Source organism: Podarcis tiliguerta (assembly GCF_965153285.1).
Source record: "Podarcis tiliguerta genome assembly, chromosome: 12".
In the NCBI taxonomy this organism is placed as follows: Eukaryota; Metazoa; Chordata; class Lepidosauria; order Squamata; family Lacertidae; genus Podarcis; species Podarcis tiliguerta.
Window position 1 is genome coordinate 10,426,952 of NC_139545.1, and position 144,179 is coordinate 10,571,130.

The 144,179-nt window shown below is 44.4% G+C and overlaps 1 protein-coding gene and 1 long non-coding RNA gene across 2 annotated transcripts; one reads left to right on the plus strand and one right to left on the minus strand.

Annotated features, from left to right (window-relative positions):
• Positions 1 to 7,464: 7,464 nt before the first annotated feature.
• On the minus strand, positions 7,465 to 85,275 carry STAC (SH3 and cysteine rich domain). Its single transcript, XM_083405085.1, has 11 exons — positions 84,637 to 85,275; positions 48,392 to 48,668; positions 29,977 to 30,077; positions 27,508 to 27,589; positions 25,183 to 25,298; positions 20,807 to 20,888; positions 18,794 to 18,864; positions 18,116 to 18,204; positions 14,848 to 14,899; positions 13,995 to 14,132; positions 7,465 to 10,376 (listed from the first exon to the last, which is right to left on the minus strand). The coding sequence occupies exons 1-11, from the start codon at positions 84,751 to 84,753 to the stop codon at positions 10,278 to 10,280; spliced, it is 1,224 nt and encodes a 407-aa protein (XP_083261211.1). The 5' UTR covers positions 84,754 to 85,275; the 3' UTR covers positions 7,465 to 10,277.
• Positions 8,603 to 15,802, plus strand: LOC310660544. Its single transcript, XR_014503498.1, has 2 exons — positions 8,603 to 8,672; positions 15,594 to 15,802. It is a non-coding gene; the product is annotated as an uncharacterized lncRNA (long non-coding RNA).
• Positions 85,276 to 144,179: the final 58,904 nt, after the last annotated feature.

A 144,179-nucleotide genomic window follows, 5' to 3' on the forward strand; every position in this document is an offset into this window, starting at 1 on the left:
AAGGTAAAGGGACCCCTGACCATTAGGTCCAGTCGTGACCGACTCTGGGGTTGCGGCGCTCATCTCACTTTATTGGCCGAGGGAGCCGGTGTACAGCTTCCAGGTTATGTGGCCAGCATGACTAAGCCGCTTTTGGCAAACCAGAGCAGCACACAGAAACGCCATTTACCCTCCCGCCGGAGCAGTTCCTATTTATCTACTTGCACTTTGACGTGCTTTTGAACTGCTAGGTTGGCAGGAGTTGGGACCGAGCAACGGGAGCTCACCCCGTTGTGGGGATTCGAACTGCTGACCTTCTGATTGGCAAGTCCTAGGCTCTGTGGCTTAACCCACAGCGCCACCCGTGTCCCATGTACATGTGTGAAAAGCTGGAGTGTAAATCTAATTTTAAAAATCTGCGTATCTGTTCTCAAAGCCACCGTGCTCATGGAGTCCTGGTAGCCCTGAACAGAGTTACAGCATCGCCTGAGCCCTGTCGTATATTGCTGGCTGCCCGTCATGGTGGTGCATGAGCTCTGATGTGGATGTTAGACCCTGTTTCACTGGTGCCTCATGCTCAGTCTCAGTCCGCTGCATTAGTGGTTCTAATCGATTTAGTACTGATGAGTTTTATTGCCCCAGGCCGTTCGTCGGGAGCGCTCTCTGCCAGCTGCAAAGAGCAGGCAAAAGGACCATAGTAATTATGATCTTCCTCTTTACAAATGGAATGTGACTGATTTACATGCCCTTTCTCTATCTCCTCTTCCCTGTCCCCCCCTTGAGGCAAAAATCAGGATTCTCCACTCTCCGGTACCATCTAAGCTGAGTAATGGTCTGTCAGACTTTATTGCTCACACTTGACTACAAATTGACACATCACTTTGCCTTTTATGTGTCCCAGGTTGCCTTGTACATTTTCCACCACAATTGGAGCCCCAGCCATTCATCACAGATGCTCATATCTGTTTGATCAGGGAAATGCCAAGCTTCCTTCCTTGTTACATCCTCCAAGCTTAGAGGTCTATTAATTAAATTTGCACCCTGCCGATGGTGCAGGGAGGCAGCTGGCTCCACCGCTCTGTGTGAAGTTCAAATATCCCCCAGGTAGTTGGAGAATAGATGCCAGCAGTTTACAGACTTTTAAATCCCGGAGATAAGTTCTTGAAGTTTCCGCCAGTACATGAGCTCAGCTCTCTCCCCCCCCGCCCTCTCCCTGTCCACCATGCAACTCGCACAACACAAAACAACCCTCTTATTGCTTTGCTTAAGGCCCATGGGTAGGCAAACCAAGGCCCGGGGGACAGATCCACCCCAATTGCCTTCTAAATCCGGCCCACGGACGGTCCAGGAATCAGGATGTTTTTACATGAGTAGAATGTGCGCTTTTGTTTAAAATGCATCTCTGGGTTATTTGTGGGGCCTGCCTGGTGTTTTTACACGAGTAGAATGTCTGCTTTTACAGTGGTACTTCGGCTTAAGAACTTAATTTGTTCTGGAGGTCCGTTCTTATCCTGAAACTGTTCTTAACCTGAAGCACCACTTTAGCTAATGGGGCCTCCTGCTGCTGCCGCCGCCGTGCGGGCAGAGCACGATTTCTGTTCTTATCCTGAAGCAAAGTTCTTAACCTGAAGCACTATTTCTGGGTTAGCGGAGTCTGTAACCTGAAGCGCATGTAAGCTGAAGCGTATGTAACCCAAGGTACCACTGTATTTAAAATGCATCTCTGGGTTATTTGTGGGACATAGGAATTTGTTCACCCCCCCCAAAATAGTCCGGCTCCCCACATGGTCTGAGGGACAGTGGACCGGACCCCTGCTGAAAAAGTTTGCTGGCCGCTACCTTAAGCCCCTCCAGGCATATAGAGCCATGAATTGCCTTTCTGCCTGCCAATCAATTTTGGATGTGTTGTTCTTCTGGAGAGCCTATCATTTCTCTCCAGAGGTCTAGGGCAGTCTCCGCTACCTTCAAGCCCTACGAACCTTTCTCAGCCTTAATGCCTGCAGGGTTCTGAAGAGCTCAGCTTTTTTATACAGTGGTGCCTCGCAAGACGAAAAGAATCCGTTCCGCGAGTCTCTTCGTCTAGCGGTTTTTTCGTCTTGCGAAGCAACCCCATTAGCGGATTAGCGGATTAGCGGATTAGCGGATTAGCGCTATTAGCGGTTTAGCAGCTATTAGCGGCTATTAAAGGCTTAAGGGATTAGCGGATTAGCTGCTAAAAGGCTATTATCAGTTTAGTGCCTTACAAAAAGGGGGTGGGGAGCGGAAAAAAATCGCAGGAACTCGCAAGACATTTTCGTCTTGCGAAGCAAGCCCATAGCAAATTCGTTTTGCGAAGCACCTCCAAAACGGAAAACCCTTTCGTCTAGCGGGTTTTCCGTCTTGCGAGGCATTCGTCTTGCGGGGCACCACTGTATTAAAGCAGCACAATGTAGGATTGAAACAAACAAACCTTAAGTGAAGCTTTTAACCTATAGCACAGCAAAGGATGGCTTTTCTAAACAGAGAAAGCAGCCCAGAGCTCTTTGCTGTCACATAATTAATATTTTGAGTAGTCTCACTCCCTGCAAAGGCCATGGACCTAGAGTAGCACAAAGATATATGAAAATATAGAGCTGTAAGGTCAGAAGTAAAGGACAGGAGGGCACCCCCCCCGGTCCAAATATAGAGCCAACTCCTAGGGCCTGTGGGGGCTTCACCCCCCCTAAAATATTTGAGCGGGTCATGGCTCTTCCAAAGAAGATGGGTACTGCCATTCAAATGATGTGTGTGCACAGCATCATGTGATCGATTATGCAGGGTGGGGCTTACCTAGCCCCCCCAATATTTTATTCAAGTTGGCACCCCTGTTTAGAGCTATACCCAATGCTGCATGAAAATGCTGCTCCTCCTCTCCTTTCCTCACGTACTCCCAAAATCTGCTCCCGGGCTGCAGAGAGCCAGTGTGGTGTAGTGGTTAAGAGCGGTAGTCTCGTAATCTGGGGAACCGGGTTCGCGTCTCCGCTCCTCCACATGCAGCTGCTGGGTGACCTTGGGCTAGTCACACTTCTCTGAAGTCTCTCAGCCCCACTCACCTCACAGAGTGTTTGTTGTGGGGGAGGAAGGGAAAGGAGAATGTTAGCCGCTTTGAGACTCCTTCAAAGGGAGCGAAAGGCGGGATATCAAATCCAAATCCAAATGGAAATCTGCTGTGTGAATGGAACCCACTGACTTCACTGTCCCAAGCATCTGTGAGATGCTGTTGGAGAGGAGGAGAAACTCCCGAAAGCTGGGGATGGGAAATGGACTGTCCTGAAAAAAGCAACGACTGGATGGCCAGAATCCTGGAAGGAAGCATCCCTAATGGATAGATTTTGTTGCAGGTCCCATTTGTCCTTACTACAAGCTATCTAGGTTTTACTTTATACTGCAGGAAGCCCATTTTCGTCTGCCTTTTGTTTTTCCTGCAGATGTTTTATGGCTACTCAAGCTGCTTTGAAGGAATACCTAGAATCAGAGAACTGTTAAGAGTTGGACCACGAGGGTCATCTAGTCCAGATCCTGAATTGCAGGAAACTTTTTGCCCAACGTGAGGCTCCAACCCACAACCCTGAGATTAAAAGTCTCATGCTGTACACCAACTGAGCTATCAAGGCTGGTATCCGAAGGAACATTCTGGGGATGTCCCTGTTTAGCAGGGGCATTCCAATCACACACAAATCCCTAATCATCGGGCGGATTCACTGAGGTATTCCTTGTATGGTGACCCAGATAGGCATTCACCATAAGGATAATCTTTTGCAGCTGGTGGGTGGGAAATGGGGATTCTTTGATTTGGGCATGCAATTGAATACAGTGGTGCCCTGCAAGACGAATGCCTCGCAAGACGGAAAACCCGCTAGACGAAAGGGTTTTCCGTTTTGGAGGTGCTTCGCAAAACAAATTTGCTATGGGCTTGCTTCGCAAGACGAAAATGTCTTGTGATTCCTGGGTTACCCCCCTCCCCCCCTTTCCCCCAAGCCCCTAAGCCGCTTAACAGCTGATCTAAGCCGCTTATCAGCTGATATAAGCCGCTAATAGCCTTTTAGCAGCTAATCCGCTAAACCCTTAAGCCTTTAATAGCCGCTAATAGCCTTTTAGCAGCTAATCCGCTAATCCCTTAAACCTTTAATAGCTGCTAATAGCGCTAATCCGCTAATGGGCTTCGCAAGACGAAAAAAACCGCAAGACGAAGAGACTCGCGGAACGGATTCTTTTCGTCTTGCGAGGCACCACTGTACACAGAATTAGACGTTCTTGTTTTAGTTGTGTGTATCCTTTTTTCTTAAGTCTATCCTTTTCCATCTCTGCTCTCCTGGCTTTCTTTCTGGCTTTTAGCCCTAATTGACCCAATCACATCCCACGTTTAGAGGACTGTTGAACAACATTGGCTCAGTTGTAGACTTTACTTGCTGCTATTTATCAGTGTTTATAAATGGATTTAAAATAACAATGGGCTGGTGTCTTGCTGGATGATTTATTTTTGTAGTTAACCATGGAGGATGTGCTGACAGTACATTCCACTTAGGAAAATGATTATTTGTCCAGCATTTTATACTTTGCTGAAATACGGCAAATGGAGTAGGTGTTAAAATGTGCTAACGGGTTTGTGCCAACAACCTAACATTTTAGTACTGAGACACCATGAAGATGTAAAGGGGATCTTCATTTAAATTAACATACCACGGTTGAAACAGAAATGTTTGGTTTTAGGAAGGTTTCATAGTCTTTTTGTTAGATGTACAAAATATTTTAATTTAGCACGTGAGATTTCTAAACATCAGTGGAGGCAGGTTGGGGCTCCTTGGAAGAGCAACCACATTTTCTGGAATCAGTTAGAGGGAGAGCATTTGAAGGAAACTACCACCTCTCCTCTCACTGATTTCCCCCTTAAAAATCACTCTGTCTGTTCACAACTTTGCTGCTGTATGTGTTGTGGTCTGGCTGGATGCACTGGAGTGGTGGGAGGCCTGAGCTGCAGGGGAAGAAGGCTCAGAGCCAGGAGAGTGGTCAGAGGGAGAAGAGGAAGCAGACAAGGAGGAGGAAGTGTCAGAAGCTGAAGAGGTAACAGGGTTTAGTGAGCAGGAAGAGGCTGTGGCAGAGAGCAGTCCAGAATCAGAGGCAGAAGCGGAGGCTGGTGGCTCCAAAAAAGGGGGCCTTTTGGCCCTTCCTAGAGTGAGATGATGGAGGGCCCCACCGCTGCTGCTATCATATAACAGACCCTCCAAATGTTCCTATTTTCCAGGGACAGTCCTGGATTTACAGAAGCCATCCTGGTTTCTGATTTGATCCCGGAATGTTGTATTATGTTTTTATATATGTTGGAAGCTGGGGCAACCCAGTCAGATGAGCGGGATAATAATAACAATAATAACAATAAAAGGGAATAGGACGTCCCTATTTTCATTGGACACAGGTGGCGCTGTGGTCTAAACCAGTGAGCCTAGGGCTTACCAATCAGAAGGTTGGTGGTTTTAATCCCCACGATAAGGTGAATTCCTGTTGCTCAGTCCCAGCTCCTGCCAAGCTAGCAATTCGAAAACACGTCAAAGTGCAACTAGAGAAATAGGTACCACTCTGGCGGGAAGGTAAATGGCTTTTCTGTGCGCTGCTCTGGTTCGCCAGAAGCAGCTTAGTCATGCTGGCCACATGACCCGGAAAACCTGTCTGTGGATAAACGTCAGCTCCCTCGGCCAGTAAAGCGAGATGAGTGCCGCAACTGCAGAGTCGTTTGCGACTGGACTTAACTCTCGGGGTCCTTTACCTTTATTTTCATTGGAGAGTATGATATAAGTGAGAAGAAATGTCATGGAGTGAGTCTAGGGAAAGTAAGCTGTGAGGGGGAGATGGGGAGATCAGCCACCATCATCATGAAGAGAAGACAGCAGTGATTCAGGTGGCTCATTCTCTGACACTGGCCCTGGTTAGATTGTGGAGATTATCAAGCGATAGGCTATGCCAAAGACTATGCCTAAGAAAAAGCTAATGTATTTTGTTTATCATCACACCCTGTAAATTGAAAACAAGCAGAACCTAAAAGAGAGATGTATACACGTTTGATCACATGAGCATCCATTATCATTGCTATGCTAATTGATGATGTAGACAGTATGTTACAAAGTGGACCTTAGCTGATGTCACTAGATAAGGACAAAGTATTTTGGCAGAGGAGCAGCCTTTTGGGGTGACGTAGTGACAGCAGCAATACATGTCCCCATCTTAATTGTGCATTGCAAAGTTCATTGTAAAAGGAGGTCCTTTGTGGCTACTTAAGCAAAATGTGCTGATATAAATTGAGCAGCTCAGTCGAAAAATGTTTGGTTGCATGTGCCAAAGGCCCACACTATGACAAAACCCAGTGAGAGAAAAAACAGGTTCAGCAGCATTTAGAGTTGGAAGATGTATTCTGTGTTCTTCTGGGAAGGAGGCGGCAGTGTGCACCGTAAGAGAACTCTCCTATCTAATGAAGAGGACAAAGTGCATGTTCTCTTTCCAGTGACTGTGGGTTCTTTATTAAACAGCATATTAAATTAGATGCCAACATCTAGCCTCTGAAATTAATTTTCCTGTGATCCAGTGTCACACGAAAGCTCTTCTATCCAAAACTAATCAGTTTGTTAGTGCTATATCTGTTGTAACTGCACACATGCAGGGCAAAGGGAAGAGAATAAAACCCTCTGTGAGGCACTAATTTGCAATGTTACCAAGGTCCACTGTGTACATCCTGGTGCTCTATATACATTTACCTGGGGGACACATGAGGGCTGGGGACACACCAGTGTGTTAATGTGCATGTGCATCACACAGATCCATTTTTCCTGTGTACGTTGATGTGCACATTCATCCACACACGAGCATTCAGGTGAACTCTGTTTTTCACATCAGTGGGTGGTGCTTGGCAGGGATGTATTAGCACGTAACATGCATGTTGGATTTTTTCCTCCTTACCGCGTTTCTGCAATTGTAGGCCCAGCCCACCCATGAGGCAAGGCCTCAGTTACCTGCTTAACATTAAATAGCTGAGCACTAATACAGTGGTACCCCGCAAGACGAATGCCTCGCAAGATGGAAAACCCGCTAGACAAAAGGGTTTTCCGTTTTTCGATGCGCTTCGCAGGACGAATTTCCCTATGGGCTTGCTTCGCAAGACGAAAATGTCTTGCGAGTCTTGAGATTTTTTCCCGCTCCCCACCCTCTTTTTCTAAGCCGCTAAAGTGCTAATAGCCTTTTAGCAGCTAATCCGCTAATCCCTTAAGCCTTTAATAGCCGCTAATAGCCGCTAAACCGCTAATAGCGCTAATCCGCTAATAGGGTTGCTTCGCAAGACGAAAAAACCGCTAGACGAAGAGACTCGCAGAATGAATTAATTTCATCTTGCGAGGCACCACTGTACAAGCCTCTTTGATGAACCAAAGGAACATGAGAACAGTGATAATGCATCAGTTTATAACAGTATGGTTAATTCAGGAATTTTTTTTCTTAAAAAAAATCTTTATTTTATTGCTTAGTATCAAAAGAAATGAGACGTTGATTAAAGGCCATTGTGAACTGAAATTCATATTCATCTTTATCCTATGAAGCAGGATTGAAGGAGGAACTTGAAATTAACAGAAGCCACTGAAACAGGACAGAATCACAGTATGTTGCATTCAAGTAAACAGTAGCATGTATGGATGGATGTATAATTTGACCTAGTCTTTGCGGATCAGAAGACACTAACTATAGCACTGAGTTTGATTTTTCGGCAGGCATTGCAGAACCCCACTCTGCTCAGATCAGTAAATGTCAAATAAAGCCATGACATAAAAGAGGCTGTGCCGCTAATGTGCCTGCTGTTCGTCCCCTTTGTTATAAGGGACTTTTGTTTCCTAACACTAAGGCTGCAATCCCACAGCCACTTACCTGGGAGTAAACCTCATTGAACTCAGTGAGACTTAACTTCTGAGCAGACATGCACAGGATTACATTTTAAGTTGCCTGGTTTTCCTATGCAAAAAAAAAAAAAAAAAAAAGGAATTGCAAATATATATATAGTATATATATTAAAAGATATGAAGCTGAATCCCCCTTCTCTTTTGGGGGATGGCTTTACTATTTACATGTTCAAGAGCTAGAAAATGGATGGAATGGTTGTCATCAGTGTCCAATTCTACTCCATACAGTAACAGGCAAACTTCTCCAAGCGACTCAAATATATACATGGACCTATAAGCCCACATATGGCTCCTGTTGTACGGATGAGCCATGCACACATTCAGCATTTCCATGTCGGCAAATGAAACTGCAGGATCGGGATGCAGAGTTGAGTATATGCTAGACACAGGAGCCCTTTGCTAAGTACAAAAAAGTGGTCATGAACTTCCCAGCTGCACCATCTCTGGTAGCAAATGCGCACTGGGTTTCAGCCACAGATTGGAGTGCAAGGCAAGAGGTGAAGGTTGAAGAGATGTACTTAGAGGTACTGGAATACAGCTTCGTGCTTCTTGCTTAAGAGCTGCCAGCTAAGCAGTTTTCAAAAGTGTACAACTGTGGAGTTGTTGTTTTCCTTCAGCAGGGGTGGTTAACCTGTGGCTAACTGCCAGAAGTTCTTGGGCTCCAACTCCCATCAGCCCCAGCCACCAGAGTTGGTGGTCGGAGATCATGGGCGTTGCAGTGCAGCAATATCTCCTGGGCCTCAGGTTAGCCAACCCTCTTCTTCAGCCAAAGAGCTGAAGTGTTTTAAGGGCGGCACATGATTTTCTGTGGAGCTGTCACACACGATACCATGGTCAGTTGGCTAAGGGGAAATCGCCATTGTCTGCAACCCTTTCATCCTTTACAAGTGTAATTCTCACCGCCTTCTTTTCCTTCCCTTATGTTTATATTGCCTTTGAGATTGCGTGCACGTTTTAAACATCCTGGTAAAACTTGTTCAAAGGGGAATTTCTAGAGAGTTGATTTATAAAAAGAAGAACGAGAGGGGCTTGGAACTGTTTTAAATGTTGGGCAACGATAGATTCCTTGTTACTTAAGTCTCTGAATTTTTGTGTACCTTGTAAATTCTGCACAGGCCCATAAATTCTGCACAGCCTCAAGGATGATTCCTTGATGCAGACAGAACGTCTGACTAGATTGCTCGTTGAACCACAATTTGAAACCGTGGGTGAAATTCTGGTTTTATAGCTGCAGTTTCCATTTGTGGCCAGATTCCAAAACTAGGCGTGCTTAAGTCTTGTAAGTCAATAAGCTGAAATATGCCTAACTTGTTTCTGGCATGTGCTTCAAGGTGAATTGCTAACACCTTTGGTCTTTTGAATTTGGTTGCTTTTGTTCACAAATGTGTTAGCTCAGTATGTTTTTATTCCACTCATTGTTTTTTGTCAGCTAGAATCTGTTTCCCCCTGTTTTGAAATGAAATTGGTTAACCATATAAACAGGAACATGCTATATACACATATATATTAAAAAATATGCTCAAACAATATCAGAAAAATAGAAAAATTCTGCAACCCAGTTTCTTGTTTCTGAGACCTGCCTCCTTCCTATAGAAGGAAAAGGAAAGACTATTTTGGAGTAGGCCTGCTTTGGGGAAACAGTGCTTGTTCATCAGCTGTTTAAACATTTACATCCAACATGTGCTAAAATCTTTGCTTGTATACAAGAAACCCAAAGGACGTACAAGATCGCCACAGCAACATATATCAAAAATCACAGAGAAGTCCAGACCACAAACTGTTTCCTAAACCAACAGCTCCACAATTCATCCAAACTGCCTTGTTACTGAAACTGAAAAAAGTCAGAACCAAACATTATGCCGATTCGCTAAAACCATGGACAACATTTTAGGACCAGACTCACACTATATACTTCAAGCTGTAGTAATACAAGAAAAAGGTCTGAACCCTTACTCATTCAATCACACTTCAAATGAGAAAGAAGTCCCAGTTTTCTTAAGACACGTGAACAGGGTGCAAATCTAAGTTTAGTTCTCTGTTCCCATCAGTGTAATAGTTAGCAGCCTTGCTCAAAAAAATTATCCAGTTTAACTTTTCACTTATTTTAAAAAGTAAACAAGCTATTTCTTTCCTAAGCCTCGTACCACTCTTGTCTGGCTCCATTCCTGATTGTTGTTGACCAACCATCTCTTGTTGCTTAAATGTCTGATATCAACTGATCATTGTGGTTGTCATATGATTTCCTTGGTCATCTGCAAGACAGCTTCATTGGGGGTTACACAGTGCAAGATGAGGCAGGCAGGTCTTGCCAGCAAAGCATCATAACTGAAGTGGTTGAACAGGGAAAACTCAGATGTTTTCTAGGGCATCTACGGGGACAAAGCCCTTTTTCTTTCCACTGCATACTTTGATAAAGCCGTCGTGTTCCTTTTCTGAAGTAATACAGATCTGTAGACAAAGAATGGAGAGAAAAGTTTAAACACCCCACACTCAATAACCACTTCTATTCAGGAACCCAAACAGGTATAGGTGACGCTTTGTAAGGTCTGAGCTGAAACAGACCACCAAATTTCAAAGCCCATGACAATGGGATTCCCATCCACACAAGAAGCAATGGGTCCTGCATAATACCACTTTAGTAATCAGCTGTCCATCAGGCGAAATTTGTAACGTGTGCTTTCCAATTCAACCTCATGAACATAATGCAAGATTTTCTCCTTCCTCCCACCCATTCTAACACTGGTGTGTGCCTTAAGTAGAGATTAGAGAAAAGCAAGTTTCATGAGGCTCCTTGCTGTGTGTGTGAGAGAGCCATTGAGAGCCAGTGTGGTGTAGTGGTTAAGAGCGGTGGACTCGTAATCTGGTGAACCGGGTTCGCGTCTCTGCCCCTCCCCGTGCAGCTGCTGGGTGACCTTGGGCTAGTCACACTTCTTTGAAGTCTCTCAGCCCCACTCACCTCACAGAGTGTTTGTAGTGGGGGAGGAAGGGAAAGGAGAATGTTAGCCTCTTTGAGACTCCTTAAAGGGAGTGAAAGGCGGGATATCAAATCCAAACTCTTCTTCCTCTTCTCTCTGTGTGTGGACACCTGAATCCAAAACAGGCCTAATGAGATGGCCCGAAATCCCTTGAAATCTTCAAAGGCCTCCTTGTCTGATTTCCTGGATATGTTGAAACCTCTGGCTTTTGCTTGACTGGAATGTTGCCTGCTGTGCAGTGGTAAGCCACACCAGTTGCTCTGCTCAGTTTTGTCTCTGGCCTCATCTACCACTGGCCTGTGGCCCTTGGAAATGTGGGCCTCAGTCTAAAAGAGGCCCCCCCCATCTTCCCTAGCCAATCAAGTTTTATCTGCACCACCTCCCTGGATCTCCCCATGCTTTGGGCTCAGCGGTTCCTTTCTTCCCACATTTGTCATGCATTTAACTCCCAGCACAACATCAGGGGGATCTAGTGCAGAACGGGTCCCTATTTGTGGCTGCAGTGTTCGGGCAGCTCAGAGCATCGCTCACTTGTTTTGAAGGAGTTCTTTGTGCCATTTCTCCCCTAGGCCCTCCTAAAGTGGACGGGCAAGCCATGCTCTTTTCCATCCCTCTCAGGCTCCAGCTTTGTTACAAGGGTTTATATTATCTACTTGAAAGCAGAAGGGTACAAAGCTATATAAACACAAAGTGCTTTGCTGTCTGGGCAAAGCGACCCGGCATGCATTAGGAGGGCACTAAAAATATCTCTGCCTGTCTGAATGATGTTTTGTATTGCTGCTGTTGATATAACATTGTGCATAAAAACTTCCTCATTTCCTGCAATGGGCATTTTATGGTTTGTATGTGCACGTCTTGCCATACATATATAACCCTCATTAATGTGCTGGCGAGTTTGTGTAAGAATGAGCAAGGATACATTCCTGTTTGTGACGTTCAGGACCATTTTAAAATATCAAGGAACTCCACCTCAGGCTTAGCAAATGAGTGTTCCTAGCAGTCAGTTTGGCTCAGTGATTTTGTTGTCTAATGTCCGCATCAAAGAAAGAGAAAGCAGCTCCGTACTGTAAATTCGTATGTGCGTAACGTGGTCAGATGGGTTTGTCACATAAATATGTGCTGAAAACCACCACGTGGAGGTTCCTTGGAACTGCAGCTGACACAGGCAATGATCCACCCGTGCACAGGGTCTTACCGTGCAAGCTGGTCAGCACTATGCAGTATGTTTGGCGCATGAAATGAATGTGCCAAATTCTGATAGGGTTGCCATCAGAGCTGTCAACTTACAGATTTGAAATAAGGGACCAGCAGCCTCGAAAATAAGGGATCAGCAGCCAAAATAAGGGATTTTCCAAGCACAGGTATGTTCAACTTCTGAGCCCCTCCGAGCCAAAGGCAGAAAGCCCAGCCAGCAGCCAAACGAAGCCTCAAGCGGTGGTTCCCACAGAACAGCAACCCGGCAAAGGGGATGCAGCAAGGGAAACCACTGTCACCTCTCCGCTGGGAAGATTTGATTGGCACAAGGCATGCAAGCTCCACCCCCCAGTCATACTTAGACTCCTTATTGGGTGAGCAACACAGCCAAGCAACACAGTTGGAGCCTCCCTCCTCCCTGGCTGGCAGGGAGGGAGGGAGAGGAGCTGCTTCCTTTGAAACCTGGGAAATTTAAGGGACATCATCAGTAAGGGATACGGCGCTGGGATAGGGGACTTTCCTGCCAAGTAAGGGACGGTTGACAGCTATGTTGCCATACGTCCAGAATCTCCCAGGCATAGCTGGGATTTGGCAGCTGGAAACAGTGCCTGGGAGGAAATTGCCGAAATGTCTAGGATAATCCGGACTTTTGGCAACCCATGCCGGAGGTGTGGATTTTGGTGAATTTCCTTTAAAACAGCTCAAAAACTTCGTTTTTTTTGCCCAAAAAAGGAGAAAAACAACAACTTCGTCAAAAGAAGCTCAACAATTTTTGCGTCTGGATTTTCACTTTTTGAAACATGGCAACCCTAAATTCTGAGCACATCACACAAGTTCATCTTCAGGGACAGAGTGCCTGCTTTGTACACAGAACATCCCAGGTCCAGTTTCCAGTATCTCCAGGTGTGGCTGGAGAAGTCTTCTGTCTGAAAGCCTGGAGAGTTACGACCAGTCAGTGCAGATGCTGAGCTAAATGGACCAAAGGCCTGATTTGGTGCACAGCAGGATTCTGCATTGTTTTTGTTCATCGGCAATCCCTGAACTTTGGTATCCTCCCAAAACTGATTGCTCAAAAGGGCTAGAAGATTGACCAATGGTCTGACCTGATGTCCTGTGTGCTCCTTCTTCCCACGGTAGTGGCAGAGTACTTGTCATTTCACTCAGTGCCTCCCCAAAATCCATTAATAGCATCAACCAATAGCATTCTTTTGACTTAACTGGCTTTTTTTGTATGAATATTAAAAAAAGGAAGGAAAATTACTTTCACTTGCTGTGACTGAGAGGCAGTGGAGGTGCTAGCAAGATGGAGTAGCTTTTTAATCATTGCTTTTAATTAACGGAGACTGTGAACGACTCTTGTCCTATTATGGACTAGTTTTCTATTAATCTGCTTAACTGCCTGGCATAAGCTGGACTGCCATGGGCTAGTAGGAAGCAACAGTAATAAAAAAAACCCAGGTCCATATAATTTGCCATGGTAGTATCTTTCAGATCAATTACGACTCAATGTAAGCCCACTTCCTTGGAACGAACAGCTGATTTGCACATGCAAGTAAATAATTGACTATCACAGATCACACAACTGTCTCTAGTGGAAAGTATTGTGTCCAGTAACAGGGCTCCCCTTGTGGTGCTTAATCGGCGACATCCATTTTGCAATTTATCATGGGTGCTGTAAACATCAAGGGGGGAACATGACTGTGTGAACTTTCATATATACTTTCATATATATTTCATATATACTTGAAGGTATGTATGCTAGGCATCATGATCTCAAATCTCCAATCATAATACATTCTCTTGGAAGTACGTACCATGGGATTTGATGGAGCATGAGAAAAGTAGAGGTGTGATCTCTGTGTTTTAATGCACAGGAAGGAATTCCAGGTTTACTCACTTGGTTCTCTTTCAGGGTTATCTGCCCCTGCTCCTTGCATCCAATAAACGTTCTGATACACCTGAAGACATGTTCATCTTGTTGTACTCTTTGAACGAAATTTGCTGGGAAAAAGCCAACTCGGTCTTCTATTTTCCCCTGTGAAGAAGGTGAAATGACAGAAGAAGAGTTATGGGCCGCTGTAATGCTCTTGAAGATGGTTTGGAAGCTGCTGCTACTGGTACAGAAGGCAGTGGCCTGATCTTAAAAGACTTACACCGGTTGTGGGGCTTCTGAGCCAAATTCAAGTTATTTATGCTGTTGCAGAAAGCACTAAATGACATGCAGCCCAGATATCTGAAGGAGTTACTACCTCTATATAGGTATGCAGAGAGCCAAGGACAGTAAGAGCTGTTCGACAGTGGAATTTGCTGCCAAGGAGTGTGGTGGAGTCTCCTTCTTTGGAGGTCTTTAAGCAGAGGCTTGACAACCATATGTCAGGAGTGCTCTGATGGTGTTTCCTGCTTGGCAGGGGGTTGGACTCGATGGCCCTTGTGGTCTCTTCCAACTCTATGATTCAATGATTCTATAAATATAGGTGGTTTTATTATTTATTTATTATGTGCCTTTTCAACTCGGTGCTCTGTGTGGGGCACTTTCCACACTGCCAGTAAAGTGCTACTTTACATCAGCTACTGATCGGCTACCAAGGACCAAAAGTGTTCCTTTAGACCAGAGTTAAGCACACAGAATGTTGCTCCACGCACTGAAGCAAAGGAACATGCTGTCGGTGCATCAGCACTAACGACCAACACACTCGTGCAACACACTCATTTTCTTTCTTTCCACATTACTTGGGTAATTGCGATCGTACCTTCCACCAGTCTTCATTTGAGTCCTCCAGAAGTGTGATCCTATCTCCTGGCCTACAGTCAGAAGACAGAAGCATTGGGAACACGTCATTTAGATAAATGAATATGTATTACGTTGGGCATTTTGTTTGAGTTCAATTCAGCAGAATTTTATTCATTCATTCATTCATTCATTCATTCATTTGTATACTGCTTTTCATCCAAACATCACAGGGCGCTTCACAACAGAGAAAATACAAAATGAGAACATAAAATACATAATAAAACAAAAACAAAAACACACCAAGAACCCAAACGACAACAACAGAACAAAATTCTTAAACCCTGCCCTTCTGACTGGGTTCCTCCAGCCACTCTGGGCAGCTTCCAACAAAATACAAAGGGGAAAAATTCTGCATCAAACATTAAAAACTTTCTTTTCATTTTAAAAGGCACAGTATGTCAATATTTTCTGTGTTAATTTACATTACTATTAGCTGGCTTTATTGAGTTTTAAATGGCGATAAATTGTCAGCTGCTTTGTAACGCTTATGCCAGTAGCCCAAGGATAATTTGAATAAAAATAGAAAGTTATGCTTCTTCATGTATAATGTCACCCATGAATTCCACAATTTCTTCAGTCCCCCAAAGTGACTTTAATGATGATTTAATGATGACTCTAGCAGGATGGAAATCATTGAGTCCTTTGATGCCCTCTCTAGATCCAGTGAACAATTATCTCCATTTTCTCTGTCGTTTTCACATCTAGGTGCATCCCTATTGCAAGGTTCCTAAGCACCTCGTGAGGAAGCTGTAGTAAAATCCAAGTCGCTCCAATATGCCTGTTGGTTTAGCCAAACTTAGAGCAGCAGTGACAAAGAAAAGATGATCCTGTGTCAATTCCAAAACGCCCTTCTTCATCCATGTCTAGTTTTTGGGTTAGCGCCTTGTTCTTGCAATAAAGTCATCACCATCAAATGTCAGCTAAAGAAATGTTTGGAAAACTCTTATCACATATGCCCCATGTAATCTGTTTATAGTCAGGGAGGAGCACAGCTGGGCACTTGGACATTAAAAAATATACATGTTGAAATGTCATGGTGGGGACTGTTCATGCTAGGATCACAACAACAACAACTATCTGGGCCAGTGCTCCTCACTGGAAAGAAAGGTGAATTCCTTCTCCTAAATGGCTGCCAAAATGGATACTACTGCTTGCTGGGTGGGTGGGAGGGGAGAATCCTTCATCAAGGGGAACTGCTGAACATCATCTGCTCCACCTTCTTGATTCAGGAAAACACCCTGGCATATTTCCTGCTACTGCCACTCATATCTAGCTAAGCGTCTGAGGTCTGAGTTGGGGCCTGTTTGATGGGAGAGCATTTAAGAAGGAAGAAGAAGAAGAAGAGTTTGGATTTGATATCCCGCCTTTCACTCCCTTTAAGGAGTCTCAAAGCGGCTAACATTCTCGTTTCCCTTCCTCCCCCACAACAAACACTCTGTGGGGTGCACAGCAGGCAACATTCCAGTCAAGCAAAGGCCAGAGGTTTCAACATACCCAGGAAATTAGACAAGGAGGCCTTTGAAGATTGCAAGAGATTTCAGGCCATCTCATTAGGCCTGTTTTGGATTCAGGTGTCCACACACACAGAGAAGAGGAAGAAGAGTTTGGATATGATATCCCGTCTTTCACTCCCTTTAAGGAGTCTCAAAGAGGCTAACATTCTCCTTTCCCTTCCTCCCCCACAACAAACACTCTGTGAGGTGAGTGGGGCTGAGAGACTTCAAAGAAGTGTGACTAGCCCAAGGTCACCCAGCAGCTGCATGTGGAGGAGCGGAGACACTAACCCGGTTCCCCAGATTAGGAGACTACCGCTCTTAACCACTACACCACACTGGCTCACAGAAGGGAGGTGGAAGCATGTAGGGGGTGACTAGGCAACCACAAGACTTGTTCCTCAGCCCCAATTTTCCTTCTCCAGCTGGTCAGGAGGTGGCAGCTGCCATGGTTGGGGTGATGAAGCGGCAGGACAAGGTGGGTGGTGGCAACTGTGACTGGAGTCTAATCCTGAGTAGTTGCCAGAGTGATTCACCTGATGACTCTAGCTCTGAAGACAAAGATTTTATCTAACTTGGGGCTGGGATTTACATTACATCCAAGCATCTGCGATGGCAGATAAATGGCTCTTTGGGCACAGGAAATGGGGATTGTGAGAGTGGCACGATGCGTGAGCCAGAGGCCAGATACAAAACCCCAAAATGAAAAGTTGTTGGGAGAAGCTAGAGAAAGAGGGAAGCAATCTGCTTCTCTGTTCCTAAGTGTCTCCTCCTGAAAGTCTTCTGCAAATTTAAAGGGGGCTGTTTATCTACTTCTGCATTTCGTCAGGTCATTTGTATATGAAACCATTGTCACAAAATATGGCTCTCTTGGATTCATTTGTCTTGTCATTTTAGGTGAAGAAGGAGCAAGATGATGCCCTGAGTGACAGCCTGTCACTTTACAAAATATACCGTATTTTTTGTGTGTGCGTCTTATGGAGCAAATGCAGGCTGCGCAGCTATCCCAGAAGTCAGAACAGCAAGAGGGATCACTGCTTTCGCTGCGCAGCGATCCCTCTTGTTGTTCTGGCTTCTGAGATTCAGAATATTTTTTTTCATGTTTTCCTCCTCCAAAAACTAGGTGCGTCTTATGGTCTGGCGCGTCTTATAGAGCAAAAAATACGGTACTTCTTTTTTAAATAAACTTTTATTTTTATCTAACCAATTCATTTTTGCCACACAGTCATGTATTGTCCTGCAGGTTCTGTTTTTACATGCTGTGAATAAATTGTCTGGGGATGTTGTGGTGGATGGAGCCTGAATAGCTGCAGAGGTAGAGAGGGATGCTATCTAGCCTCTCAATTCAGCCTTCACTAACCTCCTTGAAGGCCACAACTCACACCAGCTCTCCTTAAGTGTTTTTCCTGGCAGGAATGGGTCCTTAAACATTGATAATACCTCTTGCTTTCCTTGTCTGGAAGATGGAGAGAGACGTGTCTGTAGAAAGCGTGGCTGGAATACAGCCTACTGCATGAATTTACTCTCGCTCTGTCCACTTTGGCTTCTGTCCCTACCTACTTTTCCCTTTGGCGTTCTGCTCATTATTGGCATGTGTCTACCCTGGAATTGTGTCTACCCTCGAGGAATTGTGGCCTTTGGGCTGGCTTGGCCTTGCTGTTACATGAACACATCTACACAGCAGGTCAGATCTGCGTTCTTTCCAATTCCCATTAATAAAATACACATGTCTACCTCATTTCCAAGTCTTCGTTCTCTTGTGGTACAAATTTGTACAAGGCAACATAGGCATTTGTCTGTACTGCATCTTTACTGAGAGATCCCTTCGGCATGGAAAAAAAAAGAAAGAAGAGGAGATATTGGAACTTGATCTTTAACAGTAGCGTTATGTATAGAACAAAGCTGAAGACAAATTCAGCAACATGCACTCTGAAAAGGAGGTACTGATTTGATGTAGGGTGGTTCTGTTTATACAGCAATTGGGAGTAATAGTCAAGTTTGAGCCAAATATACTGCCGTGTTTATCTTAACTTGGCTTCCGGATGGAGAACCCAAATGGGGAAAATCTATTATTTCGCAGTCTCTAGACTAATTTTGAAACAGAATTAACAAGCTGCCGGATTTCTGGATTTTGGCAGTGGGCTCTATGCTTTAGAATCTGTTAATCACTTTGTCAAGGGCATAAATAAGGCCTCATTCATAGGAGTCACTTTGCTACTATGTGATCCCAAACTGCCCTATATGTAAAAACCACCTTCTTCATAGGAATGTGAAATTTAATTTCGGCTTTGTTACAGCACAGTCTATATACATGCCTACTTAAATGTAGGTCCCATTGAATCCCATGGGGCTTACTCCCAGGAAAGTAGGTACAAAATTGCAGCTTTATTGTCACATTAAAAAAAAAATCACCTGTAGCATGGAGTTTATTTTCTTCGGTTCATCTCCAAAGTCCGCGGTACCATTTACTGAGTATGTGAACACTGTAATTAAGGGGACAACAAAAATTAGGACCAAAATCCTAGCTGCCAAACAAGCCAGCCATTTGTTTCACGTGTTTCTTTTATTTCCAATGCTATTATCTTTCTGCTTTCATTTTGGCATTTTGAAACTTCACTCATAATGTGCAGCACCTTCTGCAAATGAAATAGCAAAACATGTGCTCCTACTGATATTTCTGTAAGCCTTTAATGGGTATGTGGGATTGTCCACATCCACATGTGATCGTCAGTTGTCATCAAGTTGCTCTTTAGCCATCTCGACTCTACATCTCCACCACTGGTGAATCCTTGGTAGTGCTAAACCCTGCTTGGGGTTTTATATGCAAAGTACTGCAGCAGCTATTAATAGCGTCTATGAATAGCACCCACACTATTAATAGCATCAACCTGTCATCTCAAAGAACAGTTCCATAATCAAAGGCCGTCGCACACTGTGTCTTTGGTGTGAAATGTTTCCATTAGCTCTTTGTAATGCTGGATGACTTCTTGCCACATGTGGCGGCAAATACAGCTTTTCTGTGGCCATGAACACCTGCCTGGACCAGCCTCATTATTGAATACCCACCAGGAGCTGGCTCGTGTAGCAACTCTTGCTGGGAGATTTTAAAAAACAAACAAAATGGAAATGATGCTCACGTGCCAGAGGATCTTGAAAATTACACAAATGAAATTTATTTTAGTATCTGATCCACTACAGTATGGCTTTGAGCTAAGGAAGAGGCTATTTTCTCACGCAGCCAAAAAGACCAGAAATCAGCATTTGTAGGCTACCTTCCCCTGCACTGAATATTGAACTCCATCGGGCCACATGATGTGTCTTGCAAAAATGTTAGACATAAGAAACAAGAGAAGGACTGTGGCTCAAGTGTTGGAGAATCTGCCTTGATGGTCCCTAGTTCCATTCCTGTTGTCTCCAGTAACGGTTGAGAAAAATCAGTGTAGAATATGCTCAACTAGATGGACCAATTTTCCTGACAGACCTGCCATGGAATGCCCATTCTGTCCCTATCCCTACTTGTCATTTGTGGACTGGATTTCATGTTTGCATAGGGGTCTACATGTGCCTACACTCATGCACAAACTGTGCAGTCTATAGAAATATTAAATGCAGTGGGTGAAGATGGTTGCACCAGACAGCAGGGGTGACTGCTTGACGCAAACCAAATCCCAAGATCACCTAAGATATATGACATAGGATATGCCCTTGTACTGGGCTTATCTGCACTTTTGCCCTGCTTTCAAGCCACAGCTCTTTCCACAAGCTCCATGTCTGAGCACTTTTTTTTCCCTCCAGAGGTTTCCCTGCAAAGACCTGCTTTTTAAAGCTGAAGTGCAACGAATGGCAATTCGGGTTTTCCGCAGATTGCTGTTTGCTCCAATTCAACTTTAAAGAGCGGGTTTTTGCAGGGGAAGCTGTAGAGAGAGCACTTTGACACAGAGCTTTAAAGCGCCTGGAAAGTGCAGAGTAAGTATGGTTAATCAGCCACTGAACTAGAACATTGGCCCTGAAGTATATTCCTTTTCATACGCCTGCATGCCAGAAGCCTTGGGGACATGGGAACTTCAGGAACATGACAAAAGGTCTGTGCAGACAGCATGGGCAATTCAGTAAATATTCTAAGAGGAACATTTTGGAGTACCTGGTGTACAATTTATGTGCTGAGCTTCTGACTGTAAAGAAATCCAATGCTGTTCAAAGGAATGGTTAATGTCCCGCTGGTGTGTGTTGGGGCACACACAGTCAGATCTGTCAACAAGTTACTCATACAAGGCCAAGTTAGGTAGATCCCACAGGCAACAGTTTCTTTTAAAGGTAGAACAGGTGAATGATAAACAGGGATCTGAAAACATTTAATGGGGATTATAATTATTTTTCCTTGGTTTGAAGATTGGGGGCGGCCGAACACCTGAGCTTTCCACATACCACTATTGCTGCGTTTCCTGTTTACGTCCAATACGCTTCCAGGACTATCACCTTCCTCGGGAACTTCTGCCAAATCTGATGTCTGTAAGGAAGGAGGAGAAGGGGTTTGAAAGCGGGAAAATGAGCAAAAATGAGAAATAGATGCGCAAGAGATTGAAGCACATGGCAACAGCTTGGTGGTGGGTGTGGAAGGAATCAGGAAGTGTCAACACTGATGACAAAATGTTATTGAGAGGCAGAGTTCAAATATTTGATGGGAGAATAGCAGGACATTTGAGATGCGTTGTAGACCTAGATGCTGAATCTAATTCAAACAGGGCACTTTGTTTACACAGGAGAGGAAAATGGAGTTAAGGGGAAAGGACATGTGGTTTTTGGAGTTTACATATGCAGTAGATTATAATTCCATCATCTCAGGAACAACTAGCAAGGAGCACAACATAAATTATCATGCAACAAAATGTATTTATGACTGGAAGCGCACATGAAGGGAGATCCTGCCAGACCTCTGGAGAGTATAGTGTCTGGTATAGCCATCTGGTGCCTGGGGAAGCAGACAGGTTTTGCACTACTGCAACCATGTGCCTTATTTCTATCCTTTCCCTAAAAGGGTATGCTCTGGGATCTAAAGGGTGTTCTCTGGAGTCTAGATTGCACCGGCTGCATCTGTTGAGAATCAAGTCCACCTGCTCATCTGCACATCACTCCATTTGTATAGCTCCACCCCCTTGCCTGCACAGTCTCATTCTAGGTTCTTTTTTGTGGTCACATCAGAACTTGACAAATTATCGGGCACTGGCTTTTGGACAGAGGTAGAGGTTGATAGATGCATACACAGTAGGTGTTGAACAGTTCTATCCCATGTCTGTTTACTTGTAAGCTGCCTCTCCATTGTGACTGATTGAACTGACAGGTGGTCTTAGGAACAGTCCCAGGGACCCAAAGGCTAGTGCTGTTAGGAAGCTGTTGGATATCACTGTTAATATTACTGAAATGAAATAATTGCTTGGATTGCTATATTTGAAATGGATTGGTTGCCAGAGCTGCTTATTGCAATGATGATGCATTGTCTTGATTTTGCATCACTGTCAGGCATGGCCAAACTTGGCCCTCCAGATGTTTTGGGACTACAATTCCCATCATCCCTGACCACTGGTCCTGTTAGCTAGGGATGATGGGAGTTGTAGTCCCAAAACATCTGGAGGGCCAAGTTTGGCCATGCCTGCTCTATACGTTCATGGATCCTGAAATCCCACGCTCAAGTGATCTGAAGTTCATGTGTTTTCTTCCAAATAAGACTGTGGTTTTAAGTACTACACACTTATGCGTAATCCACTACTTGACAGCCTGACTTGCCAAGGAGTAAATCCCACGACGTATTGCATTCTGTACTTACACCCACTCCCCATCTGATCAAAATTTCAAGGCAAGCTGGCAATATGTTCCTGTTTTGCATGCTTGAGTAATCATTCATTACTTAACAGAAAGCTTTACCGATTTGACAAGAAACAATTACATTTGTGGAAATTCTGCTCTGTGGACAAGCTAAAGAAACGAAGAGGAAAGATCACAACAAAGCTAGCATTTGCTTTGGGGAAATACAACATTCATAAGTTGTGAGGGTTTATAATAGAGCCATTTCTCTAGGAATACGCAAAGGTCTCCATGTAGATGGGTTTAGTGGAATAGCAGCAACGTTAGCAGCTGTGGAATTCCTGCAGAACAGCAGCTCTTCCCAATGGAAGACACAAGCACACGCTTACTCCCAAGGAACTGTAAACTGGGTGGCTGGTGAGAATGGAGTCTGCGCAGAGACACCATTTGGGCCTCTATTTCAACATTCACTGGTCACTAGAGAGGTTCATTCTCAATGCCTTAACAGCAGTGAACGCCGACAGAGGCCGTGCCAAAGAATGAACCTAAGTGTACAATTGGTTTGCATTTGAAGGAACTTGAAAGTTAGGAATCCCCCGTCTGTTTTCCACAGTTGTATACGTGTTATTCTTTTGCTTATCTCTCCTATTTCGAAGTATTAAAGCTTGTGGTGAAAGTAGATAGAAACGGATTAGTTCTTAGGAATATAGACTTAGAAATATTTGCCCTGCACAGCGCATACTTGAAATCTACCCATCTTATGGAAAGCTGTAGGGAATTTCAAAGTAGCCAAGTTCATGGAGCACAACACACTACTTTTTTTTTTTACACAAAGGCAATTTCAGAGGATTTAGGGCTTCCAGTTTAACAGAGACCCTGCTCTAGAGCATATTTAGTCTGAAGGGGAATCCAGCCTTGCCACTGCTGTCATGTTGAAATGCTAAAGAATGCGCAGGCCAGCTATCCACCCCTCCAAACACTACTTTTTTTTTCCACTGGAGACTAAGAAGTGTGTTTGTGTGTGAGGGGTGGTGGGTCCCATTTTGCTGCTTAAGACGAAATGAGGTGCCACCCTACCTGTTGCTGCCACCTGTGCCACCTGCACCGTTGCCTCTGCTCCCAGTACTGGTGCAATTTTGAGTGAGATCTTGCAGATTTTGGGTCAGCTCTTGTGCGCTCTGCAATATCTGGCCCGAAATAGGTGCCAGTGCTGGAGCCACTTCTCCACTGGCGGTAGAGGCAGTGGGCTACCCACGGAAGGGCTGGCTCAGGGGCTTTCAGGGGCTAATGCTGTACCAGCCCTGGGGAGTCTATGCGTGTTTTATAATACCAAAATTCAAGAGTAGAAGAGAAGTTCAACACAGGCAGGAGAGTGGGATGACAACTGCGAGATCCTCTCAGTCCTCTGCCAGGTGATTATTAGACAAGCCAGTTTTATTTCATTTATTTAACAAAATGTTCAATAAAATGTTTATTAAAAAAAACACAATAAAATTAGCAAGGTCTAAAAATAAGTATACACATAAAAATTACTAAAATAGACATAAAATCAACAGAATTAAAAAATAAGTGTACATAACAAAATTACATGCAAAGGTAAGTTTGCTGAAATAATATTTTTAAAGCAGTCATCTGCTTTGCATGACCCCAACACTGTGTACAGCATCGTGATCCTATAGTAGGTCCAAGCTTCTGTTTTTCGGGTTTTTTTAAATAGAAATGCTGGTGATCATTCACAATCCTACCTGTGCAGCGCACAGTGAATCCATTTTGCAGAAGTAAGCATTTCAAGTGTTTTGAGACTGTTGGCTTCCCCATAATTATCAAAAATAGTTCTGGCCTTGTTTTTCTATCAGTGTTCTAAATCAAACCCATAAAATGGGATTTCCCATCTGTTCTGTTTCTGTTTCTATCTCTCTTACAGAGTCATTTAAAGACTGTTCTTTTGTTTCATTCTGCTGGCTATGCCAGCCAGATTCTATTGAGGGTGGATTTTTATTCTGCGGAATTTGCGTCAAAGCCCACTAGTGTGGGGTTTCTGATGGCAGTGCTGTTCCATCAACTCTACCATCCTCACCCACCTGAAGATCTCACATCTTAAATTATTCTGTCCATTCTCAGTTGCTGCCCCTTATGCATGGAATTCTCTCCCGAAGCAACTTTATGGTGATGCCTCTCATTCTCTTGGGTTAAACCACAGAGCCTAGAACTTGCCAATCAGAAGGTCGGCGGTTCGAATCCCCACGAGGGGGTGAGGTCCCGTTGCTCGGTCCCTGCTCCTGCCCACCTGGCAGTTCAAAAGCACATCAAAGTGCAAGTAGATAAAAAGGTGGGAAGGTAAACGGTGTTTCCATGCGCTGCTCTGGTTCGCCAGAAGCGGCTTAGTCATGCTGGCCACATGACCCAGAAGCTATACACCGGCTCCCTCGGCCAGTAAAGCGAGATGAGCTCAGCAACCACAGAGTCGGCCACGACTGGACCTAATGGTCCCGGGTCCCTTTACCTTTACCTCATTCTCTTTATCATATGCCTCCTCATTGCCACAAACCTTTTAGTCCAAAACCCTGCATTTGTTCACATCAACGCCTCCTTGCCATTGCTTCTCCCATTCTTGCTGCCTCGCTGTTATTTACTATCATTGTCTGTACCTTCCATCTTTTCCAATATTTTAAAATTGGGGCAAGAGTTTGTCTTCTTCTGCCTACTATGAACCCCTTATAAATTGGTGGCACTGTTTGAAAAACCACCATCAGCACTGTGTCAGGCAGAGTGATTATGAATGAGGATGCTCAGATCATTCTTTTTTTATTGGAGAATGTTAAATTACCAACCAAGGTACAGGCAGTGCAGCAGTATATATCATTCCCAAAGAAATCAGGTGCTTGCAGAAGAGTAACTAATAGTAAGAAGCGGCACGTAACCAGGCACCCAAGTCCTTTCTGGGGAAAGTAGGTGGATCTAATATGGGGAAAATTGGCAACAATCCAAAACAGCACACTTACTGAGTTCCTTTTTGGTGAATCTGAGCTGCTCCCAGAAATGCCTTTCTTCATTTTCTGGGCTAAGGAAGTTCCAAAGCGAAGTGTTTCATAGACCGGGTCAACCTTGTTGCCACAAGCTGCAAAAGAAACACAGATAAGCAGGGAGAAAAGATAGGACGTTAAAAGTGTTCTTCCTCCTCCTTGAAAAATATTGCTTATCCTTTCAAGATGGAAACTAACTTATCCATCTGGGCCATGGACCAAAACAGATGTTCAGCGGAGGGTCCAAGTCCGGGAACCAGATCTCTGCCAAACATCTGGAAAGAGAGCCAATGTGATCATTATCAGCGCTACCTGTTTATTTGTATGCCAGTTTTCTGCAAAACTCTGTTCAAAGTAGCTCACAATGGATCAAATAAACAGTAAGAAACATAACAACAAACCCATAATGTGTTGTAAGGGTTCAGAATGTCATTACAGTTAATGGGCCAAAGTGGAAAATTAAAAGTTAGATTGTGTTAAGATAAATTATAGAACAAAAAATTGAGAAAGATGGAAAGGATTTGCTGAAATAGCTAATTGAACTATAATACAAAAAAGGGAGGTGTGAGGAGGTCGATGAAATAAGTAAATGAAAAGTAAAGATATGGAAATATTAGATGTGTTTTTAAATGTTTTTCTTTTTCTTTTCTTTTTTGTTGCTTTGCTGTATTTTTTTTCTTTTTCTTTTTGATGTATTGTCTGTTAAATTTTTTATTGTTTCTTTTTTTCTTTTTTCTGTAACTATTAAACCTTTAATAAATATTATTTTAAAAAAACACACAGAATGTCATTACGGGTCCAGGGATGCTAATGTCCAAATGGGCACTCAATGGATGACTTGGGGGTCCCAGGCTTGTACAGTGACTACTTTTAATTTTGCCAAGACGTGGGCAACCCATATCTTGCTCCTCATCTTTGACTTTCAGTTCATTCAAGGAAGGCCCAAGACATTCAGGTGCCTGCGATGGAAAAATCTAAATGCTAACTGCTCCCACTGATCAATATGGGCCCAAATCCACTGGGAAGCTCACAGTGCTACTGCACTTGGTAAACTCTTATTCGTTTCAATGTGACTTGCAGAAAACAGAAACGCTACTATTTTTTTGTGCTCCATGGGTCAGTTCTGTTTCTTACATGGCATCCCAGATTTGTCACCTGAGACCTCACCTTGGTTTGTGACCTCTGCATTCATTTGAAATCCACGCCTTAGAGCTTCTTACTCAGTAATTTGATTAAGTTTATTTGCCAGTCACTTTCTTATACAATATATATATAGGATATCTTTATTGTCATTGTCCCATGCAGAACAATGAAATTGAAAAACTACATAAAACTACATAAAAACTACATAAAACTACTACAAAACTACATAAAACATTCAAACCCCACTAAAAACTCTGAAACCCCATTTTAAAATACTATACTATACTATACTATACTATACTATAAAATACTATACTATAGAGACCCCTTATGCTGCGTTTAGAACCAGAATTGTATTTGCGTAGAAACTATTTCTCAGGCGGCTAGTCCTGGCCTTTATAACCCTATATCTTCTTCCAGAGGGCAGAAGCTGAAAGAGATCATTTCCGGGGTGCGTACTATCCTGTGCCATCTCTGCCGCTTTCTTATGGCACCTGGAAGCATAGATTGGATCTAAGGTGGGAAGAGTGCACCCAATTATTCTCTCTGCAGTCTTTACAACCCTGGATAGCATTGTTTCTTTATGGCATTCTGAGCCTCGCAACCTCTGCATCAGGGATGGGGAAGGTCAGACCCTGGAGCCAAATACAACTCTCCAGGACTCTGTATCAGAACTCTCCCAGACCATGCCTCCTCTCCCTACATGCCTCTCACTGGCTCTGCTTTGCACTCATGTGTTTTTGCCTGGTTGAAATGTACCTGTGAACTCTGGTAATGCCTCTTGGTGGAGGTTAGAGAAGAGTGTCTGTAGAAACTAGCCTACTGCACAAAGGTGAAACTTACATTTGTTGCTCTGTCTACTTTGGCCCTTGGCCCCAGCCACCATTGGAGGCATGTGGCCTCCAACGAAGGTTGTCTTGGAGAGACTGAAAATGATTATTCCCCACTCTTGCTCTGTGGAATGAAATGATGTTTGCTACCCTTGTGAAGTTTTTGTTCTCCCAGAGGGAATTACCTGGGCAGGGACTCAGTCAAAGTCTTGCTGTGATTAAGCACCACTCGCAAAAGGGCACAGAAGCCTTTGCGATATCAATGAACGCTACAACTTGCAGAATTGTGGGGCGGGGACCATTAACGAATAAAGACTCTATCTGAACTTACCAATAGGCATTACTTCTTTGATGCAGCCAAACTGCTCGTGAATGAGTAGCGGAGAGCTGTAGTAACGGCGAAAACCTTTGGGCTAGAGAGTGAGCAAATGAGAGAGAGAGAGAGAGAGAGAGAGAGAGAGAGAATGAATATAAGGCAATCACGACCCATTCAGTTCAATGGGGTTGCTAGGTTCAACGGGGATACAATGAAGCTACAGTAATACAGTGGTGCCCCGCAAGACGAATGCCTCGCAAGACGGAAAACCTGCTAGACGAAAGGGTTTTCCGTTTTGGAGGTGCTTCGCAAAACGAATTTGCTATGGGCTTGCTTCGCAAGATGAAAATGTCTTGCAAGTTCCTGCGGGGTTCCCCCCCCCTTTTCCCCAAGCCGCTAAGCCGCTTAACAGCTGATCGCTAAGCCGCTTAACAGCTGATCCACTAAGCCCGCTAAGCCGCTAATAGCCTTTTAGCAGCTAATCCCTTAAGCCTTTAATAGCCACTAATAGCGCTAATAGCGCTAATCCGCTAATGGGCTTGCTTCGCAAGACGAAAAAAACCGCAAGACGAAGAGACTCGTGGAACGGATTCTTTTTGTCTTGCGAGGCACCACTGTACAGTGGTACCTTGGGTTAAGAACGTAATTCGTTCTGGAGGTCCATTCTTAACCTGAAACTGTTCTTAACCTGAGGTACCACTTTAGCTAATGGGGCCTTCTGCTGCCACTGCACGATTTCTGTTCTCATCCTGAAGCAAAGTTCTTAACCCAAGGTACTATTTCTGGGTTAGCGGAGTCTGTAAACTGAAGCGCCTGTAACCCCAAGTACCACTGTATCTGCTAATTCTTTAGTGCAGAAGTCGGGAGCCTATGGCCCTCCCAAGGTTGTTGGACTCAAATTCCCATCAGTCCCAACCAACAGAGTCAATCGTGATGATGGGAGTTGGAGTTCAACAGCAATGACATGTTCCCTATTCCTGCTTTACTGGGGCAACTTTACTTTTTACTGTAAAGCTGAAAGCTGTAAATTCCTTCCTGTTGCTGGATCTGCATGGGATCCAGATCATAAGAATATATAAATTATTTTTTGGACTTTAGCATTCATACTGAGGGGAAGTATGTTTCATTTTTAATTGGAAATATTTTGAAGGCTTCCCCTTCCTGGTAGATGTCCTCTTTTGTGGGGGTGGGTTGGGGTGGCAAGCTTTTATGCTCAATCGTGCCAAAAAAACATCATTAATAACCCAGAAATACAAAGCAGCTAATAAAAAAAGACCAGCCAGAATTAGAAGATTTAAAAGCCTAGTGTATAAAAATGCTTCACTTGGTGTCTAAGGCTATAAAGCAAATAAATTAGATCTGACTAACTAGGTGCTAATTATGCAAAGCAGATCCCCTGTATAAGCAGTAGGTGTTTCTTTTCTGCCAGCAAAAACCACTCTGTGGTGTGGTGAATCCTGGATGGATTAGCTGCACCCAAATGCACAAAATGGGGAGACAAAATGGGATTTCAGAAGGTGCCACCAATTTAGCTCATGGGGAAGATAAATGCCATTTTCCCCATCCACTGGAGTAGCCAGGCAGGAAGGGGTTTTGAAGGGAGGCGTTTTTTGCTCTGGAGGACCCCTCCCCATCTCCTCAAACCCCCATCCTCTCTAGGAATCTAGTCTGGTTCATTTTAAGCCACAGAGAGAGCCAAGCTGCAGGATCAGATCTCTCTGCATCTCTGTCAAATAAGAAGCCAAAGAGGATGCTCACTACACACAGAGGTGGGTGGTGGCTCAGTGACACTTCAGGTTCCCAAATGAAACTGGCAATGGAAGGCAAGGGAGCAATGCAAAGAAATAGGGACAGGGACCTAAGAGGTTTGGACACAGAGCAGACCATGCTGAGCAGCTTTGCAAGAGTGTGCAAACGAGAACCCAAAGTAGGTTACTGCTTTGCTCTTTCCCTGGCCAAGAGATGGAAGGAGCAATGAATGAAAAGGTGGAGAAAGATTTGAGGGGTTTTTTTGGCCGTTGGCGGTAGGAAGGGCTTGCATTTGGGAATCTGGGACTCTGCATGACAAAGTGAGAAGCTATGATGGCTTAAGGGTTTTCAGCATGGGTCCCGGCATTTGGGGGGCAGTTGGAGACTATGGGATAAGCAGTGAGCCCGCTATAGAAATATGGGCCTTGGCAAATGTCCAACAATGCCCAGTCCTGAAGCCACCCCTGCTGTAGCCCTGTCTGAAAAGCAACAACTCTTGTTTAACTGAGCCTATATTTCTCAGAGTTGGCATGTTCGGAGTATGATTTTTGAATCTGTGCCTAGAATAAGTTTCTTGATAGATTATCTTTTTCTAAGCACTGTGTGCTTCTTCAATTCAGCCAAGACATTAGGTGGGACCTGCTGGGGCTTATCTCTTGCCCAGTCTGGTTTGTGGCTGTGTTTGATCCAATTACTGCCTTCTATATATATATAATTATCCAATTACTGCCTTACCAGTTTGCCCATGCAGCGTTGCTGTCCAATGCTCTCTGCACATCTGTGGTGAATGCTCAGCTTGCATGCCTTGCAGCGCAGTCCATGTTTAGCGTTTGTCCCTGTCAGAGGAACAGAAATAATTTAATTACAGAATATCAATAGTTTCCATGCATCCAAGTGACCTCCCGCAAAGCTCAAACAGGTCTCAGCCTTACAGTACTTCACAAACCTCCAGTCTTAATACAACTGTGCAGAATCCACAGGCCCACCCACAAAGGGATGGTTTAATTTCTAAAAGAATACACTACAGCTCAGCTGAGAAAAAGAGCTCCTTGTCTGCAAATCACAATTGCCTCTCAAAACACAACCCTGTGTCTTATGGGAAAAGTTATGCATTGCTGTAACCATGATTTGATTTGCAATTGGCTTCATAGTTGTACATAGTTGTAATAAATGAATACAATATTAGATCTTACAATAAAAAATATAGCCCAAGTGATCCAGTTTTTAACTTCGTCCCTCTTTCTTCAATCCTAGAACATCTAGTCGCTGCAGATGTGATGTTAAGAACAGGTGTACTTGGGCAGCATACTTTAGTTTATCATATCTGCATTCAGAGTATCTTAAAGGGCAGGAATGGATAGCAAGTTTTAAAAATAAACGTTAATAAGCTCCCTGCCCTGCAGGCCTTTTTCTACCTGGCCTGGGTGGGCGGGGCCCAGACTGACTCCAGCTACAAAAGCTCAGACTGCTGAAAAGGTCAGAGAGCAGCTTGGCTGTCTCTTAGTGCAGACCCAGGTCATTGAGCCTGAGCTTCTACAGCTGTTGCCTGCCATGAACCACCGCTGGCAGGATTGGCAGCAGATATATGCCTATGATAATATTTTATTCTCTTGCTAATTATGCTGTTTTAAATGTGCATTTTCTATTTAACTTCTTTTGGTCATGATTTCTTTTGAAATCTTTAAGATAATTTTCTGTTGTTGATTTTGCTGCATTAAACGTGCCTACTTTGGTTGCCTTCCTTTGTAATGTTTTATTTTGAAATCCTTAAGGTAATATTTTAGTTTCCCATTAATTATGTTGTTTTGAATGTATACCTTATATTTGACTTTGTTCAGTAATGTTTGTTCTGGGTTGATTTATTTGATGTCTTAATGTGTTGTAAACCACTCTGAGGCTTTTTCTTAAGATATAAAAGGTAAAGGTACCCCTGCCCGTACGGGCCAGTCGTGTCCGACTCTAGGGTTGTGCGCTCATCTCACTTAAGAGGCCGGGAGCCAGCGCTGTCCGCAGACACTTCCGGGTCACGTGGTCAGTGTGACGAAGCTGCTCTGGCGAGCCAGCACCAGTGCAGCACACGAAAATGCCGTTTACCTTCCCGCTATAAAGCGGTACCTATTTATCTACTTGCACTTAGGGGTGCTTTCGAACTGCTAGGTGGGCAGGAGCTGGGACCGAAAGACGGGAGCTCACCCCGCCACAGGGATTCGAACCGCCGACCATGCGATCGGCAAGTCCTAGGCACTGAGGTTTTAGGTTTTACCTGCAGTGCCACCCGCGTTCTTAAGATATAAAGCAGTATAAAAATGAAATGAATAATAATGATGATAATAAATAAAATAAAATAAAAATATTCAGAGGTAAGCCCACCTGAGTTCAATGGGGCTTACTTCCAGATAAGTGTGTGTGGAACTGCGGTCTAATATATCATGGTCCTGATCCAGAAATAGAAGAAAAAAGAGGGAAGGCTTCTTAGCAGTAGAGTCTACTGACACAAAAGAGACAAGAAGCATCTGGTCATGATCAGGTATTGATTCTGTAAATCCCATGCACTGTGCTTCTTGAGTCACATCATTCAGTTGGAACAGGGTGTACCTATGGCTAATCCTCACTGCACAGTACAGAAGAAAGACTCACATCCATCAAAGGCACATCTGTATACCATCTCTGGGGCCATGGCAAAGGATTGTTCTTTGCACATTTTTTTGTTCTGTGTGACTGTCTCTGGATCAGGAAGGATGGGGAGGGTGTGAGGGGCAGGGAGGGAGCCACTGGGCGCTGTAAGTTATTGATCCTATAATCCTGTGCACTTTTAGATTTGAGCTATCATCTTCCTCAGGGCCAATGTCAATACACTAATTCAGCCAGGCAAACTTTTGCTTTTGTGTGGCTTCGTGCAATTGTTGCCCCTGAAGAAGAATGGTTGCTTTGCTACAGGATTTGGGGTGTACATCTATCAGTCTGGATGCCATCTTGGGGTGTCCCCCTCCCAAGCCCGTGGTTTCACATCTCTAAGCTGGGGTTCTGTAGAAAAAGAAATTCCTAAAGTTAATGCCATTAACTTAATGCTTCCAGCCAGGAACGCCTCAAGCCAGGTCTGTTAAGTATCTCTTAGCAGCACGACCAAAGAGTGCGGATAACTCACAATGTACACACGTTTAACACGTGCAGTTTCAACTTTTATGCAGATGAGGACTGGCCAGTTGAAATCGCACACATTAAATGCATGGAAGGTGGAGAGATCAAAAGCTCTTTTTGTGCAGGGTTTTCCCAGCGTGGAAAGAGCTTTTAAGCTCTCTGCCTTGCTTACTGGGCTCCGAAAGATCCCTGTAAACATGCTGGACAGCTTAAAAACCCTCTGTCTTGCTTAGCAGGTGAGGCCTGGCACACTGGTTCCAGATTATTTCTCCATCTAACCCAGAACTGTATGCTTTGATTGCCAGTGGTTCTCCAGCAGGGCCAGCCCAACACATTTTGCTGCCTGAGGCAAAAGATATAAAGGTGGCATCTCCTCATTCCACATACAGAAGATGACTGCACTGTACACTTTTGAGAGTATAGCATCCTTTTGCTGCACCTGAGACAGCAGGCCAGCCTGGGGCAGGGCAGGCCAGGCCATGTGGCAACAAGGAAATACCTGGGGGGCTTAGAAGCAATAGCTGAGGGCTGCTTCTGTCTCCCCCTCCCTGGTGTTTGCTGCCTGGGATGATAATCTCACTTTGCCTAATGGTAGGGCTGGCTGTGTTTGCCAGGGTCTCAGGCGGAGGTACTTCCCAGCAGCTGCTGCTTGATCCTTTAAACTGCAGATGCCAGGGATTAAGCTGAGGATCATCTGCAGGCAAATCACATGCTCTACCATTGAACTGCTGTTCTCCCCAACATTTAATTTGTGGAATAAAGAAGCTTTGGCAACTAGCAGCTTCCCTCTCCCATTTTTCCTTTTCCAAAGACAGCCATGCCCCTTGATTAGTAATACACTGGCATCCACATAAGAAGCTGCTGCCATATGAGAATATGGATCTGATGGATGGAAGTGGGACCTTTCATCTGCACTAATGGGGAGAGTGCATTATAGTCAGTTATTAGAGAGCCAGGGCAGGCAAAAGATGCTTTTTAAGAGGGGATCAGATAATTTCATGTGGGCAAAAAGCCACCAATGGCTGCAAATCATTATGGCTATATGCATCCACCAGATTTCTGAGACAGTATTCCTTTGTCGGTGCCAGATGCTGGGAATTAACAGCATGACAGGACTATTGCCTTTCATGCCCTGTTTGTGGGCTTCTGAGGGGTGTCTGTGTTAGTTTCTGTTTGCCACTGAGCAGTGCCTTGGAGTCACAAGACTCTGTTTACATTCCACACATTCCATACTGTTGGAAGTCTCACGGGAGACAGGAGACGGATGTGACGTTAGTGGTTTCTTGTTCCTTTGTTGTTCAGTTGCTGTCTGCTCTCACAGAGAGAGGAAGTGTTTTTCGTCTGCGTAGTTAGGAAAGTAAAACTCTTTGCAATGTAGCCATAAATCTCATCACTTCCGCTTGTTGCTTTGATTCTCTGCTGAGTGGGAATATGCCTGAGGCCTCATCAAAGGCTCAGGTCCTTAATCACGTTGGAGGCGATTCCGAAAGACTCGGCCGGAGGAAAATGAGCTTTATCAGCTTGGCCGAGCGGAGTTCCCGACAGTCTGGTTGGCTGCTGTGGGCTACAGGATGCTTGGCAATGTGGGCAATTGGTCTGCTCCAGCAGAGCCCTTTTTATGTATTCAAAGGTGTACCCCAGAGCTTTCCAAACTGTGTGTTGGCTGCAGTGTGTAGTTGTCTCACGCAAACACTCTCCACGCTCCTCCAGGGGCTGCAAAGGGGTTTGTTTAACCTCTGGTTTGCTAGTAAAACTGAATTAGTGTGTCACGAAATGATGCGGATCTAAAAAGTGTGTCACCAACATGAAAAGTTTGGGAAGCTCTGGTGTACCCTGTTCTCACTGATCTGCCTAAATAAGCATTTGCATGCCAAGTCAGAAATCCACTGGGTGGTACACCCTCAGGCACAGCTGCCCTGGCAACACGCGGTGTGGCATCCTTTTGTATATATAAATCTTCCTGTAATACAGCAGAATTCTGCAATGGAAATATATTTTCTGAAGCCCCTTTCCACGAAGGAGCAAGCAGTATTTTGGCTCTTCTGGCACTTGCCTCCAGATCTGTGTTGTGCTCTTAACACCCCACAAGATACCCTCCTCCTTCCCACACATGTTTGAGCAGTCGAAGAGTTCATTATAGCTCAGAGCAGCCAGCTGTTGATATCATGTGGCAGAGATCATGTGACAAGGAGAGGTTACTTAGGGAAGAATAGGTGATTAGTTACTTTAGTCTATGCTTCTTTTCTTTACTTTCTTTTCCTCTAAATTACACATCTGGATTTTTTATGCTGGTCACTGACTGCAACAATAAAGGTTTGATTTGAAATGCACTATACCAGGGGTCTGCAACCTGCGGCTCCGGAGCCGCATGTGGCTCTTTTACACCTTTGCCCCGGCTCCGGGGTGGATACTAGCGAGGGGAGGAGGCGCATTGTGCGTCCCGACACTCCCCACTGTGGCGGACGCTGTACTGGCTGTGACGTCGCATGGGGGCGGTGCGTGCGTTAGTCACGCACCGTCCCGACGTCACCTTCCTGCCCGCCCGCTACATTGTAACGGGCATGTATGCTGGTCACTGCATTGAAAGGGGGCATGTACGCTGGTCACTGTTTTGAAGGGGAGTGAAGAACACACACACACAAAAAAAGGTAACTTGTTAATTTAACGTTTATTTCTATGAGGAGGAGTAATTCTGAGAGGTCAAACAAAGAAATAATAAAAAAGTGACAAAAAAGTTATTTTTATAATGACGAGTTTTGCGGCTCCCAGTTTTTTTCCCCTTCGGAAACGGGTCCAAGTGGCTCTTTTTGTCTTAAAGGTTGCAGACCCCCGCACTATACCCTTGCAATATATTCCAGGAACAGGTTTAGTACCCCAACCACTCTATATGTGTAATGAAACCAAAAGACTGGACATAAGAATACAAACCCCTTTGCTTTCTGATGGCCGTCCTCTTACTGAGGTTGTTGGGATGTGGTTTTACTCAGAGCTACTTCAGGCAATCTATCAGCCTCGCTTACTTGCAGAAATGTAAGGAGCCCGCTTGAATGAACAGAGCAAGATTGGAGGAAGGGATTTGTACGAGATTATTAAAGCTCCCTCTGAAATTCAACCATGCTGGTTTGTTTGTTTTTAATTTGACCAGCTGTAAAACCAGCTCTTAACCTGTATTGGATTTCACAGAGCTAGATAAGATACCTAATTAAGGGTTTTGGGGAAGGAGGTTATCAAGCAGAAAATAACTAAAGAAATGGTAGCCTCACTAATAGGATGGTTTTCAGGGATGAGGTTACCTTGGCTTTCAAGTAGCTGGAATGGGCTCGTGCTAGAGACAATTAGAGCAGTCGTTATTAAACTGTGTTTTTAAAATAGTGTATTTTTTTACTTGAAAGCCTCCTCTTGGTAATTGCTTTGAATGAATAGAGCCAAGTCAAAAATGAAATCTAAACCAATCCTGTTCATCAAATGTTTCCATAGGAAGTTTGTCTTAGAATCAAGGTATACTTCATGCAGCAAGCATGCTTTGTGGTCATGTGCTGATTCTGATGTACTGATGTGCATCGTGCTCAAACACCAGAGAGTGGGGCCTGCACAGTTGGGGCTGACTAATGCAGCCCATTCGAGACTCTGACAAATCTCTTACCTCCTTGGAGATGGGGGAAAAAGGAGGAATGGCAATGCATGCCTGACAGATTGAATTCAGGCTGGTGGCTCGCCAGCTGGACAGGCTTGCTGTCAAGTAGGAAGGAGAGAGGTATCCTCCAAACTGATAAGAGGCACAGCAAGCTGGTATGAGGGAACTGTGGGCAGTCATGATTCCCTTGTGTCCTCTGCCTGTCCCCTAACAGTTGGAAACCCAAGTCTCCCCTCCATGCTTTGTGGAATTCAGTGCCACTAACTCTGATGTGCTTCTGGTATGTTCACTGTGTGCTGGTCACCAGAGCTGTGAGTACATGAACGTAAAGCAGGGGTCAGCAAACTTTTTCAGCGGCGGGCCGGTCCACTGCCCTCAGACCTTGTGGGGGGCCAGACTATATTTTGAAGGGGAAAAAAATGAACGAATTCCTATGCCCCACAAATAACCCAGAGATGCATTTTAAATAAAAGCACACATTCTACACGCCGATTCCTGGACCATCCACAGGCTGGATTTAGAAGGTGATTGGGCTGTATCTGGGCTCCAGGCCTTAGGTCGCCTACCCATGTCGTAAATCAGCCTTTCTCAACCTTGGGTCCCCAGATGTTGTTGAACTACAACTCCCATCACCCTTAGCTAGCAAGGCCAGAGCTCAGGGATGATGGGTGTTGTAGTCCAACAACATCTGGGCACCCCCAGGTTGAGAACCCCTGTCATAAAGGAAGAGAGGTAACAAAAGGAACTCTGGATGATGGCTGAGGCATAGTTTCAAGAGCTTTCTCCATTCCCCTTTAGACCTTCACTGAAGCACAGAGGAGGTGAAAACAGGGTGGTAGATGCTGTCTTCACCTCGGAACTCTGCGGATTCATTCGCAGCCCTGCTAGGAGCACCAGGCTTTTTCCTGCATGATCAAAACTCTGTTTTTTTCTGAATGGAGAGAGCACTCTACGTGTACAGTTATACATTAAAAGGAATGCATGTGTGTCGAAGCTGGGCCTGCTGCAACCCTTGTCCTCCCACAACCATTGAGTGGACGAAGGTCAGGAAAAGTTTTCTGAGGGTTCATTGATTGCTGTATGTGCTCCCCAACCCTGGAGTTTCAACTTGTAATGAGCACAGTAGGTAATCAAATGCTGAATCAGCCCCATGTCTTCCCCTTGTGAGTCACGCAGCCTATCCACCATTTATTTTAGTATTGTTTTTAAATGGCACATCTATGTTTGTAAGTGTGTTTATGACTCATGCCGGGGTGGGGTGGGGGGAACAGCCAACTCTTTTGGAAATTGGGGTGAGATGACAGGTTCATGATATCACAGGGAGAAGCCAATCCTTTTTTATTCTCCTAACTCAAACATGTATAACCACAAATGCAGCAGCAATTTATCACGGAACAAAAGAATGCTGTGTGTTTACTGCTTTCAGGGAGGAACACCCATCTGTGCTCTCTGTGTCTGCAGCACTACAGACCTGGGCACCCGCATCTTTCTTCCAAAACCAGAACCATCCTTTTCCTTTTGGGAAAAGAGATCCGTTTAAGAAGTAAGCTGCAAGGACCTCGGCTGGCTGAATTCTAAATGCACAGACCTCTTTATATTTCTGTTACTTATTGCTGTTTGTTACCCAAGGCTCTGTTCGTAACAGCTTCAGAGAGAGGCTTGTCATCACACATGCACCGTGGGGCGCAAAGGCAAGCTTTGTACATTAAAATGGAGTTTCCTTTAAGCATTGAGGTTTTGTCCTATCCAACTGTGCAGGCTGAAGCACGAGCCACGTAGCCTGAGATCAGCCTTTGCCATGTGTCTGCCTGGCTCCCCCATACTATAGTTTACATTCCACTGTCATTTCTTCATGTCTAAAAATTCTGTCTCATGTATTGTAGTACAGATTAGAGTCGATGTTCTGTTTTCTGATCTTTGCCATTCCACCTACAGCTTGTTCTACAATCAGAGGCCAGTATAGACCTGAAGACAGGCATTCTGATCTACACTAAGGAATCCAGAGAAGCAACCTATTTTTTCAAGGTACTTAGCAATGGCACGTTTGTTTTGGTTAGATGTAAGTAAACGGCGTTTCCGTGTGCTGCTCTGGTTCGCCAGAGGCGGCTTAGTCATGCTGGCCACATGACTTGGAAGCTGTACGCCGGCTCCCTCGGCCAGTAAAGCGAGATGAGCGCCACAACCCCAGAGTCGTCTGCAACTGGACCTAATGGTCAGGGGTCCTTTTACCTTTACGTTAACATGATTATTTTGTATTTTATATACAGTGGTACCTTGGGTTACATATGCTTCAGGTTACATACGCTTCAGGTTACAGACTCTGCTAACCCAGAAATAGTGCTTCAGGTTAAGAACTTTGCTTCAGGATGAGAAGAGAAATTGGGCTCCGGCGGCGCGGCGGCAGCAGGAGGCCCCATTAGCTAAAGTGGTGCTTCAGGTTAAGAACAGTTTCAGGTTAACAACGGACCTCCGGAACGAATTACGTACTTAACCTGAGGTACCACTATAAGTACAAATGTGACCTGACTTAATTTATGGAATGTCTTTTGTCAGATTGAAGCACTACAAGAATGTAAGTGGTGCATGTTTTGAAGACGATGAGACTTCTAAAGACAATGGTCCACATCTAAGAACTTTCTAATGCACAGTTGCTCAAGTGTAAACCCCATTGAACACAATGGGTTGTATTCAATGTTAATCATACTCACAGCAGATTGATTGACATTAATGGACATCACTAGCTTAGGTCTACTAATTATAATGGGTCCACTCCAATACCTTACTCAGATACAACTCAGTGAGGCTTCTTTCTGAATAAATGTGAATAGAAGGATCACAAGTAGAGTCAGGGGGAAATTCAACTCCGTTCACGTTTAAAGGCAAATTTACCTAATTTTCACCTTTCAAAATAATACACTGAACCAAATCAAAGCCATCCTTCAAAATCCACACTCTTCTGAATTTTGCAATGAAGTTCACCAGCCAAATAATGGTTCAATGCACATAGTTAGTCAGGGATGGGTATTTTGTGTGTGTGTGTGTTTGCTGCGGACCCCCCCCCCATACTGTAATGGAAGGCTTAAAAATTCAGCATGAGGCTGGATGTTTTGGAGGTGTTCCTAAAATTGTGTGAGAGGCCATAGCAAACAGTGACTCATTAATAAATGTGACAACTTGTTTTGGTCCTGGAGATGATTCTCTTCACACTGACATCCAGCTCTTGGCAAGATCGTCTCTTATGATGTCAAAGGAGAGCAGGCAAAGCATGAATCTCAATGTGCCCCAAGCCTTAACTCTCGGATCCTTTGTAATCCAATTCGGAGACTTTCTGGAATGCTCTTTGCAAAAGAATTAGCATAACATTTAGGTTAATTGAAATTTGGATAATGAAGTTTTACTGGCTATATCACGGAGTACTTTTTATTTATTTCATTTAATAAATAAGCTTCTTCCAGCCTGCATATCATACGTCCCATCCAATTTTAAATTAAAATGTTTTTAGGTTAAAAATGAGTGGTCTGCACTTGCTTCTGTATGTCTGTGCGGTCATGCAGCTGTGCTTGTGTGCGTGTTAACAGGCATTTAGGAGCAATTATATATCTCAACCCTGAGAGTAAAAACTTAAAAGAGACTCATCAAGAAGCTGATATTTGTGCCTGCTTTATATTCGTCCCTGAATTTCCACAAGGGATGAAATTTTAGAAAGTCAAAATGGATGTAACAAGAAGACCAAGACACAGCACACAAATTCAGCTATAATATTCATGAGGTTGTGCCTAGCAAACAGTTCTGACACACCTTTTATTTGTAATGACTATGGGCAGTTTTCCCCAAACCGAGACCTTCCAGGTGTCTTGAACTACAGCTCCCACCAGCTGGTAGCCCTCTGCCAGCTACCTTCTTCTCTAGCCTCTAGAGAAAGAGTCAGATGGTTTGCAGCCTGCAATCCCTGTCAGTGGAATTCCCTCTAAGGCAAACATAAAGCACAGCTGGAAGGGCCAGTCCAGCGACTCAAGCATGCAATGCCCTTACAACCCAAAGCAGAAGCCATATCAGTTCAGCCATCTGCAAACACAAGACAGTGTCCTTAGACCTAAAGGCAAAGCTATACAGAATGGCATTCCAGCATCTTGAGTGCTAGAGGAAACTATTGCTTTTATTTTTGGTCCACCTATACCCAAGCATTACCTCTGTGTGATCATGATCATTTAGTATTAATGTATTTTAAATACTATACACGATGCACACATAAGTAGAGAACGGCCTTGCTAATAAGAGGGTCAAACTGGCTTTCATTGTTCAAAACACGCCCACAATTTAGTGCCATTTCCCCTGAGGGAAAGCAGAGCACCAACGCTAGCCGCTATATATATAGTTTCACTCCTTGCCAGCCTTCGGATTCAAGACAGATTGCAGCATTCAGCGAGTGCCTTCACAATATATTTCCATAAGTTGCTGCTAGCAGAGTTTCAGACAGGGGTCTGAGTTGCCCCAAAATGGTGGTGCTGGTGGCATTGCTTCTTTGCTGCCGGCGGAGACAGCGTGGCAGGTAGGGCGCCCGCAGGCATGCCGTTTGGGGGGGCTCCTCTCACCTGAGGCAGTTGCCTTACCCTGCCTAAAAAGCTGAGCCAACTTTGCGCGGGACATGAAGGCAGCAGTCTTCTCCCACAGCTGTTCCTCATTGCATGGATGGAGTAAGCAGCCATTATGACTAGCAGTCACAGACTTCCTTAACCCCCCCCCTCTCTCAAAGCCATCTAAGCTTGCGGCCATTGCTGCCTCTTACGGCAATGAATTCCACAAACTGAGTATGTGCTATAATAATAATAATTTATTTATAACCCACCCATCTGGCTGGGTTTCCCCAGCCACTCTGGGCAGCTTCCAACGGAATATTAAAATACAATAACCTATTTAAACATTAAAAGCTTCCCTAAACAGGGCTGCCTTCAGATGTCTTCTAAAAGCCTGGTAGTTGTTCTTCTCTTTGACATCTGGTGGGAGGGCGTTCCACAGGGCAGGTGCCACTACCGAGAAGGCCCTCTGTCTGGTTCCCTGTAACCTCACTTCTCGCAATGAGGAAACCGCCAGAAGGCCCTCGGCGCTGGACCTCAGTGTCCGGGCAGAATGATGGGAGTGGAGACGCTCCTTCAGGTATACTGGACCGAGGCCGTTTAGGGCTTTCAAGGTCAGCACCAACACTTTGAATTGGGCTTGGAAATGTACTAGGAGCCAGTGTAGGTCTTTCAAGACTGGTGTTATATGGTCTCGGCGGCCACTCCCAGTTACCAGTCTAGCTGCCGCATTCTGGACACACATCTGCTGTGTGTATAGCTTATGAATGGTTATTTTCCTTTGCTTCTGGTTCCTTGAATCCAACTAACAATAGGAGACAGGTTTTGTGTGTGACAGCAATCACTCGTTCAGACCACTTCACCTCTTCTTCTTTTTTGCTGTCTATGGCAGCCACTATGTTGGCAACCTATGACTCTTTTACCAACAGAGGAATACTGTCACCTCATTTTTTTACCCCCCAAAGCACTGGGGGTAATAATAATAATCAGTTAATAATTGGTCAGTTAATTAATTGCTGTTGTATGAGACTATCTATGGCCTGTTTCTGCCATCCTTGAGCTTCATCTATTTGTGGTTACTTCGCTTGAAAGACATAAAAGGCAGAAAATCTGCTTGCTCTGTGAGACTAGCAGTAGAAATTTTCAGTGCCAGAATTTCAAGTGGAGTTCCATAGCCATAGCCAACTTGGATGCACCAGTTGAAGGTGAATCTTTTGGGATTTTTAGAGAGTAAGGAAGAGCAGTATGATTCAGGCAGCAGGCTTCAGATAAGCTAGCTGGTGATGTTGCAGGAAGCACAAATTCCATGCTGCAGTTTTGTTAATCCAGCAGGGAAGGAAGAGAGGAAGACTCCTAAGGCAGCTGTAGCAGGAGATTTTAAAGCAAGCTGTAAAAATTTACAAGGAACGGAAAGTCTATTGTGCCACTAAGGCAGTGAAGAACGAAATCGCCCAAGGTATGGGGAAAATTGTATGGAGAAAATCAATAAAGCTAGTGCTCTTTCAATAATATCATTTGAGCTAGTTCTAAACGTGCAGCCACATTCTTTTAACAATAAGAAAGTATACAAGTGCCTCAGAAGTCTGACATCTCACAGGAGAAGTTGTGTGCTAGGCTGCTGTAGCAAAAACAGCAAGAGCAATTTAGCAAACTAAAAAGACTAACAGATTCATTGCAGCATAAGCTTTTACAGCAAGCCTAAGAGAAATTTATTGTAGGGAGAGAGTAGGTAAATGTGTGTATTCACACACAGAATTGGATTTGGAGTCCTCCCAACAATTTAAACAATTGCAACAAGTATAAAGAATTATAGGCAGGTCTACAGCGACACAACACATTTCACTGAATTGCAAAATGTAATGATAGGTCTGGTGTCCCCACTTGGCTTTTCAAGGTGGATTTTTGGGTTCATGGCTAATGGTGATGTCAGTTGGGGTCTACTGAAAATGGCGGTGCCTGCCAGAGCCTACAGTCAATAACACCATGGGTTTTAAAAAAACCCCACCCAGGATGATCGCCATGTCTTTTTAAACTCACAGTCCCTCTGAATGGTGGAATTTCTGGGACATGGCATTTTGGGAGAGCTAAGGAGTTGACCCTATAAATTAAATTTCTCAAAACTAACATATTTGTGTGTTTTTTCTCCCATTCTGTGATCATTAGTTATCATCCAGAATGTGTCTTCTAGGTCCTGATGGATTAAAAAAATAAAATCCCCAGTCGAAACAACTCAATGTGTTCTTGCATGTAGGCATGCTAAAAACAAGCTTAAAATTAGAACTTATTTCCCAGGGACATATCTTTCTTTGGAAACAGCATTAAAAAAGGAAGCATTAGGAGTGAGCTATCTTCTCTGGAGACTTAAAAAAAAGAAAAAAGCAGTAGCAACAACAAATGCTAATAGTTTCCCACAATTAACCTATGCTGCTCTCCATCAGTTTCAGCGTAGCTTAGCTCACTTGCTTCAGCTGTAGAAGACTTTCTAGCCGGCCCACAAGAGTTGCCCCACATCTGAAACTGTAGGTGTACTGTTATTTTGCATGTAACTAAAGACGGCAAGAAGATGGCTCCTGTGAGCGATTGCCCCCACCCCCACACACGCCAAGACAATATGAGAGTGCAGAAAAAGTGCCAGAGGTGTCATGAGCTGTATCAATGCATGTGGAACTAAAAGGACAGCAAACAGGGAGAGAAACTTCGCATTTGCACATTTCTAGCATTGCAGGGTGTTACACTAGATCATGGGTAGGCAACCTAAGGCTCAATCGCCTTCTAAATCTGGCCTGCGGACAGCCCAGGAATCAGTGTGTTTTTACATGAGTAGAATGTACAATGAGTAGAATGTGTACAACTAATCCAGAATGCGGCAGCTAGAGTGGTGATTGGGAGCGGCCGCCGAGGCCACATGAAAGACCTACACTGGCTCCCAGTATGTTTCTGAGCATAAGTCAAAGCGTTGGTGCTGACCTTCAAAGCCCTAAACGGCCTCGGTCCAGTATACCTAAAGCAGCGTCTCCACCCCCATCGTTCTGCCCGAACACTGAGGTCCAGTGCCGAGGGCCTTCTGGTGGTTCCCTCGCTGCGAGAAGCCAAGTGACAGGGAACCAGGCAGAGGGCCTTCTCAGTAGTGGCACCCGCCCGGTGGAACGCCCTCCCACCACATGCCAAAGAGAAGAACAACTACCAGACTTTTAGAAGACACCTGAAGGCAGCCCTGTTCAGGGAAGCTTTTAATGTTTAACAGACCACTGTATTTTAATACTTGGTTGGAAGCCGCCCAGGGTGGCTGGGGAGACCCAGCCAGATGGGCGGGGTATAAATAATAAATTATTATTATTATTTTATTTAGAATGCATCTCTGGGTTACTTGTGGGGCATACGAATTCATTCACCCCACCCAAATATAGTCCGGCCCCCCACAAGTCCTGAGGGACAGTGGACCGGCCCCCTGCTGAAAAAGTTTGCTGACTGCTGCACTAGATGACCCTTCCAACTCTACAATTCTATGACAAAAGTAGAACGCCTGCATTAAGGTAGAGTTAGCACCTATTCTGTTCAAAGTTCGGGGATGCAATGCTGAGTCAATTACTAAGTTAAGTTAACTGATTAAAGTGCTTTTCACTGATTACAAAGGTGGGCTGGAGATTTACTGCCACACACAGCAAGTCTGGGCTCTCAAACTTCAGTGGCGCCCTGTGATTGTGTGCAAGGATGCCTATGTGGTCACCCGTGAAACAGTTAATGCAGGGGAAGAAGGATTAGGAATAGAGTTCAAGTTCAAAACACAGATAAATATTCATACTTAAGGACTCCTGCAGTCTTCATGAGAAAAATGGTTTATGCATCTCTGATAGTTTTCAATGATGGTTGTATTTTGAGGGGAGGGAATCTAATTTATATTGCATAAAAGTGAAATGAAATTGCAATTGATTACATTGCAAAACATAAAGTGAATGATTGCTCTTCCAGCTAAGGGGTGTCAAGAGAACATTCACCGAAGCAACAAGATATATTATGCAATTTTGCTTTTGAGTTCCTTCCTGATTCTGCTGCTCTAACCAGTTCTGGGTAGACGGATGTGCACCAAAACCTAACAATAAATTGGAGGGAATGTTTTTAGGGATTTGACACAAATGATGAGGCGCAGTATGGAAAGAATGTGTGGAAAGTGAAGATTTTTTCCATTCGAGTCACTACAGGAAATGGACTTCAGGAATAGCATGGGTTTTTTTGGGTGTTTTTTAAAAAGGATATATTTTTTTCAGCACTTGTTTTCTTCAGCGGAAAACTGTCTGTACATGAAAACACTGCAGAAAAAGAAGGAAAGAAAAGGGGCTGAAGCACATCAAAGTAACAGCCTGATGTTTTGATGTGCTGGCTTTGCAGTTTCAGCCCAGACTGACTCTTAAATTGTATCTTCCTGCAGAATCTCGACTCCTGCCTACCTCACCAGCCCGAAAATACATTAACATGTTATCTCAAGGGTGAATGGAAAAATATGACTAAACTAAACCAAACCAGACTGGATATGATGTTGGACAAGGTAGGCTAGGTGGTTGGGAATGATCATTAGCATTGCTCTTTTACATTCCTTGCAAGTTCTATATTATTAGCCGACAAATAAATCACATAATAAATCAGAACTAGTTTCAGCTAAAAAAAGGAGAAAAAGACTCAAGTGGTCATAAAAATTCAGGGCTTTGGAACCTGCCTTGCATCGCCAAATACTCTGATTCTCAATTTTTTCCTTTGCAAAAACTGAATATATGTGTATCTGAAGAAGTGTGCATGCACACGGAAGTTTATACCAAGAACAAACTTAGTTGGTCTCTAAGGTGCTACTGGACAATTTTTTTTATTTTTAAAATATATTTCGACTGTGTCAGACCAACACGGCTACCTATCTGAATCTGAATACTTATTGTTAACTGAGCTATTCTAACAGCCTGAGGAATTAGAATATTTCTCGGCTTCATGGAATGTTACCATCATGCATAATCTGTAGGCCTCGGTGGTATCCTGAATCCGTACATAACAAGGGTCTCAACATCTTGTACAGGAAATATTAAATACAACATTCTCATTGTATCTGCCTCTTATTAGGGTAGGTTAGACAGCAAGGACATATCTGGTGAAAAACCAAGAAAACTCTTAGTTTCATCTCAAACAAAGGGTAGGTTTACACTACTGCATTTTGCACACAATTATATTTGTCAGTACATGACGTATGGAGGCCCTCCAGATGTTCAAGGGGAATTCTCATCGTCTCTGGCCATTGGCCATGCTGGGTGGGGATTGTAAAGGTTGGGAGTCCAACAACATCTGCAGGGTCAGAAGAGGTTGAACCAGGTGATATGTTGATACCCTATTTTGCATGGAGAATTTAATAGCACGAAGACCCAGAATTTATTCCTAAATAAACACAGCTTGTGCAGAATCCAGAACAAAAAGCTTTCACTCTTTTTGAAAGATAAGCACTTGTGGAATTGATTGAGGGATCTAGAATGTTTTGTTGGCAAGCACAAACACAATTACACAAACATCATGGTTGTACATGTGTGTAATACATCTCTTTCTGTAGCCTCCAGATCCAGCCCTATATCTTCGTATTGAAGTTTACTTGCAGCCTTTTAAGTGCTTTATTGTTAAATATCCAGCATTCGCCTCCACTGGTGCAACTTTACTGTTTGTCTGCTTGCTTGGGGTGGTTCTGCAACAACATTATTGTTCCACCACATCTTCCCCAGTTTCCATAATATTTGTGCATGCGTTTTATTTTGAAAGAGCTGATTACGCCTCCAGACACATGTACGTAAAGGTCCGGGGGGTTGAAGGTTTTTAGAGTGCACTAATCAAAGCACTGCATTTTGTTGCATCCTCTCCTCTGTCCCCAGGCCTCACGGTTGCCATTCAGTTTATCCAACAACTGATGTAATGATCCAACGGCAGTCCGAAAGACACCAGCTAAATTTATACATTGGTAAGAGTAAGAAGGATATTCTGGATATTCACTGAATCTTGGTTGAAAAGAATACTAAGAAAAATATCCTTGTCTTGCAAAGCTCTTGCAAGTTTTAAATTGCACACTTCAATTCAGAATATGTTTTATACATTTTTTATTCAAACTTGGATAGGGGGAAAATATGCCCTCTTATCTTTGTAAATTTCAAACTCTCCTCTCAAATGCGCTTCCACTGTTGCTGAAATTAACTTAAATATACAGAAAATATGTTAAAAGTACAAATTTCCCAATATATATTTGGGGATGGGGGTTTGTGGGGGGACATGTAGTTCTCGTTTCTCGAAAGTCTACAAAATGCTCTCCAAGATCGGAATTCCCTTGATATTATTTTGCTCAACTTGTAAAGCCCCTGACAAACAGCCTGGTGAAATAAGTGCTGCATAAGATGGTTGGCAATTTGGGATTTCCGCATTACCGCTGGCAGACAAATCATATTGGGCAAAGTTTTGCCTCCCTAGTTAGCATAAAAGACCATTATGTTAGACTATATCACAGAAGAATCTTTGCCTAACCGGTACAGAAAACAGACTTATTTGCTTACATGAATCCTATCAGTGTGAGAACTTCCAAAATATGCTGAAGGAAGTATCTGCTTATGAAACCTTGTATCAGTTATCTTCAAGAGTATATTTATCGTTCCTCTTCCAGCTTCCTGCCAGATACCACTTCGTGGATTCCATCTCTCTTTCAACTTCATTACAACTCTATGAATCTTTCCCATATCATATACTATTCTTTTCCTATAGAAGCATGGCTTCTAACAATCTTTAGGTTCTAGGACCATAGAAATACATTCTCAGAATTTGTAGATCATTAGGTTTATCAGGAGATAAGGTTAGCTCTGGCTAACATGCAGAAACACCATAGTGCACAGATGACATAATGATTCCTATATAATTCCCCTTCTCTATACAATTATGACCTCCACCCAAGGTCACATGAAGCTCCTCACCCACCTTGCAAGACCACAGTGGTTCTACTTTGTCACAATTGGCCAATGATCTAGTCAGAAGATGGTTTTTAGTGATCAGATGCATTAACTAGTCCAATGGACTCCCATGTCAGTGAGGGGGAGATTATTACAATATATTTTATGGCATCTTGTCGCAAAATCTTAATCACTAGGGTATGAAACTATTAGAATCGTCCAGTGGCGAACAGCTGATCTGCACAGCAAAGATATCATAACCACCATGCCTATGGCTCAAGAACTTGTTTATGAGATGTCTAACAAGTAAAATACATAATAAATAAATAATACACCTCTTATTAGTCTAGAATGCTCTGATGTCACAGAAGGGTGGGTTAGCAAGGCATCTGAGCGCTATGAAGGATTTTAGAATTTCATTTCTAAATTTCATGAATGTTTCTGAAATTTAACTACATAAATATTGTCCACAGGCCTAAGCTTTCAAGTGGCATCTTAATTGGGGCAAACTGCTTGATTGGGTCCAAAGGCTTGCAATCATTTCAGACCGATAGCATTTGCTGCTTAAGCCTTGAATGTGATATTATAATGAAAAGCTTACATAGTTACTTGATTCCTATTTATATTATTCTGCACACTTATAAGATTCAGAGCTCTGGAATTCTCAAGGGTCAACAAACCCTTCTATCATGATAAATACATAAAAGGAAATGGATCCTTTGGACAAAATTTTGCCTAGAGGTCTTGCATGCACATTTTAAAAGATTCAAATAATCAGCCCAAGTTTTCTTTATCACATGCTGGAAAATACCATTGTACATTAGGTGCTTGGGAAGAAGCAAAACCATTCTTACCTACAATCATGTGGTTGCAGATGTCACAGAACGTAGGTTTTTTGAATATGTGCTCCTGGAAAACGTGAGTCTTGTTGCTTTCCTGTTGGTGTTGGACTATGGTGGGAGTAGATGTCTGACTTTCAGAGGCTGAGAGCTGGCCAGTTCTGGGGCTGATTTCTGATAGCAAATCTACCTGCAACTTCATGTCACTGTTTGTCCGCTGGAAAAAGTTGTCTGCACTTTTACTCCGTAAACTTTTGGTCTTGAAAGACAGCGATCGTTTCAGTTTCTGGAGCTGCAATGCGACAAAACATTGTTCAAATAGCAAAGCTCACAGTATGATCAGATTCCTAATGACATGCAATTCTTGCTGACCTTAGTTGCATACAATGAACGTAATTCCAGTTACTGGAATTTGAATACAATCCAGACTGATGAGCAGCTTTGCATTGCCCCAACAATGCATTGCATATGTGCCAATTTAGAAATGGTTACTATGATTTAAGTGACACACTCCAATGGGACGTTCCCTGTGCAAGTTTTAGTGAAATCCATGGGAGTTGTCTCCTCTTGTGCAGTTCCCATTCTTTTCAATGGGATGATTTTCCTGTTGGATTTTGCTCTTTATATTATTTGGGTTTTTTGTCTATTGTGGGAGAGGCCACACATAGCCAGAAATAGAACCTGCACCATTTTGTCATGCTTCTCCATGACAAAATGACATCAAGCAGGTAATGATGGCCACCTCTGAAGTCACAGGGGAAAGGCCATAGTTCAGTAGTAGAGCATTGCTCTGCATGCAGAAGGTCCCAGGTTTGATTCCTAGGAGAGACTCTTGACTGAAACCTTGGAGATCTGCTGCCAGGCAGTGTGGACAATCCTGAGTAAGAGAAGGACCAATGGTCTTACTGAGTTAAGACAACTTCCTGTGTCACATGTGTTCACAAGTACAGGAAGAGACACATTCCTAGGGACTTTTGGTCACATGCAAAATTGATGTCTACTGCATCACACACCTCATTAACTCCCTTCCTAAACACACAAGCACCATTGAGTTCTTAATTTAAGGATTTTTGAGATGAAAATAAATAACAGGACAAGGCAATAAACAGTGTCTTCCATCTTGTGTTTCCAGTCCCTTGGCTCGTCTTCTCAGAGAGTTTTGCAGCCAGCTTTCTTCATTCCTCCAGTGGGAGCGCTGAGCTTCATAACTAATCACCTGCCTACCACTGAAAGTGCTCCTGCAGAAATCAAGACTCATTATCATTCCCCCTCGTTTGAAAACCAGAATTGCAGTTGCACAAGGTGACTGTAATGACATTCATTATTGATTTGCCATCCATTCCCACCATGCCACATGAGGTTAATTAAATGGTAAACATTATTCTTCTTCTACCAGGGAGCGAAACTAAGCAGTACAACTAAGTGCTTGTTTTTCTAAATAACAACCCTCTTGCTGGCTCAGCAATAGGCCCCGAGAAACTAATTTAATGCTATAAGCTCAGTTTCAGACATAACATGATTTGCTAATTAATTCCACAGAAGCCATTTGCCCGAATGTACAAAAAGGCTAGGTTGTGTCTGGGCACAAAAGGAGGACCAGGGCAAATGGACTATGGATTAATATTCGCAATAGCTTCTATCAGAGTAATCCTTCCCATTACTTTAGGCCAGCCTTTGCCAACCGGTGCCCTCCAGCTATTTTGGACTACAATTCTCATCAGCCCCATCTGTCATGGCTTATAGTCCAAAACATCTGATGGACATCAGGTCAGTTGAGGCTGCTTTAGGCAACCATGTCAGTTATTGCTTCAGTTGCAAGCAGGTTGTAGACTTGGACAGGATGGGAAGCATAAGGACCCAGTCTTCCTGTTACTCCCCCCCGTCAGAAACTAATCTGAAGGACGCAAAAGCCGCCAATACAGGGACGGTTTGCACATCTCCTGGGTGGAGAGATGTGAAAGCAAGATAGAAATGTGGAGAAACAGTAGACAGAGGCCCTTGCACTACTTCTTCCTTCTGTAACATTACGATGCCCAAGGTTGACCTCACTGGTGGGGGAACCCATTTACCACTAGGTTTTCCTCAGAGAAGTTTGTTCCTGAGAACAAGGACCCTGTCGCCACTCAATGCCCTTTTATGTAGCAACGACCCTTGGCCAAGAAAGCCCGTCTGCAGCACACACCAAACCACTGCACTTCAAAAACTGACCCATTGCTAATTAGCGTTGGGTTCCCCCCTCTTTCTCCTATGAGTTCTTTTCAAGAAGTGATGTGCTTAGAGCACTCTTCCAGCAGGAAACACATGCCTAGCGTAGAAGGTCTCCTTTGCCTCCGCCTGCTCTGGCAATTGCCTGATCAGCGAAAGCTGTCTCCGGAATCAAGAGTACATCAATCTACCCATGGTGCAACTGAAAACCTTGGGGTACATGCATTTCCGTATGCCAGCCTTGGGTTTGTATGAAAGGGAGAAATGTGCAAATATTTCCACTGTGCAGAGAGAACTGAGCAGCTGGATCCAAGACGAACACCTAGTCTGGGAGGGACCTAGGACGCTCCCTTACACTGGGTCAGGCTGATTGTCCTCCTAGTCCAATATTATCTACTCTAGCTAGCATGGGCTCTCTGGGGAGTCTGGCAGAAAGCAGTGGCGTAGCATGGGTTGTCAGCACCCGGGGCAAGGAAAGTAATTTGCGCCCCCCCTGCTGCACTGTCCCTCCCCATAGTCCCTCGCTCTCTCTCCGCACCGCACCGCACGCCTGGCACCCTCCCCTCCACAGTGGGCGGCGACCCGGCGGCTCGGATCGGATTCGCACAGCCAGCACTGCAGTCAGTGAGAGAGAGTGAGTGAGCCAGGTAGGGGCAGAGAGCTGCGAGTGCGAGCGCGCCTCCTCCAGATGTTGCGCCCGGTGCGGCCGGCCCCCCTGCACCCCCCACGCTACTCCACTGGCAGAAAGTGACCTCCAGCGGCAGCGCAAAACATTTTGCTGCTTGAGGCAGATGGCGCCACTAGTTTCCATATCAAGGTAGAGAAGCAAGTCTTGAATGAAAGAAGAAGAAAGGCTAAGACAGTAAAACCCCACAACTGCCTCTCCATGGGAGTGAAATTACAACAGTAAAGTAAATATTGTGCTGCCTCTTCCTGGCAGCCTAAATCGGCTGCCATAGTCTGCCTAATGGTAGAGTCTTTCCCTGGGTCTTCCACACATCTCTAGCAGCCCAGGATCCCTTTAATCTGCATATGCCAGGGACTGTTAACATGGGACGTTGAGCAGGCAAACCACGGACTCTGTCTCAAAGCTTTCTTTCTGGAAAGTTGCTGTCAGTTGATATTGAGCTAGATGAACCATCGGTTTGACTGGATATAAGGCAGCTTCCACTAACTACTTTGGGTCTCTCCCCAAGTGAGTAGTTTCTGACACTTAAGTAAATGGTTACTGAGAAATAATTCGACTGAAGGGTGCAGTGGTTTAATGAATTAACTCCTTTTCTTACAGGCAGAAAAGGTAGTTTCTCCAAAGTATTAGGACGCCAGCTGGATGTTGCTTTTGATACTGTTTCGTTTGCATGAAACTTAGTATGAATAGTATCCAAAGCAGTACCACTATACAGTGGTGCCCCGCAAGACGAAATTAATTTGTTCTGCGAGTTTTTTCGTTCTATGAGTTTTTTCGTCTTGTGAAGCACCAATGTGTATTGACGGTTTCCCATAGGAATGCACTGGCGGTTTAAAAAAAAAAGGCGCAAGACGTTTCATCTTGCGAAGCAAGCCCATAGGGAAATCCGTCTTGCGAAGCAACTCAGAAAACAGAAAATTCTTTCGTCTTGCGAGTTTTTCGTCTTCCGAGGCATTCGTCTTGCGGGGTACCACTGTATTAGTTTATTGGAGTACAGCAGATCCTCTAGTGGCTTTTAAAAATTTCCTTGCAATAATAATAATAATAATAATAATAATATAATAATACTTTATTATTTCTACCTCACCACTCTAGGTGGCTCCCAACAAAATATTAAAAATACAATAAAACATTGAACATTAAAAACTATCCTAAACAGGACTGCCTTTAGGTGTCTTCTAAAAGTCAGATCGTTTTTTATTTCCTTGAAATCTGATGAAATGTCAAGCTTGATTTGAGGCAAGCAAAGTTTCTGGGATCAGGTGTAAGCAATGATTTTGTTTGTAGTGACAGAGCAGGGTTATACACATTTGGGGGTATTCCCGTTCATGGGTTTGATTTGAAAGGAATAATCATGGGGGGGGGGGATTGAACACAGAGAAATCCTACTTGAAAGCATTAGATTATCCTAGCAAACTGGCTGCAGTGATCTATCCTGGCCCTCGATCCCCGGGCAGAATGCTAAGAGCATCCGCCAATTTTAAAAAATGGCAAACTGTTAATCCTGACATAGTACATGGTGAAGTTTCAAAGACTGCACTGTCAGAGTAACTTCAAGCATATCTGGATGAGGTATTTTCTGGTGGCCCTTTTCAGCTGGGCTTCTGGCTTGGTATAGTAGCCTTGGTGGCTGATCAGAATGTAGAGGTTGGCAAGCAGGAATCACTCTCTGTTGGTGCTTACAAACCTCTCAGCAGCGTTGGAGTGATTGAGAAGCCAGGGGCAGCTTTGATCAGCAACCTATCTCCAGTAGTTTGCCATTAAGGTGAGGGGAGAGACTCCATCGGGCAAGGCCTTCTTCCACCTGCCTTGCCCCACCCTCCAGTCTCTGCTTCTCAATTTGTACTGTATTATTTTATGCATTGTGGCTTGCCGTTGTTTTATTGATTGTAGTTTTGAAATTATTTATTGTGATTGTTAAGAGTGGGTTTCTGTTTAATTTTTATATGCTAATATTATTATTCTATACTATTCTAATGATTGTTGAATGTTACTTTATTTGAAGTTGATTGCTTATTTTAAAGCTGTTTTATTATCACATTTTTGTATTGTATTAGATAAGGTGTACATTCTTTGTTTCTTCAGCTTGTAAACTGCCTTGAGTATTGTAAGATAGAAAGGCACTATACAAATTAAAGGGACGTGGGTGGCGCTGTGGGTTAAACCACAGAGTCTAGGACTTGCCGATCAGAAGGTCGGTGGTTCGAATCCCCGCTACGGGGTGAGCTCCCGTTGCTTGGTCCCTGCTCCTGCCAACCTAGCAGTTCAAAAGCAAGTCAAAATGCAAGTAGATAAATAGGTACCACTCCGGCGGGAATGTAAACAGCGCTTCTGTGCGCTGCTGTAGTTCGCCAGAAGCGGCTTAGTCATGCTGGCCACATGACCCGGAAGCTGTACGCCGGCTCCCTCGGCCAATAAAGCGAGATGAGCGCCGCAACCTCAGAGTCGGCCACGACTGGACCTAATGGTCAGGGGTCCCTTTACCTTTACACAAATTAAAAGTGATGATGATGATGAAGGTGGGACAGAGCAGTGGAGCCTTCCTCTCAACACCTGCATTACTGCAGCTTACTGGAGTGGGGAAGGGTTGCAATGAGGGCCTAGTACCTGAATCACTTCAGGACAGCCTCTCCTCATACATTCTCCCACACTGATTAAGATTCCACACTGGGTGTCTTGGCTCTCTGTTCCATCACTTTGAGAGCTGTATGAACCGATCTCCAGCAAGGAGTAGGCCTTTATTGGTAGAGGCTCTGGGGCTGTAGAATGGCTTTGTAGGGGAGATTTTTGCAAAACACACTTCTGATCATGCATTCGGCAGGGGATGCGTGATCTTTGGTCAAACGGAAGCTGAAATCGGCGAAGATGGGAATTACATTTGCTTCTGTTTCCTGTTCTCCTTTTCTAACTTGCTGTCCTTAATAAGGAATGTTTTGATTTCAGTTTTGGTTGTTAAGCTGTCTGCAGCATGGAATGAGATGGGCTGGAAAGGCTTTAAATAAATAAATAAGTGTTATTACCGAGGTCGCTATCAAAAATAGATAAATAAATCCCGTGACTCGCCATCCTAGAAAAATCATCAAGTTTTGAAAGCTCATAATATTTCCTGTTCATTTTTCTTCTGGTTTGCTTTCCTCTGCGACGCACATCAGTCACACTTTGAACTTACGTGCCCCAGGCGGAAGTTTCCCTTTTTAAATTATTAACAAAATAAAATGTGGGGTTCTAGTGAGTCGCTTACCAATCTTGGAATGATAAAACTAAGATCAAGCAGAATTATTGGCAGGCAATGAATAAAGATGTGGCTTTGCTTCCTCCTGCTGTGAGGCTTCAACAATGTGCAAGTAAGCAAGGCAACCTATGCTTCAAAAATCAAGGGAGGACTTTATTTCCAACTTTGCAGAGGATTGAATTCAGACAGCAGAACACCATGCTTACACCAAGCCATCACACTAGCCTGCCATCAACTTCTCCTACCTTGGTAAAGAAGGTAAAGGCAAAGGACCCCTGGACAGTTAAGTCCAGTCAAACCTGACTATGGGGTGTGGCAATCATCTCGCTTCAAGCAGAGGAAGCCCACATTAACCGCAGTACAGTTTTCCAGGTCTGAGGGACAGAATGGTTAAACCGCTTCTGGTGCACGGAAACACCATTTACCTTCCCACTGTACAGTGGTACCTCAGGTTACATACACTTCAGGTTACATATGCTTCAGGTTACAGACTCCGCTAACCCAGAAATAGTCCTTCAGGTTAAGAACTTTGCTTTAGGATAAGAACAGAAATCGGGCTCTGGCGGCGCGGCAGCAGCAGGAGGCCCCATTAGCTAAAGTGGTGCTTTAGGTTAAGAACAGTTTCAGGTTAAGTACGGACCTCCGGAACGAATTAAGTACTTAACTTGAGGTACCACTGTCCCTATTTATCTACTCATGTTGGTATGCTTTCAAACTATCAGGTTGGCAGGACCTGGACAGAGTAACGGGAGCTCACCCCGTCACGCGGATTCAATCTGCCGACCTTCTGATCGGCAAGCCCAAGGGGCTCAGTGGTTTAGGCCACAATACCACCCGCTCCCTATCTTAGTTTTGACTCACATTTGTGACAAAGTACAGCTCCCACAGGGACGCGGGTAGCGCTGTGGGTAAAAGCCTCAGCGCCTAGGGCTTGCCGATCGAAAGGTCGACGGTTCGAATCCCCGCGGCGGGGTGCGCTCCCGTTGCTCGGTCCCAGCGCCTGCCGACCTAGCAGTTCGAAAGCACCCCCGGGGGCAAGTAGATAAATAGGGACCGCTTACTAGCGGGAAGGTAAACGGCGTTTCCGTGTGCGGCTCTGGCTTGCCAGAGCAGTGATGTCATGCTGGCCACGTGACCCGGAAGTGTCTTTGGACAGCGCTGGCCCCCGGCCTCTTGAGTGAGATGGGCGCACAACCCTAGAGTCTGTCAAGACTGGCCCATACGGGCAGGGGTACCTTTACCTTTACCTTTACAGATCCCACAGAGGAAAGAAGTTTCACTGCAAAAAAACTCTAAAAGAAAACACTATTGGAGATATCCAAGTCATTATAGATAACTCTCTCTCTCTCTCTCTCTCTCTCTCTCTCTCTCTGTGTGTGTGTGTGTGTGTGTGTGAGATATAGTCAGTGTGGTCTAGTGGGTAGAGTGTCAGTAATAATAATCACAAGCACTTATTTGGGGGAAAGCTGAGTGGCCACAGTGTTCATGTTTAAGCAACCACTAACGTTGGAAGCCGTCATCTGGAGTCAAATAACCAGAACAGATTTTTCCATAAATCTTCACAGGAACCACCGTTTGTTATCATTTTAAAATGTCCAAATATCAAACCATTAGGAAACAAACTCAGTCTAAATTTCTCACCCACTGCATCCTCAAAACAAATACATTTAAAGTCAAACCCCCTCATTTTATTCATTTTGTTTGTTCCGATGAAATTGATATAACATTTCACGCATTATAAATAATGAAAGGTATTAAGAAAATTGGATTCAATCACCCACTCATTTCTTTTCCTTCTTTCCCCCCACACAGAAGCCAGCTTTGTTTACTGGATTTTAAGAGTAAAATCACAGCATTGAAAAATTTCTATAGCCATTGCCAGCTAAATGTCCACCCTCCTCTGAGTGATAGGACATTATTTTCTTTAAGCTTTCCAGAGATGCATGCAAAATAATCTGAATCTTGCATTGCAATAATAATAATAATAATAATAATAATAATAATAAATAAATAAATAAATCCACACCAACATTTATCTGCCAGCTTGAAATGTGTCAGGTAAACAGTTTATTACTATGGAAACTAAAGCATTTCCAATTTAAAGTAATTGTTAATACACCAATGTTACTCCAACTCACCTATCCCTTTTAGACACACAAAGGTCCTGTTTGGCCACCACTCTAAATCAGGATTCCTCATCCTGGCACCCTCCATATGTTTTGGGCTCAACTCCATCATTCTTAACCATGCTGACCAGGACAGATGGGATTTGTAGTCCAAAGTAGCTGGAAGCCTGTTTTAAACTATAGTTTAGTGTGATGCGAATGACTAGGAAAAGAACTGCAGCAAGGCATGGGGTCGTGTGGTTCTCCTTTCCTCTTCTGGGGCAGTTGTGAGGAATTGGCAATATTTTGTTTCTGCTTTTGCTTAATCATTGCTGATTGTGACCTTTGAACCAAGAAACTGTGGTTAATGCTAACTATGGTCTGGTTAACCAAGCCAGATGCATAAACCATGGTTTGAAGTTGTCTCTTTCAACCAAACTGTACTTAACAATAGTTTGCTGGTTTGGACAAAAGTAAGAAAAGTGGAAGTGTGAGATTCCAAATGCCTCTTCTTGGCTACGCTGGAGATAGTGAGGAGAGTGGAGAACATGCAAACCCAAGGTTCAGTGCTGCTCATTCAAAATTAGCCAGTGGTTCTGAGGTACATTCAAAGCTCTCCTGCCCCAAGGCTTTTCTTTGTGCAGTTCTACATGCACAAAGTCATGCATACACAGAACAGCTCACTCCAACAAAGTGAATAGCAAAACCTATTTGTACCCAAGTTCTACATGAATTCCAATGCACACATGGGACTCTGAAGACCTTCATTTGAGGTCAAGGCTTATTCAAACAGAATCTTAGCCTGCAGTCCTAAGCACACTTTACAAGCAATAAGTCACACTGCACTCAGTTGGGCAAAATCTGTCTAGCACAACATTGCATGAAAATATGGATGGAAAGTATGATACAGTGAGAGCCAGTGTGGTGTAGTGGTTAAGAGCGGTAGTCTTGTAATCTGGGGAACCGGGAAAGGGAAAGGAGAATGTTAGCCGCTTTGAGACTCCTGAAGGGGAGTGAAAGGCGGGATATCAAATCCAAACTCTTCTTCTTCTTCTTCTACATGTAGCCAATCTGGTGCCCTTCAGACGTTTTGAACTATAACTCCCATCAGCTCCAGCCAGCATGTGAGTTACTTTAAGGTTGCTTTCCCCAGTCAATAATAATAATAATAATAATAATAATAATAATAATAATAATTTATTATTTATACACCGCCCATCTGGGTGGGTTTCCTGAGTGCTGCCTACCTGAGAGTAACACACAGGAGACAGCAGAATTAGTTTCATGTAAAACTAGAAGTAAACGTAAGATATTTTTTTAAAGAAGAAAAAACGAGTAAGATTTAAAGGTAATCACAGAACAGGCCTGAATAGCATTCTAGATCAGTTCACTGTGAGGCCTCTGCTTTAAACCTGCTAACTGATATTAGGTCATTTGACACCATTGATATTGTGCAGACCAAGCAGGCAAAAGCTGAACCAAACTTATCAGACAATGAATACACTTAGGAAAACAGGTACAAAGATGCAAGCCATGCTACAGGAGGAAGCCAGATGCTACAAGGAAGCTTCAAACATTCCCTGCCCCCAGACTCACACACCAGAGCAAAAAGCAGATCACAGCAGTGCATTTCCAAAACAACCAAGGAGCAGAAATTGATCAAATAAAGCATACAGCTGTTTTATAACAGGAGCTATTGGCTTCCACCAATCTGCCAGCAAAACTATAAGGAAAACACTGTGGTGTCCCAGTGCTAAGTCAAACCATGGTTTAGTGGGAATGAGAAAACATGTGGTTCCTGGAAAGAAGACTGCAGCTTGATTTGTTCTCTGTCCTGTCCTGCAGCGGACGTGCTCTGTGGATTCATATCTAAATCTGGGCTTACAATTGATTTTGCTCCAGAAGAACCAAGGTTTGTTTTATGGCTCACTGCTCATGGTTTGTGCGGAGCAGTGGCGTAGCGTGGGGGGTGCAGGGGGGGCTGGCCGCACCGGGCGCAACATCGAGGGGGGGCGTGCTCGCACTCGCAGCTCTCTGCCCCTACCTGGCTCACTCACTCTCTCTCACTGCAGTGCTGGCTGTGCGAATCCGATCCGAGCTGCCGGGTCGCCGCCCACTGTGGAGGGGAGGGTGCCAGGCGTGTGGTGCGGTGCGGTGCGGAGAGAGAGCGAGGGACTATCTGGGGGAGGGACAGTGCAGCGGGGGGGGGGGGGCCACAAATTACTTGCCTTGCCCCGGGTTAGGGGGCGCAAATTACTTGCCTTGCCCCGGGTGCTGACAACCCACGCTATGCCACTGGTGTGGAGAAGCTTGGATCTGGATGTAATGCTAAGCCAAATCATGGCTTACCTCACAGAAGAATGGCATTAGCAGAACCCATGGAGTGACTGTGGTCTTCTCTCATGTTTGCTTATTGCACTAACTCCTGCTTTGACCTAGTGTTACATGTGACGTGGGCCAGTATTGGGTAGGGGTATTCCAGAGCAGAACTTTCCTCACACCAAAATGCATTTAAATGCCACTGGCTTCCGTTCAGCAAAAAAACCAAATAGAAATCTGAGAAAGAGCTGGATTCCTTGGCTTGAAGTTGAATAATTTTTTTAAGAAGGATGAAGTTCAGGAAACCTCAAGAGAGCTGATGTCCCACTGTGCTCTGATTAGCTGCAGTTTGCTAGTGTAGCTCAGAAGGCCACTTTCTCATTTTGTGTAATTCATCCTTCTGCTGCTGCAATCACTTGAGTGACACGGTTAGATACCCGCACCTGGTAGGCATCCTGAAACCATCTACAGCTTGCATATGGAAAGCTGATGATCTGAACTGTCAGTTTAAGTGGGGGGGGGGGGGCTTTCTTTAAGTTTAACCTTGGTAATGGCACCCGTCCTGTGGAACGCCCTCCCATCAGATGTCAAGGAAATAAACAACTACCTGACTTTTAGAAAACATCTGAAGGCAGCCCTGCTTGGGGAAGTTGTTAATGTTTGATGTTTTATCGTGTTTTAAATATTCTGTTGGGAGCTGCCCAGAGTGGCTGGGGAGGCCTGGCCAGATGGTATAAATAATAATAATAATAATAATAATGAGAGCATTTTTTATGTTTCAGACCAAATATAGGATCATGGAACACAAGTAGAATAAAACATTTTAATTGTTATAACAGGAAGTCATGTAAACATGTTTGCTCTGATGTCATAGTAATTCAATGGAGAAATGATGGCATAAAGCCCATAAAATGATAATGGTTAGCCAGGTGGCTTGTTCTGAGACACAGGCCAAGGGACCAATGTACCCTTAGTTTGTACACACAACACTGCAGCGTCTCCTTTGACAGTTTTGCCCAAGCAAACAGTGATGTGTTGGCACTGGCTCTGAAAAACTGCTATGGTTTTTTTAAAAATAAAAGAAATAAAATTGGAAACTATGGATTTCATGTTCCTCCCAAGACCCAGTCATCCAGCTGACTTCATCGCATTGACTTTGATATCTGTGAATAATGACGCATGTGTGTGAGAGAGAGGCTGGGGGAGGAAACTGAGGCTCCACCCTAATCCATGTGCAAAATTCTACTCAATGTGCAATGGTGAGGGCTGGAGCCTGCCATAAATGTCTGTTACATGTGGATTTTGAACAACTGAAAGGGGCTCTTGACAGAAGAAGAGAGCATGTATCCAATGTACTCCTTAAAATTTTGTGTTTACACTATACAACATAACCAGATTAGAAATTTCACTTCCTGGAAATTTCCCAAACGGGCACTTCTTAAGAATTTGGAGACCTCAACTCCTGATCTGAAAAAGGATTAGGCAGTGGCATAGCATGGGTTGTCAGCACCCGGGGCAAGGCAAGTAATTTGCGCCCCCAACCCGTGGATTTGCGCCCCCTAACCTGTGGAACCTTAACCCTAACCCCCAGATGTTGTGCCCGGTGCGGCCGGCCCCCCCTGCACCCCCCACGCTACGCCACTGGGATTAGGAACTGGAAATACATACGAAGGGCACATTTTAAGCTATCAGGACTGACTGAAAATGCCAGGTTATCACCACCAAGGACTAAATCTCCTTTATACAGGGGGGAAGAAATGCAAGAGCATTCCAGAACTGACATATAAACTACTATTACCTCTGGACTTGCCTGGAAGGTAGAGCAGTGATTTGTAACCTAGATCTTTTTCCTGCCGAGATTGAAAATAGAGGTTGATAGATGAGCTCCATCCCATTCTCACAGCTGATTGAACTCAAGTGATCCAGCAGTACTAGCAGCCAGAGCTCCCAAAATTGCTGCAGCTGGGCAGCTAAGGGGCAGAGTGGGGTTACTCTTGGGGTGCAGGTTCTTTTCTGGTGGGTACTTCACTGTCAGGTACTGTGGCTGGCCACTGCAGCTGTAACCAATACTTCTACTGAGCCATGCTACTTGACAGTGGGCCGGCATGAGGGGTGGGGGGAGGCCTTCTAGAAAAGTCATTGCAGGACCTTAAGAGACACGGGTGGTGCTGTGGCCTAAACCATTAAGCCTCTTGGGCTTGCCGATTGGAAGGTCAGCGGTTCTAATCTGCATGGCGGGGTGAGCTCCTGTTGCTCTGTCCCAGCTTCTGCCAACCTAGCAGTTTGAAAGCATACCAGCGCAAGTAGATAAATAGCTACTGCTGCGGCAGGAAGGTAAATGGCGTTTCTGTGCACTCTTGCTTCTGTCACAGTGTTCCCTTGTGCCAGAAGCGGTTTAGTCATGCTGGCCACATGACCTGGAAAGGTGTCTGTGGACCAACGCCGGCTCCCTTGGCCTGAAAAGTGAGATGAGCACTGCAACCCCAGAGTCATCCGCGACTGGACTTAACTGTCAGGGGTCCTTTCCCTTTCCCTTTTTAATTTAGTTTTACTAGCAAACAGGTTAAACTAACACCTTTCCAGCCCTGGGAGGAGCACGGGGAGCGTTTGTGTGACACACCTAAACACTGCAGCCGCACACTAATGTGTTGCGACAAGCAATTTGGAAAGCGCTGGACTGGGTCGCTTCCAACTGTACAATTCTATGATTCAGGCATAGAAGGAGCTCTTATTTTACCTTTTTCAAAATTGTCTGTTAAAGTGCTCTTTCCCATGCAGTCTCGTCCACTGCACGAAACACACACCACTTTCCTGCTTACATCTCTTTCTCATGCTTGAGCTCAATGGAAGTGATGGACTAGCAGGCAAGGAGGTAAGGAGTTTGTGTGCTTAGTGAGCTTAGAGTCTCCGTGCCCCCATTCCTTGCTTCTCCACGTCCTCACGTGCCTGGGCTTGGAGTGGTCGCCGCTTCTGGCGAAACCAGAGTAGCGCATGGAAATGCCGTTTACCTTCCTGCCAGAGCGGTACCTATTTATCTACTTGCACTTGACGTGCTTTCAAAGTGCTAGGTTGGCAGGAGCAGGGACTGAGCAATGGGAGCTCACCCTGTCGCAGGGATTTGAACCGCGACCTTCTGGCCGGCAAGCCCTAGGCTCGGTGGTTTACACCACAGCTCCACCTGCGTCCCATAAAACTAAATTACTGTGTCGCAAAATGATGCATGTCTAAAAAGTGTGTCACCAACATTAAAAGTTTGGAAAGCTCTGATCTAGTCCAACCCCCTGCAATGCAGGAATATGCAGCTGTTCCATATGGGGATTGAATCTGCAAACTTGGCATTTTCAACACCGCGCTTTAACCAACTGAGCTATCAGTGGCTGAGCTTCGATGTGGTTGCACAGACGCATCATTGGCTTAGCCTCAGGCCATGTAGCTCCTTGGTTCTCCCACTTGCCTCGAACCCCAGTACATGGATGTAGGGGCTGGGCCAAGAACCACATGACCCCAGAGGCATGGGCACCTGTGTGGCCCCTCATCTCTTTTCTATGTGTGATACCCTTTCAGGTAAAATAATCTTATTTTGCTTAAGGTCTAAACGAAAGTTCCTCCTGGGAGATGCATGCAAATCCAATCCAATCTTCAAAATGTCTTCTTCCTGAAAAACCTTAGAATCTTCCTGCTATAGATATACAAATTAAAAAGGTCTTTTGGCATCCAACCCAAATCGTGAAATCTAGATTGCAAATCTTGACAGCCAATACAGTCATACCTCGGGTTACAGATGCTTCAGGTTGCGTTTTTACAGGTTATAGGTGCTCCGAAACCTGGAAGTACCGGAACAGGTTACTTCCGGGTTTTGGAGGTCACACATGCGCAAAAGCGCTAAATCGTGCTTTGCGCATGTGCGGAAGCGCTGAATCACAACCTGCGAGTGTGCAGATGTGCCGCTGCGGGTTACGAATGCTGTGGGTTGCAAATGTGCATCCCGCATGGATCAAGTTTGCAAGCCGAGTGTCCACTGTAGTGTTTCCCACCCTGCAACCTGTGGCTCCTCTTCCTTTGTGGCCTTGTGCATAAGTCAGAAGATATTGCAGTCTAAGCCAAACAACAAGGATGTACATAACCCCATAGCATGTGGCTATTGTTGTTTCCAGGAGGGCTTATGAGGCTATCATCCCGTTTGCCCTTTACTTGCACTTTGAAGGGAAAAGGGCTGCTACCTCGAGATTAAAGCGGGAGAGTGTTAATTCTCCACTCTGTAGCACTTCCTTTCTAACTGTTTGCATAAAAGATACTCTGTACACAATCCCCTTTATGAGTCATTTTTACTTGTTGTCTTAGGTCAGTTTGCACTCTCTGTGTGCTTTTTCAAGGATGTGAAATGAGAGCAAATGCATGACCAGAGAGAACGATAAGGTGCTTGTTTTTGCTGTTACTTGCATTAAACAAAAGAAAACAAACCCTAAATTAATGCTTACTTGTAGCATAAATTATGCCCCCTTTACAATTTGCTTTTGTGTCTGCTTTAGAGGTGGCAGTTCCAGCAAAGTCCTCTGGAAAGTGAGGCCAGAGTGGCTGGGGAAAATCAGCCAGATGGGTGGGGTATAAATAATAATAATAATAATAATAATAATAATTATTATTATTATTATTATGGCCCGGCTTCTGAGGCTCATGTTTGTGCTTTATAACATTTTGCGTTTCATCTAAGGTAGCTAAGATAAAAGAGGCTCAAAATTATTCTGGACCAGGTTATCTAAAGGGCTTCCTTAACTATCAGGGGTGCCAACTATAAGGAAGTCTGGGTGTCTGAGCACCCACAAATTTTTGTAGTGGGTGCTCAGCACCCACACCGCAGGGGCCCTGACGCAAATTTTGAAGCACCAGGAGTCACCTCCGAGGTATTGCAGGACCACAGAAAACATCTCTAAGGCATCGCAAGACCTTGGAGATGCTTTCTGAGGTCTTGCGAGTGCCATTGGAAGTCAGGTTCCGAGGCTGGGGAGCATGTGAGATTGTGACGTCACGTTGCAACATGAGGTCATGACATTGTGCACACTGGGCACCCATAACCTGGGGCCCAAGTCGGTTCCCTTGTTATCTACACATGTCTTGCTTTTATAATAATTTAATAATAATAATTTATTATTTGTACCCCGCCCATCTGGCTGGGCCTCCCCAGCCACTCTGGGCGGCTTCCATAGAAACAAAAAATACAGTAAAATATCAAAGATTAAAAACTTCCCTGGACAGGGCTGCCTTAAGATGTCTTCTAAATGTCAGGTAGTTATTTATCGCTTTGGCATCTGATGGGAGGGCGTTCCACAGGGCGGACGCCACTACCGAGAAGGCCCTCTGCCTGGTTCCCTGTAGCTTTGCTTCTCGCAATGAGGGAACTGCCAGAAGGCCCTCGGCGCTGGACCTCAGCGTCCGGGCAGAACGATGGGGGTGGAGACGCTCCTTCAGGTATATGTCCATCCATAAGATAAATTTGGTAAGATCAAGCATATGCTGAAGAGATTTGTAGTCTAAAACATCTGGGAGGCACCAGCTGGGGGAAGACTGGCCTAGGCTTTCTAAGAGCAAAACAGACTTCTTCATCTAACTCACTGAAGCAATCCAACTGCAGTTAACAGGACTTTTATATATTACTACTGTGAGCAGTCAGCCATTGGTCCTGCATGCTTAGCTCTCAAGCATTCCAAGTATACTGGTGTAGTTCAAAAAACTACACTGAAGAAAACAATTTGAATTGGTCTATGGGCTGTGTGTTGTTTTAACTACCTATGTGTCCACAGTATATCCTAAAAGACGGGGAAGCCCTAATATTAACACAACAGTAGTGTGTGAGATTAAGAACGTAGTCTAATGCAGTCAAGCTGAATACTACCATTATATCTGAAGGCAATTTTGGTTTCTCTCAGTTTCTTATTCTCCCAGTCTTAAGTTCATTTCTCCACTTTTCAGATCAGTTTCTGAATTATTATTATTTTTAATCTAATGAAAATTCACTAGCAATTAAGAGTGACTCTTTCCTAATGTACACAGTTTTGTATGCAATTTTGCCTAACATACTCATTTTTTTTCAAATCAGTTCTCTCTAATACAGTGGCACCTTGGGTTACATACGCTTCAGGTTACATACGCTTCAGGTTACAGACTCCGCCAACCCAGAAATATTACCTCGGGGTAAGAACTTTGCTTAAGGATGAGAACAGAAATTGTGCAGTGGCGGCGCAGCGGCAGCAGGAGGCCCCATTAGCTAAAGTGGTGCTTCAGGTTAAGAACAGTTTCAGGTTAAGAACAGACCTCCAGAACGAATTAAGTTCTTAACCCGAGGTACCACTGTATAACTTATTTTTATTCTCACAAATATATGCATTTGGGGCATTACTCTTAACATATGCATTTTTATACACATTACTTGTCTGGAGAACAGCACTGAAGAATTTGCAGAAGTGCAAATGTCAAAGGATGATTTTGTTTTAGTTCGTGTATTGATTCATAAAATGCAAATTAGATTGATTCATCATTAAATGCAACCTGAATTAAATTTCTTCCCTACCACCCATTTATTTTCCACATTTGCCCTTTCTTTGTATAGTTCTGAAGGTGTTGATTTGTGTTTACTCATTTCTAGTTCCTTTACCTTTTCTTGCAACTTGGGCAGAGGACTAGAATCCAAGCGTTTTTGTCATGAAGTTGCTAAGAGACTGAGTTCTGAATCAGATCTGAACAAGGAACCGAGTTTGAGCAGGTACATCCTGCAACTGGCATTCCTGGCGGTGAGGAATATACAAGCTACGCAGAGCAATATTGCTTATTTGACTCTGCTGCCAATCCCATGGAGGTCAGGAGCTGAAGCCAAAGGGACTATCATTTGAAAACACAGAGCAGCAGAGCAGTCATTCCTATAAAGAGGTCTGCTGCTAAAAAGAGAGGCAGAACTTTTAAGGACACTGATGGAAATTCTCTCAAAGTACGCTTTTCAGGGGAGGAGTAAAGTAGGATAGAGAACAGGATTTAATTTATATACCTTTTTTTTTGCTCTATACGACTCACTTTTTCCCTCCTAAAAAGTAAGGGGAAATGTGTGTGCGTCTTATGGAGCGAATTCAGGCTGCACAGCTATCCCAGAAGCCAGAACAGCAAGAGGGATCACTGCTTTCACTGCGCAATGATCCCTCTTGCTGTTCTGGCTTCTGAGATTCAGAATATTTTTTTTTCTTGTTTTCCTCCTCCAAAAACTAGGTGCGTCTTGTGGTCTGGTGCGTCTTATAGAGCGAAAAATACGGTATGTCCGTAATTTTATGCCCCTGGTACCACATTTCGCTCTTGTGTTATCAGAAATCTGAGTTTAGTGCTAAGAGTCACTGAAACTGACTGAGATATTTAATTCAGGTTCCTGAGCCACTTTGTATAGTTAATGCGTACTATGGCACACCAACATAGAATTGTTTATATTGATTCCGTCTTTGCTAGCATCTTGATTTTCTTCTTCTTCTTGGATTTGGATGAGTTCCACCAAATACAGGGAATAGGGGCAAGTGAAGCCAGTGGCGTAGCGTGGGGGGTGCAGGGGGGGCCGGCCGCACCGGGCGCAACATCTGGGGGGGGGGGGCGCTCGCACTCGCAGCTGTCTGCCCCTACCTGGCTCACTCACTCTCTCTCACTGCAGTGCTGGCTGTGCGAATCCGATCCGAGCCGCCGGGTCGCCGCCCACTGTGGAGGGGAGGGTGCCAGGCGTGCGGTGCGGTGCGGAGAGAGAGCGAGGGACTATCTGGGGGAGGGACGGTGCAGGGGGGCGCAAATTACTTGCCTTGCCCCGGGTGCTGACAACCCACGCTACGCCACTGAGTGAAGCAAAGTAACAACTGTATTAAAACAGGAAGAAGAGGGGTGGGAAATATCTCCAACAACGAAGTCTGCTTCCAGATGGGCATGTGTTGTGTGCTGGGTGCTCCTCATGCATACACATTTTTGTAGCATCCGCATGATGGCTGTTGGCATACAGAATGCCAGTCTGTATTCCTGCACACCCATTTACCCATCCAGATTTACTCTTTCTGGGGGGAAGCTGCTAAGTTAAAAGCAAAACCCTGTTGCAAATGACCTGTTTGTGATATTTGCATGACCCATTTCCAGTATTAAGCCCATGTCTGGAAACTGCTAAAGATAACGTGCTCGCAGCACAGTTGGGTTTCTCCAAATCCTACATCCAAGCCTAATGGCAAAAAGTTATAGATCTGAATCTGAAATGTTTACAATCGCAAAACTAAAATCATGGTGGGTGGGAGATGAATTTTCATAATCTGGTCTAACCCTTCTCCTTTAAGGAGGGACACATTTTTTGTATCTGTTGCGGGAGCATTTCACATTTGGGTTTGATTCAGAATATCCCTTCACTGCTATTATTGTACCTCTTGTCCACATGCTTATCCCTCTTTCAGGGCTGCATTCTGTTCTTTGGGTCAAGTAGTTAGGAAAGAAACATTCGGTCTTCAGAGAGACAATGTGGGCCATCATCTCAAACAACCACTTTGCTGATCTACGAATCTCACTTTTTGTAGGATTTGGAGCAACAATAACCCCCAGCTAAATGAATTGTCTCTTAGAAGCTGGTAGGGACAAAGTATAGGAAAAAATAGATGTAGCATATACAGTGGTACCTTGGGTTACATACGCTTCAGGTTACAGACTCTGCTAACCGAGAAATAGTGCTTCAGGTTAAGAACTTTGCTTCAGGATAGGAACAGAAATCGGGCTCCGGCGGCGCGGCAGCAGCAGGAGGCCCCATTAGCTAAAGTGGTGCTTCAGGTTAAGAACAGTTTCAGGTTAAGAACAGATCTCCGGAACGAATTAAGTACTTAACCCGAGGTACCACTGTATTACTTTATACCAAATTAAAGAATTATAAGCTCCCTTCCTCAACATTCATTAATTGGACTTTGATCTGCCACCAATCTCCTCTGGAAAGGACTCGTATGCCTTTCTATAAGCTGGTCACTTAAAACTCTCTCTGCCCGTATCCAATATTCATGGGAATGGTATATACTGCTTTAGTGCCTGTCCCTTGCTTAATCTGTTCAGTATTTGGTACTAAGCAACAACCAACAAAAACAATAGAAATAATTGTTTCAGGGTTTGTTAGTATGAATGTCTGGGAAATAAAGAAAGGTTACAACTGAAGAAAGAAAAGCTGCTTCTTTGTCAAACATTAAGTACTGGGCAGCAAACATCTAGCAGAGATAGATTTCCCCTTGCTCATAGCAAGGCAGAAGCATCAATTTGTTTTTCTTGAATACGTGACTCAGTTTTAAAAAAGTAAGAAAGAACAGCCAAGTCTTTGGCATCCACTGTGCCTGGCAGTTCTCTGCAGGCCTAGAATCACATATAAAACATCCCTCTCCTATTTAAAAAAGGGCTATCCATCTTCTTTATAGGCTCCGTGACACTTGACAAGACATGAACTTGGAATTTTGTTTTCTGCAAGGGATCCATCCATGCCCACTGCGTGAGAAAAAGAAGAGAATAAAGACTACAGAGTGAGGAGGCAAGAGAGACAGATTAGAACAGGCACAGGCAAACTCGGCCCTCCAGATGTTTTGGGACTACAACTCCCATCCCTAGCTAACAGGACCAGTGGTCAGGGATGATGGGAATTCTAGTCCCAAAACATCTGGAGGGCTGAATTTGCCACTGCCTGGATTAGAACTTGGCTACATGGGTCCCAGGGAATTAGGTATGCTTGTCATTTGGAAAACAAAACAAAACACCACACTGAAAATTGACCTTAATTGCAGTGAGCTAGTGAAAACATGCACAGCAGTTAAGTCCTGTGAAACTATTTTGTGACTTAGCATAAAGCCCACAAGAGCACCCGGCAGTCTGGCTAGTTTCAAAGCTCCCCTCCTGTCCACTTTTTCAAACTTTTCAACAAGGCTGAAGGGAAACGTACAAGCAAACCTCATCCCTGTTTTCTATAAAGCTCTGTCGAAAAACCCGAGATCACCACTGCCCAAACAAACAGAGGTTTAATGAGATACATGGCAACTGATAAATGGGATCACATAACAGTAGGTACTATGTTACCCTATGTAAACACTTCTTTGTGTGCCTCCTCCGCGAGAGATCTGGAGGGTGGCAACACGAGAACAGGCCTTTTCTGTGGTGGCTCCTGATTTGTGGAATGCTCTCCCCAGGGAGGCTTGCCTGGTGCCTTCATTAGGGGAAAACATTTATATTCGGTTAGGCATTCTCCTGATTAACATTCTATGGCTTTTTAAAATGTGTGTGTGGTTATCAGTTTGTTTCTGTTTTATTATATATTTTGTATTCTCATTTTGTATTTTTTTCTGTTGTGAATCGCCCTGGGAACGTCAGAGGAAGGATGGTATACAAATTTAATTAATATAAACAAATGAACTTTAGAGTCACTGTTTTGTCTATGAGGACCATGTAATTCTAACCTAGTTTAAAATGAAAGCTGCGTTGTGTTTGGGTGTATCTGTCACATGCATGCGAGGGGTGACTTACCCGTTCTTCATGGTATCAGCTTTAAGCATCAGTTTTAAGTGGCAACTAATAGTGCAAACAGGGATGGGTGGCGCTGTGGGTTAAACCACTGAGCCTAGGGCTTGCCGATCAGAAGGTCGGCGGTTCAAATCCCCACAACGGGGTGAGCTCCCATTGTTTGGTCCCTGCTCCTGCCCACCTAGCAGTTCAAAAGAACATCAAAGTGCAAGTAGATAAATAGGCACTGCTTCGGCAGGAAGATACACGTTTTCGTGCACTGCTCTCATTCGCCAGAAGCGGCTTAGTCATGCTGGCCACATGACCCAGAAGTTCCCTCGGCCAGTAAAGCGAGATGAGTGCCACAACCCCAGAGTTGTCCGCGACTGGACCTAATGGTCAGGGGTCCCTTTACCTTAATAGTGCAAACACTATCTGAATGATACAGGATCCAGCCCATAAGAAAGCCATTTTGGTAATGTATGAATTAGGTCTCCATCTTCATAGGTAGGTGTTTAGAACAGTGTCCAAATCTTCATTGCTTTGATCTCTTTTAATTAAGTACATAGCAAGCTGCTTTATACTGAGTCAGATTGTTGGACCAGCATGGTGCAGTGTTAGAGTGTGAGACTAGGTACAGGGGTCAGCAAACTTTTTCAGCAGGGGGCCGGTCCACCGTCTCTCAGACCTTGTGGGGGGCCGGACTATATTTTGAAAAAAAATATGAAAGAATTCCTATGCCCCACAAATAACCCAGAAATGCATTTTAAATAAAAACACACATTCTACTCATGTAAAAACACCAGGCAGGCCCCACAAATAACCCAGAGATGCATTATAAATAAAAGGACACATTCTACTCAAGTAAAAACATGCTGATTCCCGGACTGTCCACGGGCCGGATTCAGAAGGCAATTGGGCTGGATCCAGCCCCTGGGCCTTAGTTTGCCTACCCATGGACTAGGAGCTGGGAGACCAGGGTTCAAATTCCCACTCATGGTTGTTGTGTGGATTAATTTGGGGGGGGGGGAGGAGAACTGTGAAAGCCATACATATGAGATTCATAACCATTTTCAACAGCATCCCCATCATTTTGCTGTGACCGAGGTTACGGCTTGCTTTATCATAACAAAGCCACCCCACCCCACCCTTCAATGCACAAAAGGATTGTTCTCCTATTTTTATGAAAAAAATAGCCCTAAAGCGTACGTCAGCCAGAGTCGAGCATTTTACTCCCGTGAAGTCTGTGCCTAATTGGCATGTGCACCAGGTCAGCAGTATTTTGCTTTCCATTCAGAATGGTTGACTTTACTGAAACGGGCCTCATTAATAAAGCAGTGTGCATGTTAGGTATGAATAATGCTCCATTTCCCAATGCCATTAAAAAGCTTATCTACATCAAGCAAAGGATATCTCCTGAGCTGCCGCTGACACTCCTATATATATATATATATATATATATATATGGATTGACTCAGGAATTCAAACTGTGTCTCAAAAGCTCCTGAGGATGGTGGAATAACCTGATGGCAGTAGTTAATAAAACAGCTACTTTAGAGCTTGTTTACATGACGAGGGATAACAAGGTTGCATGAAAGATTGCTAATTTGCATCAACAACCTCACATTAGGTTTGTTTAAATGCCATGGGAATTCCAGACTGCAGGAAGGATGCCTCCTGCTCCACCTATCCCAAGTCTTTTTCAAATCGCTACCTATTCCTTGGGTAACTATTTCTTACCCATTTGAATTTCATTGAAGTCAACCTTATCAAGCATACAGACCAGGTTTATGGCAAGAGAGGAGAGGTGGAAAACCCCTAGCTTTCTATGAAAGCCTTCAATGTCAAGTTTGTTTATTGCACGTGCAAGGAACTCAAAGTAGAAAGACGCAAAGCGCTTTCAGCCTTGTGAAGAGAAAACAAGCCTAGGATGTGGTTCTTTAAGACAAAAGTTGTGCGCAGTTGTTCACATGAACACATGGAGGGTTAAAGTGGGGGGGGGGCACCCTAGGTTGCACCAGCTGCTCCTCTTCAGATATTTGGGCAATTAACGTAACAGGTATAACCAGAAGGGGATTTTAATGTGCATTCAACTGAATGCACTTACAACCTGTGTATTGGGCATTCATCCACAGAGTTTGCAGAGATGCTATAGAATACCCACTGTTTATTGAGCATTCATTCAGATCCGTTTGTACAATGTTTGAGGGGCGTTATCCAGTGTCTGCAGTTTATTCAGCTTTCATTCTGATTTGTTTGTATGGAGGCTATGCAGTATCAAGGAACTGCAATCCCACACCATCCAGTGTCTTTCTCTATCATTTCCCTTACCACAAAATGTCCTTTTTTGGGGTGTGTGGCTTTACTGCACAAGAGCATCAGAACCACTTGCACAACCAGAATTAGCAGATATGCAATTGACCCTCACCCACAAAATAGTGACACTTTGGAAGCGGAAACATCTTGAAACCTCCCCATGAGAGAGCATCTTTGTTTATCAAGATTTCCTAACATTAGGGCTGTTTCTAAGCACATTCGAAAGAGTGTGCAGAACATCATCAACAGCTCACATGCATGGCCCCCACACCCCTGGTTTAACCTGTCATAGCTAAAATTCACAACCTATCCTAAGGGTGAGCAAAAATCGACTTCAATAGTCAGAATAACTTAATCCTACCCCTACCCAAAACTTTATTCTGAGAAATTCTGGCATAGCTCTGCTTTAAGTGGGGCAACTGCATTGGAACCCAATGGCTTTGAACTTAGAAACAGTTTTGAAAAGCAGTACGGGAGGTGACTAAACCCTGGCCTGGGGGCCTGATTCAACTCAAGGAATTTCCTATAGCCCTCAATATCCCTGAGAATTTGGCAGCAGATGCCAGAGAATTTGGCAGATCCCTGAGAATTTGGCAGCAGATGCCAAAGAAATTAAAACGGGCACCAAGAGCTTTGGGGTTCTGCTGTCTTATGGTGGAGAATCCAGCATAGGTTTCTGCTGCAGAGTATAACACAAGATATAGGGGAAATGGTGTTCAGTCATGAAAAATTGACCTCAAATTGCTATCTAGGAGCATGGGTTTAAATGCAACCCCAAGCACACTGTGTGTGTGTGAGTGTTTTGGTGTGCAAGAGTGGAGGAGCATAAGACCATGTAGTCCAGAGTTTAAAATTATGTACCTGCACCACTGAAGGGCATCCTAATATCTGAGCCACTGTAACCCTTTGAGAATGATTGATACAAATTTTGGTCTGGTGCCCTCACGCTGTATTACTGCTTGGCTTGCCAATGGACGTTCACCTGTGTGAAAATAGGTACAGTGGTACCTCAGGTTAGAAACACTTCAGGTTACAGACTCTGCTAACCCAGAAATAGCACTTCGGGTTAAGAACTTTGCTTCAGGATGAGAACAGAAATCGCGCGGCAGCAGCGGGAGGCCCCATTAGCTAAAGTGGTACCTCAGGTTAAGAACAGTTCCAGGTTAACAACAGACCTCCAGAACGAATTAAGTTCTTAACCTGAGGTACCACTGTACTTGCTTTACTGCACTAGAGTTTCTAATACAAGGATAGGGAACCTATGGGGAGCAGGCTGATTTCTCACAAAATTGAGAAGAATAGTGTCTGTACATCTCTCCCCCCATCATAGCTCAGGTTCTACAAGCGCTAGAAACTTTTATTTTGTAAGAAAGCTGGGAATCTGGTGATAATGGTTCATCTGGGGGTTCACTGGTTGCCCCCTCTTGCCCCCCCTCCTGTTGGTACCCATACATCTAATCCAATATTTTGCTGCAAACAGCCGTCAGCCTCTAGGAAGTTGACCAAAAAAAAAAGCCATGAAGGCAACATCTTTGCCCGGCTGCTACCAGGATTTGGTAGAGGTCTGAAGCCTATAAACATGGGTTTTGCACAGCATTTTGTAGGAAGGATTCAATTGCATATTGAAAATTCGGCTTTGTGCATTAAAGTAGATTGAAGCATTTTGGTGCAACACTTCTACTCTCTTTTAAAAACAAACAAACCAGACTCTGTCAAGTGACAAAAGGAATGGGGAAATGCACTAAGAACTGATTAATGCGAAGATGTATAACCACAGATTGAACTTTGGCAAACTTAACAAGATTTATCTGTCCTGGAGGCAGGTTAGTTGGGATTTTGCTTTTGTATCTTTTTCTTGTAATTGTTGTTATATATTAGTAATCAATGAAAATATATTTAAATAAAATAAAATGGAAACATTCGCTAGTGAGACAATATTCGAATCTAGGCAATATGTACAAGTAAAGAGGGGGAGGCGCTGGTACCTCAAACAAGACAGAAGTTTAAAATCAGTTATTCATAGATAAACACCAGCTCTTCCTTGCTCGATGAATGGATACACCTTGAAAAGTTCACAGTGTGTATGTCCAGTTTAGTATCTAATTCACCCCCTCCTCTGTATAAGAAGTCTCATTTATGCGCAATGTGTACTCACCATTTTATGCAGACGTATGGAAAACAGCTTTGGAAGAGCTGGCTGTTTTCAAATCTTCTTTGGGAATATTTTTAAAAGAGTTTCCCTCCTTGAAACTGAAGTTTGCATGCTGAATGTTTACTCAGCAGACTGAAGGATGGATGAACATAGTCTGCATGCCATTTCCTTGCCCTTTTAAAATATTCAGTAGCTAGTAACCTATCCGTCACCAATAGAGACTCTAAAGGTATTAATTCTATTATGCAGGGGAAATCTCCATGCAACTCTATCGGTCAAACACGCCATGACTTAAAACCAATTAGCTTCAATAGGATTGCAAGCTAGATAATCTAGCTCAAGAGCTGGTTCTTCTCTGCATATCTATATTGGAAACTTAATTTTATTAGGATGTATTTACTATCCATTAAGCGTATGGGGGTATGAGTTTGTGGGTGGGTGTGCCTACAAATGCATAGCAGTCTAGGGAAAGTCAGTGTTTGCAATAGGCTGTAAATGAACCTGTCTCATACTTTCATTAGAACTGTGCTGAGCTGCTAAGTTATAGCTGGTTTCTCATGGAATCCCCTTTGGCTCAGGAACAGCTCATCCTTTAGAAATCCGCATGCTTGCTGGCAGGGACAGGATTGTGTTGACCTGGCACTTCCTCTGAGGCTTAAGGAAACTGAACAGACAATAGTGACCCTCCCTTTGTAATGGGTCAGCGCAAGGGCTATGAAGGGTAATGCTATGAAGGGTAATGGCTGTGACTCTCTCCCATGTCTCCCCAACCCCCTTTGCTTATACAGTGGTACCTCAGGTTAAGAACTTAATTTGTTCTGGAGGCCCGCACTTAACCTGGAACTGTTCTTAACCTGAGGTATCACTTTAGCTGATGGGACACGGGTGGCGCTGTGGCTTAAACCACAGAGCCTAGGACTTGCCGATCAGAAGGTCGGCGGTTCGAATCCCCGCGATGGAGTGAGCTCCCGTTGCTCGGTCCCTGCTCCTGCCAACCTAGCAGTTCGAAAGCACGTCAAAGTGCAAGTAGATAAATAGGTACCACTCTGGCGGGAAGGTAAACGGCGTTTCTGTGCGTTGCTCTGGTTCACCAGAAGCGGCTTAGTCATGCTAGCCACATGACCCAGAAGCTGTACGCCGGCTCCTTCGGCCAACAAAGCGAGATGAGCGCCACAACCCCAGAGTCGGCCACGACTGGACCTAATGGTCAGGGGTCCCTTTACCTTTACTTACCACTTTAGCTAATGGGGCCTCCCACTGCTGCCACATGATTTCTGTTCTCATCCTGGGGCAAAGTTCTTAACCCGAGGTACTATTTCTGGGTTAGTGGAGTCTGTAATCTGAAGCGTCTGTAACCCGAAGCATCTGTAACCCGAGGTATCACTGTATGTGAATACTGCACCTTCTCTGAATTCAACTGCTCCAACACAAGGCTGGGCAACTTCCAGCCTGTGGCCTGCAAGGTTGTTACAGCCAAGCACCACCCACTTGCGGGATAGGAAAGGCTGGGGCTCAACTGAAAGCAGGTTTGCAGGTCCTTCTGGCTGGTGGTGCCTGCAGAGCCTCTTGCGCTCTGCTTTCCAAGAGCTCGACAAGCAGCTGATGACCAGGCCCTTCAGAAGTGCTGCACTTGGGAAGTGCTGAGCATAGGGCTTTAGGAAGCTTTGCACAAATCTTTGACAGCTGCCAATCTCCTGGCATCAGTATGACATCAGGGGTAGTCCTGCCCAGGGGTCTCACCCATCCCTACCTGGAGATTCCAGGGACTGAACATGGGGCATTCTGTGTGGAAAGTGATGCTCTACCACTGAGCTGTGGTCCTTCCCAAAGGGCTGTATGCAGTGAGCTGCTGTCAGTGCATGATTCTTGAACCCTCGTTCCAGGAGTTGCTCTCTGAAAGTGTCCTGCCAAGGGAGCTATGTGGGTGCAGTGAAGTCATAGGGCATTCCAATGCTTTTTTTTGAATTGGACCTAGTCAAGTGAGGAACTCAGACACTTTTATTGCTTTGCAAATAACAAAAACCAGAACATGCTGTAGTGCACAAATGTTCACAGCAGCCAGCTTTAGGATTTTGCACAAGGGGGTAGGAAGAGGCACATGCTGTGAAAGGAGACCCTGATTTTATGCAATAGGGGATGCATTAAAACATAAGCAAGGAATCTGCAACCTTCCAGATGTTGCTGGACTCCAACTCCCATAATCTCTGGCCTTTGGCCACAATGACTGGGGCTGATGGGAACTGGAGTCCAGCAATATCCTGAGGGTCACTGGAGTCTCCCTATCACCATATTAGAAGCTGGGAACATAACGCTTGGTTAGAGTTTGATTAGAATTTTTCTAAAGACTCTGCACTCAACTCTCACCTGTAGCTCCCAGAAGCTGTCAATAATACAGTGGTACCTCGAGTTAAGTACTTAATTTGTTCTGGAGGTCTGTTCTTAACCTGAAACTGTTCTTAACCTGAAGCACCACTTTAGCTAATGGGGCCTCCCACTGCCGCCACCGCGTGATTTCTGTTCTCATCCTGAAGCAAAGTTCTTAACCTGAGGTACTATTTCTGGGTTAGCGGAGTCTGTAACCTGAAGCGTATGTAACCTGAAGTGTATGTAACCCAAGGTACCACTGTAATAATAATTTATTATGTATACCCTGCCCATCTGGCTGGGTTTCCCCAGCCGCTCTGGGCGGCTTCCAACAAAATATTAAAAATACAATAAAACATCAGACATTAAAAACTTCCCTAAACAGGGCTGCCTTCAGGTGTCTTCTTCTAAAAGTCAGATAGTTGTTTATTTCCTTGACATCTGATGGGAGGGTGTTCCACAGGGTGGGCACCACAACCAAAAAGGCCCTCTGCTTGTCAGCATGCGACAGCGGCCACACCTCGGGAACAGCTTTGACTGGCCAGCTAAACCATGTGAAGGTGGTTAATGGGACCAAGAGTGGGTCCAATGGTCAAGAAGGTGGTTTCTGAATGTGTTGAAGAGGGAAGTGAGGGCAAATGGGGCTCATCAACCTGAGAAGGTAGCTCATCAAGGAGAAGGAAGTCAGGTCCTGCCTTGTGTGTCATCTTTGAGAGAAGAAAAGACTAGGGAGTAAATCCAGAGTGCAGTCCCTAAGACGGTTGGATGGTGCTTTGTACACCTCCTTCTGGCAACTCCTGTAGCTGGTGCTAAACGTATTGCTCTGCTTTCCTTTGGAGGACATCAGTGAAGCTGAGAGTGGAGCCTTGTTGTCTGGGCAGCCCAGGACTTCCATGCCCTCTGCCCAGGATTGTGCCCTGGGGAGATCACTTCTGTGCTGCTAAAGCAGCGGTTTGACTTCACCCTGGAGGTCCATTGTCTCTCAAGACAGACAGATAGCAACAACAGACATGGAGCCTAGTATGACTTCACTTAGAATAAAATACCCCTTTCCCTTCTCATAGGATGACTGAATCATAGTAAAGCGCTGGTAAATCTAGCATGAATGTGGTAGGATTCTACAGAAACCGCTCTAAAACTCTGATGCAATTGTGAACAGATCATTATATTCCAATAATTACAATGCCAAGATAAATTTCTATGATTCCTTGGGTTATAATTTTTAAATTGAAGCTTAAGAGACAGGAGTCAGAAGAGACAAGTAGAAAGATTTGAATGAGAAGTTATAGGAGAAAGCATTAACTGGCCAATTTCTCCTGAAAGAGGAAAGTTGAAAACTCTTCCAGAAGTCAGGATTTGCTCCATCCCTAAGAATATTGGTAAACATACAAATTGGACCCATCAAACTCTACCAAACCACGGACTGTATGTATAGAAGAAGATATAGAAGAATCACAAAACCAAGCCGTAAAATCTATAATCTTTCATGTAATAAACTATCATGCGAAAACTTAAAAAGGGAACGAGCAAGCAGCAAGCAAATATTATCCAAGATCAACACTGCACTTCAAATAGTAACTCAACAAAAATATCCCAAGTACTGTATATTATAAAGGTTAAGCATTCGTGTCAAATAGCAGAAATGCCTATATACAATAGAACATAGATAAGACCAGTCCACCACCTATATAATAAGCTGAAGCAGACAGGCAGACAAACAAATAGATAAAAGTAATTAAAAGAAATAATTCAGGATTGTTGCTAGCAATGGGATCAGATATATTAATGGCCCAATATGCTGTCTCCATAGGATCAGGTTTTAAGCTACAATGCAACAGTTGCAGTGGTGAAGGCTGCTGACCAAGTCCTAATATAGTAAGTGTCTATTGGCAAACTTCAAAATTGGGAAAGGAGTACGGCAAGGCTGTATATTGTCTCCCTGCTTATTATATGCAGAATTCATCATGCGAAAGGCTGGGCTGGATGAATCCCTAGCCGGAATTAAGATTGCCGGAAGAAATATCAACAACCTCCGATATGCAGATGACACAACCTTGATGGCAGAAAGTGAGGAGGAATTAAAGAACCTTTTAATGAGGGTGAAAGAGGAGAGTGTGAAATATGGTCTGAAGCTCAACATCAAAAAAAATGAAGATCATGGCCACTGGTCCCATCACCTCCTGGCAAATAGAAGGGGAAGAAATGGAGGCAGTGAGAGATTTTACTTTCTTGGGCTCCATGATCACTGCAGATGGTGACAGCAGCCATGAAATTAAAAGACGCCTGCTCCTTGGGAGAAGGGCAATGACAAACCTAGACAGCATCTTGAGAAGTAGAGACATCACCTTGCCAACAAAGGTCTGTATAGTTAAAGCTATGGTTTTCCCAGTAGTGATGTATGGAAGTGAGAGCTGGACCATAAAGAAGGCTGATCGCCGAAGAATTGATGCTTTTGAATTATGGTGCTGGAGGAGACTCTTGAGTCCCATGGACTGCTAGAAGATCAAACCTCTCCATTCTTAAGGAAATCAGCCCTGAGTGCTCACTGGAAGGACAGATCCTGAAGCTGAGGCTCCAGTACTTTGGCCACCTCATGAGAAGAGAAGACTCCCTGGAGAAGACCCTGATGTTGGGAAAGATGGAGGGAACAAGGAGAAGGGGGTGACAGAGGATGAGATGGTTGGATAGTGTTTTCGATGTTACCAGTATGAGTTTGACCAAACTGCGGGAGGCAGTGGAGGACAGGAGTGCCTGGTGTGCTCTGGTCCATGGGGTCACGAAGAGTCGGACACGACTAAACGACTAAACAACAACAACAACAACAACAACATTGGCAAACACCTCCCTAGCTTCTGCAAACCATAGCTTTTTAGTTTTAGGTTTTGTGTGCCAGGTGTATGTCACATACAGCAGTAAGGTACGATGTGATAGTAAACAGAGTACAACCATGCAACCTCAGGGGTGTCTGTTACTGAAGTGCAAGTTAGACTTCATTCAACCAATTAAGGCAGATCAAGTTGTGTGACCCTTGGCAGTTTTATGGACTGGAGTCAATACTAATAAATGCACTCAGAATGAAGCAGGTGGCGTGTTGTGTGAAATGCTAATCAGCTGTCAGCATACTGGTACTCACCAGTAATTTGAATAAGGGCAGTAGAATCTGGCCTGTAATTTTGGGGAGAATCATACCTAAATCCAAGACACATTTGCTTAGGGTGATGGAGAATTCATAACCAAGTATGTGTGGTTAGGATTGCTTCCTTAAAGGATCAAGGTTAACTAGGCAGGCTGCAAGTGTTTTAAAACAAACGTCAATAGGTTTCATTTGCAAGTAACCCTAAGCCACGGTTTGTTTTAGACAACTTGCAGATGAGCAAGCAAGCCACATCGATTCTCCCCAGCTTGCTTTGTTTCCCATCAGCCCCTGCCTTGGGCTCTTCAGCTTTGCATACTTCTGGAGTGCAGCGGCCAAACTCACTAGGGTGAGTTACATCAATTTAAAAATACAGTATCAAAACGAGTTTTAAACAGATTGGTGCAATTAGCACAACTCAGTCCCACCTCCCACCCCAGTTCAAGCTGATCTGTAACTCACAGCCATTTCTCACAACCAACAGCATCACATGGTAAGACTTCATCTCGACTGCAGCCTGACAGTTGGAGAGGGCATGTTTGGAAGGGGGTGGGGAAATCTTACTTTACAAAATAAAACTGGAATGCAAAGGAGAGACCAGTTTACGTTTCTTGCCAGCATGCTCTTTGAGTTTGAATGCATCGATGTATTAACCCACCTTAAAATCTGCTACCTGCAGCTGGACGTGATTCATCTGGTGAAAAACTTGGTAGTTAAGTTGGTAGAGCCTGAGACTCCTAATCTCAGGCTCATGGATTTGAATCCCACGTTGGGCAAAAGCATTGCAGGGGGTTGCACTAAATGATCCTCGCAACTCCCTTCCAACTCTACAATTCTACAATTCAGTGATTCTGCTGATTGGCATTCTGTTTAGTGGAGGGATAGAGGTCTAAACCACTGAGCCTTTTGGGCTTGCCGATTGAAAGGGCAGTGGTTCTAATCTGTGTGATGGGGTGAGCTCCCGCTGCTCTGTCCCAGCTTCTGCCAACCTAGCAGTTTGAAAGCACGCAAGTGCAAGTAGATAAATAGGTACCACTGTGGCAGGAAGGTAAACGGCATTTCCGTGTGTTCTGGTTTCCGTCATGGTGTTCTGGTGCGCCAGAAGTGGTTTAATCATGCTGGCCACATGACCCAGAAAGCTGTCTATGGACAAATGCTAGCTCCCTTGGCCCGAAAGCGAGATGAACGCTGCACCCCATAGTTGCCTTTGGCTGGACTTAACTGTCCAGGGGTCCTTTACCCTTTACCTTTTAGTGCAGGAATGGGGAACCTGTGGCCTTGCAGATGTGTTGGTCTTCCATTCCCATCAGCCCCAGTCAGTGTGACCAATGGTCAGGTTTGATAGTTGTAGTCCTACCGTTTTTGCATGGTATAGTGGTTGGAATACTTGACTAGGCCAGGTTCAAATCTCTGCAACAGTGAAAGTCCACAGACTTCGCAAGGGATTAGATCCCGCAAGAGACATTCAGAAAATCTAATTATAAATGATGTAGGTTGAATGGGGCAGGAGTGAGGGAAGAGTTATGAAAAAGTGTCCGATTGCAACTATCCATTAAACAGTAATTTGAAAATAATTGCACCAAGGATCACTTGCAATCCCTTCTCAAATGACAGGTACTTGGCAATAAGCCTCATTTATTTCAAAGAACTTTTCTCAGAAAGCGAAAAAGTGCCCACTGTGTTCTTGGCTCTCTCCCGGCCTTCTTTCTAAGGCCAGAAGGAAGTAAGAAGATCTACAAGAACAGTTGCTTTCGCATGTTTCCATGAAACAGTGCTAGGACCACACATGTAAAGGACCTGTAGGAGCAGCCGCCCTGGAGCGCAGGTCTTAGAGTTAAGGCCAAAAGGCAGCCACGGAATTGCAGAAGCCGCCGCCTTAGTGCTGTGTTTACAAAGTGCACCACTATAAAAACTGCCTGACTTTGCCCTTAAACCTGGGATCTGTACTCCAAAAACAAAAGCTGCCACATGAGTGTTGCACCCATGGAAACAAAACATCCAGTTATGATATCTGCCTGTTACACTTGTGGCTATGGAAGAGGAAGCAGTGTACTGTTCTTCCCTCCCCTAATTATTTATCTACAAAGCGGGAGTATAAAGCAATTTCAGATTAAGCAGTAACCAGCAGGGATCTGAAACATTTTTTTTGGGGGGGGGGCATGTTTCTGTTCTCCAACCCTCTAACACGAATGCCCCTGGCCAAGATAGAACAGGGGCCATTGGAGAGCATTCTGGGATTCACAGTGGAGTGGATAAAGTTTCAGGATGGATGAAGAAAAAGGAGACATTTTCCCTTTCCCCTTATCTTGAAACCTTCCCCTGTTGTGCTGTATAACATCAAAGGCTCTGCAGGTGAGGAGCAAGGGGGCCGCCCGAAGGCGCAGGGGGCCAGAATGGAGTGAAAGTGTTTGCAACATGCTTGCCTTCTCCTGCGAAAAGGGACATGCGTGCCGGCTGCGTGGTCTGTGACCGTAATAAATTGATTGATTGATATAACATCAAAGGTCACCAGTCTGGGACTGGCTGCCACCCTTTAATATTTTCAATAAAATGAACATATGTAAAACTTTGCCATCAATGGCTGCAGATGTGTACTAATAGCACAACCCCAACATGTGTTTGTTTGAGCCAATTACCAAAAGGAAAACTAGTATGGATATTTCAGAAAGGCCATGGTTTCCCACCTGATAAGAAACAAACTCCAGAGTGCCCCATGTAGTTTATCATTTCTTTCCAGATTTAACATTGGAGGGTGTAACACTGACTGAAATTGGTTTCAATGGCGATTAGTTTCAAACTGTTGATTATTTGTGGAGCCAACATTTTAATTTTGCCTAAATGAAAAAACTGACCAAATAAGAATACAGATCTTTAAAATGTGTATTTCCAAATGCAAATCTGAAATTGGAAAGAGATTATTTCACTCCTCCTAATTTTGTTTTCGACTGTTGTATGAATATTAGCAAACTTAGTTGGAATACTGGCATCACATTGTTATACCACAACAAAACTAGTAGTACATTTTACATTCTTCATTAGAAGAAAACACCAAAAGTACTCCACAAATATGCTACTAAACAATACCTGATGTTTAAAAGCCCTTTTGAGTTTTTAAGAACTATTGTGTCTGTCTGAAAGCAAAATTACTAGCATTTGAGACCTTGCATCAAAGCCTGAAGGTCCAACAACACACTAGTGCTTACATTTATGTTTTAACACTCCACGTGTGTATTTTGAGAGGTGGGTACACACAATGAACTCTGCATTGTGTGAAATATATTCATACACAATATTTCCTGGATAGCTCAGTTGGTTAGAGTGTGGTTCTGATAATGCCAAGGTTGCAGGTTCGATCCCTGTATGGGACAGCTGCATATTCCCGCATTGCAGGGGGTTGGGCTAGATGATCCTCAGTGAACCTTCCAACTCTACAATCCTATGATTCTATGATCTAAAATATTTTGCTTTGTGCCCAACATGCATACACCCCTCCACATCAAATCATAGTTCAGTGGTGTCCAAACTTTTTCCAAAGAGGGCCAGATTTGATGAAGTGAAGGGCCGTGGGGGCTTGGACCAAGTTGTTGACCTTTTTTTAGGATTGAAGTTCTTGAGCTTTTTTTATTATTTTTACCCCAAAATTGTTGAGCTTCTTTTAGGATTGAAGTTGTTGAGGTTTTTTAAGGATTTTACCCCAGGAAAAAAACTGCCACAAGGGCCAGATTAAATTGACCGGCGGGCCAAACTAGGCCCCCGAAACGGACTTTGGACATGCCTGTCATAGTTAGTTACTATGAAAGGTAAGTAGAAAATGAAACCCTATTTATATTTCCCGAGTTTAGGCTGCAACCCTGTCATCAATTGCCACTGACTCATATATATCTCCCATAGATTTGGAAGAAAGTAACACATCAATAGCTATAATCAAGACTGTACGGTGCTGTAGCCACAAGCAATGCACAATCCCTCTTTGACGGCATGGTGGCAAGTCCATTTGTCCACATGACCTCCTCATTCAAAGCACAAACTTCCATCCTGCTGAGTACCACCTTTGAAGTGCCAGTTAGGATCATATCAACTTCCACGAGGATGCTCAAGGCCTGTCAAGGTGGCTACAGCGACCATTATCCATTTTACCCTACTAATAGTAATACTATTCTGGAGGAGCGTTCCAAATCTATTCCACTTGTAACAGGAGGGGGTGACTGTAAAATGGCAAGGTGCTCATTTCGGAAGATGCTGCAATCCTTTTCAAAGGGCGTGCCAAAGAATTGTGGCACATCACATCACTAAAATCCGCTATGGCAAATGTGCTGGTCGGTCTTCTGTTAAATACCAGGGCACAAGGTCTATGAGAAGTTGTGTTTATCAGCAGCAACACTAATAGCTAACAAGTTGTTTTAGGTAACTCCTGTCCCTTACGTCATGCTCCCATTAAACAGAAGAGCACCCTTGTTCTGCTCATCTCTCTTCCTTCTGCTCACTTACAGATCTTTGTTTCTAATTCAGGTAATCCACTCCAAAACTTCTTACCTATTACATCACTTAATTTTGAGGGATGGAACGCAGAACAGAAGCATCATTTTCCTAAATCAGGTAAGCCAAACCAGGCCAATAAAATATGATTTTGGGGGAGGCAAGAGGGGGGTGGTCCTGTTTATCATGCTCTTTATATATGTTGGAAGCAGCCCAGAGTGGCTGGGGCAACCCACTCTGATGGGCGGGGTACCAGATAATAAAATTATTATTATTATTATTATTATTATTATTATTATGGATGGCAGTTCTTCCCCTACAATAGCAGCTCTTCAGCTAGACTTCAGCTACTGACCTATTTATCAGCTGAATGGCAAAGTTCCTGGAAAGACATTTTTTAACATACACACACACAGGCAACTTTCCTATAATAAATCTGTCACAGTCTATTTCATGAGGATCAACACGTGATGCCGGAGCAACCGGAGTGCCAAACAGAGGAATGGTCTGACAGAGTGCTTTGAAACCTCTCCCTCCAGAAAAAAAATGCAATAAGCAAACTAATTCCTAAAACCAGCCAGGTACCCCCCCCCGCCCCCCGTTTTTCCCCAGCTCCGCCAGGTGAATGGCGAGATCCCACCTCAAAGACATTTTTGCAGGCGCAAAAGGAGGACGGGCACGTAAGCGCGCCTGGCCATGGAGAGAGATCGATCCCCTCTCCGAACAGGGATCCACGGATGGGAGCGAGCGGGACCGACCTTGGATTCCTGGCTGGTGGTGGAGGCAGGCGAAGGCGGCTGCTCGGGGCTCTCCGGGTCGCGGTCCTTCTCCACGTCCTCCGGGCTGACTTGTGTCGCGTCGCTGGGCGGAATCATGTTGGCCTCTCGGACGGAAAAGCCTCCGTCTGGGGAGGCGGCGAGAGCTCCGGGAGCCGCTTGTTTATTTCACGTGCTCCGGCTTGGCCATTCCTGCCCGGCGAAGGAACTCTCCTCCGGCGGCGCGGCGCGGGTCTTATTCGCAAGTGGGGGAGCTCCTCGCCGCCTCCCCAAAAAAGGCTGCCCGCCTCCCCCGCCTTCCTCCTCCTCCTCCTCTGCCCTCCTCCTCGTCTTCTCCTCCACACACACACACACGCCCCGCTGCAAGTTATGGATAGCTCTCTCTACGGGCGGGGAAACTGCCCCGCGCCTTCTCCCCGCGTCCGCCGGGCGAGGCGTGCCGAGCGGCCGAGCGCCGAGCGGGGAGTGAGCCGGCGCGTAACGCGTGGAGCCGCCGAAGGAGCGGGGAGGAGGAGGAGGAGCCCGGGCGCCTGGCGCGGAAGAAGCATGTGCCGCCGTAGTAGTGGAAGGGGAGCCATGTGCAGCCCCACGCCGCGCGGCCGGAGGAGCCCCCGCCAAAGCGGAGGGCGGGAGGACGAGCCCACGGCTGCTGCTCCTGCTGCCTCCGCCGCTGTGGATCACATTCTGGATCACGCTCGTCTTTCTGCATTCTGGACCACGCTTGTCTTTCTCCAGTCTGGACCACGCTTTTCTTGCTGTCGCAAGACTTTCTCCAGTCTGGACCACGCTTTTCTTGCTGTCGCAAGGGGTCCCGAGGGTCATCTAGTCCAACCCCCTGCGAGGCAGGCATCTCAACCAGATTGTACACGACAGGTGGCCATCCGAATTCTGCTTAGACATCTCCAAGGGAGGAGAGTCCATCACCTTCGGAGCTTTACTGTCAGAAAGTTCTTCCGGAGATTGACTTGGAATCTTCCCTCTTGTTGTTGTTTATTGAATTTATATATATATAATTCTTCCCACTTGTAACTTGAATCCATTGGTTGGGATCCTGGCCTCCGGAGCAGGAGAAAACAAACTTGCTCCCCATCTTCCCTTTTTAGCTACAGTGGTACCTCAGGTTACATACGCTTCAGGTTACAGACGATTCAGGTTACAGACTCCGCTAACCCAGAAATAGTACCTTGGGTTAAGAAGTTTGCTTCAGGATGAGAACAGAAATCGTGCTGCGGCAGCAGGAGGCCCCATTAGCTACAGTGGTGCTTCAAGTTAAGAACAGTTCCAGGTTAAGAATGGACCTCCAGAACGAATTAAGTTCTTAACCACTGTTTTTGACATGGCTATCATATTGATTCTGGATCTCCCTTTCCCCAGGCTGAACATGCCCAGCTCCCCCAACCATTCCTCATAAGGCTTGGTTTCCACACCCTTGATCATCCTGGTCGTTGTCCTCTGCACACATTCCAGCTTGTCAATATACTTTTTAAAATTGTGGCGCACAGAACTGGACACAGTACTCCAGTTGTGGCCTGACCAATGGTCTGCTATTTCCCTTGACTTCTGTTGATGCAGCCTAGAATCATAGAACTGTAGAGCTGGAAGGGACTGTGAAGGTCATCTAGTCCAACCCACTGGAGGGCAGGCTCAGGTACCTGCTGGTACATGTGTAACCACCCCTTATGGGATGTGCAGCCTGGTTCTTTTCATGTTTACTAGAAAATAAATCCCACTGATGTCAGTTGTGCTTCTTGCCATGTGCTGCAAGGAGCACATCCCATTAAGCCAGCTAAACTTCCTTCAAAGTACATTAGTATAGAATCAGGCAACAGCAAGTGCGCAATAGGGATGATTTAAAATAATACGTTTATTGCTCTGATAGCTCCTCCTTCCCCTTCAAGGAGCTCAGACTGATGTAAATGTGACTCACATTCCTTTTATTCACACAACACAGTCCTGTGAGCTTCATGGCTGAAAAAGGATTTGAACTCAGGTCTTCTAATTTGTAGGCAAAAGCTAATCATGAAGTTACCCATTCTGGACAAAAAGGCAAGGCGGATGAGGATAAGGAAGGGCAATAGCCTTTATTAACCTCACTCTAGGCTCCCTCAGATGACCTGCTTTTGAAGCATTTGGCCTGACTTACTTGCACAATGCTTCTGCGGAGGTTAGACGATGTCTGTTGAACTTTTCTTCTGCTAGGTGGTTATATGACTTCCTGTTAACCGCAAAGATTGGATGACCATCTGTCATGGATGCTTTAGCTGAGATTCCTGCATTGTAGGGGATTGGACTAGAATCATAGAATCATAGAGTTGGAAGAGACCACAAAGGCCATCGAGTCCAACCCCCTGCCAAGCAGGAAACACCATCAGAGCACTCCTGACATATGGTTGTCAAGCCTCTGCTTAAAGACCTCCAAGGAAGGAGACTCCACCACACTCCTTGGCAGCAAATTCCACTGTTGAACAGCTCTTACTGTCAGGAAGTTTTTCCTAATGTTTAGGTGGAATCTTCTTTCTTGTAGTTTAGATCCATTGCTCCGTGTCCGCTTCTCTGGAGCAGCAGAAAACAACCTTTCTCCCTCCTCTATGTGACATCCTTTTATATATTTGAACATGGCTATCATATCACCCCTTAACCTCCTCTTCTCCAGGCTAAACATGCCCAGCTCCCTTAGCCGTTCCTCATAAGGCATCGTTTCCAGGCCTTTGACCATTTTGGTTGCCCTCCTCTGGACACGTTCCAGTTTGTCAGTGTCCTTCTTGAACTGTGGTGCCCAAAACTGGACACAGTACTCCAGGTGAGGTCTGACCAGAGCAGAATACAGTGGCACTATTACTTCCCTTGATCTAGATGCTATACTCCTATTGATACAGCCCAGAATTGCGTTGGCTTTTTTAGCTGCCGCGTCACACTGTTGGCTCATGTCAAGTTTGTGGTCAACCAAGACTCCTAGATCCTTTTCACATGTACTGCTCTCAAGCCAGGTGTCACCCATCTTGGGGTTTCTTCCAACTCTACAATGATTTATGATTTATGTGAGCTGTGCTATTATAGCTGCAGGATCTACGGACAAATAAGCACTGATGAGACAAAGCCTGTGACAAAGGATGATGCTTATTTCCTCACATGTCACAGTGCATGAGCACTGAGGGATGCCGTTTAGTGTGAAGCAGGCAACAGTAACTGCATGCAAAAAGGTATCATCGGTTATTGCTGTCCCTGGTTGGGGATGAAGATCCACAAGGGCCATGGAAAGGTCAAGTAAGGCATGCCTGTGCTTCATAGGGCAGTGTCTACAGGTTGCTACAGTGACAATGCTAGCACTCAGGAGATTTACTAAAGCATATGACCTCTGTTATGCAGGCTTCTGGTATTAATACACATTCTTTATTTTGTTCTTGCTCGCTCCCTCTATGATTCACTTCAGAGGCTCTTCTAAAGACCATTGTTTGGAGCAGTGGCGTAGCGTGGGTTGTCAGCACCCGGGGCAAGGCAAGTAATTTGCGCCCCCTAACCCGTGGATTTTAGCAGGGGGCAGAGAGCTGCGAGTGCGAGCGCCCCCCCCAGATGTTGCGCCCAGTGCTGCCAGCCCCCCCTGCACCCCCCACGCTATGCCACTGGTTTGGAGAATTGCTTGCATCCTTTACCTCCGTCCTCTCACTCAAATTCCACCCTCTATTTCCTGTTTGCTGTGACCATAGTTTCCTGTGATTTCAAAATCAGGTTTCTGAAGTTAGCTCAAACCTCTAAGCCATGGTTTGCAAACTCACTTCAAACCATGGACAAAGAGAGAGCTTAGATTCTTTTCCCCAATCCTGACATTTTTTTTTTTTTAATCTACAGCAGCCTCATTATTAATGCAGCTTGTTTAGCCATGTGCATTGTTTAAAAAGCATCCACAAACTGAACTGCATAATACTGATGATTTATATGAGGCAGAAGGCAGGAAGAGGATCAGCATGACATTGAAACTCTTGTTTGGATTGTCAGATCTGGCAATTAAATAAAAAGCTTTTTCACTGTTAAGCAAAGAGCTGCAGAAAGAATTCACAATACATATGGCACCCAACAGATCTGTTAACAGTCAATAAATGTAGGGCAGAACTGCAAAACAGCAAGCTGCCATAGCCTTACATAGGAGCAGAAGAGCCTTCCGGATCAGGCAAAGGTCCATCTTGTCCAGTGGCCAACCTGACACCTGTGCGAAACCTGCAAGCAGAAACGACACTCTCATATTTGCAACAGCCCTCTTGTATTTGCAATTTCCAGCAAAGGGCATTTGTTGTTTTTTTTATAAATATTTTTTATTAAGTTTAACATAAGAAAAAATAAAAACAACGTACAATAAACAACAAACAGAACAGAAGAAAATACACAATTACAAAAAAAAGAAAAGAAAAGAAAAAAGGAATAAAAACAACAAGAATAAAAACAATTTTATCTTCATACTGTTCCTTGCATTAACTTGTTTCTCCGACTTCCCCAAGCCTCCCTTCCCTGTATTCCAAGTCATACCATCAGACAGCAAATCACTTCCCTCTGTCTTAATTAAATTTTTATCTTAATTTAAATATCCTAATTTAGCTTGTTCAATTCTTATATCTTAAAATGTTGGGTCTTCTAATTTTTAAAATTTTTAACTAATAACCTTATTACATTCAATCTGATGTCCTCTAACATTCATTAATCTTATAATATTTCTGTAAATAATCTTTGAACTTCTTCCAGTCTTCTTTCACCGTCTCTTCTCCCTGGTCTCTGATTCTGCCAGTCATTTCAGCCAGTTCCATACAGTCGATTACTTTCATCTGCCATTCTTCCAGAGTGGGTAGTTCTTGTGTCTTCCAATGCTGTGCGATAAGTATTCTTGCTGCTGCTGTAGCATACATAAAAAAAGTCCTATCTTTCTTTTGCACCTGTTGGCCGACCATGCCCAGAAGAAAGGCTTCTGGTTTCTTCAGAAAGGTGTATTTAAACACTTTTTTCATTTCATTATAGATCATCTCCCAGAATGTCTTAATCCTTGGGCATGTCCACCAAAGGTGGAAGAAAGTTCCTTCAGCTTCTTTACATTTCCAACATTTATTATCGGGCAAATTATAGATTTTTGCCAACCTGACTGGGGTCATGTACCACCTGTATATCATTTTCATAATATTCTCTCTTAAGGCATTACATGCCGTAAATTTCATGCCAGTGGTCCATAACCGTTCCCAGTCAGCCAGCATTATATTGTGACCAACATCCAGCAAAGGGCATTTGGAGGCATCCAGGCTCTGAAAGTGGAAGTAGAATAACCACAGTCACTAGTGGCACTGATTGATCCTTTTGTGAATTTGTCTAACCCGTTTTTTAAGCCATCCAAATGGGTGGCCGTCGCTACCTCTTGTGAGAGGAAATCCCACTGCCCACTGCTGTGTGAAGTTGTTTCTTCCATCTGTACTGAATCTTCCAACGTTGTATGCTGGATATGTTTAGCCTGGAAAAGTATAGACTGGGAGGAGATATAATAGCCACCTTCAACTATCTCAAGGGCTGTCGCACAGAAGAGGGAACATGCTTGTTTTCTCCTGCTCTGGAGCGTAGGATTCAAACCAGTGCCTTCAAGTTAAAAGAAAGGAGATCCCAACTAAACATGTGGGAAAACTTTCTGAGCTGTTTGGCAGTGGACTGGATTCCTTTGTGTGGTTGTGAACTATCCCAGAATCGGTGTAGTGGTTAAGAGCAGTGGACTCGTAATCTGGGGAACTGTGTTCGCTTCCCCGCTCCTCCACATGCAGCTGCTGGGTGACCTTGGGCTAGTCACACTTCTCTGAAGTCTCTCAGCCCCACTCACCTCACAGAGTGTTTGTTGTGGGGGAGGAAGGGAAAGGAGAATGTTAGCCGCTTTGAGACTCCTTTGGGAAGTGATAAAGCGGGATATCAAATCCAAACTCTTCTCCATCCTTCAAGGTTTCGAAGCAGAGGTTGAATGGCCATCTGTCATGGGTACTTTAGCTGAGATTCCTGCATCGCAGGGGTTGGACTAGATGACCCCTGGGGGTCATCCTCAGATGTGCATGAGTTGAAGTGTTAGGAAAGAGGGAGAATAACTATTCTCTATCCACTTTCTCCACACCAAGCTATCTCTTGCACACCTCTATCAAGTCCTCTCCTATCCTCATTTTCTCTAAACCCAACAGCTCCAAATGTTTCCTCACAGGGGAGCTGCTCCACTCCCTCGGATCATTTTTACCTGCCCTTTTCTGAACTTCTTTTGGCTCTACAACACCCCTTTTTGAGGGAGGTGACCAGAATTGTACCTGGCGGTATTCCAAGCCTGAATTTGTATAGTGGCATGATGATATTGACAGTTTTGTTCTCAGTTCTTTTCCTAATGATCCCTCACATAACATTTGCCTTTCCCACAAGAGTAACACATAACGGCTATTCCACCGGTGGCAGCACCGAAGTCCCCAGCACCACAACTGCTGATACAGCAGTCTTTGCTAACTGGGACTACAGCTCCCATCAGCTGCAGTCTGATGCAATGCAACACAACTGTGTCCCAGAATCCGACGGTGTTGTGTGATTGCTACATATTTATAAAACGTAGAAGCTGAACTGGCACAGAGTGACTGTTCAAAATAGCATCGGTTTCCTCCAAAGCAAGCAGCACCCACAAGGCACATTCGTGACTGACAGTAAAAACTCAGGTGTGTTCCTTTCTGGCTACTTAACAACTGCCAAACTCTTCTTCTCTGCTAAACATGATGGAGGCTCAGTGGTTGTGGTATCCTCCAGATTAGTTGTTGTTGTTAGACTATGCTGCCCATCATCTCTGGCCATAGGTCAGGCTGGCTGGGGATGATGTGACTGTCAGGAGCTTGTCCTACACTCGAGTAGGACCCAACTGGCATGTTCTCTCCCTCCTGGTCAATCGTTCGGGAGCTTCAAAAGCTTTCTTCAGCCTGAACATCACAGCGACCGATGCCACAGACACCGGCACACTTAGGGATCGGCAGAGTCTTCGCAGTTTGTGTGACAGACCTCAGCATTTTGGCTAATCTACTTTATTTACATATAAACATACATGGAGCACTGCAATATGGCTCCCTCTCTCTCTAGCATCAGACAGCAAAGAAAAAAAGAACAAAGGACAACAGTCCCACTTCACGGAACACAGTAACACAAAGATCCTGTCTCTGTCACTTCCCACTCTGTGGAGTCAAAACATATACCGTCATGTGAAAGACAACAATCCCATGACTGCAGTCATGGAGCAGGAATTCTAACAGTGACTTTGAGTACCACAAGACTTGTTGAGCCACAGGTTCCTTGCCGCTGGGTTATGATATGAAATTTATGCTGGTTGGATCTTTAATCTCACTGTGGATTTATATGGTACCGTTGTGTTATCGTTAGGCTTACTTTCTCTTAGAGAATGTGTTTTATTAGGAGTCTCTGAAATCTACTCAGTCAAAGAGTCACACAGTGATTCGAACTCTGAGTGAATGCATTCCTTGTAAAAAAAAAAGAAATTTCTTCCTTCCCTGAACTCATTCACAGAGGCTGCTCAATAGTTAACGGCTTTAACGTTATGAAATCAACCTAATTTCCTTTCTTGAAAATAAAGCACGTCATGCGTGTGTTAAGGACTATGTCATGCCATTCTCTGGCTTCATAAAAAGTAAATAAATCACCAAATTAGTACCGACACCTGCACTCTCCCTGCTCATCCAATTACTCATCTGACAGCTTTGACTGAATTGTCAGTTCCTTGACAGTTATCCCGGAAAAGATGACTAAAAACATTAAGTCGCAAAATGTCTCTCCCCCCCGCCCGCCACTCTTATTTGATAGTAATGCGGTAAAGAAGGGTGGGGGTGGGGGCATAATAAGACCCCATGCTCAGATTGGATAAATGCAATGTACTGTTCATGCTTTCATTCTTAAACAACTTTGGCTTGTCATCCAAATCACAAGTAAGGGAAACAGAATGTGGAGAATAGCCGTGGGCCAAAGATGCACATCTGCAAGCATGCATTTAACTGAAAGTAATGCAGGTAAAGTGCACCAGCGTGCAGATGTGCAACTGATTCACACCACCACTCCTTAAACTGCAAGGGACATTATTTGTGTCATTTAAAGAGACCTTGCGGTGAGGAAGGAAATTGGTTTTAGAGCACATGCTCCTCCATCTAAGCCAATTCCTCACACTTCATGATCCTTTAACATTTGCAAGCCATGGTTTTAACCTGCGTCCGCCCTGTGGAACACCCTCCCATCAGATGTTAAGGAAATAAACAACTATCTCCTTTTAGAAGACATCTGAAGGCAGCCCTGTATAGGGAATTTTTTTTAAAACAAAATTTTATTAAGCAATTTCAACATAACAAATTATCAAATCATATAATCACATACACATAATCACATGTTATAGACTATAATTATTGTGTAATGTTTTATTTCTGACTATCGGTCGAATAAAGAAATTGATTGATTGATTGATAATCACATACATTATTTTCCCCCCTTCCATCCCTCTCTCCACCCCCACCAGGGACTTCCCGCAGCTCCTCTCTCTGATTTCTCTGCACATATTTTTCTCTGCATGTTATAAAATTATACATATCCTTGCATTGTCTATCTACCATGTTATCAACCAATAAATTTGTGTATGTTTATTCAAAACCTGCCAAGGAGTCCAGTTCATTTTGTTGTCTTTTTAGATAATTTGTAAAAAGTTCCCATTTCCCCTTAAAGTCACAGTTGTCCTTGTCCCTCAGTTTGTATGTCAATTTAGCCAGTTGTGCATAGCTCATTCAGTTTTCTTGCCACTGTTCTTTTGTTGGGATTTCCTCATTCTTCCATCCTTGTGCTATCAAGACTCTGGCCGCCTGTATAGAGAATTTTTTAGTGTTGGATGTTTTACCGTGCTTGATGTTTTAATTTGTTGGATGGTGCCCAGAATGGCTGGGGCAACCTAGTCAGGTGGGTGGAATAATAATAATAATAATAATAATAATAATAATAATACTGTGGTGTGGTTTAAACTGTGAAGGGACAATGCAAGGGTTAAAGGAAGGGTTAGGAACCAGTGTCCCTCTTGATGTGGTTGGACTGGAACTCTACCAGCCCCAGCTAAGATTGGCAACACTGAGGGATGGTGAGAGTTGTGGTCTGATGACAACGGCAGAGCTGCTGGTGATAAACCCTGGCTTAAGGAATCTGGGAGGAAAGGAATTGGGTTTGTTGTTGTTTAGTCGTTTAGTCATATCTGACTCTTCGTGACCCCATGGACCAGAGCACGCCAGGCACTTCTGTCTTCCACTGCCTCCCGCAGTTTAGTTAAACTCATGCCGGTATCTTCGAGAACACTATCCAACCATCTCGTCCTCTGTCGTCCCCTTCTCCTTGTGCCCTCCATCTTTCCCAACATCAGGGTCTTTTCCAGGGAGTCTTCTCTTCTCACGAGGTGGCCAAAGTATTGGAGCCTCAGCTTCAGGATCTGTCCTTCCAGTGAGCACTCAGGGCTGATTTCCTTAAGAATGGAGAGGTTTGACCTTCTTGCAGTCCATGGGACTCTCAAGAGTCTCCTCCAGCACCATAATTCACAAGCATCAATTCTTTGGCAATCGGCCTTCTTTATGGTCCAGCTCTCACTTCCATACATCACTACTAGAAAAATCATAGCTTTAAATATACGGACCTTTGTTGGCTAGGAGACCCCAATTCTCATGAGTAAGCTCTATTTGAGATCTTGTTTGAAATGTTGGCTTGCACATAATATGAGATAAATGGCAGACCACATGCTATGCGTGCGAGAGGTCGCAGGTACCCAAATGCTTGTGCCTGCAGATGCTCTGAGATCTTCAGCTGAGCCCTTTCTTCTGGTGCCATGGCTATCTGCGGTGCAGTCGTGGCTACAAGATGGTGGCCCTAAGGTTGTCTCTCTAGGGGTCCCATCCTACCTGTAAGGAGGACCCCATTGAACTCTGCCCCTTCCCCTCTTGGCCCAGGGTGCTGCAGACAACACCCTGGCCAACATTTAAAGGTGGGTAAACTGAAAACTGCCCATCACATGCAAGTCCCTTCTCTCTCTGATGAAGGTGAGCAGTAAGTCACCATGAGAGACATGGAAGGTCACTTACAATGATGGAACATCTCACCTAAAAGTGAAGGAAGGGAAGGAGTGGAGAAAATGTTCAGACAGGGCTTATTAGGAGCAAAAAGTGCTTTGAGCATTAGGGAGGAGAACAGGAACAATCTAGGAATACATAAATGTTTTATGGCTACCCACAAAACAAGGTTTCGAAGCCTAAAGTGAAACGGAACATTTCTTAGTAAAAGCCATAGCAAATTAAGCTCGAGTGATATCTGGTTGTGACTAAAATTAGAATCTGAAATAGGATTTTGAGCACATTCATAATGCAACGGGCAGTGAGTGGAACACACATGCCTGTATTAGTTTCACAGATACCTTATGACTTTGCCTTTCCTTTTGATATTTTTAAAGCTATATTCAGATATAAAGATAGGAAGGTCAGCATTTATTTTGTTTTTAAAAAGAGGAAGAGACCAAACAGGAAAGGCTGCAGCCTGCCTTCAGCTCACATTGTCTGAATCAGAAGCCCAGGTGCCTCATCTCATGTGTGAAGGGGAATGGAGAGAGGAAGACACTTTGCGCATGCTCAGAGGCTCCCTCTTTTATTACTACTTGTATGTTCCAATGCCAAACCATGGCACTGAAAGGAGATTCTGGGTCTAAGTTCAGATGATGCCCTAGGGAAGGTCATAGCCAGTTTGTTCAAGAGGTGAGGGGATCTCTGCCCTCCCCACCGCTGCTGCCATCCTGGTGGCATTCTGGTGCCCAGCCTTGCTGCTTGTCTTCTCCACCACTGGGCTCCCACTGAATTTGGAAAGAGCCAAGGAATTCCTGTGTGCCAGGTTGCTGTTTGGCTCCTCACCCTCTGGGGTGAAGAAGTCAAGCTGCAATGCTTTGAGAAGCACCCTGGCTACTGCTGAGTTGTGTGAGAGCTTCCCAGTTGTCAGTGCGTATACTAGATTTTTTTTTAGATTTGCCTTGAGACAGTCTTTAAACCTCTTTTGTTGACCACCAGCATTACGCTTTCCATTTTTAAGTTCGGAATATCAGGACGCAAGGGAGAAACGTGCTAAGAGGAAGGCATGCTTGGCAAATCCACACTGTGATCAACTCCCGCCCAGAAACCAATGTCCCCACTGTGGAAGGACTTGTGGATCCAGAATTGGCCTCCACAGTCACTTACGGACTCATTGTGTTGTTTTTTTTTTCCAGCCCTGCCGAAACACTTACGGACTCATTGTTAAAACCGTGTTTATGGAAGACAATCTTACTCGGCGACGGGTGATCGCCAAAGAAGATAGGAAGGTGAGAGCTGGGCTGCAGCGGTGTCAGAAGTGGTTGTGGAGTGGGAAGTGGGGGAGGAGACAATTCCTGTTTCGCCTCAGGTGGCAAAATGGGAGAGCCTGGCTCTGGGTAAGGTCATTAAATTGGATGAAGGATGATAGCTCTGTTGGTAGAGCATGAGACTGTGAATCTCAGAGTTGTAGGTTTGAGCCCTACATTGGGCAAAAGATTCTTGCATTGCCAGGGGTTGGACTAGATGACTAGGTAAAGGTAAAGGGACCCTTGACCATTAGGTCCAGTCGTGGCCATCTCTGGGGTTGCGGTGCTCATCTCGCTTTATTGGCTGAGGGAGCCGGCGTACAGCTTCCGGGTCATGTGGCCAGCATGACTAAGCTGCTTCTGGCAAACCAGAGCAGCGCACGGAAACGCCATTTACCTTCCCACCAGAGCGGTACCTATTTATTTACTTGCACTTTGACATGCTTTCAAACTGCTAGGTTGGCAGGAGCAGGGACCGAGCAACGGGAGCTCACTCCATCGCAGGGATTCGAACCACCGACCTTCTGATCGGTAAGTCCTAATCTCTGTGGTTTAACCCACAGCGCCACCCAATGACCCTTTTATTAGGGTCTTGCATGGGGTGGGGCTTGCCTTAAACTGTAGCTCTAACAGATTCATTGGAATCACCCGCATCCTACTTGCTCTGATAAATGAAATATGATACGTGCCACTCGCTTGCAGAAGCACTCCATGGAGTTGGTGGATTGCTTAAAAGGCTCAGAGCCCACGCTCTGACCCATAGAGAGACAGCTGCATGGCTGCCATGTGGGTCATACATCAGCGAAGTGCAAAACATTACACAGGTGTGGGGTGGTGCAGGCATATTCTGATGTTACAGTACATGACCACTCAGAAGTATTGGGGCTTCCACCTAAGTGGATATAGAAGGGGGACCCTATACGGCACCTGCCGTATCTTGTCGGATTCAAACTCCCATCATCCTCAGCAACATGGTCTATACTCAGGGATGATGGGAATTGTGGACCATCCACATACGGAAGGCATCACATTGGCTGCTTGCGGGGTGTAAGGCTGTATCCGAAGTGTCTTTTTTATGTGAAAGCTTTTAGTGACCACCATTAGTGACCTCCTCCTCCTTCTTTGGCGATCACTCGTTTTAAAAGTGAGTCTGTAAGTGACTGTGGAGGCCAATTCTGGATCAACACGTTCTTCCACAGTGGGGACATAGGTTTCTGGGTGAGAGTTGATCACGGTGAGGATATGTCCTTAGCACGTTTCTCGCTTTTGTCCTGAGTTCGATCGTCTTCAAAGCCCATGACGCTTTTTGGTAAAGGCCTTTGCTTAGTGACCACAATGATATTCAAATCCTTAACTGGAGTGTTGGGGTGCAACTTGGGACAAGGGAGAGGGAACCTCTACCCTCTAGGGAGCTGGGCATGTTTAGCCTGGAGAAGAGGAGGTTAAGGGGTGATATGATAGCCATGTTCAAATATATAAAAGGATGTCACATAGAGGAGGGAGAAAGGTTGTTTTCTGCTGCTCAAGAGAAGCGGACACGGAGCAATGGATCCAAACTACAAGAAAGAAGAAAGAAGATTCCACCTAAACATTAGGAAGAACTTCCTGACAGTAAGAGCTGTTCGACAGTGGAATTGGCTGCCAAGGAGTGTGGTGGAGTCTCCCTCTTTGGAGGTCTTTAAGCAGAGGCGTGACAACCATATGTCAGGAGTGCTCTGATGGTGTTTCCTGTTTGGCAGGGGGTTGGACTCGATGACCCTTGTGGTCTCTTCCAACTCTATGATTCTATGATTCTAAGTGGATATAGAAGGGGGACCCTATATGGCACCTGCCGTATCTTGTCGGATTCAAACTCCCATCATCCTCAGCAACATGGTCTATACTCAGGGAAGATGGGAATTGTGGTCCAACCACATACGGAAGGCATCACATTGGCTGCTTGCGGGGTGTAAGGCTGTATCCGAAGTGTCTTTTTTATGTGAAAGCTTTTAGTGACCACAATTAGTGACCTCCTTCTCCTTCTCTGGCGATCACTCGTTTTAAAAGTGAGTCTGTAAGTGACTGTGGAGGCCAATTCTGGATCAACACATTCTTCTACAGTGGGGACATAAGTTTCCGGGTGAGAGTTGATCACGGTGAGGATATGCCCTTAGCACGTTTCTCGCTTTTGTCCTGAGTTCGACCGTCTTCAAAGCCCATGACGCTTTTTGGTAAAGGCCTTTGCTTAGTGACCACAATGATATTCAAATCCTTAACTGGAGTGTTGGGGTGCAACTTGGGACAAGGGAGAGGGAACCTCTACCCTCTAGGGAGCTGGGCATGTTTAGCCTGGAGAAGAGGAGGTTAAGGGGTGATATGATAGCCATGTTCAAATATATAAAAGGATGTCACATAGAGGAGGGAGAAAGGTTGTTTTCTGCTGCTCAAGAGAAGCGGACACGGAGCAATGGATCCAAACTACAAGAAAGAAGAAAGAAGATTCCACCTAAACATTAGGAAGAACTTCCTGACAGTAAGAGCTGTTCGACAGTGGAATTGGCTGCCAAGGAGTGTGGTGGAGTCTCCCTCTTTGGAGGTCTTTAAGCAGAGGCTTGACAACCATGTGTCAGGAGTGCTCTGATGGTGTTTCTTGCTTGGCAAGGGGTTGGACTCGATGGCCCTTGTGGTCTCTTCCAGCTCTATGATTCTATGATTCTATGTTTTTTTCAAATATATCAGAACGGAAGGGTGTACTCTCCAAGTTTTGCCTGCCACCTTTTAGAGTTAACGCTAAACAACTAATTCAGCATAGCGTTTTAAAAGAGATAATACTGAAATATTAATACCAGCCCTTAAATAAATAACCATTCTTTCTTCTCCCTCAAGTAACTCCTGAATATTTCATGGGATAAACTGAACTCCCGGTTATAATTATTCACGGGGTGTCCAACATTTCCACCTTCCCCTCATTCCCATCCTGCCTGTATATACAGTATATCTCACCTGTTTCGAAATAATATTTGAGGCCCAGATCACGACTGCTGCTGTACCAGTAAGCGAATGGTTAGGTCAGGACACAAGGTGAACCAACATCACTGGGGGGGGAGAGGGAGGTGCCTTAAAATCACTTGGCCTAACTCACAGCCGTGCCATACATTTTAAGCACTCTTTAACAGTCAAAGGATCCTGAGAAACATAGTTTACTTAAGGGTGCTGGGAATTGTAGCTTCTAACAAGTATAAAGCGCAGATCCCAGGATTCTCTCTTCTTCTTCTTCTTCTTCTTCTTCTTCTTCTTCTTCTTCTTCTTCTTCTTTTTGGGTGGTGGTGGGTAACCATGGCAATTAAACTGGTATAAGGGTGCTTTAAATCTATGGTGTGGATGTGACCTAGATGATCTATAAAGACCGTGTTAATGGAAGACAATCTTACTCGGCTACAAGTGATCACCAAAGAGATCTACAATGCTCCATTTGGAGCTATGATTCTAAACTGAGCCAGCATTGTCAAAATGGCACTAAGAGCAGGTTGCTGTTTTCATTTGTATGGATGTCTACGCATTAGGGAAAAGCCCGGCACACAAACCTGTTACTATTTTAAAATTTCAGTGCTGAAGCAATTTCACGCAGCGATGTCAGCCATCCCTGTTCAGTGGGGACAATTCCTGTTTTTAGCAAACACTTTGTCATTAAAAAAAGGAAAGGGGGGAAAAAACGGAAGCTGTCCCATATTAAATGTTCCACTCACAATCTAGGGCAAATTGGGTAAGCCCACGTCCTTGTTTCGCCGACTCATGAACGTCCTTGAAATTGTGCCATCCGCAGAGCAGGAAATCAGCTTGAGTGCTTTAAAGCTAATTAGTCACCTTGGTGATTTACCACTTGATTCCCCCCCCCCCCACCTACATCCTACTGGCATTTCCAGTGTGGGCCTGTTCCCACAAACATGCTTCCCTCAGTGTTAGGCCTACTAAGTGATATTTTTTAACCGGGTGTGTGGTCAAATTCTAATAAATTTCAGCTGGGTCATTTCGGCTGCAATAAGAACTCATGTATGGCCAGTAATTCTACAGCTGCTCCATTGGGAAAATCAATGCGCTCATATCCGCGGGTAAATCCCATGGCTATGCTAGGAGATGAAACTGAACTAGTGACCTCTCAGGCTGAAAGCAGGAGCTTTCACTGGCTGACCTATAATGCTATTGGCTTTTTAATGGTATTCTAATAGGCTTCCAGAGAGCTGAGGACACAGCAGTAGAAGTTGGCTCCTGCTATGTCTGGGAGTGTTGCTGTGGCCGGCTGGGATAAGCCTTGGCTAAACTCCCGGGGCCTCTTGGGGCCATTTCTTACACCCACCAATCGCACCCTCTAGTTTGGGTTTGCTCATCGCTTTGGAGCAGAATAGGAATTCTGGCAAGCTGGTTTTTTCACCTACTCTGTTCTGGATTCAGGGGGCGTTGGTGTTTAGGAGATGATGCTGTTAAACTTGCCAATTTGGTTGCAGGGTCAAGGTAGTGCAGGGAAAGTTAAGGCTGGTCCTGTTTCGCTGCCTGAGCCCCCCCCCCCCCCACGAAGCCTCACTCACTGGGGTCACACGAAGGTGGCTTCTGGTGAGATCCCACAAGAACTTGTGGCACTCTCACAAGATCTTGCTGGATTTTCTGGTGAGATCCCACAAGAACTTGTGGCACTCTCATGAGATCTTGCTGGAAGCTGCAGCCTCTGCAGTTGGGTGGCGCCCACAGGGGCACAGCCCCATGGACATCTGCTGCCTAAGGTGACTGCTTCAGTCTGCCTCATGGGTGGGCCGGCCCTGAGGCTAGGCGAACAGCCTTAGGCACATTGGAAAGTGAAGGGCATTTCCAGAGACCAGCTGCTCTGGGTTGTAGGGCTTAGATAGGATAAGGAGTGTTCCTGAGGCTCACCTGTGGCATCTGCCCAGAGTTGGGAAGCACTGGTGAGGGTGGAGCAGGATAGCCTCTCTATGATTTTATAGATCATAAGGTGGGGCCCAGGCTTTGGGGACATGCCTTGTCATGGCCCTTGGAAAAGGCAAGGTTTGGCTTACCCAAGGGAGATGCTAAGTGAGGTTCTGGGTCTTCTTGTTCCCCCTTCAGATATTTTGTTGTTGTTGTTGTTTAGTCGTTTAGTCGTGTCCGACTCTTCGCGACCCCATGGACCAGAGCACGCCAGGCACTTCTGTCTTCCACTGCCTCCTGTAGTTTGGTCAGACCCTTTAGATATAGTTTACATAAAATTGTGTACCTAGTTCAACCTATCCCTTGTGTCTTGATTTCTGGTCCCAGTAGCGATCATGGTTTCTCAACCCAGCAGACACCCTCTGTTAAGTTGTGGGTGAACATATCAGAAGACACAGCGATTCTCCAAACAGCTCTTGTTTATTCACAGGTCAGAACAGAACTGAACGGAAGGGTTCAGCCAGCCTGCTTATATAGAGCTCCAGTACAATGTAACTGTAACAACTTTCTGTAACTATCCAATCACTGAACGTCACTTTCAATCCCTTATTTGCATATGTGGACCTGAACTATCTACTGTATCCCCCTGCTGGCCCAGGGTGAGACCTTCAGTACATAAAACCCTCAGCTGCCTTTCACTAGAATCTGGTGGGTCAGAGAGTTAGCTAGATCCACTTTTTGTCAATTGCAGCATTTTTGCAATGGTTGCACTTTGTGAGCAGAGTTTTCACAGAGTTTTCATATGGGAGGAAGACGTTCCTGAGGCACCCTGATCCCAGATTTTAGGGGTTTAAAGTGTATAGTCAGCATATTGACTTCAGAGCAGAAGCAGGTTAGCAGCCAACAAAGCTGGTAGAAAATTGCCATAATGTGGTCTACCCTGCTGACCTCTGGGAGAACTCTAGAGGCAGTATTCTGAACCAGGTGGAGTTTGCAGACTGTCTTCTGGGGGAAATTCTACCCAAACTGCAATGCATTAATCCAACCTGGATATGTCTAGAGCATGTTTGGTCAAGGCCAGATCTGATTTCTATGCTTCTTTCCTTTGAGACTAAAGGCCTTGCAGCTGTGGAAGGGGAATAATTCTTAATGAACATACAATGAAGTCTGTCTGTCTGTGTCTCTCTATAGAAAGACTATAGCAGTTGCTAAGTTTTGTGTTTAAGTTAGCTGCTTTTCTTTCTGACACAGACAAAGGGTTCATGGGTGGATATGTTAAATCAGGTAATTGCTGTTACTCATTTGAACAATGAAAACTAATTCCCTCGAATTAATTTTATTATTGAACAACTGGGAAGTGGTTCTTTTCTTCTTGTGCTACCTTTAGAAAGTTTCCTACTCCCAACAGCACCTGCAGCACGAATATTTTCGTTAAAAATATAATCTTTGTATAAATCTCTGGACCATTTATTATTTATACTGTGTTGGACGTCTCTCAGTCCCAGGAAGCAGTTAGGCTTGATCGATCAATAGGGCAGAATGAAAGACACAGAATAGTTCCTCCTTTCTGTTGGCTCCACGTCGAATGCAACCTTTTTTTTAATATAGATCATTCCTCATGAGCGATGGTTTTTCTATTAGGTGAGGAATAAGCACTAGTTGCTCTGCATTCAAATGAGATTTATTATTTAAGTATAGTACCTTCACAGATCACTGCAGTGCATTTCAATTCTTGCATGCTTGGAGGCAACTGGAAATGTTATGTTTCCCTAATAGATTGAGTCTGCAATCCTAACCCCATTTACTTGGGAGTAAACCCCACTGAATTAATTAATTCCATTTATCATGCCTTTTCTCCTGCGGGAGCAAAGGATGGCAAACAGCAAGTGATAACATAATACAAACTTCTTTAAAACAAATCCAATGTACAGGTGAAACTCAGAAAATTAGAATATTGTGGAAAAGTTCATATATTACAGGAATTCAACCTGAATGGTGAAACTAATATATGAGATAGACTCATGACATGCAAAGCAAGCTACGTCAAGCCTTTATTTGTTATAATTGTGATGTTTATGGGGTACAGCTGATGAAGTGCTCCAAAATCTCTTGGTAGATGGCTGTGTTGACCCTGGACTTAATGAAGCACAGTGGACCAACACCAGCTGATGACATCATGCTTCCTTCCGCAGATGAGCTTTATGGGGATGCTGATTTCATTTTCCAGCAGCACTTTGTCACCTGCCCACACTGCCAAAAGTACCAAAACTTGGTTCAATGGGCATGGGATTACTGTGCTTGATTGGCCAGCAAACCCGCCTGACCTGAACCCCATAGAGAATCTATGGGGCATTGCCAAGAGAAAGATGAGAGATATGAGACCGAGCAATGTAGAAGAGCTGAAGGCTGCTATTGAATCTTCCTGGTCTTCCATAACACCTCAGCAGTGCCACAAGCTGATAGCATCCATGCCACGCTGTATTGAGGCAGTAATTGATGCAAAAGGGTCCCAAACCAAGTACTGAGTACATGTGCATGCTTCTACTTCTCAGAGGTCCAATATTGCTCTATTTGCAGTCCTTGTTTTGCTGATTTCATTTAATATTCTAATTTTCTGAGATTGTTAATTTCGGGTTTTCTGGTATATAAAAGATGAGACTATCTTTCAGGCATCCTGGCCCTGAGATGTATAGGGCTTTATGCACCCAAACCAGCACCTTGAATTTAGTCCGGAACCTTATTGGCAGCTATCTGGCAGAATTAAATTGCTTATTTCTGAAAAGACATGGTAAGGAGCGGCAGTGAAACAAGATTAAGCTGGTGAAAGAAGTGGTACCTTCCCTGAACAATTCAATAATTCAGGTTTTAATAATTAGTGAGGAACAAATGAGAACAGCAACAAAATGTTGCAGTATGGAGCTCTCTCTCTGTTCAGCCACTTCATTTAATTCCTCCCCACCCAAGCATCTATCTACTCTATGCCTTCACTGGGGTTTTTTATGGAGGGGGGGCTCTCTCAGGTGTTGCCCTCAAATATTTATTGTGCTTCTGCTAAACCTGAGATTCCCTCAAACAGGCCTACTGGGATCTGCTCTACTCAGGAACTCCCAGAAGTATTTGGATAGAACTTTTGCTATAGTATGTCTAAATGGGTCAAAACTGTGCCTTAGAATTTCAAAGCTGAAACTGGTGATGCTTGAATTTTTCCTTACACCCAAAAAGTCAATATCTGTTTTATAAAGGTAGCAACATGAAAAGGAATCTCTCAAGTTCATTTTATTTTTTAAAAAGAAATGTAGCATTTTAAAAAGGAGCACTGTGTTGTTTAGATTGACACTGCCAGTTCTCTTAAAGGTCAGTGACAGTAAAGATTTGAAATATTATGTATGTAGTGTGTGCGGTCTAATATTTTTGAGCTTGTAATCCTTTTCTTTAGGAGCATTGATTTAATGTTCCTGCCTCCGTTAAAGCACTCCTAGACCACAATAACAGGCATTTGGCTATACATCACATTTTGAAAATATGATTAGAACAAATTTGGGAGTCCTTGGGGGGGGGGGATCTTGCTGGAAAATCAATTGTTTTAGTGAGAGAATAAAATGACTCAAAGCTCTCCTCAATTAACTGAGGAGCTGCTGTACAGCTTCCATGCTCAGAAGACGGTTGTTTGCCCTTTCCTGCCGATTTAATCCAAATTATATCCATTCTCCCTCCATGCCGGTAGACAGTGTTGTATATTGCTCTTTACGGATTTGAGAAATGGGAGAGACATTCTGTGTACACAAGAAGCTTCCCAGTAACCAAGCTGAGTGGGAGGAGCAGAGAGGTCAGCGCTGTGCAAGTGCACTGGCAGAGCCAGTCCTTCTGTAACCTTATTGGAGTTCACCGATTGGGTCTGCGTTGCTCCGGGACAGGAGGAAGGAAGTCAAATGACACCAAGGTTGATTCCAAGAAAGAGTTTATTCTGCTCTCTGGATAGCAGGAGGCACTTGCATGATGAAGTCCACAGCAAGTCCAAAGAAATGACAAGTTTCATGCAGTATATATATCCTCCATGCACCTTCTCCCTCCTTCCCATATAAATCCAACCACGTCAGCCTATGTACGCAGGTTGACATCACATATGTTCTTGCTCTGGTATTCTTAACCATAAAAGGGAATTCCTTCCTGTACTTCTGACCATAAAAGGATCTTCCTCTTCTTACTCTTACCTTGGAGGAAGAGGTCGTCATCTCCGAGAACACGCTTTTGGCGTTGTTCCGGACTTGGGTCTGTGTGTCTTTTGTGGCCAGCACATAAGATAAGGCACAGATGTGTCTTCTCTGTTCTGCTGGTGCAGTCAGGGTCATTCCTGCCATCACAAACTGATAAAGGAGAGGGCTCTGAGCACAGCCGGGTTTTTGTTTATACATTGACTCAGAGCTCAAGTTAATGAATCATAGAATCATAGAATCATAGAGTTGGAAGAGACCACAAGGGCCATCGAGTCCAACCCCCTGCCAAGCAGGAAACACCATCAGAGCACTCCTGACATATGGTTGTCAAGCCTCTGCTTAAAGACCTCCAAAGAAGGAGACTCCACCACACTCCTTGGCAGCAAATTCCACTGTCGAACAGCTCTTACTGTCAGGAAGTTCTTGGATTTTAGCTAAGGAAAAATAGGGATTTTGGTGCAGTTTCAAACTGCCTTCACAGTCAGTTTTGGGTTTGGGAAACCCATTCCTTCACTTCTGCTAGTGTGTTTGTACAGCGCTGAGTTCCCTGCCATCTTGTCCATCCTGGTAAGCAGCGGTGACTCCACCTTTGGGAGGACAGATGAGCATCACCACCCAGCATTGGTGGGGCCATTTGGAGAGAGTCCCCATATATGATCTCATTATGTTGGCAGTTTAAGATGGGAGAGGGCCTCCATTTGAATACCTCAGACACAGGCCATCTATAATATATAATAATAAGATTTTTTAATTTATATCCTGCCCATCTGTCTGGATTTCTCCAGCCAAACTAGGCTGCTTACAACATATAAAGGTAAAGGGACCCCTGACCATTAGGTCCAGTCGTGGTTGCGGCGCTCATCTCGCTTTATTGGCCGAGGTAGCCGGCGTATAGCTTCCGGGTCATGTGGCCAGCATGACTAAGCCACTTCTGGCGAACCAGAGCAGTGCACGGAAACGCCGTTTACCTTCCCGCCAGAGCAGTACCTATTTATCTACTTGCACTTTGATGTGCTTTTGAACTGCTAGGTGGGCAGGAGCAGGGACCGAGCAACGGGAGCTCACCCCGTTGCAGGGATTCAAACTGCCAACCTTCTGATCAGCAAGTCCTAGGCTCTGTGGTTTAACCCACAGCGCCACCCGCGTCTTACAACAAAACATCAAACATTAAAAAACAAGATATCCTATACAAGCAACAAACAAACCAATAAATCAATAAAAACCAACAACAATAACAATAATGACAACAATAACAATCAATTTACCGTTATACCCAAATTAAAATAACCGCCAACCATAACTAAACACTTAACCAACACCAACCCAACAAAAATGAAAGAGAGGAACCAAAATTTGAACCATTTGAAACATTTTAAAACATTTTAGCCAGTTGCCCCGACTCAAGAGTTGTTCCAGCAATGTCCCAGTGGCCTCCCAGGAGCCTTTTAGATGTTCAGGGTGAGTGTGGGCTCTGCCCCCCAGGCCAGGTGGAAATGGGCCTTGCAGTAGGGGCAGGTTTTTCTTCCAGCACTCACAGCAGCGGCATCTACTCAGATTGTGTCAGGAGATTGTGTATTTGACTATTCCTCCACTTATTTATTTCTTAAAAAACAATCTTTTGCACTTCAAAAACAGAACAGAGTTGAGGCTTGTGTGGGAGAAGACTAGACTAGAATCTTTTGTTTCCAGCTTGTTAATTTCTGATGACAATGATGTAATGAAGCTGAGTCACGCATTCTGTCAATTACTGACATAACTGATAAGACTTGAGGGCAGGAGCAGAGAGCCTGGGGACCTTCCAAATTCTGTTAGATGCCAACTCCCATCAGCCTAGCACTGTCCAACATCTGTAAGACCTCTCCAGCTTCTCCATCCCTGCTCACCTAGAGTGACAGTTAAAATGCCTGACAAATTTTCTTCATCTGTTTCCAAATCTACCGGTGGATAAAAAACAAACTTCAACTGAGGGTAAATGTCCAAATCCTAAAGGATCACGATCATGTTCATTGGTGAGCCTTGACAACAGTTGATTTATGGCCTGCATTTTCAGAGCCAGGGTTGCCAGTTTTTGATTCAAGTTATAGCTGTATCTTTAGGTCCAACTTGAGACTGGGGAATCCACAGATGGAAGCATTTCATAGTGTTGAGCACTGCTTACCCGTTGTTGATATTTAAGGCAGATATTTACAGTGGCCAGTTCAAAAGTTGTTCTGAAGATGGGGACAAAGTCTTATGACCAATAGTTGAAACAGTGGCTAGATATAAGGAAAGATTAAAGGGAGATGCAATAGTTATCTTCGAATATTTAAAAGGCTGTCATGCAGAAAATGGAGCAGACTTACAGCAGTACCTCATGTTACGTATTTAATCTGTTCCAGAGGTCCATTCGTAACAGGAAACCGCTCATAACATGAGGCGGGCTTTCTCTAATGGCGCCTCCCGCTGCTACTGTGCCGTCAGAGCACGACTTCTGCTCGCATCCTGGGCCAAAGGTCACAACAAGGGTCATCTACTTTTGGGTTAGCGGAGTGCATAACCCACAGCATTCATAAGGGGGATGGTACTTAACACGAGGTACCACTGTATTTGGAAGGTAGAGCATCTGCCTTGCGTGTAGAAGGTTTCAGAGAGAAACTGCTGCCCTTGTAGACAATCTGAGCTAGACGACTCCATATTCTGTGCTGCTGCGTTCTCTATTGCTTAAGAGACCTGGTCAGAACCAGGGGGTGGAAGATCACAGAATCATAGCATTGTAGAATTGGAAGGGCTTCCAAGGGACAACTAGTCCAACCCCTTGCAACATAGGAATCTCAGCTAAGAAATCTCTCCAAGGAAGGAGAGTCCACAACTGCCTGAGGGAGACCACCCCACTGCTCTTATCATCAGAAAGTTCTTCCTGAGGTTTAGTTGGAATCTCCTTTCTTGTAACTTGAAGCCATTGATTTGAGTCCTACCCTATGGAGCAGGAGAAAGAAAGCTTGCTCCATCTTCCAGAGATGCAGAGAAGCAGATTCTGGCTAAATGGTAGGTGGAACATCCTAATAAGAAGATCTAACCAGGATAGTGCTGGAGATATTTAAGCAGAGGATGGAAGGCTTGTTGGTTGGTTGCACATTGCATTGTACAGTAGAGGACTAGGCGACATAGAAGGTCCTTTACAGGTCTATAGTTCTGAGATTCTGTTCTATTCTAGTCATCAGCTGGATGAAGTGGGCAGTAAAGATAAATAGATATGGAACAGTGGGGGTGTTTTATAATTTATAAAGTGAGATTATACTCTGGTGTGCTCCTGTTGCTCTGTTTTAAGCTCAGGAGGGGAAGCCCTGCCGGTGCTGCTGCCCAGCTAGCATTGACTCATGACAGAGCCTTCTTGGTAGTGACTCCTCATTTATGGAAAGGTGTGTCCATCTTCCACATTATTAACTCTCCTACTCATGTGGGCATTAGATGGCTGAAATATGCTGTTTCTGGTAACTTTGAAGAAGTTAGCTGTGAGGGCAAGTGGTTGTTTTAAATGCTTTCAACTGTTGTCATTTTTTATTGTTGAAAAAAATGCCTTGCTTTGCTGTTTTGTTGCTTGCCATCCTGTGCTCCTTTAAGAAGAAACCAAATGTATGCATGAATGCAGGAACACATAATTTGTTTCCTAGTCTTTTGTTGAGGAAGATAGAATTTGAGAGAGGTGTATTTCCAGATATTCTTTTGTCAATTAAATGTGTTGGTTCTGATTCTGTACGTGTTTTAAATCCTATTGTTTTCAGCTATATTTGCATGTATTTAGAATCCTAGATCCAGATATACTTTACAGGCCCAAAAGAAAGGGAGAAAGAAAAGGAAGCAGATATGCTATTTAAGACATGGTCCTTTTTTATTATCAAAACAGATGCTTTGCAGTTTAAAAACATCAGCATTCCACTTACCGCAGAATGACTCTCCCCCACCCAGACTTGTGCACACAAGCACGCACACACTGTTCCCCACCACTTCCGGCTTCTCCGAAGTCTTCTTCTCCTTGTTATTTTGGCTGATAAGCAAAAGGGTGAATAAATTGCATGTCAAAAATTCAGGCTTACAATGCAATTCTAGCCCTGTCTCCTCAGAAGTACATCCCATTGAACTCAATGGGAGTTACTCTAAGATAAGTGGGATTAGGATTTTAATTTTCATAGAATTGTAGAGTTGGAAGGGGTTCCAAGGGTCATCTAGTCCAACCCCCTGCAATGCAGGAATCTCAGCCAAAGCATCCATGACAGATGGCATCCAACCTCTGCTTAAAAACCTCCAAGGAACTGGAGTCCACAATCTCCCAAGGGAGTCAGTTCCACTGTCGGACAGATCTTACTGTCAGAAAGTTTTTTCCCCTGAGATTTAGTTAGAATCTCCTTTCTTGCAACTTGAAGCCGTTGGTTCGAGTCCTACCCTCCAGAGCAGGAGAAAACAAGCTTGTTTCCTCTTCCATGTGACAGCCCTTGAGATATTTGAAGATGGTTATCATATCTCATCTCAGTCTGCTCTTTTCCAGGCTAGTCCTGCTCAGAGTAGACCCACTGAAATCAGTGAGGTTTAAGGCACATTTGTTTCAGCGGGTCTACTCTAGGTACGACTAAAGCTGTGTACACATTCCCAGCTTAAAACACAGCGAGGATTCCCTTTTTCTCAATTCAGATTGAAGCTGGTTTTGGAGTAAACACTGTATTTTATAAGAATAGATGCAGAACAGATATGGGCTGTGGGAGCACACACCAGAAATTAAGTTCCATTGAACTCAGCAGGGCTTCGGAGTTTATATGTATGGGACTGCATTGCCAGTAAATTAAACTTTTTATTGGTCTGGTGATGGGAACAGTAAGATTTATAAAGTGGAAGCATTTGAAAAAAGCTCTTGAGGGGAAATCTGAATGAATGTGATCAAATCTTCCTCATTGATTGGAAGAGAAACATTTTTTTCCCGTTGTCTCCTGCAAACTTTCAACCCTCTGCTTATTTCTAAAAGTGTTGCTGTGCATTTCACGGAAAATGTTAGGCTTACTATCAACACGTCCTTTTCCGTGTGGTGGTTTAGAACACGCTATGATTTCCAGATACGTAGGAAATAAAAGGCCAGCAATTCAACCCCCCACTGTCTCCAATTAAAGGAAGTGTTAAGGGCAATTAGTGTAGGAATATAAATCCCGTCCTTCCCTTGGAGAGGTGGTTTTAATAAAACATACAAGTGATAGAACCTAATTAGAAGAAAGACAGGAATAGCATTTTCTCTTCTAAGTGTCTGAAACAAGCCATCAAAAGGAAATATCCAAAGGAGAATGTTGTGACTCAAAGGTTAGGTGAGATGGAGACGGCACTGTGCTGTAGAACAGGGATGAAGGAATCTCCAGTCAGCATGGCCAACAGTCAGGGAAGTCACAGTCATAGCTGTCAACCGTCCCTTATTTGGTGGGAAAGTCCCTTATCCCAGCGCTGTGTCCCACTGCTGTCCCTTATTGATGATGCCCTTTAAATTTCCCGGCTTTCAAAGGAAGCAGCTCCTCTCCCTCCCTGCCTGCCTGCCAGGGAGGAGAAAGGCTCCAACTTTGTTGCTTGGCTGCGTTGCTCACCCAATAAGGAGTCTAAGAACGACTGGGGGGTGGAGCTTGCATGCCTTGTGCCGATCAAATCAGCTGCGTTGCTTGGGGACTCGCCTTTGCTCAGCGCTTCCCAGCGGAGAGGTGACAGTGGTTTTCCTTGCTGCATCCTCTTTGCCGGGTTGCTGCACTATGGGAACCACCGCTTGAGGCTTCGTTTGGCTGCTGGCTGGGCTTTCTGCCTTTGGCTCAGAGGGGCTCAGAAGTTGAACATACCTGTGTTCGGAAAATCCCTTATTTTGGCTGCTGATCCCTTATTTTCGAGGCTGCTGGTCCCTTATTTTCAAATCTGTAAGTTGACAGCTATGGTCACAGTTCACCCAAAACTGGGAGGCCACAGCCTCCCTATCCTTGACCTTTGAGATCTTAGTTCATCCTAAGACCCATCCATAAAATTATGTAAATTAAATAATTAAATTGATAAGTGATGGTTGGCTGAGGTCCAGGTGAACTAGAGAACAGATCTTGTACTTTTAACAGTTGCGCAGAAAAGGGAAATCTCTGCAGGGGCAGCGATCTGTGTCACGGCGCTGCAGGAGACGAGAGCAGCTGGTGCCTGTCAAAATTTCTTCCTCTACATCGCTGTTGATGACAGAGGAGCTCACAGTAGATAAGTTCAGATCCTCTGGGTGGGGTTTGAGTAGCCCCATTATTTGCTGCTATTTGCTACCAGTGTGTTTGGAATGATTATATTTTCCATTGGGGATGGGAACTGGGAGTTGAGAAGTAGGTGATGACATTTCCCAAAGGGTACATGTTTATTCTTCTCTTTATGAAATCAAAGGAAGTTAACTTACTTTGACTGGCTCATCCCATAAATGTCCCTATTATATTCTTGGCTTATCAGTATATATCATGTGGCCCAGCATTAATAGCAACATTTAGAAGAATGTGAGCACTTCCATTGCTGGATCTTGGTAAGGAAGTCTGGGTAGGAACCTCTTAACCCTTGATAACGATCTTGAAGTTTTTGCTGGTCATTAATATGAGCAGAAATCATTCTGTGTTGTTGAGCATAAATGGGTAAGAACTACCAATTGTAGGTCTTTCAGAACCGGTGTTATATGGTCTCGGCGGCCGCTCCCAGTCCCCAGTCTAGCTGCTGCATTCTGGATTAGTTGTAGTTTCTGGGTCACCTTCAAAGGTAGCACCACATAGAGTGCATTGCAGTAGTCCAAGCGAGAGATAACTAGAGCATGCACCACTCTGGCGAGGCAGTCTGCAGGAGGGTAGGGTCTCAGCCTGCATAATAAATAAAATAAAATAAGGATTAAGGGATTTTCTCAGGACAGTGGAGGGTGTGTGGGCTGTGCCCCATTGGTGTGGTGGTGATGATACAAACCCTTCTTCTGATAGGAAATTATCTGCCATGGGGAGAGGAACAAAAATGGGGGAGTGAGGAGGGTGATGGGGGAGGAGAGTGGGAAACATTCCTATTTTTGCCTGGTTGGAGGGTACGTACTTGCGAGCCCACTGACAATGGAGTTGCCACAACATCAGCTACTGCTGTGGAAGAATCTTGACCCTGGTGATCTCTTAGAGCAGCGAACTCCCCAAATTAAGATTGGTGTCTCTGTAAAAGCAGCCACCGTTATTGGCTGGAAATATATTGCTTTTCCTTTTCACTGGAACAGGGCTTCTATTGATTTTCCTCAGATTAATTTTGTGGCGTGGGATGTTCTGCTTGTTGTTCGGCGCTGCTGCTTTGAAATGGAGATAAGGCCAGCAGACCATCATCTCAGGTTGGATGAATGTGTCTACAGTTAATTAGTCTCAATATTGATTTTCTGGGGTTTTTGTTTGTTTTGTTTTGTTAACCACTTGCCTGATGGATGTGGGCTTGTCATTAGCTTGGTATCAAAAAGCAATCTTACACGAAGTGAGTGAGTGAGAAATTAGACACAATGGGAGTTGGAAGTGAGACAAGTTGACAGACATGGCAAAATAGGAAGGGTGTGTGTGTGTGTGTGTGTGGAAACTGGATGAGAACTTGACTTACTCTTAACCAAATAAAGTTAGTTTGTTGGGGAAGATTTATCTCTTGTTTGTTTCATTTGTAAGGTATGAAACTGTCAAAACCAGCAACTGCATCCATTATACAATAGAACCTTGCCTATTAGAGACATATGCATATTACATAGAGGATAGATGGGGTTTCTTGTAATGAGCGTGTAATTTATAGCTGGCTGCCATGCATAATTTATGTGCAAAAGCTATTTTTGTACTCTTGGGCTGGGAATGTACCTGTAAAATCCAGGATGGAACTAAGCCTGTAAAAGTACATTTTTGAGAACTACATTTTTTGTTTCCGGTGCCTGAGGGCAAAGTGCTGAGGATTTGGAAACCCCAGAGACGGCTTCTTCCACTGTTTAAAAGTAACAAGAATTGCTTCTTGACTGGGCAAACCATGATGAAGTGTTCACAGAAGCACCCCTCCCCCATTTATTTTATTTTATTTTATTTATTTTATATTGATACACTTGAAAGACAGCCCTAGAATTGATTACTCTCCGAAGCTCCTACTAGATCACTTGAAACTGACTGGCTCAAATGAGCAGAGAGAAGGAGTGAGAGAGGGATGGATGGATCTTGTCACTTTTCGGTTTTTCCATTTCTCATTTTCCCAATCTTAAATTCAGTTTCTCCATTTCTGCATCAGTTTGCAAATCTTTTGAACAGTCTGCATGAAAATTAGCATGCATTTTAGTGCACATGCCTCCTAATATATGCCGTCTTGTATACAATTTTGCCTTATATACCGTATTCCCCCACGATATTATCTTTAATGCATGCATTTTTGTGCACACTCCCCCGCTAATACAAGGAATTTTTCTTTTTTACACATTTTGGATTGGAAAATTGCCCTGCAAAATTCATAGAATCTTGGATAATTTGGAGTTCCCATTGGTCCAGGAAGCATGCATCAGGCAGATTTGCCTGAAAATGAAATTTGAATTGGGTTTCCCCCCTCCCCTGCATTCAGAGTGAGGATCCCTGGGCCCAATAATATACCTCAAAAATTACAAATATGTGTTACTATTGACTTGTAGCATTGGCCGTCAACAATGGGGCAGAGGGCCTCTTTTTTCAAATATGCTTTCACCATTCTGCCTGTGTCAACTGATCAACAGCTGGATGGCAGACTTAGTTCACAAAATGAGGTGTTAATATTTAGGGGCGGAATGCTGATCGCATGCCTTTATACTGCAATGAATACTTGTCAGCGTTGGTTTTGGAAGCTTCTTTCAGCAGCTCGTTTTTTAATCTAGCAGACAGTAATTTCTGCCAAGCAAATGGAAGCGAAGGGAGATGACCAGATCAATGTTCTAAAAATAAAAGCTGTGTTTTGGTGAATTCCGTAATATATAGACTGCTGTGGGTATGGGACTATTTGATATGAGAGACAACTTAAGTGCTTAGGTGTTTCTTCAAAATAAGCCAAGAACATTAGAGAACATTTATATCTGCAGAAGTGGTGGCAAGGCCGCAGGGCCAGCTGCACTATTAGGTAGAATGAGACAGCTGCCACAGGCGTGGGATTTGGGGAAGGGGACAGGGAGCAGTGGCAAGGTGTTGGAGGAAAGAGCTGTTATACCTACGGGACCGCCTCTCCTGGTATGCCCCACAGAGAAACTTACGGTCTTCAAATAAAAACATCTTGAAGGTCCCAGGCCACAGAGAAGTTAGGCTGGCCTCAACTAGAGCCAGGGCTTTTTCGGCCGTGGCTCCGATCTGGTGGAACGCTCTGTCACAAGAGGCCAGGGCCCTGCGGGACTTGACATCTTTCCGCAGGGCCTGCAAGACAGAACTGTTCCACCAGGCCTTTGGCCAGGGCACAGCCTGACTCCCTCCATTGGCAATCTTCGCAGAGCTCTGGCCCAATGGTTGCCAGTGGCTTGAATTAATTAATTTTATAATGAATGATTTTAGAGTGTTGTTTGTGCTGTACTTTTGTACTGTTTTATTTTTGTTAGCCTCCCTGAGCCCGGCTTCGGCTGGGGAGGGCGGGATATAAATAAAATTTATTATTATTATTATTATATGCCATGTGACCAGTTCTGCAACCCCACCCCCCCGCCACCCAGCCACTCTGGGCGGCTTCCAACATACCGGTATATAAAAACATAATAAAACATTAAACATTAAAAAGTCCCTATACAGAACTGCCTTCAGATGTCCTCTAAAGGCTGCATGCTTACTTATCTCCTTGGCTCGGGGGTCGCATAGCTCCATACCCTCCAACATTTCTCCAGTGAAAATAGGGATGTCCTAAGGAAATATGGGGCATCCCAGAATCAAATCAGAAACCGGGACTGTTTCTGTAAATCCAGGGCTGTCTCTGGAAAATAGGGACACCTGGAGGATCTCAGGATGCTGTCCTACCAACAATGTTGAACTAAATTCAACTGCCAGTCTTGTTGGTGTCTATACATGGGATAGGATTGGGGAGGGTGGGTTGCTACCTTGCCCTTTACCCTTGGCAGCAAAATATTCTGGGCTGTCCCTGAGCTACAGGTGGTGGAACATTCCATGGCTAGTTTTGCTGAGATGAAGAACACTTAAGGGGCACGACTGACCAGCTTCATCAGGCTCAATGTTATTCCATCTGGCACCAAGCTAAAGGAGGGGTGAGGAGCCTGAAGCCCCTCCATCTGGCCCTTCCCATAAGTGGCATGTGGCCCCTGGAAGATTGCTCCATTTGGCTCCTCCTGCATTCCAGCTGGTGATTGCAAGATCTCTGTAACTAAGACTGAATGCCTCAGTTTGCATTTGACCACTGACCTACTTTTCCTTTTCTGTTGTGTCTTTTTGATTGTAAGCCCGAGGCGACGAGGGATTGCCTTGTGACTAATATTTGTAAACCAGCCTGGGAGTCTTTGGGTTGTCCCCCCCCCCCCAGCTGAAGTATGGAGCTCAGTTGCTTTAAATAAATAGAAAGATGGAGCAGTTCTCTCATGTGCAAGATCCAGTGTCAGGAATGGGAGCCCAGTCATAAATATCCACAACAGTGCGCTTGTTCAAGCCAAATGGAAATGAATGGGAGTTGTTCAAGAGGTGTTGCAAATGTGCTTGAAATCCCAAGCGTGTCTACTGTGCTGTTGTGTAGCTCCATTCATTTCAACAGGGTTTGTGCAAGAAACCTTTGCGGTGGATTGTGCCCTGCTCTTTGGTAGCTACCGTTTTGTTGTTTAGTCGTTTAGTCGTGTCCGACTCTTCCTGACCCCATGGACCAGAGCACGCCAGGCACTCCTGTCTTCCACTGCCTTCTGCAGTTTGGTCAAACTCATGTTGGTAGCTTTGAGAACACTGTCCCAACCATCTCGTCCTCTGTCGTCCCCTTTTCCTTGTGCCCTCCATCTTTCCCAAAATCAGGGTCTTTTCCAGGTAGCTACCGTAATTTCCCCTAATTCCAGCATTCAGGTGGTGAGTGTCATTGCTTACATAGTTGCAGTGGCCCCACCCATATACAAGAGGGAGGCATCATCCGGCAAGGGAGTGTCTGTAGGAGCTAGGCTGCTGTACAAAGGTATAATTTGCACTCATTGCTTTCCCACTTTGACTCCATCTCTGCTCTGTGCCCCCCAGAAGGGTGCCCCACAGTGAATGCAATCCTCAGACTCAGAAACATTCCCCATTATGAAATGGAATGCGACTGATCTGAAGCCCTCAAACATAGCACAGCAGCTGGAAGCTGCGAGAAGCCTTGATTTCCTGCATCTCATAGCTATATAAAGGGAGCCACAACAACAGTGTTAAATATTTATCTTTTAAAATGTACCCTTCTCGCCTATATTTTCCACATTAGCGTGATTATAAAGGGTAAGCAAATAGCTCATTGGAAATCCCTGCTGTGATGGGTTTGTTGTTTGGGTACACACACACACAGACATCTCTTCCAAAGTCATTGTGTATGCTTCTAATTGAAATGCAACTCATCTAACAGTAATTAAACAGAGCTGACTTCCATATCTCTGCTGTGCTCAGCTATGCTGGAAATTGTAAATAAATATTTATAAAACATACCATACTAGAGATAGAAAACAAACAATTCGCTCAATTATTTTATCACAGGGAATGATTCAGATTAAATGGGCTCTCAGTTCCCCAAATATGTCTCTGTCAATTCAGATGTGAACCAGCTGCAGACTTGAATGACTGGCTAAATGACACATTCATGCCAATAAGAGTGTAAATTGCCCTGGTTTGAGTCTCTGTACAATTCATGCTTTTATTTATGCACTTTCTTTTCTTTGTTTCCAGACTGGGTTTTTTTAAAAGAGTCTTATATTTGTCTATCTCATGTCACTATCTATTTGGACATATGAACTGCTTATATTAGCATGCATGCTTAAATCAGGACTGGTGGATTATTTTTACATTGTTGACATGAAGTGATAATGTTTCCTTTTGTTATATTTGCAAGATGGGAGGGAGTAAGTTGGGTCCCTCGCTTTAAGGGAAAGGTGGAGACCATTTGGCTATCTGGCTGTTATTGGACTTCATTTCCCATCAGCCCCAGCTAACATGGCCAGTGGTCAGGGATTATGGGAACTGTGGCCTTCTCAGTGTTGCTGGACTACAGGTTACATCCATCCATCATTTTCCTTGTATGCTGCCTTTCTATAGTTAGAACCATGCTCAAGGTAGGTTACAACATGATTTTTAAAATATATAATTACAAATGTAAACGATAAATAAAACATCAAAAAGCATACAACCAAATCAAACAATTCTTACATAAATCATAAGATCTAAAATAACAACAACAATCTTTATTACGGTCCAGAGACCCAACAAATCGTTACAAAGCAATACACAATTCATACAGCCTACCTCCAGGTTAAACAAGCATTTTGTTCAGAATATAGGGATCATTGGTTCTTGCAACCACCGATAAGAACTTTGCCACTGCTAATGTTCTAGCATTTGTCCGGTCTTCCCGTAGGAACCTGACATAGTGAGCCTCTGATTTTCCCGGGAAAGGTACCAGCAAGGGTAGTATCAGTTCAGCCCTGGCTTGCTCATATTTTGCACAGTGCAACAAAATATGTTTTATGGAATCGATGTCTCGAGCACACGAGCAAAGTCTGTCCTGATAGGGAACTCCTCTCAAACTGCCATCCAACACTGCAGAAGGAAAGACGTTTAGTCTGGCTTTGGTGAAAAGCCTTCGATAGTTTTGTACTGTCAGGTTTTAAATGTAAGATGTTAACTTAAACATGCCCATATTGTACTCTTACTGCCAGCGGACTACAGACTGCGTGTGATCGAGATCGCAAGTCACTGTGTGCATTATCCCATAATCTTTGCTTTAATGTCTTTAGGGCACCTTCATAACCCAGGTAATACAGTTTTGGGGGGGGAGAGACAGACCAATAGAGGTGGCTTTTTTAGCCATGGTTTTCTGCCATTTGCTGACAAATTCCTCATTGGTCAGGTGTTGGTACAAACCCTTCCCTAGATCAAACTCTGAAATCCTGAGCCAGTGTTTTAGGGCAGCCCACCACGCTTTAGTTGAAACTGGGCATTCACCAGCTTCTAATAGAAGTATAATAACAGCAACAACCCCTGCCCCACACAAAACTCCCTAAATAATACCCCAGAATTTGTTCAGTAGCCTCCGTTTTTGTAGCTGGAGTCAGTCAGGACCCCACCCTCCCATGCCAGATAGGAACAGGGCAGGGAGCAGGTCTTCCAGGACTCCCATCTAAGACAGCCTCTCCATCCTGGTTTGAAGGGCTCTCAGCCAAGCCTGACACACATTTTTATGGTCTTCCGGTAGAAGCTCGCTTAAACTACTCCAGATGTCATATGCTGCAAATCACGGACACGGACACAGAGCAATGGATCCAAACTACAAGAAAGAAGATTCCACCTAAACATTAGGAAGAACTTCCTGACAGTAAGAGCTGTTCGACAGTGGAATTTGCTGCCAAGGAGTGTGGTGGAGTCTCCTTCTTTGGAGGTCTTTAAGCAGAGGCTTGACAACCATATGTCAGGAGTGCTCTGATGGTGTTTCCTGCTTGGCAGGGGGTTGGACTCGATGGCCCTTGTGGTCTCTTCCAACTCTATGATTCTATGATTCTATGATTCATGAGCCATCTGTCTGTGGAAGCTTGTTGTGCAGCTCTGGTGTTCCTTCTCCACACTACTATCAACAGCTGTCAGATAAGCAGTGAGATAAGAGAAAAATCCCTGTGGAAGCCAACATACCACTACTCACATGGGACCATAATGGTCTCACAAGGTAGATGCAGTATGTGGAACATATGGCCCTAGAACAGGAATGTGGAATCTTTAAACCTGCATAAGTTGTTGGGCTTCAACTCCAGGCAACATAGCCAATGATCAGGGAAGATGGAGACTCCAGCCATACCTGAAGAACTACAGGTTCCTCATCCCTGCCCCATGACATAGGTTTGGATCCTAATTTTTTGCTCTGGGGCCTCCTATAAGTGCAAATCTCCTTCTGTTGATGGAGCAAAATGTTTGGGTCCAAACCAGCTTGTGTCACCAGTGCCCAGGGGTTTGTCAGCCAAATCTTTTTCATTCACCCAATTAATCTCATTATCCACATCTAACGGGGCATATACAAATGTATTGCATGATACCTTGGAAGAACAAAGAAAAATGAACAATTCTGTCATTTGGAATGCACAACTTTGTTCTGTACTAATCCAGAGGGTATGGACTGCAAGAAGATCAAACGCATCCGTTCTTAAGGAAATCAGCCCTGAGTGCTCACTGGAAGGACTGATCCTGAAGCTGAGGCTCCAATACTCATGAGGCCACCTCATGAGAAGAGAAGACTCCCTGGAAAAGACCCTGGTGTTGGGAAGGATGGAGGGCACAAGGAGAAGGGGACGACAGAGGACGAGATGGTTAGACAGTTTTCTCGAAGCTACCAACATGAATCTGACCAAACTGCGGGTGGCAGTGGAAGACAGGAGTTCCTGGTGTGCTCTGGTCCATGGGGTCACGAAGAGTCGGACACGACTGAACGACTAAACAACAACAACAAAACAATCCAGAGGGTAATGGGGATGGAGAGCATGGATAAAAGCATAAATGATATACCCCTTCTATACCAAAATGTCAGATAGGGAATACATCAGCTGTACAGTGGTACCTCAGGTTAAGAACTTAATTTGTTCCGGAGGTCTGTTCTTAACCTGATACTGTTCTTAACCTGAGGTAGCACTTTAGCTAATGGGTCCTCTTACTGCCACCGTGCGATTTCTGTTCTCATCCTGAAGCAAAGTTCTTAACCCAAGGTATTATTTCTGGGTTAGCAGAGTCTGTAACCTGAAGCGTCTGTAACCTGAAGTGTCTGTAACCTGAGGTACCACTGTATTCTTATGGCAATCTTGGCCATGATATTCTTTCCTGTACCCAAGGGTTCTTCAGTGTCTTCAGCTAGAGCCTATCTCTGATTACTATTCCATGAGTGAGGTCAGTTCACTGCCTGTGTGTCAATCTGAACTTATTCTGTGGCTTGTTATTGTATCATATCATGGCATAAGTAAGAAGACTGACATAATTAAATATGTCAGGTGACTCTATTATGAACTTTATTGAACCCTGGAACCAGTCTGAGCTCAAAACATGTCCTGGAAGGCATCCGGGGAATATCTTGAGTTCCTCACACCTCATAAAGGTCAGCACATGTAAATCAAGTTGCCACTACAGTCTGTTCAATTCCTGAATGGATGGCATCAAGATAATTTTAATGCAGGAGGCAGGCAAAAAACAGCCAGGTTTAGTCAATTGCTCACTGGAACATATTCTTTCAACTTTACGTTAAGCAAAGCACATGGAATGGGAGGTAGGCAGGAAACTCTAGAATAATAGCACAACAACTATGGAAATAATTATGGATAGACAGGGATTGGAAGGTGTTTAAAGGATACTTGCAAAACCATATTGAAAAATCAGAACTCCTATTAGAATAAACAAGTTCTGTTTTAAATACTGAAATACTAAATAAGATGGATAACAATGTGTAATAGAAAAAACAGCATGAAATTAGGTTAAAGGTGTGTGAAAGAAAGTAATAGAAATGGAAAGAAATTGCAATTGAGTAGATTGGAAGTCTAACACAAAGGTGGGGTGAGGGGTGGTGGATGGTGATGGGAAAAGGAATTATCTGTGGGACTGAATGTAGGTATGTTTGAATATTTTTAAGGGTTGTATGAAATGTATGTTTGTATATTCCCACTATGTGTGTATTAATGCTGAATTATTTTAACAATAATTTTTTTTCAAAAAATATATATAATGGAAATTGCTCACCTCAAGGCTTCCCTCCCCTCTCCATTAGAAAGTGTGATGGAAATTAGGATTAAGAAACCCCTAGATTTTCAAGTTAGTTAGCTCTCATAGCTGCAACAGAAAGGAACTTATTCAGAGCATCCAAGGAATTAGCACATGTCCGCTTCGCCTTAAGGACAGGTATATTCTCCCCAACCAAATTCTGTCTTACTTTTAGTGTGAGTTCTGTGGTAAAATAAGTTGTCTCATTGATCCCAATTATGGCTATGCACTGGGGTGTGTGTGTGATAGTCCATGGACCCATCTTCTTAGTTTCTGCCTCCCATCTCAACCCTTGTTGTTGTTTAGTCGTTCAGTCGTGTCCGACTCTTTGTGACCCCATGGAGCAGAGCACGCCAGGCACTCCTGTCTTCCACTGCCACCCGCAGTTTGGTCAGATTCATGTTTGTAGCTTCGAGAACACTGTCTAACCATCTCGTCCTCTGTCGTCCCCTTCTCCTTGTGCCCTCCATCTTTCCCAACATCAGGGTCTTTTCCAGTGAGTCTTCTCTTCTCATGAGGTGGCCAAAGTATTGGAGCCTCAGCTTCAGGATCTGTCCTTCCAGTGAGCACTCAGGGCTGATTTCCTTAAGAATGGATGCGTTTGATCTTCTTGCAGTCCATGGGACTCTCAAGAGTCTCCTCCAGCACCATAATTCAAAAGCGTCAATTCTTCGGCGATCAGCCTTCTTTATGGTCCAGCTCTCACTTCCATACATCACTACTGGGAAAACCATAGCTTTTACTATACGGACCTTTGTTGGCAAGGTGATGTCTCTACTTTTTAAAATGCTGTCTAGGTTTGTCATTGCTTTTCTCCCAAGAAGCAGGCGTCTCTTAATTTCGTGACTGCTGTCACCATCTGCAGTGATCATGGAGCCCAAGAAAGTAAAATCTCTCACAGCCTCCATTTCCTCCCCTTCTATTTGCCAGGAGGTGATGGGACCATTGACCATGATCTTCGTTTTTTTGATGTTGAGCTTCAGACCAACATCAAAAAAAATAAAAATAAAAAATGAAGTGATAATGTTTCCTTTTCTTAACCCTTATGCTTATTTAAAATGACACTGCCTTATTTGCTTCTGTGCAGTGGCCGTTCATAATGCTCATGTACATACAGGAGTTTTAAGATAACAGCATCATGGAGAGAAGTGCTGGTAGGAATGGTTATAAGGTCCAGTATCGGGGATCCAAACATTTGGGGTGTACCTTGAGTGCCACCCACTTCATCCGTTTAAGTTACAAAAATGGACAGGGAATGAAAGGAATGCATTCCAAAATTAAGAAGAAGAAGAATGGGTTTTCATACTCGTTCTTAAGGGAGTAGTAGAATGCTTCAAAGTGGTATGCAATTTGAATAGAAAACACCAAAGCGGCCGGCAGCAGAAGACTGATGAAGTCCCCCCTTGAAATAAAAATGATTGGGAGTCGCAAAAGCTACTCCTGAATCACTAATGAAACAAATGTCATTCTAACAAATGAGTAATGGGGGGAAAATGCAACTTTTAGTAAGAAAAATAGAGAAATGGATATTCCCTTCGCCCACTCACTTTTAGATTGTGGTGGACTATGAGCCAACTTCAAGGGATGCGGGTGGTGCTGTGCATTAAAGCACAGAGCCTAGGACTTGTCGATCAGAAGGCCAGCGGTTCGAATCCCCGCGACAGGATGAGCTCCCGTTGCTCGGTCCCTTCTCCTGCCCACCTAGCAGTTCGAAAGCACAAAATGCAAGTAGATAAATAGGTACCACTCCGGCGGGAAGCTAAACGGCATTTCCGTGTGCTGCTCTGGTTTGCCAGAAGTGGCAACATGACCATATGACCTGGAAGCTGTACGCCGGCTCCCTTGGCCAATAAAGCAAGATGAGCGCCGCAACCCCAGAGTTGTCCGCGACTGGACCTACTGGTCAGGGGTCCCTTTACCTTTATGAGCCAACTTCAAGTGGACTTGCGGGCTGCTAGAGTTCTCACAAAAGATGGCCTGATCCAGCAAAACACATCTTATGGCCTTAAGAAAGAGTGCAACCTTGGGATCATTTAACACAGATTAGTTGTGCCTTAATTGTAAAGAGGTCTTGAATACACAGTAGTATTGCTTTGTAAATGTAACACATCTCAGCGGATCACAGAGATTCTAGAAGAGGGGAGGAAAGCAGTCTATGCAAGAGTGAAATCAGCACAAAGCTATAGCAGAGCTGCCAAGGTGGCTGGGGAGAGACGGAGCTAATCACCTGGCCTTTTATATCAAAGTAGGCTGTTTTATAAGAAACAGAGGAGAGTTGGATGTCCTGGTTGCCAGGATGAAAGTTTGGCCTAAATCTCTCCTCCCCCCAATCTCTCAAAGCGGAAGCGTAAATTTAGCTAAATATCTGTGCCCCCCTTTTCCCCCTGAAGTCGCAAAATTCATCCCCAAGCTTATATGTAAGATTTCCCCAAGCGCATAAAAAATAACAACAGACAGCAAGGACTGTATTCTATTCTGTAGAACTAATTACTAGAAGGAGAATCTAATTAGGCTAGAGCATTTAGGGCATAGACGCAAATGACTGAAATTGCTGGGTGTACACTAGCCTGAGGAAAACACCGCACTCAACACATTTCTAGTTCATGACATTCCTCCTCCTACACTTTACAGAGCCTCCGCTTATTGTGACTGTGCATATTTATTCTCCTTGCTGACAGCCATATAGGCAGTAGGAAATGCTTACATGGCAAGGATTTCAAAAGAAAAAGCAAAATTAAAATTTGGATTTGATTTTGCTTTTGGTTTTTCGTATGGATCTTTTGAATGGAAGCCACGAGCCACGCTTACAAAAAGCTATCTACTTTCCAAAGTGACAGAATTTTAATTGGGCCCAATCAAAACTTTGCAAAGTAGTGAACAAGCTACAAATGTGGAATGCCTTGCACCCACAAAACCTCTTAGGCTTTCCTTGATGTCAGGACCTTAGAAAGCCACGGTCTTTTACTTTGAGAGATTTATCTATTAAATGCTACTTGCCATGCATGTGCCATTGATTCTGTACCTGGGAAAAAAAAAAAAAGCTTAAAGAGGAGTGATTTTTTTTTTTACTGATGTAACATCAGTAGCAAAGGCATCAGTTTTGGAGGACCAGCTTTCAATCTCTGCCTTAGCTTTTCTAATAGGGTTAAAGTTGCGCTCCCTACATCTACTTACATTTTTTGAAATCTGCACACCTAAGTACTTAATGTTTCTTTTTTTAATCACAAGGGACAATTTGCCACTCTAGTTTGATCATTTGTTGAATTTTCAGACTGACATGAAAACATAATAATTTTAACTTGTAATTAATGTAATTAATGGGACCCGGGTGGCGCTGTGGGTTAAACCACAGAGCCTAGGACTTGCCGATCAGAAGGTCGGCGGTTTGAATCCACGCGAAGGGGTGAGCTCCCGTTGCTCGGTCCCTGCTCCTGCCAACCTAGCAGTTTGAAAGCACGTCAAAGTGCAAGTAGATCAATAGGTACCGCTCTAGCGGGAAGGTAAACGGCGTTTTTGTGCACTGCTCTGGTTCGCCAGAAGCGGCTTAGTCATGCTGGCCACATGACTGGGAAGTTGTACGCTGGCTCCCTTGGCCAATAAAGTGAGATGAGCGCCGCAACCCCAGAGTCGGCCACGACTGGACCTAATGGTCAGGGGTCCCTTTACCTTTAATGTAATTAATGGAAATACCTCCATAGACTTGTGTGGCTGATTCTAAAGTAGGCCAGGACCAGTTTGAGGGCCAGAGTGCAATGGCGCCTTCACCCTATCACAGGGGAGGCTTGCCTGCACCCGATTCCCTTGGCTGCGAGCACCTGGTGCATGGAGGGAGGAACAAGCTGCCTTGGCCCTGGCTCCGTGAGGCACTAAGGTGAAATTGCATCCGCTCCCACTGAGAGAGCTGAGGTGTTTTCACTCTGGTGCCTCAATGGGCCTCCGTTTGTAAAATCTTGATATGTCACAATGTTGAAGAGCCGACATCACCCAGCCATCTTCTAAAGACATTTACTTGGATGTGGATTTTACTGATTTCAGCTGGAATCACTTTTAACTGAAGTGCTCTTAAATCCAAATGATGAGCTTAGATCCAACTAATATCAGTAGGAATTCTGAGTAGCAAAGTTTCATCTTAAGTACTTTATTAAAAGTAGTTTAATGACCAATATACATGTTAGAGAGATGCAGTAATGAATGGACAACTCTGTCCAAACACAGGATCTTATTAAGGTTTCAAAAAGAATATGGAACAAGTAGAACTTTTTTGAACTGTTCCATTACTTTTACGTATTATTAAAACACTAATTAGTCCATTGAGATTGTCATCTTATGCTCAGGGTCACCTAAAATCCAACCAATCTGAGCTACTTTTTAATTGAACTCAATAATTATCTCAGTGTTATTCATAGAGAGTATTTTTTAAAAAAAAATCTAATAATTAAAAAAATAAGGCAGACATACCATTTCTCCATTAGTCCATCAAAACTTCAGCCTATTTTTAGAGTTTCATGGAATAATTATTTTAGTGAAAGGGTACAGAGGTTACAAGGGACGCGGGTGGCGCTGTGGGTTAAAGCCTCAGCACCTAGGACTTGCCGATCGAAAGGTCGGCGGTTTGAATCCCCACGATGGGGTGAGCTCCCATTGTTCGGTCCCAGCACCTGCCAACCTAGCAGTTCGAAAGCACCCTCGGGTGCAAGTAGATAAATAGGTACTGCTTTCTAGCGGGAAGGTAAATGGCGTTTCCGTGTGCGGCTCTGGCTCGCCAGAGCAGCTTGTCACGCTGGCCACGTGACCCGGAAGTGTCTTCGGACAGCGCTGGCTCCCGGCCTTTAGAGTGAGATGAGCGCACAACCCTAGAGTCTGGCAAGACTGGCCCGTACGGGCAGGGGTACCTTTACCTTTACAGAGGTTACAATAAAAAACTCTAACATAAATTAAAAATAAATATTTCCCCCTCAAAGAAACGCTCTTGTGTTGTTCATCTAAAAATCAGCAATGTTAATGTATCCTGCAGCCAATCCTTTTAGTTGATGGCCTATAGTTGACTTGAATTTAGTACACAGACAAAAGACCAGTCTATTTATTACAGCAATTTGTCCTCATGGCAGGTGAGTCTTAACTAATAATGATGATGATGATGATTAATAATAATATAATAATAATAATTTATTTATACCCTGCCCATCTGGCTGGGTTTCCCCAGCCACCCAACTGAATATTAAAAACATAATACAGCATTAAACATTAAAAACTTCCCTAAACAGGGCTGCCTTCAGATGTCTTTTAAAAGTTAGATAGTTGCTTATTTCCTACTACATTCAGCATAGGCTCAATCTGTCTTGCACAGTTGCCTGAACTGAACCAAGCTTGATGTTGCAAATGAAAAGGAGAAACATAGGACATTTGTAATGGTCAATAGTCACATTTAAGAAAGCTTTATTCTAACTCCACATTGCAGAAATCTGTTGTCCTTCAAATGTTGTTGGACTACAACTCCCATCATCCCTGGCTGTTAGGCATGCTGGCCAGGGCTGATGGGAGGTGAGTCCAACAAGATCTGGAGGAACACCTAACATGGATGCTGTGACCATGGCCAAAAGAAGGAGCCTGGGGAATTCAGATTAGTACATCATCTGTCAGGAAATGATTTCATTCCTGTGTTGAGAAGTGACCTTAGGCATGGAGTAAGAAAGATTTAACAAGAAACCTGGCATTTTTGGAATTCTTCCCCATTGTAGTAGCAGTTTCCTTGCAGGTAAACAATCTGGCCAACATGTTGCTCGTTTATGGTGTGAGAATCAGGCCACTATTGATTCATTAACATCTAGGAACCCTAAGTGTCATGGACTGGCTGGATACAGTAGAGTGGTGGGGGGTACCAGCTGGGGAACCCCCAAGGGAAGAAGGCTCAGAGCCAGGGGGTTGGTGGTGGGATGACAATGAGGGGTCAGAGGGAGAAGAGGGAGCAGACTGGGAGAAGCTGGTGAAGTTATCTATCTATGAAGTTATCTATCAATCCTAGCACTCAGGTTGACAAGGCAGGTGGAAAATCCTCCATATTCAGAAAATAGGGAGAGTATCACTGATGGGGTATCTTATGAAGGCACAAGACTTATTGGATGGGACCATAAGAAGTAAAATGGCTGGTTTGTCTTGCTTGGAAAAGTCCAGAGGGAACTCATATCCCCGGAGTTGTTGAAGGGTTTGAAACTTCATTGGGAAGGGCTGTGTGCATCACTATATGACGCGGTGTTATTCCATGCCAGGCTTCCTCAACCTCAGCCCTCCAGATGTTTTTGGCCTACAACTCCCATGATCTCTAGCTAGCAGGACCAGTGGTCAGGGATGATGGGAATAGTAGTCTCAAAACATCTGGAGGGCTGAGGTTGAGGAAGCCTGTTCCATGCTGTGGCTTTGAAGCTTTCTTTTGGGTAGGATTTGTCTTAAATTACATTGGTCTAAGATTGACCAGTGGAACAAGGGATTGGTGGTCCCATCATTGGCAACTCCAGATGAAACACTGCACTCAATGTGGGGGACACTGAAGGAATTGCTGTCCTGTGGATTTTGAGATCTTTATATATTCTCCTCTGTTAATAAAGTAGGTACTTATGCTATTAAGAAAGATGGAATTGTTTCTTCTTCTCCCACAGATGATCCTTTGGTTCAATTTAATGTTCATTATATGTCAGCTTTATTTGAGGAACTCTTTCTATATTTTAATTATTAAGAAGCCAGAATTCCTACTGAGATAAAAAACAGCAGCAGCACAGGGCAATCTCAGCAAGATTAATTTTTCTTATGGTTGCGCATCCAGGAAATGGATTGCTGAAACTGCCTGCCATGTTCACTTGATGTTTTGCTTTGCTTTTCTATTTAGGGCTAAGTTGTTCGTCTTTATAAATTAATAACACCCGCACTTTTGCGAATTAATGAATTGGCTCAAAACGGACAGGGACCCTTTAAAAAATGAATGGGCTGGCTTTAATGTCGTTATAGAGGAAAGATCTGTGAACTGTAAAATTAGGAATTTTGCAGCACACACCATTGGTGTAATGTAGAAAGGACTTGCTAGTGCCTTCCTCAGGTGAAGAAAGTAAGGTGTGTGTGGGGGGGGAGCACTCTGAGGGTCCAGAACAGTGGTACCTCGGGTTACATACGCTTCAGGTTACAGACTCCGCTAACCGAGAAATATTACCTCGGGTTAAGAACTTTGCTTCAGGATGAGAACAGAAATCGTGCTCCGGCGGCGCAGCGGCAGCAGGAGGCCCCATTAGCTAAAGTGGTGCTTCAGGTTAAGAACAGGTTTCAAGTTAAGAGCAGACCTCCGGAATGAATTAAGTACTTAACCTCAGGTACCACTGTAGTGGGACACAGGTGGCGCTGTGGGTAAAACCTCAGTGCCTAGGACTTGCCGATCATATGGTCGGTGGTTCGAATCCCCGCGGCGGAGTGAGCTCCCGTCTTTCGGTCCCAGCTCCTACCCACCTAGCAGTTTGAAAGCACCCCTAAGTGCAAGTAGATAAATAGGTACCGCTTTATAGCGGGAAGGTAAATGGCATTTCCGTGTGCTGCGCTGGTGCTGGCTCGCCAGAGCAGCTTCGTCATGCTGGCCACGTGACCCGGATGTGTCTTCGGACAGCGCTGGCTCCCGGCCTCTTAAGTGAGATGGGCGCACAACCCTAGAGTCGGACACCACTGGCCCGTACGGGCAGGGGTATCTTTACCTTTTTACCTTACCACTGTAGTATCATTATGATGATTTATGCAGCACCATTAATGCACACAGCAAACACATTACTGCAATTTTAATCAAAATCTGAGATGTAGTTGTTTTTTTTTTTATAAAAAAAAACCAATACTGTGGTGATTTGTTGTGGAACAACCCCACTGAAGAAGATAACAGTGGTTACCTAGACCTTGTTGCTGGTTCTGAAGCAACCCCCATGACAGTTCAAACTTCAGAGCCCCCAAAATATTGCTCCGTCGCTGCACCGTCCCTGTCTAGACATAATTTACTACAAAGGAAATAAGAAGGAGAACAGGGAGAGCAGATTCTTAAAAATAAAACTTGCTATTTTAGCAAGCTAACCCTTTCCCCGGAGTTCCGCTGATATCACTGATGATATTAGAACACAAGAGAGCTATTTTGGCAGGAAAAGGTGCTATGTACTGCAAGGATTCAAGTTGTCAAAATGGTAGCAATCATTTTGCCATCATCCAAGGAACAGATGGAAAAGTATCTGCAATTAAAGCTGTTTGTTGGAAAAATAGCACCATCCCCAAAGCCTTACTTGGGCAAAACCGGCAAGGCATTGGAGTGCCAGCCTGAAGACTGCTTCAGCCCTAATTGCTTTCAAAATCTTGATTACCCAAGCACACTGTACTTTGTACTTTTGAGGGGTTGCTTTGAGTGGAAGGCTCTTTTTGCCATCAGCCAGTTGTCCTGCATTTGTCAACTATGTGAAATAGCCTAGCTATCCTGTGTGTTGACAACTGTCTGTCTCAGAAGACACTAATAATAATAATGATAATAATAATAACAAAAATTATTTATATCCCGCCCTCCCCAGCCGAAGCCGGGCTCAGGGCGGCTAACAACACTAAAATAGTGCAACATTATAAAAACATTATAAAAAATAATTAAAATCAAAATTGATGGCAACCATAAACTAAAGTTTTGTAAAGATTGCCAAAGGAGGGAGTCAGGCTGCGCCCTGACCAAAGGCCTGGTGGAACAGCTCTGTCTTGCAGGCCCTGCGGAAAGATGTCAAGTCCTGCAGGGCCCTTGTCTCTTGTGACAGAGCGTTCCACCAGGTTGGAGCCACAGCCGAAAAAGCCCTGGCTCTAGTTGAGGCCAGCCTAACCTCTCTGTGGCCTGGGACCTTCAAGATGTTTTTATTTGAAGACCGTAAGTTCCTCTGTGGGGCATACCAGGAGAGGCGGTCCCGTAGGAGAGGGATGTGCCTTTGTGGGTGAAGTCAAAACCTTGGAGAGTTACAGTGCCTGCTGTGGCCGTAGAGACACAGTCGTCCAGTTGGGTTGCTGCAGATGCACCATGATATTTCTTCTCTATGTGCTCCTCCCAGTGGTCATTCCTCTTCTGGTCACTGCTATGGATGCATGACCTTTCTTTCTGTCTGTCTGTCTCCATAATGGGACCAGCCTTTTCTATGCTTCCTAAGTGGTGTGAGAGATAGTTCAGCTGAACTGAAATCTGCCTTCCTATTTATCAAAAGTTTTATTTCTCCATGAGAGAGGTTTCCCTTTTTCTGCTGATTCACAGAGGACATTAGAAAGTTCATAAAGTTATCAGTTTATATAGTTGGTGTGTGTAGAGATGAGATCACCTGGCAAACTGCAGCCTCCCCAGCTGTCCACACCCTCTTCTACCCTGGGAGAAGGTACCTCGTGACATTTCCCTCTAGGTTTTAGCTGAAGATGGCCATGATCTACCAAGTGCCTGAGATTTTTTTGCACTCACTGGTTTTATTTTTAAAGGAAGTGCTTTCTTTTAATTTAACCCCTCCCTCCAGCACTGATTTGTGTGGAAGTCAAAAGACTTTGCCTTAAAATATAACAGCTGCCAGAAAAGCTTAGTCTAGGACATCATGGGGTTTTCGGGAACTGCTGGCTCTCAAGAAGGCTGCAGGATTATGACCACCTGAAAAAATGACTTGCAGAATGAAAAAACAGAATGCTCACAAATCCATTGAGCCTCTTTGAAAATAAGGCAAGCGATATAAAAATTCCACATCTCATCCACACCTCATTTGAGAATCTGTGAGAATTTATTGACTGAGAATAGTTTGGGGTGCAGAGAAGAATTTTCAGCACCACACTAGTACGAGATCCTCAGGAAGCATCCTAAATAGTTCTTCAGAGAAATGGATGGATTCTTTTCTGCCATTGGCTCATATATTCAGTATCCATCCCAGTGGTGACTGTTGCCCAGTGAAGGCAGAAGGCAGAGAGACCAGCAGTAGGTGGAACCAGAGCCAATGGCAAACTGTGCCAATGGGTAGTTCTAATTTTGACCCCCTCCCCCTCCCCATGAAATTCTCCAGGAACAACACTAGGCCGAAGGAGGGGGAAGATGATAGGTAATGTCACTCCCCACCCCCACCCCAGATTGGTAGCAAGTAAGAAGGCAAGGAGCAAACTATGGCAAGTTCTTAAAGAAATGGGAGTGCCTGATCACCTCATCTGTCTCCTGAGAAATCTCTATGTGGGACAAGAAGCTACAGTTAGAACTGGATATGGAACAACTGATTGGTTCAAAATTGGGAAAGGAGTACGACAAGGCTGTATTTTGTCTCCCTGCTTATTTAACTTATATGCAGAATTCATCATGCAAAAGGCTGGGCTGGATGAATCCCTAGCCGGAATTAAGATTGCTGGAAGAAATATCAACAACCTCAGATATGCAGATGACACAACCTTGATGGCAGAAAGTGAGGAGGAATTAAAAAACCTTTTATTGAGGGTGAAAGAGGAGAGCGCAAAATATGGTCTGAAGCTCAACATCAAAAAAACGAAGATCATGGCCACTGGTCCCATCACCTCCTGGCAAATAGAAGGGGAGGAAATGGAGGCAGTGAGAGATTTTACTTTCTTGGGCTCCATGATCACTGCAGATGGTGACAGCAGCCACGAAATTAAGAGACGCCTGCTTCTTGGGAGGAAAGCAATGACAAACCTAGACAGCATTTTAAAAAGTAGAGACATCACCTTGCCAACAAAGGTCCGTATAGTAAAAGCTATGGTTTTCCCAGTAGTGATGTATGGAAGTGAGAGCTGGACCACAAAGAAGGCTGATCGCCGAAGAATTGACGCTTTTGAATTATGGTGCTGGAGGAAACTCTTGAGAGTCCCATGGACTGCAAGAAGATCAAACGCATCCATTCTTAAGGAAATCAGCTCTGAGTGCTCACTGGAAGGACAGATCGTGAAGCTGAGGCTCCAATACTTTGGCCACCTCATGAGAAGAGAAGACTCCCTGGGAAAGACCCTGATGTTGGGAAAGATGGAGGGCACAAGGAGAAGGGGACGACAGAGGATGAGATGGATGGACAGTGTTCTCGAAGCTACAAACATGAATCTGACCAAATTGCGGGTGGCAGTGGAAGACAGGAGTACCTGGCGTGCTCTGGTCCATGGGGTCACGAAGAGTCGGACATGACTGAACGACTAAACAACAACAACAAGAAGGCAAGGGGGAGGGGCTGAGAGAAGGCTGGAGGGTCAGAGACCCATTTGCCTTAATGGACCATTTGCCTCCACTAGTTCAGTTCCAGCTCCTTTCTTGACCGTTTGTATCCTAGTAGCTGAGTATAGTCAACCATTCACAGAACTGACCCAGAGTGGGTTGCCCAAGCAGCTTCCGGGTGCCACTGGCATTTCCTCAGATCACGACAGTGATGTCATGAACATGGGTCAGTGATGTCATTATTGGCACCACTCCACAGGCAACTGCAATGCTGAGTGGTCAGTGTGTGTCCGTAGGAACACTCCTAACCTTGAGGAGCAGTTTGGGCTGGTTTCTCATTCTCCTCTGGTTGCTAAGCCCACAAACCACAGTTCCTGCTTTACTTTCCCTCCATATCTTGGTCTCTGGGATCTTAGAGAAAAGTAGTTTAGGGAATGTGATCCTGGAGTTCTTTTGAATTTTAAGAAAAGCAGGCTCTAGATTTGGTGAGGGTGTAAATCGTTGAACAGCTACTGAGATATTCATGCAAATAAATTCAAAGTGTGTAACTGGTTGGAATGATCAAGTGGGCTGTTCTGTTCTGAAGCAGTGTCGGCCTGGAAGAGTCCTTCTGTACCATTTAAAACTGAGAGAAAAACAACACAGATTTTATTTGACAGCTAGGGATTCTCTAGTACATAGCACTTCTCTTGTCAAAACTTCTTTCTTAGGCATTAGTGTCATCACTGGCATTTGTTTCAATAATGGTTTCTTTCTTAGTTTTTTCTTTCTTTCTGTACTCTTGGATTGGCAGCAAGTGAGGGAGATAGGAAGATGGGCAGCCTCTTGCAGTTAGGCAGACCAGAGACATGCCCTCTGGACCCTACAAGTCTGGACTGAGGAGGAAAGATCTACTTTAGCCTGCCAGAATTCTGCTGCACTGTTCTGGGGTCCAAACTTCCTATTCTTTTTACTTTCTCTATACTGAACAAGATATGTCCGTTTCAAGTACCGGTAACTAATAACACCCCATTTGTTTCCTCATATTTTCATTGCTGGCATATCTTGTTGTTTCATTATTTCTCTTCTTTTAGCCACATAACTTTTCTTTTTTATGATGACTCCATCTCTCTCTCTCTCTCTCTCTGTCTCTCTCTCTCCCCCCCCCTCCCCGACCCTCTATCCCCACAGTGGCCTCTTCAGCCTCTCTACTTTATTTTCCCATTCCCCATCCTCTTAAAAATAAATCCTTAACAACAACAAAAGTCTGAAAGTACTGCAAATCTCACGATTCAGTCATCCCCCCCCCCACTCAAACTTCCAGATGAAGGCCAATGAACCAGACAATATTATTTGTTGTGGAAGATGGTTTTATCTAAACAGTTACTTTAAAATACTGTTTATACAGGTAATTACTTTGTCCTTTTTGCTATTTGTTTACTTTGCTTTTGATTGTGTTATGATCTCTAGCAAGAACAATAAACAAGCTGAAATATTCTCTCCTTCATTAAATGACGTTTCCCCTCTAATAAGCTGCAAATATTGGCAGTGGATTTTGAATGGGTCGCATTTCACATTTTAGGATTGTGAACTCTCAAGATATAAAACCGCACTTGAAACAACAAATGGAAAGCATACCTTTTGTATGTTTCCAATTCTTCTTCTTTTTAAAGTGCCTTTTAAATTAGATCACGGAGCAACTCTTCCTGGGCATCCATAAGCTTTATTTTCTATTTGCTAACTGTTTTAAGATGCCCAGTCCTCCCACAAGCCTCAAAATCCTGCTGCACTTGAAAAGCCAGCAGTTTTGGACATCAATAAAAGCAGGGAGGAAAGATGTAACGGGGGAAAGGCAGGTGGCGTTGCAGAAAGGTTGAGCAATGAAAACAATTTAGCATCGAAGTGTGTTCAAACAAGGAAGCAATGATCCTGCTTTAATGGCCCTGGATATGCATTTCATCTCAGCCAGCCTTATTTACTCAACCAAATCTTTGCTCTCTAGCTACAGAGTGGCATAACAATCCACCTTTTGTCTTAATTCTTCTTTCTCTCCTCTCTCCAAATAGGAAGCTGCCTAGTCACTCCAAAAAGACAGATGCCAGATATGCTCAGCACAACAACAGGGGCTGCGTCATATTACTCTCCCTGTGTTTTTAATAACAACATGAAGCCAGATGCTGTTGACTGTGTGTTAAATGAACCTGTGACTCATGGCAAAGTCAATCCCATAGTACTCGTGGTGGGGGGGAGAGAACGTTCCAGTTGATGGTGATTGAAAAGCTATTATTGCAGAGTATATTTAAACAGGGAAGAGCGATGACCTTTAGCCAGCGTAGAAGATTGATAAGAGGCATGTACCACGGAAGATTATGGTGGCTTTTTACACAATCAAATATTACCCCTAACTAAAGCAGCTTATGCGTTAATTAAAATTTCAAGTGACTAGCATCACACGGGCAACGTACGTTGGGATGTCTGTCTAAATATAATAGGAAACGGTTCTTCTGCTTTCAGGAAGTACTGGTTTTTCTCGGCCCAAATCCAGACGTGGATGTTAGGATATTTCTGTTCCACCTTAAGAGGGAGCAGGCTTTGTGTCACAGCTTGCGTATTTCCTGTTACACAGGATGTTTCTGTTGTGTCTTTGCTTTCGTTTCTCTCTCTCTCTGCCGGAAACTCTGAAGCAGGCAGTCATGTTTTTCTTTGTTCTGATCAACGCAGAAATAAACTTGTAAATAATGCTCTCCTGGGTGCATCTTTCGCTGTGCATTATCTGCTGATAGAGCATGCACGGCTCTGGAATGTGGGAAGTTATTTCTGGAGCTCGTGTCGCTAATTGCTGATACTTCGTGTCTACGGGAGATCGATGGACGTCCGGAGACGACGTGGAGTCATGATGGACTTTGTCTCCCTGGCAGTATCCCAACAAGGGTCCACTTCCTACTAGGGTGGCCACATGCAAAAGAAAACAGAGATCTTGCTGTGCAGAAGGAGGAGTTTCAGCAGGCAGAGCTAGCATTACAATGATAACTAAGCATTCCATGGCTACTGAGCATTGTGGCAATCACACAGGGTCCCCGGACGTTTCAGCGTCTCTTGATCCCTGTGCCACCACTTTATTTCCCGCTGCCACCACCCTGGCCCTACCTGGTACAATACCGAGTCCAGTCAGGGTTAAATTTGAACATAAACTTCTGTTTACTTATTGCAGTTTAACAAGTGTGTGGTTTCATAAACAGTATCGGCCAATTACAATCATGGGGTGCCTATCCAGACCTATAACTTCCGCTACCTGCTCTCACTCACTATACCTCCTCTCAGATATTTGCTTATCTTCCTAGCCCCTAACTGTTCCTAGACTCAGCTTATTTCGCTACACTAACTCAACCTACCCACAGACTCTATCCCAATTCACTCCCACTCCAACCAACCACCCAACTCCCAACAAACTCCTCCTTCACCCCTCCCAGAGCTGGTTTTATAGTCCCTTTGACTCCACCCCCCAGGTTCTGATTGGGTAACTTGTTTAACTATTTCACCTCCAGCACTCTCATATGTTAACGTCACTGTTAAGTTGTGGGTGAACATATCAGATGACACAGCGATTCTTCAAACAGCTCTTGTTTATTCACAGGCCAGAACGGAACTGAACTGAACTGAAGGGTTCAGCCAGCCTGCTTATATAGAGCTCTAGTACAACGTAACTGTAACAACTTTCTGTAACTATTCAATCACTGAACGTCACTTTCAATCCCTTATTTGCATATGTGGACCTGAGTAAAAACTATCTACAGTATTCCCCTTCTGGCCCAGGGTGAAAACTTCAGTACATAACAGTCACAAGCATGCTCAGTCTTCATTGGGCAGTTTTGGCCTCCACACTCCAACTTCTGCCAAATTATTATCATTTAATCCTGTAAACCTTTACAGTACCCGCAAACCTACTGTTACCTGCCATTTCTTCATTTGTTCGTTCGTTCGTTCGTTCGTTCGTTCATTCATTCATTCAATTAATTAATTAATTAATTAATTAATTAATATACTGCCCTTTATCTGAAGATCCCAGGGTGGTGTACAGAACTAAAAACACAATTTACATACCACAATAATAATAAAAAAGCCAATGAAACAAACGTAATAATAATAATAATATTAATAACAGCCCCGCAACTTTTAAAAGGTCATAGGTTGTTTGATGGCTGATTGTTTTCACCTGGTGCCTAAAGACACATAATGTCGCCAGGTGAGCCTCTCTGGGGAGAGCATTCCACAGATGGGGAGCCACCACAGAAAAGGCCTGTTCTCCTGTTGTCACGATCTGAACATCTAGGGGAGGGGGGGGACACAGAAAGGGTTTTGGATGACAAGTTCAGGGTTCGGGTGGGTTCATATGGGGAGAAGTTGTCCTTAAGTACCTGCAGGCACTCTCCTGCCATTGTGAGGCAATACTGCTAACCAGAATTGTGGTGGGGCAAAGTGGTTGCCTCCCCCTCCGTGGTTTCAACCCAATTTAGACTCCCTAGGGTGCCTATTTGTTAAAAAGAAATCAGTTATGCATCTTCCATTTTGTTTGGCTCTGAATCTGGCTGCACCTACAGCACAATCCTCTGTATTTTCTAATCAGAAATAAGTCCTCTTGCGCTCAGTGGAACTTACTCCCACATAAGCATGTATAGGATTTCTTATAGTCTAGAGTGCTCTGATCTAACCCTGTTGGGACATATTAGTATTGACATACTGTAGGTAGGGCTTTTTGTGACTACTCTCTGGTAGATCCATTGAAATAAATGAATCTAATGCAGGCTTCCTCAACCTCGGCCCTCCAGATGTTTTGAGACTACAATTCCCATCATCCCTGACCACTGGTCCTGCTAGCTAGGGATCATGGGAGTTGTAGGCCAAAACATCTGGAGGGCCAAGGTTGAGGAAGCCTGATCTAATGTGTTTTTGTTGTTGTTTAGTCGTTTAGTCGTGTCCGACTCTTCGTGACCCCATGGACTAGAGCACGCCAGTCACTCCTGTCTTCCACTGCCTCCCGCAGTTTGGTCAAACTCATGCTGGTAGCTTCGAGAACACTGTCCAACCACCTCGTCCTCCGTCGTCCTCTTCTCCTTGTGCCCTCCATCTTTCCCAACACCAGGGTCTTTTCCAGGGAGTCTTCTCTTCTCATGAGGTGGCCAAAGTATTGGAGCCTCAGCTTCAGGATCTGTCCTTCCAGTGAGCACTCAGGGCTGATTTCCTTCAGAATGGATACGTTTGATCTTCTTGCAGTCCATGGGACTCTCAAGAGTCTCCTCCAGCACCATAATTCAAAAGCATCAATTCTTCGGCGATCAGCCTTCTTTATGGTCCACCTCTCACTTCCATACATCACTACTGGGAAAGCCATGGCTTTAACTATACTGACCTTTGTTGGCAAGGTGATGTCTGCTTTTTAAGATGCTCTGATCTAATGTAGTCATGCTTATTAATTTCACTGTGACTACTCTGAGAAAAATTTAGGTGAATACTACCCCCAATTAACAGTGTGCAATTGAGGCTACATTTTCCACTTGCTCATGTCGTGTTTCCTCCCACCTCAATATGCTCTTGAACCCTGTGTCTTCCTGCCACAAAGTAAAAAGGAGGCACACGTTTGATTGACACGGGCTTTGAACTACAAGTGCGAGTCTTAGATTTCATGTGTTGCATTGAAGTTGATTGTCACCATGTTTCTGTATTGATTTTGTGATCAAAGGCCTTTCCTGAGAGGTTCATGGGGTGAGAGTCTGCATAAATATGCATATTTATACCTTTTGAGCCTTGATAAATGCTTTGTGGCTTTCCAGAACTCCAGACTTGCTATCATTACAGAAAAGAATATTAAAATTTAATTGCACAATCATTTAGAGGTATGTGACGTGCAGGTAAATGTAAAACAGGGGCAAATGATCTGTTTTCAGACCATGCATTTTCCCAAACTGGGGAAATTGCTGTATGTCTCTTTGCACAAGAGATCTAGAGATGTTTTTGTTAAGACTTTCTCGCAAGGAGAAAATATCATTGTTGATAAAAGTAAAAATATAATAATTTTCCAACTCTGCATGACATCAGAGAGAAATGGCTCTCTTTCATGCAACTAAGCTGTAAGGGTCTTTTCAGTACAGTGGCACCTCGGGTTAAGTACTTAATTTGTTCTGGAGGTCTGTTCTTAACCTGAAACTGTTCTTAACTTGAAGCACCACTTTAGCTAATGGGGCCTCCCGCTGCTGTGCCGCCGGCAGATCACGATTTTTGTTCTCATCCTGAAGCAAAGTTCTTAACCGGAGGTACTATTTCTGGGTCAGCAGAGTCTGTAACCTGAAGTGTATGTAACCCGAGGTACCACTGTATTCATATTTGATGCTCATTTGCCCTGTGCTGAGAACACCAATGAAATACCTATAAAAGCTGAAAATGGATAAAACATTAAAGGTAAAGGGACCCCTGACCATTAGGTCTAGTCGTGACCGACTCTGGGGTTGCGGTGCTCATTTCCGAGGGAGCTGGCGTACAGCTTCTGGGTCATGCGGCCAGCATGACAAAGCCGCTTCTGGTGAACCAGAGCAGCGCATGGAAACGCCATTTACCTTCCCGCCAGAGCGGTTCCTATTTATCTACTTGCAGTTTGACATGCTTTCAAACTGCTAGATTGGCAGGAGCAGGGACCGAGCAACGGGAGCTCACCCCATGGTAGGGATTCGCACCACCGACCTTCTGATCAGCAAGCCCTAGGCTCTGTGGTTTAACCCACAGTGCCACCCGCGTCCCTTATTATGGGTTAATAGGGGAACAGGGATCCCTGGGTGCTAGACAGTGGCACCAACTTGAATAAAGGACACAAAAGGACGCAGGAGGTGGTGCTGCCTGGGCTGGGGACGGTGCTGAGTGGCTGAGCCAGGGGGGTTGGCCAGGGGATGACAGCAGACCCAGCACCCCTTCTCTCCTTGCCTAGATGCCAGCAGGCTGTGGCCAAGTCCTCCCCCCTGCCCATGGCAGCAGTGGCGTAGCGTGGGGGGCGCAACATCTGGGGGGGGGGCGCGCGCTCGCAGCTCTCTGCCCCTACCTGGCTCACTCACTCTCTCTCACTGCAGTGCTGGCTGTGCAAATCCGATCCGAGCCGCCGGGTCGCTGCCCACTGTGGAGGGGGGGTGCCAGGCGTGCGGTGCGGTGCGGAGAGAGAGCGAGGGACTATCTGGGGGAGGGACAGTGCAGCGGGGGGGGGGGGGCGCAAATTACTTGCCTTGCCCCGGGTGCTGACAACCCACGCAACGCCACTGCATGGCAGAGGGCTTGTGGGGCGCCGGGTCCAGGTCAAGGCTGTAGGAGGGGAGGAGAGGAAGGGGGCACCCTGGGAGAGAGGGAGGTATATAGGCAATCGGGCGCCTTATGGTGGTGGAGAAAGAGGCTGGTTGGCTCTGCACAGTTAATTGGGGGGGGGGGAGGCTGGAGGGTTTTCTCCTCCAGATTCTTGGATGCTGGGGTTCAATCAGAACTGACCACTGAGTTTGAGACTGTCGTGAAAATTCAGCAGTGTTTTACTGTTTATTTTTCCTGATGCGCACAGACTTGTATGCAGTGTTGCCTAACATACATCTCTTCTGCAAGCAATTTCCCCAATATAATGCATTTGTGTGTGTTATTTTCACTAATATATGCATTTATGCAACCTTTCCCCTAATATATACATGCTTGTGTGCATTGTTTGGTTAGAGAGCTTCATCACAAAATTCGGAGATACATGAATTCTGAAGGATAGCTGTGTTTCAGTTTGCAAATTGTTTAATAAAGTGTGAATTAGTTAGATTCACCTTTAAACATGAACTGAAATGGATTTCCCCACCCCCATCTTTAGTCCTGTTCTTCTGCAGTGGAGGAAACATATACCCTTAGCGTTATAGCAGTCTGGTAATGAATGCTAGTTCCGCTGTTAAATAAAACACACACCTTCACTTCACTTTCACTCATCTTCTTTTTCGAAGGAAATGATGAATATTTGCATAGGTGAGCCAAACTGCCAAATATTAGATCAAGCTTCAGCTGAAATGTATTGATGGTAAACGAGACAACCAAGAAATGAGAGATCAAATGTGAAAATAACAGGGATAGACCAGATAAGCTATGGGCTTACAAGAGACCCCAGATAAATAGTGGAAGGAAAAGGAAATCAGTAAATGAAGAGTGGCTAATGACTAAAACACGATGGGCCATGTAGCGATTTGCTCAACTTTTCCTGTGAGTAGAGATTTAGAATGACAGCTCCGCACTAATGAGTTTTTTAAACTCAGGAAACAGATTAACCTTTTGGAGGCAAGCTTCTCCCCACAGTTGGTGTCTGTCTCCGTTGTATTTGCATTCCGAGAGATCTGAAAGGTTATCTTCATCATTACAGCACAGCAAATAATTTGCAACAAATAATGTTTCCAGTGGTGTCAGGCTTAGAAGGTGTCAACCCGAATTCAAATATTCCTGATTCCAACACTCGATAGCAGGAGTATGAAGGTCTCCTGAAAATAAAGACTCCGGTATTGAAAACAAATGGGCATTGCATATTGGTAGAGCAGATTGCTTTGCATAGAGAAAGTCCCAGATTTAACCCTTGCATCTCCGAATAGTGTTCTCTCCTGAGAGAAGCCCACTTGAGCCCAACACTGTACCAGGCAAGCAAACAACCCATTTCAGCATTAAAATGAATTTATTACTCCACTTTATCATGCTCCTAATCATTTGGATGGAACCTTTGAATTTTTTAACATTTATTTTTTACAATACTCTGGCATATTTTTACAGCAGTTTTATGGAGTTATTTTATTTTATTCCTTTATTTGTGGTGTGATTTTTATTTAACCCTGATGGTTGTAATAAATGCTTTTCTGTATTCTTGTTAGGTGCTTTGCATTGGAAGGGAAGAATGCAGGCTAGGCGTCTAGTATAAATAAAATACATTACATGTGTCTGGTTTGGTTCAGAGAAAGCAGGTTAGACAGATCTCCAGAGAGGTAAATCGGCAAGCGAGGGGAGTATTAAATCATGGGCAGAATTTCTGGGAAAGCTGTAGCAATTACAGACTACTGGACAGTGAAGATGAGATGATAATGCTATTATCTGAACTTTAGCTGGCAACGAAATTATGCCATTAGACTGCAACAATATTGTTATGCCTTGCTATAGAAGAGAAGGCTGAGCAGCAGAGCTTATGCTCTGCACAGCTGCGGCTCCAGGTTCAATCCCAGGCATCTCTGTTAAGGATGGCTTGTCCTAATTAAAAGGTTCTCAGATAAGAGTGCTGGGAAGACTCCTGTCGGAGGCCTCTGAGAACCATCACCAGCCAGAGTCCTGGCAAGGCAGCCCTGGGCTACAGGGACCAATTGTAAAATGGCTTCATATGAACCAAACAACAAATAAGACTGCAAATTAGCTACTGGGCTAAGTTCAAGGTACTGGTTTTGGGGTATAAGCCTTGTTCCGTTCCCAATAAGCATGCAGCGCCTTTGCCCAGCAGTGCTGTGGCCCATTTTTGTAGTTTAGTCATTTAGTCGTGTCCGACTCTTCATGACCCCATGGACCAGAGCATGCCAGGCACTCTTGTCTTCCACTGCCTCCCGCAGTTTGGTCAAACTCATGCTGGTAGCTTCGAGAACACTGTCCAACCATCTCGTCCTCAGTCGTCCCCTTCTCCTTGTGCTTTCCATCTTTCCCAACATCAGGGTCTTTTCCAGGCAGTCTTCTCTTCTCATGAGGTGGCCAAAGTATTGGAGCCTCAGCTTCAGGATCTGTCCTTCCAGTGAGCACTCAGGGCTGATTTCCTTCAGAAGGAGAGGTTTGATCTTCTGTGGCCCATAGACTGCAGCAAAATACTGGGCAAAGTTTTGTCTAGCATCTTGTTTGTGTGGTGACCTCATGGGGAAAAGCTGTCCCATGAGCCTTTGCAAAGGGAAGGGGAAAGCCTATATAAGGCTGCTTCTCCTGGAGCTCAGGGCCATTTGTCTTGAGAGCTTCTCAGTTCCCACCCTCGGGTTAGAGCCTTCACTGAGCAATTTTGGGTTGCTGGTTGACAGGGCAGGAAAGGATTTTTCTCTCTCAACCTGATTGGCATTTGGTTGAAGTGTTTTTCACCTCTCCCTCATTGAAATTATGGCCTTCCTTTGTTAGGTGAAGAATGTTGTTTGTATGAAGATGGAAGTGGCACTGGGCAGGATCAACATAGTATGGGAGGCTCCCATAAAGGGCCTGAGGAGAAGATTAACCATGGCACCCCCAAGCTTGGTGTTGGGTGTCTTCCTGGTAGGAATCCGTATCCTGGTCACCCAGTGAGACCTTGCTTGCTTGGCTTGCGCCACAGCAAGGTTCAACACTGGCCAACTCCCATGGTACAGGTTTGGGTCAGTCCAAACCTGGCGGATCAATTCCATCAACATGGGGCTTGTGGAATGATGAACTGATTCTGGGACCCAGTGTCATGCCAACCCTTGCCCTGCCTGCTGCTGCCAATAAAAATTGAGCCTGTTTTCATCCCATCACTGTTTTACAGTCTTGTTGTTTTGCTTCTCTCATGGGTCACATAATGCACCTGCCTGGGCAAAGGCCTATGCAGCTTGGGACCAGACTACCTGAAAGATTGGGTATATAAGGGGTGAGACAATCTTAACAGGAAGGCCAATCCACACAATGCAGGAATCAGGCCTTTAGTGTTGTGGCCTCCAGCCTTTGGAATTTCCTCTCATTGAATATTTGACAGGCACCATCTACAGCACGGGTGTCAAACACAAGGCCCGCGGGCCGAATCCGGCCCGCCAGACCTCGTCATGTGGCCCGTGTAGTCTGGTCTATATATATATCTGTGAGGGAAGCTTGGGCTGCGGTGCGCGCGCAGGGCGCCTCGGGTCCCTTCTGCGCAGGGGCAGGCGCAGGCCTCCCCCTCCTCCAGCTACCTAGCTGAGACTTATTTGACACGGCGAGGGCGGGGTTGGATATGGGAGGCCGCTGCTGCTGCTCGCAACTTCTTTTCGGGCTCGCCGGGGTGAAATAAGTCCTGGCGGGAGTGCAGCGCGCCTGCGCGAGGTGGAACGCGGAGAAGGGCAGAGCCGGCTTCGCGTGCGTTGGAGAGAGGGAGACCGAGAGCGCGCTTGTGTTTCGGGAGCGCGCCCTGTGAATACTCGGGGCGGCGTGCTTTTGCTTTGCTTTTCTTTATTTATTTCTTTAGGCGCGTTTCCGCGCTGCCCAATGAACAGCATCCTCCGCCTCTGGGGATTCGTGATTCAAAAGCAAATTCGATACGCAAGTGCATGTTTTGTAAATAACGTCAGGCGCGGCTTCCGCAGGGTGTGCGTTGCAAAAATTTATATATGGGGGGAAAGCTGATAAGGAATTGGTTTATTTTTTAGGGTATTTACACATCATGCAATTTTTCCCTCAATGTTATTACAGGGTCCGGCCATCAGTTCCCACCCTCCTCAAAGGTTTAGGGTAGGTAGCAAAGGGGGGGAAATCCAAACAAATGCTCGATTAAAAATTGGGGAATGAGAAAAATTAAAACCTGCACATCTTGTGTAACTTAAACACCAAGCCAAGCAGGAAACAATTTTTATGTTCATATATGTATTCAAATGAAATCAAGGTGTAGTGTTCCATGAGCCAGAAGCTTTGCATTACTTAATCCAGCTGTTAAAGGTGTCATGGGCTTTGAAGACACTCGAACTCGAACCAGCCCTTTGAGGGTGACCAAACTGCTGATGCGGCCCCCGGTGAATTTGAGTTTGACACCCCTGATCTACAGTATGTCTTGTCCTTTCTCTGTGTTGAAGCCTCTTAGGTTGAGATCTTCCTGGTCTTTGTCTGGAATTGTTTTTATGATTGTTTTT

Coding starts and splice junctions, on each gene's coding strand:
- STAC (XM_083405085.1), bottom strand. CDS start 84,753: ATGATTCCGCCCAGCGACGCGACACAAGTCAGCCCGGAGGACGTGGAG. Junction 27,590..29,976: donor AACGCTGCATGGGCAAACTG/GTAAGGCAGTAA, acceptor CTCACTCTCTAG/CCCAAAGGTTTTCGCCGTTA. Junction 10,377..13,994: donor TAACCCTGAAAGAGAACCAA/GTGAGTAAACCT, acceptor CTTTGTCTACAG/ATCTGTATTACTTCAGAAAA.